At 42.0% G+C, this 140,576-nt stretch overlaps 10 protein-coding genes across 17 annotated transcripts; 5 read left to right on the top strand and 5 right to left on the bottom strand.

The window, feature by feature from the left end:
• Nucleotides 1-5,296: 5,296 nt before the first annotated feature.
• lpla (lipoprotein lipase a) lies at nucleotides 5,297-12,795 on the bottom strand. Its single transcript, XM_086223294.1, has 10 exons — nucleotides 12,516-12,795; nucleotides 11,505-11,710; nucleotides 11,075-11,254; nucleotides 10,553-10,664; nucleotides 9,604-9,846; nucleotides 8,923-9,165; nucleotides 7,799-7,919; nucleotides 7,221-7,403; nucleotides 6,992-7,099; nucleotides 5,297-6,429 (listed from the first exon to the last, which is right to left on the bottom strand). The coding sequence occupies exons 1-10, from the start codon at nucleotides 12,616-12,618 to the stop codon at nucleotides 6,378-6,380; spliced, it is 1,551 nt and encodes a 516-aa protein (XP_086079420.1). The 5' UTR covers nucleotides 12,619-12,795; the 3' UTR covers nucleotides 5,297-6,377.
• A 10,904-nt stretch (nucleotides 12,796-23,699) lies between these two features.
• On the bottom strand, nucleotides 23,700-32,941 carry safb (scaffold attachment factor B). The gene is made up of 21 exons (XM_086224544.1): nucleotides 32,655-32,941; nucleotides 32,278-32,374; nucleotides 31,094-31,158; nucleotides 30,793-30,990; nucleotides 30,330-30,389; nucleotides 30,148-30,187; nucleotides 28,961-29,387; nucleotides 28,546-28,589; nucleotides 28,333-28,442; nucleotides 28,060-28,209; nucleotides 27,324-27,412; nucleotides 26,688-26,734; nucleotides 26,503-26,582; nucleotides 26,254-26,396; nucleotides 26,056-26,161; nucleotides 25,720-25,916; nucleotides 25,396-25,570; nucleotides 25,102-25,175; nucleotides 24,948-25,006; nucleotides 24,723-24,777; nucleotides 23,700-24,633 (listed from the first exon to the last, which is right to left on the bottom strand). The coding sequence occupies exons 1-21, from the start codon at nucleotides 32,805-32,807 to the stop codon at nucleotides 24,516-24,518; spliced, it is 2,487 nt and encodes an 828-aa protein (XP_086080670.1). The 5' UTR covers nucleotides 32,808-32,941; the 3' UTR covers nucleotides 23,700-24,515.
• A 146-nt stretch (nucleotides 32,942-33,087) lies between these two features.
• On the bottom strand, nucleotides 33,088-40,991 carry malt2 (MALT paracaspase 2). Of its 2 annotated transcripts, none has more exons than XM_086224732.1 (18): nucleotides 40,819-40,991; nucleotides 40,409-40,553; nucleotides 39,634-39,800; nucleotides 39,117-39,247; nucleotides 38,596-38,752; nucleotides 38,322-38,509; nucleotides 38,122-38,218; nucleotides 37,952-38,002; nucleotides 37,287-37,379; nucleotides 36,988-37,191; nucleotides 36,485-36,662; nucleotides 35,681-35,755; nucleotides 35,384-35,511; nucleotides 34,863-35,012; nucleotides 34,719-34,773; nucleotides 34,419-34,521; nucleotides 34,150-34,287; nucleotides 33,088-33,948 (listed from the first exon to the last, which is right to left on the bottom strand). In XM_086224732.1, exons 2-18 carry the CDS (start codon nucleotides 40,543-40,545, stop codon nucleotides 33,739-33,741), a joined length of 2,262 nt encoding a protein of 753 aa, XP_086080858.1. In that variant the 5' UTR covers nucleotides 40,546-40,553; nucleotides 40,819-40,991; the 3' UTR covers nucleotides 33,088-33,738. The 2 variants fall into 2 exon arrangements, with proteins under 2 accessions (XP_086080858.1, XP_086080857.1); XM_086224731.1 differs by having other exon boundaries at nucleotides 38,584-38,752.
• Nucleotides 40,664-44,503, top strand: fam32a (family with sequence similarity 32 member A). Its single transcript, XM_086224733.1, has 5 exons — nucleotides 40,664-40,909; nucleotides 42,759-42,879; nucleotides 43,476-43,620; nucleotides 44,104-44,157; nucleotides 44,314-44,503. The coding sequence occupies exons 2-5, from the start codon at nucleotides 42,806-42,808 to the stop codon at nucleotides 44,380-44,382; spliced, it is 342 nt and encodes a 113-aa protein (XP_086080859.1). The 5' UTR covers nucleotides 40,664-40,909; nucleotides 42,759-42,805; the 3' UTR covers nucleotides 44,383-44,503.
• mrpl54 (mitochondrial ribosomal protein L54) lies at nucleotides 41,179-42,634 on the bottom strand. Its single transcript, XM_086224104.1, has 3 exons — nucleotides 42,442-42,634; nucleotides 42,069-42,228; nucleotides 41,179-41,857 (listed from the first exon to the last, which is right to left on the bottom strand). The coding sequence occupies exons 1-3, from the start codon at nucleotides 42,566-42,568 to the stop codon at nucleotides 41,725-41,727; spliced, it is 420 nt and encodes a 139-aa protein (XP_086080230.1). The 5' UTR covers nucleotides 42,569-42,634; the 3' UTR covers nucleotides 41,179-41,724.
• A 1,859-nt stretch (nucleotides 44,504-46,362) lies between the features above and the next one.
• On the bottom strand, nucleotides 46,363-48,302 carry fh (fumarate hydratase). The gene has a single exon (XM_086223730.1). It carries the CDS (start codon nucleotides 48,255-48,257, stop codon nucleotides 46,758-46,760), a length of 1,500 nt encoding a protein of 499 aa, XP_086079856.1. The 5' UTR covers nucleotides 48,258-48,302; the 3' UTR covers nucleotides 46,363-46,757.
• A 1,544-nt stretch (nucleotides 48,303-49,846) lies between these two features.
• hdgfl2 (HDGF like 2) lies at nucleotides 49,847-58,311 on the top strand. Its single transcript, XM_086223644.1, has 16 exons — nucleotides 49,847-50,081; nucleotides 50,573-50,649; nucleotides 51,530-51,671; nucleotides 53,568-53,747; nucleotides 54,191-54,310; nucleotides 54,402-54,470; nucleotides 54,576-54,756; nucleotides 54,843-54,927; nucleotides 55,035-55,329; nucleotides 55,414-55,547; nucleotides 55,664-55,731; nucleotides 55,834-55,904; nucleotides 56,005-56,106; nucleotides 56,267-56,423; nucleotides 56,874-56,994; nucleotides 57,148-58,311. Exons 1-16 carry the CDS (start codon nucleotides 50,010-50,012, stop codon nucleotides 57,239-57,241), a joined length of 1,968 nt encoding a protein of 655 aa, XP_086079770.1. The 5' UTR covers nucleotides 49,847-50,009; the 3' UTR covers nucleotides 57,242-58,311.
• Nucleotides 58,312-58,616: 305 nt separating this feature from the next.
• Nucleotides 58,617-87,289, top strand: ap3d1 (adaptor related protein complex 3 subunit delta 1). 5 transcript variants are annotated; one of them, XM_086223536.1, is made up of 35 exons: nucleotides 58,617-59,002; nucleotides 61,935-62,030; nucleotides 62,706-62,786; nucleotides 63,812-63,892; nucleotides 63,998-64,105; nucleotides 64,252-64,381; nucleotides 65,064-65,203; nucleotides 65,763-65,836; nucleotides 65,925-65,974; nucleotides 66,288-66,337; nucleotides 66,706-66,754; nucleotides 68,527-68,672; nucleotides 68,963-69,111; nucleotides 69,202-69,432; nucleotides 69,578-69,809; nucleotides 69,942-70,087; nucleotides 70,449-70,590; nucleotides 70,986-71,057; nucleotides 71,223-71,298; nucleotides 71,489-71,688; nucleotides 72,243-72,316; nucleotides 72,645-72,668; nucleotides 75,158-75,326; nucleotides 75,561-75,704; nucleotides 76,538-76,591; nucleotides 78,944-79,048; nucleotides 79,269-79,427; nucleotides 79,766-79,813; nucleotides 80,983-81,003; nucleotides 81,402-81,591; nucleotides 81,797-81,885; nucleotides 82,056-82,141; nucleotides 82,342-82,463; nucleotides 84,343-84,422; nucleotides 84,557-87,289. In XM_086223536.1, the coding sequence occupies exons 1-35, from the start codon at nucleotides 58,907-58,909 to the stop codon at nucleotides 84,650-84,652; spliced, it is 3,810 nt and encodes a 1,269-aa protein (XP_086079662.1). In that variant the 5' UTR covers nucleotides 58,617-58,906; the 3' UTR covers nucleotides 84,653-87,289. The 5 variants fall into 5 exon arrangements, with proteins under 5 accessions (XP_086079662.1, XP_086079663.1, XP_086079665.1 ...); XM_086223537.1 differs by lacking the exon at nucleotides 80,983-81,003 and having other exon boundaries at nucleotides 58,618-59,002; XM_086223539.1 differs by lacking the exon at nucleotides 76,538-76,591 and having other exon boundaries at nucleotides 58,618-59,002.
• A 1,249-nt stretch (nucleotides 87,290-88,538) lies between these two features.
• Nucleotides 88,539-101,231, top strand: cdc34a (cell division cycle 34 homolog (S. cerevisiae) a). The gene is made up of 5 exons (XM_086223639.1): nucleotides 88,539-89,019; nucleotides 98,510-98,596; nucleotides 98,747-98,844; nucleotides 100,168-100,302; nucleotides 100,397-101,231. The coding sequence occupies exons 1-5, from the start codon at nucleotides 88,837-88,839 to the stop codon at nucleotides 100,617-100,619; spliced, it is 726 nt and encodes a 241-aa protein (XP_086079765.1). The 5' UTR covers nucleotides 88,539-88,836; the 3' UTR covers nucleotides 100,620-101,231.
• An 8,453-nt stretch (nucleotides 101,232-109,684) lies between these two features.
• On the top strand, nucleotides 109,685-115,628 carry LOC147249891 (C2 calcium-dependent domain-containing protein 4C). 3 transcript variants are annotated; one of them, XR_015119173.1, is made up of 3 exons: nucleotides 109,685-109,898; nucleotides 110,680-112,942; nucleotides 113,997-115,628. XR_015119173.1 is itself a non-coding variant. In XM_086223760.1 (2 exons), the coding sequence occupies exon 2, from the start codon at nucleotides 110,734-110,736 to the stop codon at nucleotides 111,991-111,993; it is 1,260 nt and encodes a 419-aa protein (XP_086079886.1). In that variant the 5' UTR covers nucleotides 109,685-109,898; nucleotides 110,680-110,733; the 3' UTR covers nucleotides 111,994-115,628. The 3 variants fall into 3 exon arrangements, 2 of the variants coding, with proteins under 2 accessions (XP_086079886.1, XP_086079887.1); XM_086223760.1 differs by having other exon boundaries at nucleotides 110,680-115,628; XM_086223761.1 differs by lacking the exon at nucleotides 109,685-109,898 and adding an exon at nucleotides 110,453-110,499 and having other exon boundaries at nucleotides 110,680-115,628.
• The last annotated feature ends 24,948 nt before the right edge of the window (nucleotides 115,629-140,576 follow it).

The raw sequence follows: 140,576 nt of genomic DNA on the forward strand, positions 1-140,576 counted from the left end.
GATTAGACACAACCAGCACCCAGCAGGATTATTCCTCGCTAGTCGAACCTGTTGCAATATCATGTCGTAATCTTTCTTTTATCAAATCAGTAAACATAATATTACATTGTGTTCTGGTGTATGGCTCTTATCAGTTATGGGCCTATGGATTTCTCCCCCCTTTACAACCTCCTGGGAAACTGTTCTGAATTCCCTGTCCCAGTGGATGTAAAGATAGTCATCCAGCTGGGTGTGTGTGTGTGTGTGTGTGTGTGTGTGTGTGTGTTTGTGTGTGTGTGTGTGTGTTTGTGTGTGTGTGTGTGTGTGTGTGTGTGTGTGTGTATATATATATATATATATATATATATATATATATATATACACATCCTCCCACAAGACATCAAGAGGGGACGAGGCTGATTGATACTCTAAATTGACTGTAGGTGTGACTGTGAGTGTGAATGGTTGTCTGTCTTTATGTGTTGGTCCTGAAACCCGTCCAGGATGAAGCCCACCTCTCGCCCAAAAGCTACTGGAATAGGTTCCAGCACCCCCCCCCCCCCCCCCCCCCATGACCCTCAACAGGATAAGAGGTAGAAAATGGCTGGATAGATTGATAAAAAAAGAGACACTCAGATCAAGTTGTAGTTCCAGACTCCTGGCCTGTTGGCATGCTGGAAAGAAGCAGCAACATTTGGGTCGTGCACGTAAGAATTAGCAATTCGTTAAATTCTTTGCTGGCCTTTGATGAAACTGCCAAGAAGTTTCAGACAAAGAATAATGAGGTCCCAGGGCACCAAATCCCAGAGGCCCCCCAAGAACAGATGAGTCCTCACCCCGCTCTCTCAAGAAAAGTGTCCTTTGCTTTTCCTGGGAAACGACGCCTCATGAAGGCAGTTTTGCAGCAGTCGTGTGCACGACAGCTGTGTTTGCTGTGGACTTTGACACTCATGATGCTGCTTATATTAGAACCGTATTATCAGCTTCACTGCTGTGGGCTGATACTTAAACTTTGATTGATTCAACTAAATTATGACAACTAAAACAAGCCACAGCGCTGATGCACATTGGCTCCGCCACGCCGATGCTGTTTTTACCATATATGAATACAATATATCAAAGAGGAAGAAGAGGATAAACTGAAACGATTTTGGTGGTCAAAGGTCAAGGTCAACCTGACAGGCAGCTATCACAGAGGGGTAGACTTAACAACAAAGTCATTCTACATTCATTTGTTCTTATTCAACATATACACACATTCTCATTTCGTTTTTTTTTATTTCATTTATCAAAAGAGAGGAACTGGCGTGATCTTGGAGGCCCCTGGAGGTTGGAGCATTCAGCCTTGAATAAATGATTACAGTTATAGTGGCAAATTTCTTATTATCTCCAGTATTTCCAAACTTTGATCTTTCACCTTTTACCGCATTTCACCCATTGGAAAAAAAAAAAAAATCTTTCCAGGAGCAGATTTTGAGCCAACATTCATGCAAGGAAAGTTGCCTCAACAGACTGATTTGCAGCCAAAAACTCCAGAACCAGATGCCAACGTAAACTGGGCACGAGGCTGATGAAGTAACCGCTGAGGGACAAGCATGTTGCCGGGAGGAGACGCAAACCAGAGACAAGTGAACTAGTGGCTAGTTAAGAGAGTGAGAATTATAGTGTGATAAATGGAACGACGTGTGATCTGTAATCCAAATGAAACGAAAGCTCCCTTGGCCAAAACTCTTAATACAATATTTTAAAGGTCTTTTATTTATATCTTAAGGTCTGCTGTCATCAGTCATGATATGAAAAGTTTACTTGCTTCCGCTGCCTGATGTTGGAGTCAAGTTCCACTTCACAAACTAAAAAAGTTCATTGAAACATCAACGCAACAATAGCACAAGTGCAATTATGAGAATGTTATCATTGGAAAAATATTCTACGCCTTCTTAACTTGAATAAAGCTCACAAATTGAAGATGATATATTATCTAATTGTTGTGCCAGTGAAGTTCACTCTCAGTAAACAAAGCTCTCTTTCTCTCTCTCTCATCCACACACAAACATTCCAGATGTTGCTCCCAGACAGCCCGCTGGTTCGATAGGCCGATTTCTCTTCTATGAACATGATAACATTTTCCTTGAAAAGCAAGAACTGCTTTTGCTTTCCCTCTGAAGCCCTCCATGTTGTCTCATTGTCTTCCTCCTCGCTGGGGAAATACTCAACAGCAGTGACTAAGAGGTGATGATGACAAGCCTGATGACAGGAGAGGGGGAAGTGTGAAGTGAAGAGTACAAGAAACACAAGAAGCGTATGACTCCTCCCTGGAGTTTGGAATCAACAAAATGTCTTGATATTTATGTAGTTCCAAGATTTATTTGTGAGGGTTTTTTCTAGGAATGGCACATGCTTGTGTCATCCGTATTCAGGAATTTATATTCCTCACTGTGCTTTTGTCATCCAAACACATGTGCGCGCACACTGTACCAAACAAAAAAACCTCTACAAAAACAAAAAAGGAAAAATGAAAGAAACATTTTCAGTTCAAGGAATTCCAAAGCTGAGAAGTTTAGGTGTTTGGTTTGAATTCAAGGAAAACCCAACTTTTGAATTCACTTTCTCTCCCAGTTTGTATTGACTTTTCCATTTCAAGCACTTTAGAGAGGAGTGCCTGTAGAGGACGATCATCATGAATGCTAAAAGATTTTAAAAATTTGTTGTTTAAATATGAGATAGATTTAACTGGATGTGTTTGGATAGGCCTGTTGTTAGAAAGGTTTCAACTTCCTCCAGGTGGTTGTGAGTCTCTGGCACATTTAGGCTGCATTCAGACCACATCAGGAACTGTGGCTCAGAAGCACCCGGACCAGTTCATTGAATTGAGAGAGAGAGAGACTGACTCCCATCAGGCTTGAGCAATCACCTTCCTTCAGTCTGGGTTCATTTGTTTTGAGTTTGACGGGATTAAATTGAGGAAAGGCTCCATGTGTGGTTTGACAATCTTCATCTTATTCGTCGTTTGCGGTTGGTGAGCAACATACATCAAACACACGCCTGCACAACTGCCTCCAAACTGCCTGATGTGAATTCAGCCTTAATTTTACTACAGCATAAAGATTCGTTCCCTTTGATTGGTTGATGATCTGAGATCTAGGATGCTTCTGTAAGTTGTTTTCCATCATCATCAACTAAGGCCCGCCAACAACTCAAAGTTATGATGGGGTTTTTGCACTGTGACCCAGAAAGAAAGTTGGTCAAAAAAAAGTTCTATATTGTTGTGTAAACTTTACAAACTTGCTATCTCTCTCTGTGAGGTAAAATGATGCTGATTTTTCTGATACCTGTAGGTTATTTTGGTTGTGTACTTGAGTTATCGGTGTATTCTAAAGAATAAATCTTGCGGTCTTCTTATTCAGGGACGGATTCTGGGACTTTGTCAACTTTTCCTCACCTGGACTTTCAAAATGAGCTGTAAATTAGCATTTCAATGTTGAAAATCTCTTTTTTTTTCTTTTTTTTTTTTGGTATCCCCATTTTGAAATCAAAAACACAGCAGGAACAGGATCGGACCAATGATTTCATGGAAAACAGAGTTGAGAGTCAGATTTTGTTGGATAAATGGAACAGCAGCATGTGCTCTTGTCATACCACTTTGCACTTTAATAACTTTGTGGTCCCACAACTGTTTTTGTTTTTGTTTTCGTTTTGTGGGAGTCAAACTGTGGATTGGTTCAGGGTTGCGTAATATGTTTTGAATTTTTAGCAAAGCTGGCTTAGTGTTAACAACAGGCTCTAATCCTGTTCTATTAAAATATGCTGGATGTGTGATTTAAGTGGATTCAGATGTTGGCTGATGTAAAATTACCTTTGTTTTTGACAAGCCCAACTTGTTATTAGCCACGAGGGAGACCCACTTCAGCTGTGCTGAGTCAATAACCTACTTAAACTCGCACTGCTGCTCCGCTGTTCGCTAGTAAAGTGTTATGTTCTTGTTATGTTTTTGTGTTGTCTCTACATACGTCCATCTGTTCTATTCTCATTAATGCAGGGCTCAAGAAAGAACTGAAAAGACTGTGGTGATCAAAGGTCAAGGTCACTGTCCCCTCATGTGTATCCATCCAATATTTGTTAATAGGTCTTCAAATTTGGCACAAACATCTACCGGGAGTCTGTGGTCAAAGGTCAAGATCATTGTGTAAAAGATACATCGTGAAGGAATACAAGCGCAATGTGGTTGATTAGAATGTTAGTTTGTCAGTTTAGAGGCTCTCGTTTACAGTGTTTATTTTCATCCACTTTGTGTTCACTCTTACATGTCTTTACATTTCACCATTAAAAAGTAAAAAGCTTTGTATGAGGAAATGTGGAGAAAACTGTCTTCACGTCATGGAAAAAGAGCCAGGGAAAGACCTGAATCAGAGGTATTAATCCCCCGCAAAAAGGCCATTTTAGGACAACTTGGATTAATTAATCGGGCTTAGTTGCACAAACTATGTCGGCATGTTTACATAATCTCATAAATTGCAGCTGTGACTCACAGAGAACGTTTGACAGCAAGACTTAAATGGATTCTGATTTACTGTATGATGGTTGGAAAGACTGGAGGGTCTGATTGCCAACAATGTTTGAACAACAAGAAAAAAAAAGCCAAATATCCTGTCAACTAAGTATCGTTACACAATGGACCGATATTGACCTGTATGAACACTGACTTGGTGCCACTGACGTCAAACTCGTGCCAGTAATGCTTCATAACAAGCCTTGAAGGAGGAAATGCAATCAAGTGATGTATTTTGATTGAAATTCTGCAAATCTTAACCCTAAACAAGACTTCACTTGTTCGTAAAGGTATTGAAGTCTCTTTTCAGGAGCTGTGTCAGGGGCTGTCACGCAAAGAACTAAATTCTATTCGGCGTATCAGGAGCCGTGTAAGTCTCACTTCTGATAGAACACCCGACATGTTCCTGCCTTGGCAGATAGCTTGCATGCTGAGTGTTTTGATAAGAAAAACTCATTTTTTATTCATGGATGGATTCATTTTCCATGTTCAGGTTTTGCTCGTTTCATTCTTTCCTTTGGTAGATGATGCACTACCTGCGAGTCCTGCGGTGGATCCCTCAGCTGTCATATTGATATTTCAACATTTTTCCACCATTTTTTTTTTTCAAAATCGTACAGCTTCTGGTTGAATAATATGGTTGCTGATCATGATTTTAAAAGTATTTCTCACTCACAAGAGGTTGATCTACCCAAAGTGAAGGTTTAGATCTTATTTTGATAATATGATTAATATCTGAAAGCATCTTGAGCAGTCAGAGATGTCAGAATATTGAGTTTATATCTTTATTAAACCCCCCTGGGCTCTCTCTTGATACAGTGCACTTCATCTCAGTTCATAATGCACTAAACAGCTAGTGTGAACACCACTCTGATCGATAATTCCAACACCTTTTTCATCATATAGAAATAAAAAAAGCTTCATTTTTATAAAAATACAGATGACATTGGAAGCCTGCCAAAATATATTACAGCTTAATATACAAATATATAAATGTACATTCAATAAATACAATGTGGCGTATTCTTGAGATGTTTTATGGCTGTCATGTAGGTCGATCCATCACAAATGACAAAGGCTTGCATTTTTATTTTCAACAATTTAGCAATGTTTGACCTTTCAAAATAAGGGCATGTGTTATACTGAGCTTGATGCCAACTGCAATCTCAGTAACTGTAACATTAAAATGGCTGCAGGGTTAAAATGAGCCTTTTAAAGTGACCTGTGACAAAATAACCGAAACACAATCAAAAAGAACAAGCAAGGCTTCTAGATCCAATTTGAATACGTAGCTCATGACATATCAGTATCTAAATTCAGTAGATAATACTTCTTTGGTCCCTGTTGATTGTTGGCATTCAGTGGTTAGATAAAGACAAAAGAGACAAAATGATCATTAAAAAAAACAAAAACAAAAGGATGTGCCTGGATTAAGCCTATCTCTCTGAATCATTTATCAATAAACAATAATCCAAAGTTCACATAGGCAAAGAAAACATTTTAGGGGTTCACAATTCTGTAAAAGCATAAACAAATGATTACAAAGATATTGCAAAACTACACAATGAGTAAATATGTCAGATGTGAGCAATCACGGAGAGATGTGAAACATTTGTCAGCAGGATAAGATAGAGAGGAGCGACTTCGTGAGCAGATGGACTTCCAGCACAGCAGATGAGGTCGTGTTGGTTGCACAAGGGAGCCGAAGCCATACAAGAGCGAGAAGCAGAAACAAAACAAAATGCAGTATTCCAGTATGCGTCCAGTTAGTCGAAAAGGCATTCCCAGTGTTGTGCTGTCCATCTTTGGCTATGTGTCTAGAGATGATTGATGTGTTTTCAAGTGCAGGTTTTCAAGCATCAGTCTGCCCAAAAAGACTGCCCTGTGTTTTCAGCTTGTGTAACCTGGAGGGGAGAAAAAAATGAGAGTAAGGAGAAGAGCCTCTGCATCTGATACATAACAAGTCCTTTTTTCTGAGTTTGGTTGCGTTAACGTGACAAACATATCATCATAGAAGGAATTATAGACCCTGATTAAATTTGGAATAGCACAATTTATCAGTGGATTCATTATAATAAACCACTAAACCACTCTTATTTTTCAATGCGATTGAGTTCTAGGGACCAAATACTATTGAGAATGTTATGATGGCTGATATCCGATCATCGTCCACATCAAAGTCCATCCAATAAAAAGCGGGGGGTTTTTTTAACCACAGGATGGCTCACTGGCATTTGCGCTATTAACACTGAAGCTTATCAGTATTCAACCGCTTGCTACATCGATCCAAACATTGCTTTGTTTTTTGGAGGGAAGCGGTCGCTGTTGTGGGGTTCTCATTCAGTACTGGATGATCAAGTATGTCGATCCAAACAAACAGAAAAACCCAAGTTGAAAACGACCAGAATTTGCCTCTAAGGTGCCGTGCTGCAGAAGCCATATAAAAGAAACTGCTCTTCAACTTACAGTTTCTCTTTACGACTCATGTTGTCTTCTTTTGACTTGACAAAGACAGCGTCCTCTCCTCCTCTCACCAGGTAGGCAAACTCTCCCTCCTTCGCGCTGAAGATCACCCTGAAATCACATCAGGAGAAAACTCCGTCAAGTAAACCTGATGTGAAAAATCTGATTTAGAAACACCTGCGTCTGAAGTGTACTCTCTAGTTGATTCTGAATAATCATATCAATGTCTTACTTGGACTGTTTCTCCCCAGATTTGACACGCAGTTTTCTGATGTGGAACTTGCTGCTGCCCCACCAGTCTGACCAGCTGATGAGGGCGTCTTTCTCCCAGCGCAGTTTCACGATCATCAGGTCTCCGATGTCCACATCAGTGGTGACGAGGAAGGATAAGGTGGTGTTACCGTTCATGACAGGCCTACAGGATGACAGGAGAAGGGTCAAAGGTCAGATGCTCAGAATGCACCGTCCTGTACACAGAGACGCCTCCATCACGTGACAGTTTATGTGTGTGTGTGTGTGTGTATGTGTGAGTGTCAGCAGGTGTGTACAAGTGCGCAAGTTGCTTCTGATCTTTATTTAGTGACTGAGAGGCTGCAGACACTCACTCTTGCTGACCATTTACTATTTCTTGTGAGCGGGTATGAATATGAAGTATGGGTGTACTGTGTGTGCATGTGTGTGTGAGACTGCGTGTTTTAAAAGCCTGCCCACACATCGATATGACGTACGCAACACGACTGGATCACATCACCCTATAAAAGTCCCGCTGCCAATAACAAGTGTGTGTGTGTGTGTTTCTAATTTACGTACAGGACAAAGGCGATGTCTTCCTTCTCTCCATGGGTTCCATACAGCGAAATCTTCATTGGCTGCTCTGTGAAGCTCAGTTGGTCCTTACAGAAGAAATGCACCTTCACTTGGTAGTGGAACACTGAGAGAGAGAGAGAGAGAGAGAGAGAGAGAGAGAGAGAGAGAGAGAGAGGGAGAGGGAGAGGGAGAAAGAGAGAGAGAAGAATTTAGCGTGTGTGAGACAGTCTCTCAAACAACTACAATTTCACTCTCATACTTTGCTGTTTCCATCATCTCACACACACCACTACACACACTACTACTTAAAGCCTTTATATAACTATCATCATCGTTCTCCATGTGACTGTCACAGTGTTGCATGTACACACAGATTTGGGCAAAACCCTTTCACACTAAAAGATGTGTTGAGATGGATTAACACATATGGACTTATATTTAAATTGAGGCCACAAAATTTGACTTTTACCAAATTGTTAACTAAATTGAAGCAACTGGTTATATCTTGAGGCCTCAAAATGACTAAACTGAGGGAAAATGTTATACTTTCTTTGTCCATTCACAAAAGAGATCTCTGCAGCCACTCCAGGGTTCACACCTCTGATACTCATCAAGATACGTACTGCACATGCTCATCTTTCAACATCTCACAACCTCATTCCAACCATAACGCTGGACTTGTACCAAAATGCAACTCTAAAATAAACTTCTCCATTGCCAAAGTCTCATATGGCAGGAGTGTTGTGTTACTTATCACACTCAACCCCCCCCCCTCCAAAAACTACCACTGCTTCTAAAATACCCATGACCTCCTCTTTATGTAACCTGCAGAATTCTTGCAACTGGTAGTAGTTGAATGCTGGAGATGTCTGTGGTTGTGTTCCCTGTTCTCATAACAGAGGAGGTGTGAGTTTACCAACTCAAAATGCGCGAAATTCAGTTTCATCCACGCAAGATGCGTTCACAGATTATAAATTGAGGATTAATCCAATTAGGAATGTGTACTGATTAACCCAGTGCTCAGTTATTCTGCATCAATCCACTCAAGGTTTTTTCCTACAGTCATTTTACAGCAGAATATTTCTCTCTTCACACCCTCTTTAGAACTGCGCAGTCAGTCTCCTTACCTTTGTACGGCATCATTTCACGAGTCTTCAAGTACATCTTGGCACTACGGGCCGTGCGGACTTTGTTGACGTTGTAGCCGAGCTTGTTGCAGCGGTTCTTCCTGCAGCTGAGGCAAAGGCCCTTGTTGAAAGCCTCTTTGCTGCTGCAGCGGTAAGCCATGCTCTGCTGCTTAATGTTCAGCAGAGAGTCAATGAACAGGTGGATGGAGCGCTCGTGGGAGCATTTGACAAGCTGGTCCATGTCTGCAGGACACACACAGAACATTTGAGGGGCTTCTCACACATGACATCATTTTACAGAGTAAATGTCTTCCTTATGTGCAACTTTTACGGCTTTTTGTGCCGCAGTGGGCAGAAATGTGTATTTATGGTGCAGCGTGGGCTGGTACCACTGGGTTTAAGAAGGTTCTCCCAAAGTCGGACATAAAAAAGACACAATATTTCATCCTGAGGTCATAGATTTTGACCTCAGGATGAAAAAATAATAATAATGATGAAAAAAAAAAAATAAATAAGGGATGAAACCCGCCAACATGCAGATATTAATCCAGGCTGCTCTAGCTGAAGTGCTAACACTATACTGACTACATTACCATACAGATATGTGGGCTTAAATGGAAACCAATGCAAAGCAGCTTAAATCTTGAGATGAAGTGTAGTGAAAAAAACAAACAAACGTACTTTGGAGGCCCCTGATGCCTCCCTTGGCGATTCCCAACAAAGTATTCTGGATGTCGCAGCCTGGCTGGAAGGTGCCACCGTTGGGGTAAATATCGATGTGGCCTACAGGTCTCTGGATGCCGATGCTACGGTCTGGGGAGCCTCTGGTGTTGGTGTGCAAAACATCCACAAACTGGGCATCATCTCTTGAGAGGGTGCTCTGGGCGTCAGCGTGCTCAAAGGTGGGACCCGCAGGGTCGAGTCCTGCAAAAGGGACGATGACTATTTCAGTAGTGTTTGGGAAGGCGTGTTTGTGCTACCGATCTTGCTACGTATGAAAACATCTGAAGTTATACATTTGCTCCGGCCTCTTTAAGCCACATGAACGTCTGCAGAACTGCTGAGGCTCAGAACAATGCGAGGCTGTAATTGCTGGTTCTTAATGGGCTGCCACTCTTCCAGATCAGATCAGAGTGAACATGCCATTATTGTAAGCAGGTCAGAGAGATTTCAGAGTCGGCTCAACCTCGGAGTGGCACACAGGGGATTGGACCAAGAGGCTGGCACTTACTGGCTACATGCACACAGGCCAGGAATGTGATGGCTGGCAGATTATATTTCACAAACTGGTCTGCAGACAATAGTGGGTTTACTTATGCACTAGCGTATGCTGGGATGTGGTGTGTCAATGCTGCGGATTCACCGATTTAGAGATTCAATTTAGACATTCGCTAAAACGCACGATCGGTAGAGAAGTCTGAGTGGTTCATGTTTACTTTTAAATCATACTCTCAGTTGACAGTACGGGGAAAAGTGCAGGTTTAGCTAATTATTCTGGTTTCATGCGACAAAACTACTTAAAACTGAGCACATCAGTATCCACACGTCCATGCTAGTCTCCCATTTACGTGAGCGAACGACACTGCATTTGATCTGAAAGACTTATAAGTGAGTTGGTTCATGTTGTCACCTGTAATCCTGTTGATTTTATGGTCAGAAAGGTGTCCAGCGACTCCTGCCACGTGAGCCCCCAAACTGTAGCCCAGCAGATGAATCTTCTCCCAGAGGAACTGTTGCTCTCTCTAAATGGGAGACATGGATGTGTCACATGACCATACCTTACTAGAAGATTTAAACAAGAATATCAGTTGGGTTTGAAATGTGTATGTGATCGTATGCTTTGCCACATAGCCACATAAAATAAAGACGAGCAAAAGAAAGGAATACACATGCTGGCACCCGTTTTCCTTCAAACAACGGCTGGCTCCACTAAATAGCGGGCCTTGTAATGAGAAGCTGCTGCAACCTCAGACACATCCATAAAAATTCTTTATAGGACGTTTAAAATCTCAACAGCATGAAAACGTATCTGCAGCAGCACCACTGGATTCAAAATATGACATCATCTGCTACAATACTTTTAGACAGTTTCACCAGCTGTTCTAGTTTCTTTCTTTATATATTTACTGCTCAGAAGAGGACAAATACTCACTTGTAACCAGGTGACAAACTTAGCGACGTCTCGGCCCACCAGTTTGGTGTAGGCTGCAGAGGTTGGGTAATGCTGACTGGCGCGTGACAGCCAGTCCACCACGATCACGTTGGATTTGGGTTCCCGGTTGTAGAGAGCGGAGACTAACTTTGGCACCCAGCTCTCAAACAGCCCTGTTACCTACAGTAACACACACACACGCACACACACACACACACACACACACAAAACGTCACACACATCTCTCTACGGTCAAGCACATGACTCATCCTGGGTCCTGCAACTGGTTCGTCTGGTCCAAATCTCAAACGACCGACTCCGAACCACACCACAGGAGGACCGGCACGCATCCGTCAGAAATCAGCGACATGAGAAGATGCTGGAGGCTGTTTTTAATGTTCAATAAAAGCGCAGGCCGATGACAATTTACCGTCCAGCCGTGGATCACGATGAAGGTCTGGAAGTCTGGATTAAATTCACACTCCTGGATGGTCTCGGGGTTTCCAGCGACTATATAGCACATGTCATCATCTGGGAATTCTGCTGAGCGCAGGGAGAACTTGGACTCAATGTCGCTGTAGTCGGTGATCCATTCCGTGGCGTTCAGGAGGGGAACATCGGTGACGGTGGCGGTCGCTGTTACAACACAACAGCATGAAGGCGATCAGTGCAAACATAGATGGAAGCCTCTTGTTATTTCAAATTATTTTAGCATTTAAAAAAAAAAAACCTCTATTAAACTCACTCCGGGGCTGTTTTCCAGCAGTGATATAACAGAGAAGAAAATAAAGAAATTTAAGCGTTAGAAGAAAACAACTTATTTTTTATTTTTCCCAAAAAATGACGCAGCTTCTTTCTAGTTTACTGCGACCACACGAATCTGAACAAGTAGCTGCAGATACAGCGTGAAAGTGTCGCCCCCTTTTGACTGCGTCGCATTTCTACGAGTAAAAAGTTTTATTGCAGATAATCTGGATTTATTTAAACGGAGTCAAATCAGTTGTATTGAAACAGGATGAACACAACTAATCAGATCCTGTCAGTGAGCCCAGCCTGTTCTTGACCGAATGAAATGAAAGAGTTTCCATTTTTGAAAGTGATAACATGTTAAATGACGTGATCTCTCTTTTTTCTAAGCTGAATAGCTTTTAGGATTTGTGTTAATGCAGCATCAAATATATATTTTGATTTGAGTGATTAGTAGAGTTAATATCCCCCCCTCCCGTCCCCTTCTCCGCTCAAACAAAGAGTGCAGCAGACACACATGGAGCTTTATGGTATGAAATGGGATGCAGCCCAGCAGAGCTCAACACAAAGCGTTTGCGGGGTTATTCCCGGTCAACACGCAGCAGCATGTATTAATTAACCTGCGTATCTGCGCTTCCGTTCACGGCATGAGTCATTCGGACACTCAGATATCAGATTCATGTCAAAATCTTACCAAACACGCTGCTGGTGGTGGATTCAGTTTCACAAGAAAAAGTTGCAAAAAAGTTTCCCAAAATAATCCAAAAAGTGAAAAAATTAATGTTTTCTTTTCCCATATTAATAAGATTTGTTTTTTGTTTTTTTGTTTTGCCTTGTTTGTAAGTGTAAGGATTTAAAAAAAAAAAAAAGAAAAAAAGCCCAGTTTTTGTTCAAATAGTTTGTATCCAATTTGAAGCCGGACACCGGCGTGAAGGTGGCGTGGAGTGAAGTTTTCTTACGGTCTGTCACAGTTACCGCTCCAAGTCATCTTTATTGCTGGCTCATTTAAATATTCAATCATGATTGGCTGGAGGTTAGAGGGCGGGGCTTTAACTCCGTCCACGCTCCGATTCACTCAGAGGAGATCATTCACAACAACTTCACTCACTGGAGACATGAGCGTCGCAGCGCCAAGGACTCAGCATGAGGCTTTAACTGGAGGGGGGAGAGACCCCTGCCAAGGCCAATAGCCCCCTCATCTATTATATGCAAATACACAACTGGAACCATATGTCTGCATGTCTGGATGTACTTCTACTAGCAGGAGTATGATTTACTTGTCATGCATAGTCCATGTAAAACTTGCTGAGGGAACCTGCTGCCAAAGAATGTTAATGCTCTTTGAGAAATGGTGATAACGAGAAGGTAAAGAAGCAAGAGAAGCAATTTGGAACTGAAGTAATATCTTGTATATTAGCATTTTAGGGACTTTGTACTTTTACTTTTACTTTTACTTTTACAACATTTATTTGAACTCATCAGTTAAGAGTTACTTTAAAGTGAAAGATTGTACGTATGGAAAACTCAGCCATGTATTACGAACATGCCTGCAAATTTTAAGACATAATCAGCAGAACCAGAGCTGGAACAGAAACATGACCTTTGGAGGTCAGTGGATTCATTACTGAACACTCCCAAGCACTGGTATACACCAAGTACAATGTGTACTTTTATTCTGAGTACTTAAATCAACTCAGCATCAAATACACTGAATCAGAACGGAGATTTTCACTTTTACCAGAGTGCAGTTTTTTTCGGAGCATTTCTTGTTTCACCTAAGCAACTGCATAGCATGAAGAGAGAACGATCACAAGCACGTGTCCAGGTGTATACAATAGCTTCTTTAAATATACAGTTTAACTATAAGTTGGGTTCAACCTGAATGTCACAGCATCAATATATAAAAAGGGTTGATGGTTTTTTTGAGTGGGAGGAGGGTCTCCCGAGGGGTGCTCTCAAGAGTGTGGAAGCAGGCCCAGTGAAAGAATATTACATCTGTTATATAAAAAAAAAAAGAACATGGTGTACAAGAACCTAAATGTATGTGATCTGGTTAAAGAGATAGTTCCCACATGCCAGTGTTTAGTTTAGGGAATTGTGCGGTTTTCCCATTTTCTCAGAGTGAGAAACTAATAAGCGCCTGAGGATGGACTTTTTTTGTTTTGTTTTTTGTAGTTTTTTTATATTTGATGCATTGGGAAGTTATATAAAACAGCAATATCAGACTAAAATGGCTGAGTTGCTGAGTGATCATATTACACAATCGTGATCCAAAAGGCATCCAGGAACTTAGCAAGTAAACAAAGGGGGAGGACTTGGGGGGGGGGGGGGTGTGCCTTGCTCGAAGCTTTGTCTGACGGGAGGCCCACAGTCTCAGACTCAGAAAACCAGCATCATAACTGGAGAAAACAGACTGGTCTTGTGAATGAATGAGCTCTCACTCCCATTCTATTGATGTTCAGTACATTTGTGGTCCAGAGAAAAATGTTTGCACAGTCAGGACAGATGATGAGTCGCTGTCCGTGTGTGATAAAAGCTGCTTTCTCATTGGTCCACTGGTCAAAAACAAAAAACGAGTTCATATTTTAAGAAAAAGAGAACATTCTTGTCTCCTATCACGTCATGCGATATGAAAACAAGATGTTCAGACACAGTGCTTCCATTATGGTGGCAGTTAAGCTCTTTTTGTGGCACTTGGGGGCACCAAAGAAGCTCTCAACAAATCAAAGACATGTGGAGCAGAAATATTTGTCTGTCTGCGTTTTATGAGGATTTTCATGCCAAAACACCTGCGCAGGAATCGGTCACACCCCTGTTATCGCTCAGAGGGCAATAAAAACACGCCGACTGTCCCGTGATAATATTATTGTATGTTTTCTGATGTCAGTTCACTCACACCGCATCATGATTGATGTTACAGGGTAAAGTATCATAGTTTCTAAACTGTTTCAGAGAATCAGATCTCTCTGTGTGTTTGTGTGTATATGTGTGTGTGTGTGTGTGTGTGTGTGTGTGTGTGTGTGTGTGTGTGTGAGAGAGAGAGAGAGAGAGAGAGATGTCCTCCTATTGTGTTACTGTGTTGAATTGCTCAGAGACAAACTGGATAGATGAAATATCACATGTCGTGCATGACTCAGAGGGATGTTTCCTGTATTTACGGCTTGATTTATCGATGGACATGAAGATTGCTGTGCTAGTTTTACAAGCTGTCGTTCACAGAAAACCGTTATGTTAACTTTAATGCTGCATCGGCGAGAGGATTTCCAGATATATAAAAAGATTAAAACAACATTGAAAAGTGCATTAAATGTTTAAATGTAAAGATAAAAATAGCACCATAACTAGATTGGAAAATCAGTTGAAACTTGGCTTGTTTGGATACATCTATTCCTTCATGTGTGCAGAGTTTGTACACTTCGAGCCCCTTAGAGGAGATGGGGGGGCCGCAAATCTCTGGCACAACCAAGCAGATTCACATCCCCTCTAAACCAACAGACCTTTTCTGCAACCAGCTGCTCTGTATGTCCCTGTTCTAAATATAATCCTCTTTCATCTTATATGTTCAAGCACATGTATGTTTGTGTGTGTGTGTGTGTGTGTGTGTGTGTGTGTGTGTGTGTGTGTGTGTGTGTGTGTGTGATTGTTTGGGAAGTGATGCTTATGGCCAGACCAGTAGGCCCAACCCAGTGATTAGAGAGAAGAGCAACGCCTTTCCCTCAGCCAGCCATCGTAGTCTTGATCTTGACATGTTTGGCCACGAGGGAGTCTGATAAAAAACAGAACGGCAATGAAAAGATCAAATAGCAACACAAGGAGTCGTCCTAAATAACTTAGCATTGCTAAAAATTCTGATTTCCTCAGGGTTTTTTTTTTTTAAATGGGTTCTCAATTAAATGGCTGAAATAAAGACTGTGGTTTTGTTCTACTGTATAAAATGCGTCTTTCTTTGTATCGCGCCAGTGTTTACAGGCTTCAACAACATATGCAGGTAAAGTTATCATGCACACACTCTAACCAAACACAGTGCTCATACAAATGACGTTACTCTGTCATGCAAACTAAGTCCTCAATGTAAAAGTCCGTACTGAGGAATCGGTGAGGGGGGCCAATTCTAGGGAAAAAATAGTCTCTCGCATGAGGATCTAACATAAATATTCTGAGAAAGTAATGTTGCCGCAGCCCCATGTGTTTTGGAAAACATACACGTTTACATGCAGTTTACGGTGAGAGATCTCAAAAAAGATGTTAAGATGTGGCTGCTAAAACTTGTGTTTTCAGTTGAGAGGATTGAGGTCCCCTTCCACCGAATCCTCTTAATCTTGAACTGCATTTCTGCTTCTTTTCATTCTCCTGTACAACATGTGTGTGTGCGCGTGCGTGTGTGTGTGTGTGTGTCTGTGTGTGTGTGTGTCACAGTCCGGCTGGTGTAAGGCTGTGCTCAGATCACAGGGTGTCCTCTATTATCTGACCGTTTCTCCTCGCTTTCATTGCCATCAGCGTTCAGACACAACAGGTGATTAAAAGAGACCTTTAGGAAATTCTTCTTACAGTTTGAGGCCAGCTGGAAAGAGTAAATCAAAACAATTTTGAAATCTTTATTTCACTTGAGGCTGGAAAGCTAAAGAAACGTTTCTAATGAACCACATAGATTGTTGCTGGAATAGATTAATTCAGAAATCCGTTGAAAGACAGAAAGAGAGGCTCCTCAGTGGAGTTCGGTGTTTAATGAGTCTCCTGTTGCAGGCTATAAAAGAGACGCTAAAAAGTCTTGGGGAGGAGCTGAGAGTGCCTGAAGGGCAATATTTTATCACTCTATTCAACCGCGACACCAAGAGGATGTGTTGTACACGCCTGCCAGCAGGAAACTAATTGATGCGTGTTTGCCCGTGTGTGTGTGAATGTGTTTTACACATCTAATCAGCAAACGTCTTCTTTATATCCTCTGTAAACTGCACCTTTAATGAACCGTTCAGTCCTCCCTGTCCAGTATGTCAGCCAACATGATTACAAGCTCATCAGCTCTGCAGGAGGCAAATAATCTACTATTCCCTCTGTGGGGGAAATAAAATAAATTAAAATGTGATGCTCAAGAATTCTAAAAATCATAAATAATTAAGCCCTGACAACAAAGTCTGGTGTTATTTATCTGATAAGCAATGTAACGGAAACAGAAAGATCCATTCTCACAGCCATTACTTCCCATGTATGAAGACGTGCACTGGTTGGTCACATTTTTTCTTCAGCGAAACAGCAGATAAAACCGATTCTGTGATTCAGCTGTAGCTGTTTTTTCTCTTGAGGACTCTTTCTCCCCGTCAACCTCGCCACAAGGAGGAGGAGGAGGGGACCATAGTGACCCTGCCAACGCTGTTAGAGAGCTGGATGTATGGAAGGTGACCTCATGAGACCAGTGGAAGCCAGAAACATCAACTTTCTCCTGAGTCATGTTTGACATACTGATTTATATAAACTTTAAGCGAAACCTAATCAACAGACAAATGCCAAAACCCACATACTCATATTTTGTTTGCCTGTCAGATTGGCACATAAAAACAACCATTATACAACAGAATGTGCATGTAGCCGCCCTCCCTGCGTGGCTAACGTTACACACAAGTTCTAGTATATCTTAAAGAAAACATTTGTTCTAAACTGATTCAAGAACATTTTAAGGATGTTATCATTTCAAATAATGTTCCTAAGAGGTTAAATGTTTACGAATTCAAAATATTAGAACTGCAACATCTGTTTCCTCAAGAATGTGCCAGACATCCTCACAATGTTTCAGTAAAACCTTTTCCCTCAGTAAAAATATAAACTTATAAAATTATAAGCTTCTTTAAATGTTGTGTTAATGCTGGATTTCTTCAAGACTTCAGTAGAACAAGTACTCTAGGTAAATTTTTACAATGCTACGCTAATGCTACAATGCTACTTCTCAAGTTTACCCAGGGAAAAATGCTGAGTCACAGGGGAGTTACAGGAATGCTGTGGTAAGGATGTTAAATTATTGATAATAAAACATTGCCACAAAAGTTTTGTACAATGTTTTTAAAGAGCACTAACTTATTCTAACTGAGAACAATCATAAACAAAACCTGCTGATGAAAAAAGCAAGGGGTCGACCCAAATGAGTTCCACAAGTGTTTCAGCTTCATACCGCGCATTAGTTACTGCTCTCAGACCCTGGTTCCATCCCTGGCTGGTCAGATCATCCCCAGCACATCATGCAAACCCAATTTCCTGTCCACCATCACTGTAGAACAGAGGTGTCCAAACTTTTTTGCCTGTCAGGTCCAAAACTGAAAATTGATGGTGTGCTGCGGGCCCGAGAGCAAAGACACCATTTTGTTAGAATGCCTTCTGTCTGTGTGCTTCTTCATTTTTTTTCTTGTATTCAAATCAAACAGACATCCTGCAAGAACTCACCCGATAAAGAATTTGAAAGTGTAAAAAATATTTTTGGAAGTTTTTTTTTGATTATCACATCCATTACTATTATTATGTTGTTGTTGTTTTTTTCAAATCTTGCATGCCAAATTTGGCCCAATTTCGGCAGCCTTGCTGTAGAATAAAGGTTTAAAGTGACCGTGACATAACAGGTTTAAGAAAAATGATCAGATAAAATCCTCTAACATTCAAGAAGGCCATCAAACATTTCCTGAGTTGTTTTATTTATTTTATTTGTTTTCAGAAAATGCATTCTTTAAGAAAAAACATTTGTTGGACCAAAAAATAAGAAGAAAAAAGACTGAAAATATGACAACACTATTGAATATTTTGTGAATATATGTGAATGTAGAGAGGTATGGAACATTTTTTCTTCACATAGTTTTGCTGAACTAACTTCTACATTTGCACTCGAATTAAATACACACACATACACACACACACACACACACACATACACACACACACACAGAACGTATGGGGTGGAGGGTTTCACCTGTTGTCACGACCCATCTGTTGCTGTGTAAGTCAGTTCTCACACTTCTAATACAGAGCCTCTACTTTGTCACACACATACCTTCACACAGTCACACACAAAAGTGATTTGCACACACAAACAAGCGCAGTGTATATATCACTGTGTCTCTAACGTGGCAGATGAAAGTGTCATTTTCACGCGCGGTAATTACATAAGCAGTTGTGCCTAGAGGTTTATCTGTATGTTATGAGAGGAATGCAAGACTCCGGAGGCCTGTATGAGTCCTAAGTTTGGTCCGTGAAGGCAGCTGGTCACGCCGGTGCTCAGTCAGCACTCTCGGTGAGCGTGGGTCACTGTGCATGCAGCACCAGTCTTCTCTGGCCAGACTTTCTCAACTCACAGATGTCCCAACTCGGGATATGATGACAGATTTCATAAGCAGTTCATGTCAGCTGTACTAGGAGAGGCCAGCATCTGGGCAGCAGCAGTAGGACAGGGTTGGATGGGCATTTGGGAACGTTATCTGTGGCTTGGTTCATCTAATTTTTTTATTTGCTTCCTGCCTGCAATGTTATAAGATGTTTCTCCTTATTTAGTGCAAAATTTAAAAAGTAGCTCTGAGAGGGTGTTCAAAGATTCATTAGATCAAAACAAAGAACAAATACGCCAGAAGATGCAGCAGAACATGTAGCTGATGAAAGACTGTGCTTTTAGTGTTGAAATTCCTCCTTGCCCCCGTGCTGACAGAAGTCTTATCCGGAGACTAAACTCCAGGATCCATGTGTCCCTCATGCTTTCCTCCTTGATGAGGTCTCATACTTTGAGGACTCAGCGTGATTCCAGTCTGGCCTTTGCTCTTTTTTCATCATTCCGATTGCTGTCTCAAAAAAAACGTCTCTGGCTTGCAGGACACACAGTTTGCATCATTTGTCTCATGGCACTACCCTGCAGCCTGGCATGATGTCTGGCTGTTTCAACACTGGCTTAGCAGCAGACCTCCAGATGGAAGATATAAATGTGGTCTGGATTGTTAAGGATTTTAATTAAGAAACAAGTTGCAGTTGTTTTGATCAAAGCATCTGTAATGTAAAGGGGAAAAGTGGAATATGACATCTAAAAAATTGACTATTTAGCACCATCTTTTCCAGCAGTTCAGGAGCTCTTGTCTCCAGAGATGTGAACTAACCGATCAAGCAAACAAAAGAGCCACGACAACCTTCTGCTTCGTGAAATGCTGTGAATTCTGCCATGTTTTGTCTGTTATTGCCGAGCAGATGTAGGTCTCTGACACTTGCTGCTCCAGTCATCACATCACCTGTAAACGCTCTTCTTCTACTGAATAGAAAAAAAAGGTTGAACAATTGAAGTCCCAGACACAACTACATCTGTTATTTCATGAGGGAGAGCTGCACTAAAACCTGAACGGACTCTTCTGATCATGCAGAGATCAAAACACGCACACACGCGTGCACGCACACACGCGCGCACGCACACACGTGCAAGAAAATTCCGTACAGGGAAGATAACACCATCAGTTACCAAAGGTTACCAAAGGCCAAGAAACTAGGAAAAAGATGTTGCACAGCATGGGGTGACAATGAGGATGAGTGATTCAATGTGTGTGTGTGTGTGTGTGTGTGTGTGTGTGTGTGTGTGTGTGTGTGTGTGTGTGTGTGTGTGTGTGTGTGTGTGTGTGTGTGTACAATCCAATGCAAATATCCCAGTTTAGCTTTTGGTGGAGGGAACTCATGCCAAATAAAACTTACAAAAAAATTTCAACCCTGCAGCGCTCTATTGCACCAGTCAAGACCAGAATGATGTTTATTCTGAACAAAAAGGAAATATCAAAATAAAGCAATAAATGAGCAATAACTATTCTGCAACAGAAAGTGATAGCAAGTGACTGGCAGGTCAACAGACAGACAGACAGACAGCTTGTGGTGTTTTGGCTCAGTACACGTCTGATATGTCGCACTTTAATTTCATTGAGACTCTCAGTTAGTTGGGCTTTAACTCAAGGAACTGTGGAGGAAATTGAAAGATCATTGCAGAGTGAAAATAAATTTCCTGCTGGAAAGGAATTGCTTCTCTTTCCCATTTCTGCTTTGATCCAAATCACAAACCTATAAGCTGCACATTCGTTCCACATTCCTGTGTTGAGTGAGTTTATTGGAAGGATGTGATGTGTTGAACTCCATGTATGACCTCATATTCTGCTCTTTCTGGATGTTTGAATCCACGTGCTGTTGCTTACCTGATTGCAAATATTTAAGCTAGGGATAAATAAACTCTCTCTGTCTTTCTTTGCACAGTGCCGGTGTTTTCAAGATTTAAAAGACCAAAAAAGTTTGCTGCAAACAACGTATGCAAGTACAGTTATCACGCACACACTAACCAAACACAGTGCACATACGAATGACGTTACTCTGCCATGCAAACTGAGTCCTCAGTGTAAAAGTCTATTCCGAGGAATCAGAGGGGGGGCCAATTCTAGGGAAAACCGAAACAAAAATTTGCCCTCACGGGGGGATCTAACATAAATATTCTGAGGAAGTGATGTTGTGGGGCCCCGTGTGTTTCTGAGAATATACACATTTAAAAGATGTTAGGATTGAGTTCCCCTCCCAACAAATCCTCTTGATCTTCAACTGTATTTCTGTGTCTTTCCATTCTGTCACCATCGCCTGTACAACGTGGATGCACTTGTGCGTGTGCGTGTGCATGTGTGTGTGTGTGTGTGTGTGAGGTTTGACCTTCTGCTTGTACCCGGGGTTCTCCTCACTTCAGTGGTTGTGGTCGTGTTGACTTTCGCCTTTAAGTCTACATCTGGCAGACTGTTTGTATTTATGGAGCTGTCAGTCAGGGTGAGTGGAGAGAGGAGGCAACCTTAAGAGCCTCGCACCTCAATCTCATGTGTTCCACATTCCTGTCTTGTGTCTCTCCGACTCTATGAATTATTTCCCCAGCAGCACCACTCACTGCAAATTAATAAGCATAAAGACAGCTTAACTAGAAATTTCTTTGTGTCCATTTGTGTAGGACATCCCCTAGTGGACAAAACATAAACAGCACAGAGAATTCTAGGTTTTTGATTTAAATACTGACTTTTTTGGGAAACAATATAAAGAAAGAAAATGACCAGATTTTGAATTGTTGATCTGCAAATTGGCTCATTCTCTAGCCTCCAATCATAGAAATCAGCCTGGTAGTTTTACTATTTAAGATAAGGTTTAGATAAAATAAGAATAACTTCTTTAACCCTAAGGGATATTCTTGTTCCATCAACATGCTCATAGCACCAGAGACACTTCTCAGTCCATAATTAAGAAAGAGCAATATAAACAGAAGAAAATATAAACAATAAATGTCAAAAAATATTTTGAAAATATATGAGTGACACAGGGCTGTACAGTGGTGCAGTGCTGCGCACTGACGCCTCACAGGAGGAAGGTCCTGGGTTCGAGTCCCGGCTCAAGCACAGGATCTTTCTGTGTGGAGTTTGAGTATGTGTGGGTTCAGGATAAGCAGTAGAAAATGGATGGATGAAAGTGACATTGGTATAAAAAGTCTGGATCGTATTGCAAAGACAGTTAATTAATTACTTCACATGATGTTATGATGTGTTTATCAAAAGAATTATCTGTGAAGGGAGGCCTTGCAGTCCCTTGGCCTCCAACCGAATGTCACCGAAGATAAACCCTAGAGATGCTCTCCAATGACTGCTGATATTTTGTAACAGAGCTTTTGTTAAAAAGGGGAATTAAAGTGTAAACATGACCAGTTTTAAACTTTGCGTTCTTGTACGAGGTTTCGTGACACGTGAAGAGGAAGCGCATTTTTAGAGAAGGAACAAAGAACCAGTCATCCATGAAACCCTATAGAGTAACAACATCCAAGCTGTTATGGACTGCAGGTCATGACTACATAGTACAAATATTGCTGAGTATCGTCATTCTCTATCGCAGGTCAATTTGCCCAAAAAATATGCTTTTATTATTATATAATAACATTAGAGCAGTGACCCCTGCAGACAGGTGAGGTGAGGTCTCCTGAGCCACACTGGGTTTGCAGCTGTAGAACTCGGTGTCAGTTGGTAACGTACTGCAAACCTGACCTCTGTTTGAGCTGCGATTTATGAGGGTTTCGGGGCACCAGAGCAGCAGCCTGAGGATTTACTGAATGTTGTTGGTACTGCTGGAAAAGGTGACAGCATTTTAGTTGTCATTTGTGTTTTTTGTGAGTCTAACTTAAAACTACACTGGTATACCGGTTACTTACAAGCTGTTGTGATTGCTTTCGCTCTCATCCATACCGACTGTGGATTCTTGACAAAAGCTGCAGTCACGCAGAGTGTAATTTTCAAAATAAACTTGGCAAAATAACTTGAGGGGAATAGTTTGCTTTTTTCTGTTAGAGGGTATTAATACTGGGCTGCACGGTGGTGCAGTGGTCAGCACTGTGGCCTCACAGCAAGAAGGTTCCGGGTTCGAGTCCCGGCTCGGGCACAGGCTCTTTCTGTGTGGAGTTTGCATGCTCTCCCCGTGTCTGTGTGGGTTCTCTCTGGTACTCCAGCTTCCTCCCACAGTCCAAAGACATCAAGAGGGGACGAGGCTGATTGATACTCTAAATTGACTGTAGGTGTGACTGTGAGTGTGAATGGTTGTTCGTCTCTCTATGTTGGCCCTGTGATGGACTGGTGACCTGTCCAGGGTGAACCCCGCCTCTCGCCCGTTGACGCTGGGATAGGATCCAGCCCCCCTGTGACCCTTAATGTGTAGGAATAAGCGGAAGATGACGATGGATGGATGGGTATTAATACTGTAGGCTCTTAAGAGATGTGCAACCAGCAGGTGGCCATCTAGGTTTTCATCTTGTCCTTCATTCAGATATACACTGAAACTGAATGCCAGTAGTGAGGACTGAAAAAAACATGCGAACACGTGACGTCTATGTACCTAAAATAACTTTTAATATCGTGTGAATTCTAGTACAATATTTCCAATTGAAATGAACCTCTGAAAAACAGGACAAAGGGAGGAACTCATTCAGTGGCATCACTGCAAAAAAGACTGAAGCCGCTGGACTGAGTGAAGCATTCAAATGAACTGAGTCAATAACAAAATGTCATTTTATGCACAAACCTAAAAAAGGAGTTTCTGTTACAGGATCTTTGTCAACAGATTGAACACACTCACATCTTTTATTAACATAATCCAGCATTCACACAAACCCATACTATATACATTTAAGTTTAGACTGAAATATAAAAAAAAAAAAGTCTCACAAGCACTGATTATTAGACATTTAATTTAAAATCTTTCCTTCAAGAACTTTCACCAACCGTTCATGCTTAAAAAAAGGGGGGGGGGGGAGAGAGAGAAACAGCAGCAGATATAAATCTAACCTACTAAGCATCAAACTGGCCAGCTGGTGGTACATCATGTGACTTGACAACAAAATGTTTGAGACAGATACAGCAGGAGGCTGGTGAGGTTAGGTCCATCCATCAAAGAATGTACAACATGACTTTCCATCACGGGCCAAAGTGGGTAACACACTGTTGTGTTGAGACAGATGACACACAAGGCAGGGAACGACTACGTCACAGGAATGGAAAAAAGGGACTGAACAGATAAGTCTCCATTGAAAACAGGTGAGAGTTGTGTGGGGGGAAAAAAGTTCCCGAATAAAAACAAAAACACTACAAGTCAAATCTTTCCTTGTGTGACCTCCAGAATCAGACCAAGCGTCAGCCAGAGAGCGACATCAGTAGCGTCGTCCGAATGCTCCACCCTGCAGCCCGCTGCCCTGCATCATCTGGTTCTGTCTGTTCAGAGCTCCAGAGAGAGACTGAGATGTCCCTGTGTTGATGTAGCCACCGCGGCTGCAGGCAAAACACGCAAAATGAGTGGCACGGTTACAAAATAGTCAGTCGCTGACAAAGTAAAGAAAAAACAAAAAAAAGCAGCTCACCCTGGCATCCCTCCACGTGCCATGTGGCTCTGGCCTGGGATAGCACCGTCTCTACCTGGAATCAAAGGTCCACACATCAGGCATGTTGACAGAGAGAAGGTCATAGTGCTGCAGATACATTCCACATCAGAATCAGAACACATCAGCGTTATACAGTGGGTTTCAAGCAGTGACCACACGAGCATGGCGGTGCGATCACACAGTGTGAATGAGGAGTATATGTACTTTGCCACGGTCTGTCTCCATCCATCTTACGGCCAGAGTCCCAGTCTCGACCTCCGTCTCTGTGGGGGGGACACAACTGACCGTCAGAAAACAAGCAATACTGGACTCTCAAGGCTCGGCTTTGACGTGAAGTGAAACTCAAGATGAGACTGACCTGGGGTTCATGCGCTTGTCATAACCTCCACCCCAGGATTCCCGGCCATCCCGACCATGTCTGTCTGAGAAATGCTGCAAACAAGAGACACAAGAAGCTCAACACACAGTTCTGAGTTGTTGAGGCTGCACATGCACTCAGTGAACCCACCCAGGGACAGACCCGATACTGAAGTGACCGCACTAACACAGCTTAGATCAGTTTTGGGGCCCCAAAATCTGTCATTCATTCTAGGCGAGGCGTAACTGAAAATAAGTGAGTTGCACTTAGATGAAGAGGGTGCACCGCTGGTACCTGGTCTCTCTCTGCACCCATGCCTCGAGCATTGTCCCGCCTGTCCATCATCATATCGTCCTGGTATCGCCCCCGATCCCTGTGGTCAAAGTCCTGATAGCGTTCCTGTCGACCAAAGTCTGAGCGGCCATATCGGTCATCCATGGTCATGCGCTTGTCAGGCCAGTCATCTTTCCTAAAAAGAAACAACAAAGCAAACAGAGCTGCTCCTTCATGACGCCATGTAAATAAACACTGAAAAGCTCGTATGCGTTACTGTGATGATGAATAAACATATCGCAGGAAATTCATCTTTACTTGTCACTAGGCTCTGTTATTCGTTACCTGCCATCCATATCGTAAGGCCTCTTCATGGGGCGTCGCTCCTGTTCATAGCGCAACTGCTCCTGCTGCTTCCGTAGCTCTTCACGTTCTCGGAGGATCCGTTCCTGCTCTCGTCGCCTCTCGTACTCTATACGAAGCCTTTCCCGCTCCAGGAACTGCCGCTCCATCCGGTCTGCGTCGAGGCGCTGCTTCTCAGCCTACCAATGGGAACGTTCAAGGGGCTTGTCATAACTACAGGCATAGCTCTGCTGACAATTACAGAATTCACGTGTTTGTTGGCAGAAGGATAGGCTCATAGCGAGGGACAGAGAATCCACTTGTCACTTGTTACTGTACCTCCAGCCAGTGTCTCTTCTTGAGTAAGTGCTTCCGCTCTTCTCTCTCCCGGAACATGCGGATTCGCTCACGTTCACGGTCCGGCCGCAGGTCACGGTCGCGGTCACTGGGGGGTGGGGAATAAATAAATTTAACTTTCCAATTTGTGACTCGATAATAAATTTGCCTGCTATTTATATCAGACGGTGTAAATCTTACGTGAATCTGCGTCGCTCCACCTCCCTGATCTCCCTCTCTCGTTGCCTCTGCCTCTCCCTCTCTCTCTGCTCCTTGATCTGGTCAAATGACAGGATGTCTTTCTTCTCCTTACTTGGTGACTTGCGGTCCCGACTTTTTGTGCTCTGCAGAAGGGGGAGCGGGAGCGGACAGGCAGAGAATTGGAGGGTCCCAACTATTAAAAAGGACACCTAAACAGCTTTGCCATTACAGGATTGAACATTTACTTACTCGTTCCTTGCTTTTGGTTTTGACACTGATGACAGGTTCCCCCTTAGACTTGTCCATAACGACAGTCCTCTCATTGCGCCCTATTAAAAAGAAATATCATCATGAATAAAAGACAATGTTTTAAAAGATAACCATTTTCCAACATTACCTAAAAAACAAACTGGGAATGCTCCCACTTTTCTCACCTTTGCCATCTTTACCTTCCCCTTCCTTCTCCTCCTTCCCATCAGCCCTGCGGAAAATATCAAGGTGACATCAGAGATCTTTCATTCAATGTCCAAAGCAAATTTGTCAAACGCTTTTATATTTACTGGAAACGCATGTTATCAATTCTTTTACCTTAATGAAACTTTAAGAACGCATCAAACACTAATGTCTTGTCTCAACCTGCAGGGGACGCGGGTCAACGTCTTGATTGATTGACAGCAGCTGGCAGACGTCACGGAGGACAGGATGGGGAGGCAGTAAACTAACTGCTGTCGTTTCAAGCCCTAACAGACCGCGAGCTGCTGCCAGAGACACTTAACGCCGACTGGTGTGAAGTGACACTTTCAGAAACATTCACATCCCCCCAGTGTTTTTTTTTTTTTTTTAAAGAGTGTTCATTATCAGAGTTGATGATTTTAGAGCTCCCCCGAGTACGAAGGTCCTTTCCGCAGCTGTGGTTCACTGCATTAATACTTTATGAGGTGATACTAAATAATTTACATGTAAATGAATCCTCAAGAAGGACAACAGACTGAAAAAAAATGGGCTTTAGACACCCACTTGACTTGAAACACTCTGCTGGTGGTAGAGCCGGAGCTTGTAGCTGGGCTTACTTGGAGTCAGTAGAGTGTCTTCTGTCTGCGGCTGTCTTCTTGGCGTCGGTCTTGTCTGCTGGCTTCTTCCCCGCAGGCTCGTGTTTAGCCTGCAATGTTCAAACGCGATGAGATTTTTGATTCAAAGCAGCCGAGGGAATTGAATTCTTCAAAACGACTGATCACACGTTAAAAATAAAGTACATTTGACGGAACGTGACCAACAACATGGAGGGGTGATTTTTATCAGTTCAGTTCAACTGAACCACATATATTCCTATTTGCACGTATCTGAAGAGCAAATTTCCATTTATTTTTCACTTCTTTTTTTTTTTTAATCTTAAATTGTTTTTTGACTGTCCTGGAAATTGCCATTTTCAAATTCCAGGAATCTTCCAAGTTTTCCATGACTGCATGACCGCTGTTCTGTTTGCAAGATTTGTGTTTTCCACATTGTAACTCTTCCCCACTAGAGTATATACTGCTATACATGCAGGTAGTAAACTTCTGATAAAGCCCTAATTGTTATAACCCTTACATCCCTGCCGTAGGTTTGCTGCTTGACAGGAAATGACTTTTCTTGCTTATATGGAAGCATAATTATGAATCTCTTACCAGTGTCATGTGGATCATATCTGACAAGCAGGCACAGGAAACTTCCACATAACAGAATTGGAACCGCACACAGAGAGCAGATGCAGTGTTTGAATTAAAGGAAATTGAATTCTGCGTGCAAACATTTACAGACGACAGTCACCTGTTCTACGGAGATCATCTTGCCGTGTAGTTCAGTCCTGTGAAGGTGGCTGATGCACTTGGTGGCCTCGTCTGTGGAGGACATGGAGACGAAGCCATAGCAGCGGGCCCCGGGACTCTTGGCATTGGTCACCACCTTAGCACCGACGACCTGCAGGAGATGGGAGGCAAATGGGAGAAAGACACAACACGCACACGGAGGTTGAATGAATCAACGTTTGTGTGAAAATCATTTCAGTAGCATCGCGGTTTGAGGCCCATTTAAGCGACTAACCTTGCCGTATTTACTAAAAAGGGTCTTCAGATCCGTCGCTCTGGTCGTGGAGGCAAGGCCACTGACCCACAGATTCTTGCTACTGCCTGCTGCAGCACCACTTGCTGTGGCTATAGCGGGTGTGCACAAAAAAAAGAAAAGAAAAAAATAATTTACCAGCATACACCTATTAAGCCTGAAAGACCCCAACAGGAATGTAAATACAACGCTCACCCTTTTCATCTTTCGACTCCGTCTTGTCATCTTTCTCCTCAGCACTACAGAAAAAAACAATAGAGTAAAACACCTGTAAACTCTCTCCATACAACGTACGTACCTGTGTTTCATGGAATTGTTTTGTTACGAATTGATGGTGTCAACCCATCATGTGCTGTAGTGCAGGTTGTTGTTGTTGTTGTTTGTTTGTTTGTTTTTACTGTGAATACATGAGACTCGGTCAATCCCAGAACATTACCGGATAATGGATGACAACGTGGATACGGGCGAGTGCAAGGAATGAGCAAACGAAACGGACAAATGCACTGAATGTTTTTACCTCCAAAAGAGAGCATCCAATATTTGATAGTACAAAGGAGCCAATGCAACAGAGATAGCCATTTTGGTTTCTAGTAGACAGAAAGCAACAAACCTCTTTTTCTGATCATCGCCCTCTACAGAAGAGGACTCTTTCACTGTGGAGGCTGAATCCGCAGCAGCTTTCTCTTCTGTCTTCTCATCCTCCTCACCCTTCTTAGACCCCATTTCTGAATCAACAGTTTCACCCCCGGTGCCCTGTTCGCTTACACTAACAGCCTGCGAGCTTTGATTTTCACACTCAATTGTCTCTTCTGGGACATTTTCTGCGTCCCCGACCTCTTTGGAGTCAGTCTCGACAACATCCCGGTCACTCTCTGCATCTCCAGAGGCAGCCATGTCGGTTTTGGCACCACTGTCGGACACATTGTGTTCCTCACTGGCGGTGGCGGCTTGCTCTTCTTCGGGACTCGTCTCGTGGCTCTGGTGGTGATCTTCGTTAAGCGGCTCAGATAAACAAGACCCGGCTACTTTGTCATTTTCTACGGATTTAACAGGAATAGAATGGCACAGAGTTTAATCACTTCTGAAACACAGCAATGGTTAACGAGGAACTGGCAAGGCCTGGATTAGAAACGTCATGACCACTGGCCTGTGCTCCTAGAACTAGTTAGTACAACGCTGAAGTAGACCCTAGCGAGAGACTGGAAGAGAACCCAAAGGCAGAGCGGGATAACCAAGCAACTAGGGGGGCTAAGACTTTGGCTCATCGCTCAAGTTGAACAGCTTCACTCTGGTCACCTGATCCAGAGCAGACAAAGAGTTCAGAGCTTAAAAGAGGCACAAGATGAGCAAGGGCAGCAACATGGGTTCGCTGCAGTCCACTTCCTCTTGCTTCCAGTGTCCGTTCATATCAACTAGCACTTCCAGTCCAACAGTTTCATGTCCAGATGATATCTTGAGTCAGTGTCTTTAAAAAGGTCCAACAGTCTTGATGGATCTTCTTTGTCTTCAAGGTGGCAACCTGGAAACACGACCACCTGCAACACCTCCCTGACCTTGATATTCAATTGCTATCGATGTGCATCCATTGTTAACCATTGCCACCAAAGCACAGCGACAACCCTGTTGGTAACTTGACCAATCTTAAAAATTAGTTAATTATGGTTAACTGAATTTCAACACAAAGCCAGCAATTTCCTTTGGGCTTCCAGTCTCTCTTCCTGCTCGAACCTACACTCAAGTGGTTGCATTCCAAGCTCAACACTACAAAAGACGCCTCCAACACCTTCTCTACAGTACCTGTCTCTTCTTTCAGCTCATCCGCACCTGGATCCTGAGCCTGAAAACAAAAACACCATGTTTTATAATGTAGATGGCGCTGCTTATCACAGTTTCACAAAATGTACACACACACACACACACACACACACACACACACACACACACACACACACAGGAGGACGATTTGTTAGGGAACGTACCACATTGAACGACGAGCACGTCACATCTTCATCTTTGTCCACCGTCGCAGGCTCGTCGATCTGAGGAAAATATAATTAAAATAAAAATAGAAAGGCTACTGTTTTCTTTCAAAAAAAATATTTCTTAAAAACACGTTTTTAATCAAAGACTTACTCATGGTTTTACTTGATTTTACTGACGGACATTTACTGGCTTTGTTTGCTTGATTTCACTGACAGTGAGTTACCACTGTTCTTATTTTTATTTGACTGGTTTTGTTTTAGTCGACTGACTTTGCCTCTGAAAGTTTAATTGCTTGGACATTAGATGTCGGATCAAATTCATTTTATGAGGCATTTGTTGTGAAACTGCTGCCTTACACAAGGCTCTTTTTCAGAATGATTCGAAAAGTCTCCAATAAATTAAGGCCAACATGAATTCATAAAGGGATCAAAAGCAGACATTTCTAGTCAAGTTGCTCACCTCTGGAACTCTTGTTTCATCTTCCGACTCATAAGGCCTTTTGTCGTGTTCTTCATCCATTCCTGGGTCTTCCTCATCAAGTAAATGCTCCATTTCTTCCTCCTCGTCTTCTTCGGTCGGTATTCCGTTGTCATTCTCTGTCTCATCCAGCACGTTCATGTCAAGGATATCCATGTCCTGCATGTTCTCTTGCTCATCCTGAACACAACAGTAACATTTAGCGCTCAACAACTATATAGTACTTCAATGTCCTAAATACAGCATACAATAGAAGAAGTAGTTTTAAAAATGTTAAACTCACTTGGCCATCACGGGAATCCTCTTCCATCATGCTGTCCTCTGGTTCTTCATTCTCTTGCCGAGTATCTGAAGAAAATACACTTTAATTTAGTCCAAACAGAAATCAAATGTGTGCAACCTTAATGACATATTTGCCAAGATGCCCAATTATTAATTACTTTATGATTATGAGGTAATTTTTTTTTAAATGAGGTGCTTCTTGTCTATTCGACCTATAGATTGTATTTGTTCAGGGTCACATGAGCTGTTGAAAAAGGCAAATGCAATTTTCAATGAAAATATTAAAAACTAGAGTGGCCAGTACAATTTTGTAGGTTATGATTCTCAGTAGGAAACCAGTGGATTGCTCACTCCAAGTAGTGAATGAGTTCTTAGTGAGTTCATGCATCTCTGGATTTTGCTCTCGGTCAAGAGGAAGATGGATCTTGAGATCGGCTCAAGAATCCTGGTCGCAGGGATGTTGTTCCGCTCGCTTTGCCAGATACAAGCAGTTGAAATTGGTCTTCACAGGAGGGAGGCTGCTGTCGCGGTTGTATCCAGTCAGGACACCACTGCCACGTAATTGTCTCCCTAGGGAAATTTCCCAAGCATCTCCAGCTACAAAGAAGCCACAGGGCAGACCAAGGAGCAGGGTGAGGGATTTTATCGAAATCTGGGATACCCTGATGAGAGTTCTGCCTCCACCATCTGACTCTGGACAAGCTGATGAAGATGGATAGATCTGTTTTCTTCTAGTGTCGTTTCATAACACTGAACTAGCAACTTAGCACCACCTGGGCCTCCGGAAGACTCATGTCTAATGTTTACATAAACAGAAGAGGGCGGAAACTAGCATCCATTCCGTTAAATGTGCACACACAAACTATTATGATGGATGTGCACTTCAACAATCGATTTGTGTGACACGTGGGTATTGTGATCTTCTTATAGGCCTGACTTTTTTTCCCCCTCCTGCAACATTGTGTAACACTGCTTACATTGCAACCGTGTCAGGTGTCGGAGCAGAGGCTGTAGCATGTGCGTGCATGTGTGCAGGCGTGCAGCAACACCAGCTCCAGAAATCATGTGCCATTTTCAACTACATGGCATTAGCCAAACTGGAGAGTAACGTGTCAATATAGCAGATCGGTTAAACACTTATATAAAAGGTATGCATTCCATATCGTTTCAGTAATGTCACGTTACCTTTGGTAAGGTTAGCTCTTTTCGGTGTAGCTTTCCTGGGAGCCGACTCCGCAACTACAACAATCTCATCGGGATTTCCACCCTCCTCCTCGATAGCCTAAAAATGAAGAGTGCTTTAGAGAATTGCAAGATATTCAAGTATACCGCACAGCCTGAAATAAAAGCCACTAATAGCATAAATCCATGAATTACAACAGTTAGCGAAGTTAGCTCGGTGGCGCAAATGTAAGCTAGCAGCTAGCTAGTTAAATGATTCTGTAAAGCTCAATTAGTTTAATCTGACTGATTAAACACACATTCCCAATATACGGGAGTTCAGTGTTAATACTTCAGTTAATAAAAATGAGTTACTTCTTCAAAAGGCAACAGCTTAAGACCTTTTTCAGGCGCTCCGACAGCACGCTCTTGACACCAGTAGTGTCCAGGTTCCGTCTCTTCAATTCGGCCTTCAAATCGATAACTCTCAGCTCCGAGAGTTTACGAATCTCTGCGCCCTCAGGAATCTCCGCCTCAGTTGATGGATCAGCCATCGCTGTTTCCGTAAAATATCTATCGCAGAAAGCTTGAACTTGATCCCTTTTTTTGCCGTAAAATGATATACCGCGAATGAGAGAGGCAAGCTTGCAAAGCCAGAGCAAAATGGAGCCCGTCTTCCCTTGTCTGTGACGTCACCGCGCACGCGTATTTAGTAAGTATTGCAGAAAAAAACGATTTTACAACAGAAAACAGACAACCAAGTTGTTGTCTTTTTTTTTTAATTTATGAATTTATTTTATTCACTTGCATGGATAGTAACTCGTCATCCTGGAGGAAGAGACGATTCCCACCTTCGGAAACTAATAGAAGTTAGTGCTAAGTTCTACTAGCTTTTAGGGCCCCTGGTATCATGACCCCAGTGAACAGATCAGACATTGTCACCATGCAGAGACACCCAGACAACAAAGCAGAGACAAAGGGAGAATAAAGGGTGAGGGATGTCTTGAATCCCAATTTTACAAAATGTACCTTCATCTTGAAGGATTTATTTCATATGTGCATTGATACTGTTTTTATTATTGATGTTATAGCACATGAAAAGATGTTCATTGTACCATTACCTCACCACTGTAAAAGCACCTGCACTCATGAGGTTTCTCAAATCTTAAGTTTTTTTGTTACAAAAAATTGAAGGCCAGCAACAGTTTAGAGCTTATGCAATCTATTATTATTATAAATACATCAAACATTATATGTAGGTTATTTTAATTTGCAGTGGATTCAATTCTAATAAGACACAGTTCTGTACTGAAATGGAACATTCTTGAGCATACTCACTTATATTTTGATTTGGTTGACATGGTGAAGACATATTGATTTTCACTGTGTAAGAATGAAAATTGAGCTTCTCACTCAATTTGTCATTGGCGGCAGGTTCAGGTGGAGGCAGCTGGAGCGTAACATGGTCATGTTTTTGAGGCTAAACTAAGCCTCAGGGAAGGGGGAGCACTCAGGAACATCGAAGGTGTCGAGGTCGAGGGATGAGGAGGCGAGGCAGGTGTGAGGTGATCTTGGTTCGTAGAGGTTTAGTTTGGACACAAGCGGTTTTCCGACTGAAACTGCTTTACTTTCCTGTACTTCCTCATCCATGTTGGAGTAAGTGTAAAGCAGACAGATGGTGAATGTGAGATCCCTCTGGAAAGACAGTGAGGACGGGAGGAAAAAGGTGTGAGACATTCACGTCTCCTGTAAAAGATGATGAAACTTGGACAACAAATCAATGTAACATCTTAATATTATATGAAGCCTACAGGTTACTAATTACAGTCTATCTTTAATAATTTGGTCTCAAGATGGCACATAAACATTCATCAGGACTGAAATACTTATGAAGACCTTGAGTCTCTGCAGGCTTCCAATGCGTGTGAAGAGGCTGGGGACTTCGGGGGAAGGAATGTTTTCCTTGATCAACAATAACCCGCCTGCGTCAAGGAGAGTCTCCTGATTACTTTTCTTCAGGTCAACGTCCACATTCTGCATTTTAACATAAAATAACATACAGCTTTACAGTTATATTTCCGTATTCTGTGCGCGTCATTATGTGATTTTTATTTTTTGAGTCTTGAAAATCTCAAATATACAAAGCACACCATCCAGTATCCTACCTCAGGGAAGTCTGTAAGATGAGCAGAGCAGGAAACAATTTCTTGTGGCTTCTCAAGTATTCGAGTGTAGATGACCATGATGTTGGAGAACTCGGCAGCAAAACTACAGGGCCAAATGTTTCATCGTTAGAGATATCCATATCCAATGTCCAAATACCCCAAAATCTGTTTTTTAACTGATTTGTTGGGATTTCTTTATAATCAACCTTTTTATATATACTTCTTGAAATTAAAAAATGTTAGTTTCTAATGCAATTTTCAAATTGCCAAATATCTGACAGTATTTGGCTCCATACACACCCAAGCTGCACCGTCACTCCGCAGTCAAACTGGATGAAATGGCTCTTAGGTAGGACTGTAAGGGGAACAATTACATATCATTCAAGGAATCCAAATTCATTCAGAGACAAAGTTTGATCTCGCTATTCAACAAAACAATCGTACCATGAGCAACAGCCCACTGCAGGTTGCAAGCGGAATGTGATGCAGAACACTCAGAGGTCTGTATCTGGTCAGTGAGCGATCGTCGATCAGACAGGTTGCTGCGTAGCTCCAGAGCCTGCCTTCCTCGAGTGATCTCACAGCGACCCATGTCTGGTGACCGTGAAAAATATTTAGAATTTACATACATCAATGCAGTTAAATAAATAGCTGCATGAGCCAAAGAGTTCTCAGGTGTAAATCGTCCCACAGCGTCTCTGACTGAGGAATGGTTTTTCCTACATTTACAGAAGGAAGACCACAGGCGTTACTGGGAGCATGAACAACGCCTCTGTTCCGTCTAGGTGAGCCAGTAAACAGTGCTCATGAGCCTGCATGAAAAATAACTGTGAAACAAACAACAAAACAAATAACGCCACAACAGGCTCCTCCTACTTCTACTTGTTCTTGTTCAGTTGTTCCACGCAAGCTATTTTTCCCCCGTGAGGTTGATGTTTCATGATTGACAGCTGTACTTCCTGTACCTTCTGCCACTCTGTCTAACATGACCGTGACCTTCTCATCTTCACAAATCCGCCGTTTGAGGAAGTTTATGAAAATGCCGTTGGATACGTCTTCCCTCTTCACTTCATAAGCTTCTGCATCAGCACATCTAAACACAGCAAACAACTCGTGAGTGAAAGAAGATGGTACATGCATAGGTGAAGTTATTTTATTTCAAGTGCAGAACAAATAGAATAGCGTGTTATTAAATTCAGCTGATCCCAACGCAGTTAAAAAAAAAAAGAAGAAATGAATGCGGCCAAGGATCTGCAACTTACGTGGCATATCCAAACACTATGTTTGCTGTCACCTTCAGCAGTCCCGGTTGGACAATCAAGTCATCGTTTGGGTTCCTATAAAAGAATATAATGAAATGATCTTATCAGTTTCTTGGGAAATACATTTATTTGCCATCAAGACAAGAAGACACCCTTCTCTCTTTGCTGCTTTAGACCAGCTGTTCAGGAGTTAGCTTAGTGCAAGGAATGATTGGGCAGTGGGAAGTGTTAGCATTGCTCCATCATAAATCACCACATAAACTTTTCTCCAGTCTTTGCCTGCTTTAATATTTAAGGTTGTGTATGACATTCACTAGGAAATTACAGGTTAAAATAATAAGATCCTGTAATTTTAAGAATCCTGAATTATAGTACTTTCCTGGGCGCAGTGATTCAGTGTGGCACCTCAAATCTTCAGCCAACAAAACCATACATCTGTAAAAAGAGCAACTAATCATGGCCAACTCTCTAAGAGAGGATGTGGAGGATTTCTTCTGAACAAACCCAAGACCCTGAAACCAGAGAGAATACAAAAGGAGGGCAAGACAGATGGATGCTACACAACCCAGCCACTGACATCCATTGTGCTAAGCTAACTAGCAGGCAGCTGGTCTCCATAGGTCTCAGCTCCCTGATGCAGCACAGAGGACAGAACGATATCTATCTTCTTTTCTGGCTCTGGGGAATATGACAAATATTCATATTTCCCCCACAAATCAGCATGTTCCTTTGAAGAACACATCTGAAAAAGAGTTCTAATCTAATCTCATCATTAAATAATTCATTGTAGGACCATAGTTCAACCTCTTGCGGCACATGTCCAGCAGAAATACGTTGAGTCCCGTCTCTTTCTCCTGCATCCTGGTAAGTATATTCTGCACACATAAACAGTGTTCTGATGTGTAGGAAGATGGCGCGTCGATTGGAACCATGAAACTGTTGCCATAGTTCTCATAACCATGACCTGCAAAATAAAACAATCCTGTGCAAGCAGGAGACAGAGCATCCAGTTTGTAAAAGTACTGCAAGAAAGCTGGGTCAGAGTCTTAGAATTATTTGTTTAATTTACTTTGAAATACTCTAGTATAGGTTGCATGTATATTGTTATGTTTTAAAAAGTGGGTTTATATGCAGTCAAGTAAGTAATGTATTAAAACATATCGCTGTGATGGGCCCTTCATTACAATCTCCAACCTTTCCTGTAATATCAATTAAGTTTCAAACTACAGCATAAATAAGACATTCACTTTAATTTAAAACCATAAAAACAGATTAGAAGAGTTTGGCCAAATGTTCAGGAGACAAACCATAGACTCCTTTATCCAGCAGCAGCAGGAACTCCGTAACAGCGCTGTTCATCTCCTGCCAGTTGAGGTCGAGCAGAGAAACCACCTTGAAGTCCATTTGTCTGAGCAGGTTGGTCAACTCGTAGACGTCAGATATGGGAGCACAAAGCTGAGTGTGGTGGAAGTAGTTCAAGTTACCGATCAGGAGGGCAACTTTACCTGTTGCTGTGGAAGGGGAAGATGATTGAGAAGAAAAATCATACAATATCCCCATTTACAGTGTTTATCACGATCAACGGGTTTCAGCGCACAATAATCACCGTAAAAATTTTTGGCTAAGGGTGTTGGATTGACCATCTGTTGAAGTGGATGTGTTCCCACTTGAATGGTTGACCAGCGAACTTCCTTTGAGTCTGGAAACATTGATATAAACCACAGAAAACAAAACATCAGACTCATCCAAGACGGTCGGTTAAAATTGTTAGCTTGTCTGTAAACTGGATAACACAAAAACTACCGGGCTTACTTTATTAAACATGGTGGACAGTGAGCGCAGGCCATGGAAGAAACCATAAAATTTTGTCAAAATTTTTCAGATGTGGGAATTTTTTTCTCCTCCTTTATCATTGCAAGTTAGAGCATTTTCTGATTTTTAAAATTTGTTTCTAAGGCCGTTTAGGCACGTATAGACTAAAAGAATAAAACACAACCGGGGCATGCTTTTAATTCAGTCACTCTTTTGGAAATATTTCCAGTCATGTTTTCATTTTAACCATCAACCAGCTAACTTGTGCCCATGTAACAACTACACACAGCTTGACACAAGCAAAATAAGTCTACATGATGTTCTGTATTTGATCAGTGACATACACTCAGAAACAAGAATTCATTCAAGATGCAGAAACAACAGAGGAACTAAGGTACTTCTCTCTTTCCTCTTTTCCTGATTAGATCAGTAGTAGTACATCAAAAAAATTAACAATACCTCGACCACGATCAACTTTTACCCAGGAGGCTTCGGTGATCGAACTTGGACCTACACGTAAGGGCAGAGGAGGAACTTGAATGTATAGGATAGTACTTTAAATTGACTCATGTTCCATACGGTTGCTGAATTAGACACCTCTTTGTTTTCTGTCATTAGAAAAGTCTCACCAATGCTGACTGTCGCTGGGTCAGTCCACAACTCGTGATACAAGTTGAAGACCTTACACTTGTACTGTCCCCTTTGTTCTGTGGTGACACACAGGATCTGAAGGAAAACATCACATAAAAGTATATTGATATACAAATAGGAGAATTGCCTGCACTGGTGTAATTAAAGAGTTCACCAGGGATTCTGTGAATGAGTTTACTTTGAGTGATCTTGTCTTGTGCTGTGGCAGGGGAACATTGTTGTGGTACCACTGGTACTGGGCAGGAGGGTTGGCCTCTGCATCACACTGCAGGAACAGAGTTTCACCCTCAGACACTGCTTGAGACTGAGGCTGGAAGGTGATACGCAGACCACTCGCGGACGCCGGGAAAAGGATGCTGCTGCAGTCTGAGACGACAGGGTTCACTTGGACATTAGAAGAGAGGCGAGAGAGGAGGGGAGAGGAGAGGAGGGGAGGATACCTTGATCAGTACCTTGACTGAAGCCTGCTGAGTGAACCAAGCGAACTTGAGCCCACTGGGAGAAGATGCAGTTTTCTCCATGGTTTACCCTGCAGATGTAGTGACCCTGATGTGCCGGGACCAAAGGACATAGAACCAGCTCTGGTGTACCTCCAGTCTCATCCAAAATCTAAAAGAATCCCAAATAGACATAACATATAGTCTGCAGGACCACTTACAATTGATGGTTTACAACTGATGATGTCATACATCTCAATAAACTACATAAAGCCAGTGACGAGTGACATTGTGTTTCATCAAAACACTCCCCACCTTCAAAAACAATCTCACAACCCCCCATTCAGAATCATACAATGAAAGCAACAACTACAATTCAACAGTTAATAGTAATGCGTTATCCTGTCAAGCTCTCCTGTTGTATCTTTCTTCCCCCCCAAAAATTATGCCTGAGTTGTAAATACGCTACTTTTACATGCTCGCAAACAGGATACAGTACTCATCGTTATCATGTGATGGCGATTCGTTGGACTGACCTCCTCTTTGCCTCTGAACCACTGGTAACTGAGTCCAGGAGGACCCGAGGCCCTGCAGGTCAACACCACTCTGACGCCCAGTGTGGCCTCTTGGGACTGTGGCTGCGCCGTGATGCGAAGCGGCTCCAACACTAAAACACGCAACATAAACACGTATGTACAAACACACAGAGCGCTTGCTGTGTTGCATTCAGCTGCGCGACACCCAGGGTTAAGAATTAACTGTAGTTTAGAAGTGTGGGGATTATGATGACCTAATTAAGCCACCCCCCCTGTAAGAAATGAACAAATCCCCCATCAATTACTAGGACACCTTAATATAGCCAAGGATCATTACAGTACTGATATACACCCAGGGTCACAGCCCCTTAGTCAACACAAAACCTCTGATCAGGATGTTTCACTACACTCACACATAAATACACACCTGTGTTTGTTGTTGAATAATAAAGAGAAGTTCAGGTTTGACATTTTATTGGAATCTATCAGGCCATCTATATACCGGCCATGATCCAACCTGTTGCTGCCAGGTGCTGCATGGCCTCCTGGTGGTCGATCTTCTTCAAGCATTGGAGCAGAAAGACCAGAGAGCAGGAACGGTCAGCCAGTAAAGCCAGGAGGGTGCGTCCAGGGCTGCCGGCAGCACTGAGCACCTGGAGCGAGCAGCTGGTCAGCTCACTCTCACTGCACACAGGAAGTCAAGTGGGCTTCATTACGTCATGCTACAGAAGTTACAAGCGCCAGAAGCTGCGAAAGGTTTTCTGAGATGTATGATCTGGAAAATACTAAAGACTCGCGTCATATTTGAAATGACTTTAGTTCGAGATCATGAGTAAATTATTGCGTTATCTCAATAGTTCTTCATTATCAGAAGAAAACAAATTGTTTCATTTATGGTGACGACTAATTTGTGATCAGACTTGCCATGCAGCGATGCTTAAATACAATTGTCATTCGGTTACGAACCTCAACATCCTGACAGTTATCATGAAGGGTGAGATCCCGACGATCAATGCAACACACCGGTTTTTTTGACATCTTGAGAAAAGTGTTTACTTGAGATAACGGGATATAAGCCATTATCATGAAAACGGAGCTCAAATGTGAGGGTAAACGCACTGAAAATGAATTACAAGCATGACTGTTCTTGGCTTTTGCAACAAAACAAAAAAGTAGAAGTACGTGATTCGTAATATACAAAGAATAAAATCCTGTACTGGATGGAATTTATAAACTCAAAGGAGCGACTGTGTTTTACTGATATCCTCTCTTGTGATGTGTTCACGTCTCACCTGCAACGGAATTTGGAATGCTCCGCCACCGCACTGGCCAGCTGCCTCCATCCACATTTGGAGTTGTCCAACATCTGAGCCAGCCTGTGCAGGACTGGTTCGCTCAGACGACCAACAGTCATGTTACTCTCCTCCATCTTCGTGCCTGCAATCCGGAGATCAACCGGGACTTTAAACTGAAACCATTACCAGTGCACTCCCAAATGCACGTGAGATGGATCTGACGCAAGAATCTAGGCAATGATACACCCATTTCGTTTTTTTTTCCGTAATGGAAATGAAAACACGCCTGTAAGGTCACCGCTGATTAAAATGACAGCCATTAAACTTTGTTTTCAGAAGGTCAGACGAAACGGCATGACCGCGCGACCACTTGACGCTTCCGCCATTGTTTTTATCAGAAAACTTACCCACTACAAGAGAAGTGATAAGATCCGAATTGAAGAGCAGGACAAGAACTTGTGTTTTACCCGAGAGACGTTTGACTCATTGTTTGCCCCGGTAGGTATGATTCTTAGAATCTTTCGGTTCCTCAATTTCGACCTTCCCCGGGTTGGCTCGCTCATTTGCATGAATCGGTGCCACGGCCTCATTTTTTTTTCTTCCAGAAATTAACCCGTACCAACCTATTATTTAACCTGACACGTGTACCGTATAACCTGTCGAACATGAGAAAAATATTCAAACAATGCTTCTATCACAGTTGGAGAGTGCATTGTGAAAAGAGCATTTGGTGTTAATTCGAGATCTAAAACATGAATACAAAGGCAACGTATTTATTAATTTTATTTCACAAAAGTAACCGAAACAGTGAGTTTGATTCATGGACATTTACTTCCGAAATAGACCAAAAAAAACCTGTAAAGCATGAGCATGTGTACAAATTAATTCAATCCATTGTAACAGAGTGAGCAGCAACACTTGCTTTATTCATTTCTTGAAACAATCTGCCTTCATGTAATAGTGACTATTTCTGGTCCATTCATGTGAACTGGGATATCTTTAATTTCCATAACAAGCAGGACAAACCAATAAACTGAGGAGTACAGTAGAATAGACCAGCAGCCATTTCCAAGGGCAAGAATAAAGTTTCAAACCAACTTCTCTAACAGGGGTGATGATTTTCTGTTATTCATGATCTCAAAAACTAAATCAAGACAAGTTTTGCCAACTGTCACCATACAGCCAGCACATGGTTTTAATTAGCCTGCTGGATTGATCTGATTGAAGGGTTTATCGAAGTTGACAGAGACCACACAGTGGGACACGCACTACCGTGCAGGACGAGAACTGCCCACCGTCAGTCCAGTAAAGCTCTAAAACTTCTTTGTTTTACTAAGTTTGTTAGAACGCCAAATATTTTCCTTCCTGAGACGCCTCCAGTAATCCCAGGTATCCTGATCCAGCTCTTGCAGTTTCTTGGCTGGCCCCAGATTCAACTGGAACAACCTGAGAGGACAGTTAAAGAAAATTCAGTTTGAATTAAATTCTCATTTGCATTAAGTATAATCTACAGAAGACTGTATTCTAGAGTTGAACGATACAAAATTTTATACCATATACTGTATGGACACACTCATTTTAGACCTTGTTTGTGCATTATCACAAAGACCAACATGAAAAGAAGAACTAATAGGTGATCTAGAAAATGCGTCCTCACCACTCTGGGTATTCCTCGACAGACTTTAGTTTGGGATCTTCTCCTTCTTTAAAGATGTTGACCCCCACTGCATAAGATGTCAGTTTAACAGGGTCTTTGCACACCTCAGGACCTTTCGGCTCCTGGGTCGCCACACCCTTAAACCCTTTGGATTTAGACCCTAAAAAAAAAAAAATGTTGTTGTTGTTGATGAATTAATACAGACACCGTGGGTTTGGTGGAAGAGGCGGGATGGCATATTACGAGTGAGTTATTTTAATTTCAAATCGAAATCCCGGGATTCACAGACAACGTAAGACAAAGTTCTAAAGAAAATAAACAGATGGGACGTGCGTGAAACGAGATGGTTGGTCGACCACTGAAAATCACTCACCAACTTTTTTCTGATATCCGCATGTCTGTATTCTGCACAACGTGTTGGTCTTGAGAAATAATGCCGCTGCGTTGGTATTGATACATTTACTTAACAACTCTACCCGAAATAAACTGTGCATGGCCATGTTCACCGAAGCTCACCATGCTACAGTTTGACATTCAAGCATTCATCCTGTATCTTCCGCTCCCTGACTTTACAGTTACTGCCCCCGCTGGCCAGGAAGACACACTACAAGCATTTCAATAAGGCCCCTTTATCACTCTGATTTATTCCGACAGGTGGCAGCAATGATCTGGTCTTTCTGCTCCTGACAGGTCTGCAATAACAAAGGAGAAGAAGAAGGAACAGCAGTTTCTCGAAAATGTCGGAGTACGCTACCGTTCAGAAAAGCGCTCTGAAAATTAAAGGGCTTGGAAGCATCTCAGCGGGCAAAAAGTAAGATTTACTGTTTGTTTAATTGTAGAGAGGTAGTGCGTTTACACTCATACATTTGGTTCAGTAACGTTTGTAAATTAATGTATACCGAATGTCTAGAAGACCTAAGTTAGCCGATTTGCTAATCCGATCACGGAACTGTTATCGTTTACTTGGTAATAATTTACCTGTTATTTTTGGAAGTATCGATAACGTTTGGGTCAAGGAACCAGAGAATATCCCCTCAGAAGAAATCCAATATTAGTTAGAACCTCAGTAACCCTTGAATTATCATATTTGTGTGATTTAAATCGTGGGTAGAAAACACAAGCTAATTCTCCAAAGCTAACTTTACTTAAGACAGTGACGTAGATCAGCGATCACGGGCCTCTAAGTTAAATGGTCAGTGTTAACATGGTTTTAGAAATAGCCCAAATAATCAATGGTAAAGCGTAAACGACTCAATGTTACGTTTTATTAAATATTATGAGAGTACGTGACACGTGTTTGTTTGCTTCGCTGTACAACCTCCAGTCTAATCTTTATCTTTAAACGTTTATTTATGTCCTGGAAAGCTTTGATCAGCTAAACCAAATCATCTCATATCACTGTTGCAGGAAGAAGAAGAAGGACAAGGAGAGTAAACATCGACTGGAGCAGGTCGCAACCAATCAAAATGACGAGGAGGTAGAAGGAAAGAAAACGTATATCGACAAAAGGACACCTGCACAAATAGCTTTTGACAAGATGCAAGAAAAGAGGGTGAGTTATTGCTCAGTAGACAACTACTTTTGGCCATGATTGCAATCATCATTATTCAGAAAACTGGGTTGTGGCTGTTGACTTTGACTTTTTGCCACAATTCTATATCAATCCACACATCTGCACAACCTTGTGACAAAGCTCACAGGACTTCGAGAAGGATAAATACATTGATGCATTGCAGTGCGTGGTGAATGGAATATTGTTGACTTGGGTTTTAAATTTATAACTGTGTAATGATCATTCGCACCGAAACAACAAAGTTATACATCTGTCTTTTGTTACATTTGTTCTGAGCTACTCTGCACATAATAACATGGATATGATTCGGTGTGTTGTTGATTGATAAGACGCAGCAATTGCACTTAACATGGCCTGATGTTCAGCATGTTTGGTTTGAACGTAGCTGAGGTAGCAGTGTGTCTGTGATGGTTTTGTCTACGTGTTTGCCCCAGACTGATGAGGATTGTTCGTTCTTTACAGCAAATGGAGAGGATTTTGAACAAAGCATCTAAGACACACAAACACAGAGTTGAGGCAAGTCATGTCAGCATCATTTACTGATTCTTACCTCTGAAACAGGACATTTATTCAAGTTAACTGTATTTGGATTTTGGTCTTTATGTGACAACTTAAATCATTTCCTTTTTTTTTTTTTTTTAAACTTTGTATGTTTTTTTTTTTTAATCGCAGGATTTCAACCGCCATCTGGACACCCTGACAGAGCATTACGATATTCCCAAGGTCAGCTGGACCAAATAAAGGAGAACGAAGAATTGTCCTCTTTTTTTTTTCTTGTTTATTCAAAAATCTCTTTTTTTTTAACTGCATGATGTCAGTGCCAGTTTTATATATTTACCATTAAAGTTTGTTTTCTCTTGAAGTCATTGTTTTCTTGTAGTTGCTTCTGTATGTAATAAAGAATTTGAGTAAAATCTTACTAAAGTGCTGAAATGTTTCCTCAAGCCATTCGATTACAAAAATTTCTCAAGGCAAAATGTTTGCCTGGAGGCCTCGTTTAAATCTGAACTGTACTTCGTTTTGCTTGCAGGGGTGGACACTGAAATTCAGTATGAAACAGCTTCATTGTTTAAGATCAGAGTATCGATAAGTTTTGATATAATTTATTATCACATGGCTGCAGTGTCTCTCCTCTCTGAGTCAGTGCAGTTCGTCCATGCACGCACATGCAGTACACACACACACACACACACACACACACACACACACAGGTCAGTGCATTTCTCTCACCCTGTCTGTGTCTGATCTGTTGACTTTCTTCATCAGCAGGTTGTTTTAAAAAGTCAGCCCAAAATCCAGCGCATTTATTTTTGTTTTCCATAAATAAATCCTCCCACGATTCAGTTTTCACAGCAGAAAGCTGCATGTGGAGGAGCTTTGTTGTGAATGATGGAATTTATTAAAACAGTGGAAACTACCGTGATGGTGAATGTCATCGACACCAAGCAGGTGTACTTATAAGATTAAACAGCTCAATAAGGAGGCCTTTACATTAAACAGGAGAGTCTGTGTCTCTCTGTCAGAAACTGTCAGGAGAGGAGGGCAGACTGATCGCTAATCAGTCGCAGATGCCGTCGTCCTCTCGGACTTGAGACAGAGAGGGTCGTGTCCAGAAGGGAACCGCAAAACTGCGGAAGATCGCGTGTTTGATTATTTTAGTAGAAACGACGGACGCAAATCTCGCGAGAGTTGTGCAAAAATAGTTTCCTTCTCGAACGATTGGGAAAGGTCTCAAAAAGTAGAAAATCGTGTCGTGGTGAGGGTGTTTTAATGTGGCAGGCTGCCATGAACAAGACACTGTTTACTGAGCCACAGAGTCACTGATCGCTGACCTGCTGTGATGGAAAATGTACTCAGATCCTTTACTTAAGTAAAAGCAACACAATGTAAAAATATCTAATTACAGTTGAAAAATCTTGCATGTTCTTGTTCCCTTTTTTAAATCAACATTTTTATTGCTTTTTGTTGTACTTAAATGACTTTCTTATTGCCGTTTTTTGATTACTATAAAAAAAACCACTCAAACCCACAAGAGGAGTAAAAGTTGGTGGTGAACCTTGTACTTCAGGAAAAAGTAAAGTAAAAACAGTAAAAGTACAGTCAAAGTAAAGTGACTTCACTTTGTACTTTTACATTAGCATTTCATTCTTGTCCATTTAGGGGACTTATTTTCTCTTTTGTACAGTACCATTGCTCTTAAATAAAGAAAAAGTAACGTAATAAAAAAAATTGCAGAATGCACAACGCTTCCTAAACCATTACTCGATTTATCACCAGGATTATCAATAATTACTCGATGACTAAAAGCATCGACAGCTGCAGCCCCATCACACACGTCTTTTTAGCTTTACAGCACACACCCCTGTGGCGTTCAATCAGATTCATTACAATAAGGCTTTGTTCAGGATCGCTTTGCACTAAATCAAAACGTTTTTTTGTCCACGCTGTCGTCTAAGTGATGAGATCAGATCTGGTGTTTAGACAGGCACACAGTTAATATCCCATGAGAGGAAATGAGAAACTGTTTGCAAGTGACACAAGACACTTCTGTCAAGACAGAAACGCATGATCATGAAATCCGATTTCAAACCACCTTCAATCGAGGTTCAGATCATTTTTGTGTAGAACCTTTTTTTCTTCAATTTCCAGGATATAAAATCAATCTGAGTGGTAAATCTTTAAGGCTTTAGAAGTATGTAAACAATGAATGAGGAAGAAATGTATCAAACCAGGACAGAACTGCTTTTTAATCCTTAATTAATATTGAAACACTCCACGAAATGGCTTGTATTCTGTAAACTGGAAGAGGTGTTGAAGTCCATCTTGAAACATCTGATTGGCACAAAGTGAACAAATATGATCTGCCTTGACGGCGTGAAACAGGAAACATCTGAAGACGGTAAGCAGAAAACACTGGCGCACAAAATCTTTTACAGTATTCTACTTGGTGGTGAAACTCAAAGAGTTCCTCATCCAACATAAGAGGTATTTAAGAGATGTTAAGGATTCAGCTTTTTTATTTGTCAATTCAATGGATTTGATTTAAATGAAAATCCTCCTGAATGTAGCAGTGAAGACTGTTTTCATGGTTTTGCAGTGTCCCTCGTGTTGATTGTTCACTTTGGCCCCAGCATCTCACTCGGCTTCACCCACTGATCAAACTGCTCCTCTGTCAGGTAGCCCAGCTCCACGGCGACGGCCTTCAGGGTCGAGCCCTTCTTGTGAGCCGTCTTGGCGATGGTTGCTGCTTTGTCGTAACCGATGTGTGGATTGAGAGCGGTGACCAACATCAGAGACTCATTCATAAGCTTGTTGATTCTCTCTGTGTTGGCCTGGATTCCCACCACACAGTTGTTGGTGAAGGACACGGACGCGTCACCGAGCAACCGCGCGGAGTTGAGCACATTCTTCACCATCATGGGCTTGAAGACGTTGAGTTCAAAGTGTCCATTGCTTCCCCCGATAGTGACTGCCACATGGTTACCCATCACCTGTGCTGCAACCATGGTCATGGCCTCACACTGGGTGGGGTTCACCTTCCCAGGCATGATGCTACTGCCTGGTTCGTTCTCTGGTAAGATGAGCTCCCCCAGACCAGAGCGTGGTCCTGACCCCAAGAAGCGGATGTCGTTGGCAATCTTCATCATGCTGACAGCTACCGTGTTTAAAGCTCCACTCAGCTCAACCAAGGCATCGTGGGCTGCCAGAGCCTCGAACTTGTTGGGTGCTGTGACGAATGGCAGACCCGTGAGAGAAGCAACCGTGGAGGCTACTTTCTCGGCAAAGCCAATGCGGGTGTTGAGTCCTGTTCCCACTGCTGTGCCTCCTGCTGCCAGCTCATACACCCTGGGCATGGCCGCCTTCACTCTCTCCATGCTGTACTTCACCTGCTGGACATAACCGCTGAACTCCTGTCCAAGAGAAAGGGGGACAGCATCCTGGGTGTGAGTGCGCCCGATCTTGATGATATCTTTAAACTCTTCAGCTTTGGCAGCCAGTGCATCATGTAGGGTCTGCAGGCCGGGCAGCAGCACCTGATGGACCTCTGTGGCAGCAGCAATGTGCATGGCAGTGGGGAAGGTGTCATTGGAGCTCTGGCTTTTATTGACGTGGTCATTTGGGTGGACGGGATCTTTGGAACCAAGTTTACCTCCGAGAATCTCAATAGCTCTGTTGCTGATTACCTCGTTCACATTCATGTTAGTTTGAGTTCCAGACCCAGTCTGCCACACCACCAGAGGGAAATGGTCGTCCAGTTTGCCAGCTGAAACCTCATCTGCAGCCTGGCAGATGGCATCTGCTATCTTTGGGTCCAGACCGTAGTCCTTGTTCACCTCAGCGGCCGCTTTCTTCAGGATACCGAAGGCCTTGATCACTTGGAGCGGCATTCTCTCTGTCGGTCCCCCTATTTTGAAGTTCATGGTGGATCTGACAGTCTGAGCACCGTAGTACTTGTCCGCTGGGACCTTGAGCTCACCAAACGTGTCTCGTTCGAGCCTGTATTCCGAGCTGGCCATTCTGGACGGGCAAACGAGCAGTTTCGAGGTGACGCCGAGTTTCTGTAAAGTCAGGAGGTTGCAGTTAAACTGCTGGACGCTTCTCAGTGACCGAAACATGGCTTCTCATTAGAGGTGAATCCAGTGGGAGGTCAACGCTGTTTTCCACATTGTAATCTGTCATTGGACAACTGTGCAACTGATCGTACAGCAGCCAATCGTGACACAGTGGAGGCGGGATATCCGCCCTGGTTGACGAATCAGGAGAAAGTTTTCAGACTTCTCCATCTGGATTTATCAAGCGTCTAACAACACGGCACGATAGTATTTCTGGTTCGACAGTGAAGAATGATTTATTTGACACAATAAAAATCAGTAACTTTATGTAACTGTGTGATCCCTAAATTTCTAAATTAATTGATCCAGAAATGGAATTAATGAATGTTGTGGGATTTAAAAAAAAAAATTCTGTCACAGAAAATAAAGTATGAATGTGCCGAGGGCCACAGTGCCTGGTGGCACCTGTGAATGCCTCCTGATGACATGATAGAATCCTGCACTCTGCACGTTTATAGCTTATATAAATCAGTCTGTCCCACAGTACAGTGCATTTGCTTTTTAACTGTAGGCATGAAGTTAGTTCTGCTGGGAAAAGTCAGATCGGATGTCAATTCGGATCTCAGTGTTCTTGAGGAAATAAGAAGCAGCATGAACATCTCACCCCCCCCCCCCCCAGTGAGTCTCTTACTTAGTGTCTGACCTGAAATGTTCTCACCCAACCTAAAAAATGTTTCATATCCATTTCTGCATCATATTTTTGGATAGTTGATAGTTTTTGCATGAGTAATTTATGGAAGAATTACATGAGTTTAGTTTTGATCAAAAATCCTGTTATTTTGGCTGAAAATTTAAAATAATAAGATCTGTTTAAAAAAACAACAACTATTACGTACATTTTTAGGAAGTGATCGACGTTCCTCCATTTCATGACAAATATTTATTGTTTAAAATGATCATGGTGGCATGGTGGTGCAATGGTTCGCACTGTTGCCTCACACCAAGAAGGTTCTGGGTTTGAGTCCCAGCTCGGGCACGGGATCTGTCTATGTGGAGTCTCCATGTTCTCCCTGTTCCTGTGTGGGTTCTCTCTGGTACTCCAGCTTCCTCCCACAGTCCAAAGACATCAAGAGGGGACGAGGCTGATTGATACTCTCAATTGACCGTAGGTGTGACTGTGAGTGTGAATGGTTGTCTGTCTCTATGTGTTGGCCCTGCGATAGACTGGTGACCTGTCCAGGATGAATCCTGCCTCACGCCCAAAAGCCGCAGGGATAGGCTCCAGCCCCCCCCCCCCCCCCCGCAACCCTAAATCAGAATAAGCAAAAGAAAAAGGATGGATAATGATCAGCTATTATTTGTCAATTGTTTATGTAAAGTGATGTATTGTATGAACTTTGTAGTGCATGATTTGAAGAATACATACATACATACATCTATATATATGGAGAGAGAGGGGGGAGAGATGTCAAATCTTTCGCATTTTCATTTGACCTTTTAATATATATATTTATATATATGTATATATGTATATATGTATATATATATATATATTTTTTTATTTTTTTTGCATTAAGCACGAAAACCTTTTATTTTGAAGAGTGACAACAACACTATACCGGAAGTCTGTCGCATGTTGCCGTTTTTTCATACAACTGCCTCCTCTCGCGGTAACGTTAGTATACTGTTAGCTTGCTAGCTAACACCATCGTTTCCAGGTTTCGTCTCGACCTGAAAACAGCAAACGAGGAGAGACACGAAAAGGCTACGCAGCTGTATACGCTTTTATTCCAGGCTGCAAAGAGTAGCGGGATAATGCCACACAACTTCCAGCCCGGAGACCTGGTCTTCGCTAAAATGAAGGGGTACCCACACTGGCCAGCCAGGGTAAGCTAGCAGCGTCTGGGAGGCGGAGGGGGGTGGGCAGCACTCTGCATGGGACTCCGGAGAAGATTCTCTGCGTACCATTGCTACTATATAGCATGGATGTACACAAGACAGACACGTATATATATTTAAATGGTGTGCTCGCCTGCGGTAGAGGTGAGCGGTACGTGTAGGAGAAGCGTAATTCAACGTAACATGAGTTGATGTTGGCCTGTTCTGCATGGCAGCGAAGCTAACGTTGTTATTCATATGACGTGTTGGGTCGCTGCTGATAACGAGCTCATATCCACGCATACAGTCTCACACTGTGCGCAAAATGTTCATACTATAAGCGGATTTTTTTTTCTTTCATTATCTAGGTTTCTCTTAGCCTAAATATAACACACATAGTAGTTTACTTAACTTAGACGTGAAGTCTTGATGTTATGGAAAAGTTCCGGGATAATTTATACGCCCTGGATTTTTAATGTTAATGTATTATTTGTTCTCAGATTGAGGATGTGGCTGATGGGGCTGTGAAACCTCCTCCTAATAAAATCCCGATTTTCTTCTTTGGGACACATGAAACGTAAGTACAGTCATGTTAGTTTCCTGTCATGGTTTATGTAAGTGTGTGTCAGGAAAACTGCACGTCTCAATACACTAAATGTCCCAAAAATTTCTTTAAGAAATAATTTTAAATAATCACTATATTTTTGAGAAATATGTCTATTTTTTAAACTGAAACCCTCATAAGTAGAAAAACAAACTAGCAACTCAACTGTCCTCCAAAATTTGTTAACCTTATGAGGCATAAATCAAGATTTGTATGATAATAACAGAATCAGCCATGGTTGACCAGCAGCCTGTCCAGAACTTTAACAGGAGGAAGCTAGGAGTATTGTCGAATCTTTCCCAGTAGACAGATTCCTGTAATCACACAATACTATTGTAATGTCGTCCAACACTTATTAATGGATTATATATTCAATTTATGTGTTTGAGTGCACACATTTACGTATGATTCACAATATTTTGACCCTAGTACTGCTATAGGACATTAATAGTCCACGGTGCCATTTTCAAATTCAAGTTTTGACTCACGTGTTGGTCATTATGTTTTCCTCTGAGTACTGTGAGACAGAAAAGTCATTAAATGATTTGACACAAATTATTGTAGTTTCTTCTCTGAAGTTACATGTCTTTGGGTCTGCCATTAACTGTCCTGTGGTTGTGAGATTATGCAGTATGTTTTAGTGAAATGTTTTGATAGTGCTCGAGCTGGAGTCAGACACCATCTGTTTGACAAGATGGCACCTGCATTATATGATCTCTTCACTAGGTGGCACAGTCTGCTCCTGCAAATGCCATGCAATTCTTCCTTCCAAAGTCACTGAAACAAACTCTTTATTTTATGATAATGCTGATGTTTGTTCAATTTTTCCATATTTCCTTTCTTTTTTTCCCAGTGCATTCCTTGCACCAAAGGACCTTTTTGCCTATGAAAAGTATAGAGAACGTTATGGAAAGCCCAACAAAAGAAAGGGATTCAATGAAGGTTTATGGGAGATTCAGAACAATCCACATGCCTCCTACAGCGCACCACCTGTGGTAAGTTACTTTTAGCAGATTTATTTATGAAGCATTTGTAAGAGCACCACTAAGTACGATAGATCCAACACCAGCAAGAATACTGCATCGATATGGCAGGGAATTAAAACACGAATACATAAACAGCATGATAGATCAGGAGGGGTAAAATGCAAGCGAATGCAGTGTTTCCCCACACCATTGATTTACACAATCCTCCACCCTCCCCCCAGGTTAGTTTACTTATTTCATTTCATCTTTATGTAGGAGAAAGTGGAAAAATGGGTATTTGTGATGGTTTATTGAACGCTTCCTAGCACTGGAATATACAAACATCATGTAGCAAGGGTAGATTTACTTCATAAATCTCAATATCAAGTCCTTTTCTACTTTTACTGAAGTAGAATTTTGAATGGATTGATATATTTATCGGGGTATTTCTTCTTTTAATGAAGTTAAGACACTGTGTTTTTCTTCCTGACTGTGCGCAACTCATGCGTCCTTGAGCTGAAACGGAATTTCACCATCCACAGATGAACCTTTGACCACTCAGATGTGTCTGGGATGCTAGATACAGACAGCATGTGTCATTAAGAATGGCGATATTAAATAGACAGTTTAAAAAATAAAAAAGCCTATTTTTCTATAGGCCGCTGCTGGAGTCTTGATGTGAAAGCAGTTCTGGTTTGATCTTAGAATCATTTTTCCGCCAACAAAACAAAGTCGGTGTAAATGGAGAATCATTGTAGTGCTTAAAGAATATGAAATTGTTTGATGTAGGAACACGTGTCTGAGTTACATGCGACCACAAGTTGCGTATTTAATCATCAACCTCGTACCACGTTTTTCCTTTAATCTTTATTGAAGATGTCGAGGTCAGTCATCCGTGAGGGACTCATGAGTAGAGCCACTACTTCTTTGTTTAGAAAGTAGCCAGCTGAGCTTGCTCAGGTATCTAGTTAGGATGCCACCTGGGTACCACCCTAGGGAGATGTTTCAGGCATGTCCAGCTGGGAGGACGCTCCCAGCCAGACAGAGGAGCAGTTGGAGGGTTCATATGTGCGTGTCGGTCTGGGAACACCGCAGGATCTCCCAGCCGTAGCTTGTTGATGGTGTTAGGGAAAGAACATTTTGGGATTCTTGCTGGAACTGCTACCTCTGACACCAGATTTTGGGGAAGTCCCCCTCAAATTTCTCCTGCAGGACAGTCAGCTGCTTAGCAAACTGGTGAAGTTGGTGTGAGTCCCAGTTTGTTCACACTGCCTCACCCCACCTCCACCCTCATGCTGATTTCTTCCAGAAAATGTTTTTCACTCATAAACTTTCATATTGAAAGTGCAACATGAGGTTAGGTAGTGGTTACCATACTGGTTGGTGAAAATGTGTTTTCAGTGGGGACTTGGGGACTTGTAGTGCTAAGATTTGGTGGATCTGAGTAAAATGGAAAGCCTTGTTTTAAAGTCTGTGGCTGCTGCTGTGTAACTGTAGTCAACTCTGACTAGTGAGAACAGGAGACCCATATCCGACAAGGGGTCCGACCAACACGTCCAACTAACCAGTATTTATGTTGTCTGTTAAACTCGGACGCAAAGCTACATTATTATATTCTCATCATGCATCATTCTTTCATCATTCATTAACTCTCTTAACTTTTTACTCACCACCTTATTTTATATTATTTGTTCTGTTTACTATTTTAGTGCCTCTTGACATTAAAATGGGAGGCAGCTTGAATTGACTGGGGGTTGGCTCGTTGTGCCCATTTCTTTTCTGATGTTGCATTTTTCTCTAGAGCATCCTGGAGTCAAGGAATAAACCCCTGAAACGCTTTTGATTCAAACCCTCCTCTGACAGGCTTTGTACAACTGCATGCCAAGAGAAATGTTTATCATTCCTCTAAACACGGTTTGTCTGCAGCCAGCCAGCTCATCCGACAGTGAGGGTAATAATGCCGGTGGAGGAAGCGACGAGGATGAGGATGATGAAGAAGCCACGGTGCCCAGGAAAGCAGATTCGGGAAGCGAGGTTGACTCTGATTCTGGAAGTGAAGATCGAGGAAGGGGAGGAGGAGTGAAACGCAAGCCACCAACTTCGAAGGTAAATTTGTGGAAAAAAAGGTTTATATCGTCAAGTGGAACATACAGTATTGTTGACACTGAAAAGCCGTGTTAGTGATTTTCGTTCACGAAAGACACATTCTACAGTTATGAGCTAAAGAGGAAGCACAAAAACATAATCATGCCCCATCAGCGGCCTTGCATTTTTTATCCATCTTGATCATAGCTGGATATTTGGTAAGAATTTTTCATGTCAGAGATGGAAGGGGGAGGTACCAAAAAGACCACAAATAAGTGTTAGTTTCCTGTTTTATTTCGAGAGGGAGGAAATGGTCTTGTTGTCCTGCTGTTTTGTTTTTATGCCCAAAAGAAAAGAAGAAACGAATGAAATGCGTTGAAGTACAGTATGATATTGATTTGTAATCATTCCATTTTTAATTCAGTTGAATCCATTTTTATGTGTTTGCAATTACTTCTTTATAGCGTCCACCTCCTCCAAAAAAGTCTCGGCGCTCATCCAGTGAAAGAGACGAGGAGAGTGGATCCCCCTCAGAATCGGAACCCACTCCTTCAGAGTCTGACTCTGGCAAGAACAGTGACCAGGTTATCACATTCTCAACAACATGGTGGCAGTGTTGGCTGTTGTGATGCTTAGCAGCCTCTAAATACCTGATACATTTGTTTGGCACGACAGGATTTTACTCCAGAGAAGAAAGTAACTGGACGAGGTGCGAAGAAGGCAGGAGGCAGAGGGAAGAAAAAGGTTAACTGTTTCTACTTTTGCCTTGTTAATTTGTACCTTTTGCCCTTGTGTTGTTATTTCTTCCGTCTTCTCCTAATTTGGATCTCTTTCTCTGTGATGTTGCAGAAAGCGTCGTCCGACTCCGACTCAGAATCAAGATCGGGGTCAGAGAAGAAAGTAGTGGACAGCGACTCAGATGACGAGAAGCCCCGACCAGCTCTGTCAGGCTCAGAATCCCAGTCTGGCTCCAAATCTGAATCAGACTCAGATCCGCCTCCTCGGAAGGGTCCGCAGGCACGCAAGAAAGGTTCAGGCTTTGGTCGATGCTTGATCTTATTTGCTCACGTAAATGAAGTCGCACCAACCTTTTCATCGCTTATTTCCCATCCACAGAGAAGCCCCAACCAAAGCCTCGCGCACGAAAACCCAAACCTGCCCCAGCAAAACGAGCGCCTTCATCATCCTCTGACAGCGACAGGTCAGTGGACTCTAAAGCTTTTTGCTACACATGTGATAGTACGATGGCTGACGTACTTATCAGATTGTGATAAATGGCAGCTTGATGTCTTGTCTGTTTTGTGACAGTGACAGTGAACCCGACCGCATCAGTGAATGGAAGAAACGAGATGAGGAGCGGAGAAAAGAGCTGGAGGAACGGCGGAAAAAGGAAGAGGCAGAGGAGCTCCGCCGGCTACGGGAGCGAGAGAAGGAGGAAGAGGAGAAAAAGAAAAGAGAAAAAGAGGGTAAGAAGAGGAGTGACAGCAGTGACAGCAGCAGCTCAGATGAAGGAGTAGATGATCACCCATTGAAGAAATCTAAGAAGCCTCCACCGCCCCCGATCCCAGCGCCCTCCGACTCCGATTCTTCACCACCAGCTGAGGTACGGAGAGGAGCGAGTTTTAATGTGTCATCAGGATTCTGAATAGGTATTTGTGTAAGTTTTCTTTTTTCCCCCCTTCAAAAGGTGAAGAAACCACACAAGAAGTCAGATAATCAAAATAAAGCAAGGATAAAGAAAGAGAAGGAGAGAAAAGAAAGAAAAGAGAAAGAGCTAAAAGAGAAGAGAGCCCGGCGGTCAGAAGAGAAAACCAGAGCAAGGTGAGTTGGCAGGGGGAATAGAAGACTACACAGCATGCGAACCTCATTAGAAGAACTTAATTAAACTTTAATGTACACTGATGACAGGGTTACCTCTCTCTGTCTCTCTCTCATAGGTCTAAGCCTGAAAAACCCAAACACAAACCAGAGAGGCCTCCACAGAAGAAAGTTGAAAAGAAAAAGGGTCAGTCTCTCTCTCTCTCTCTCTCTGTAGTGTTTCAATATGGTGGTAAAAGTTAAGTACAAGAAATGACTTTTAATTAACTGTATGTGTGTCTATAAGCAGAGCCATCGCCAGAGGAAAGGCTACAAAAACTCCACACAGATATTAAGTTTGCACTCAAAGTGGACAACCCAGTAAGTTACAGCTCTCCTTTGGTTAAAATTATTTTTTCCTCTTTTCTTGTATCGTCATCCACAGTGAAGACTTGACTTTCCCCCACTGTGCTCTCTGCAGGACATCGAGAGGTGTCTACAAGCCCTGGAGGAGCTGGAGGCTGTTCCCGTCACCAGCCAGATCCTACATAAGCACGCTGAAGTCATTGCCACGCTAAAGAAGGTGCTTGTCCACCTTGTCCTCTCTGCTTTTTATTAGTTGTATTTCTTTACTTCACGATGGAAATTTCCTGCATTAAGGGATATTTAATACCACTATTCCTCTTTTTTACATTTAAATAATCTCCTTGTCTTTCATGCGGGTTTATTTTTGGACCATTTAGATTCGGCGGTATAAAGCCAGCACCGCAGTCATGGAAAAAGCTAGTGAGGTTTACAACAAGTTAAAACTCCGCTTTGTGGGCAAGACGGAGATGGCAGCTAAACCTAAAACGGAGAACAAGGAAGCAGAAGATGATGAGAAGGAGACAGAAAACAAAGGTAAACACCACCCGAGTGAGTTTATCAGCTTTTGGGTCTTACATGAAGTACAATTGGTTTTTTGTCGTTGTTTTTTTAGAGGTCTGGCAACCTCATAAATGACTAAATTTGATCAAAATATGTGAGCCTTGTATGACATCATGATTATGAAATCCTTGTCCTCTCTCCTTTTTGAAAGTCTAATCTTTTGCTGTGAATCCTCCCAGCTCTGTATTTTTAGTTCTCTACTATTTTACTTTTTTGTGATGTTATTTGTGCCTCTACGGTATGTTTTTTGATATGTTTTCATTCTTCTGATGTTAGTTTCTCCATGTATGTATTTTTTTTTAAATATTGTCTTTTTCTTTTTGCTGCCATGTTGACCAAGACCTCCTTACAAAAGAGATATTGTGTCTCAATGGGATATCATGGATGAATAAAGGATAAATGACAATATATTTTTAATTACAGATTCAACTCCTGTGAATGGGGAATCCGAACTTAAGAAAGAGGATGTAGACGAAGAAGAAGAGAAGCCCAAATCACCTGCCCAGGAGGAGAGTAATGACCACGCTGACTCAAGCCCAGTCAGGTGAATGTCCCATTGGAGGCTACCTTTCCTGGTTTACCGTCTCAGTATTTAGTTGAAATGATAAAAGAGCAAACACGTTGTGAATATAATAAACCGTTGCCTTGAGTTAAAGGGAAGCTGCCACTATTTTGATTCAATGTACTTTCTCTGTAGACGGAGCCCAAGCAGCCCACAACACACAAATGAGTTTGAAGAGGCAGACAACTCCATCTCTGCAGAGACGGAACCATCTCTAGCTGATAGTTGAAAGACCTTAATAACCACTGCAGTGGACCAAGTGCTAAAGATGGTGGCCTCTTTGTTTGACGTCATACAGATCCCCCCCCCCCCCCCGACCCAACAACATCACAACACAGAATTTCCTACATTACCTGTTACGCCAGTGTTGATGTTTTAGACAGACATTTTGATCCATATTGATATCAAACCAGAAACCCCAGTTGCTCACAACGTTTTTTTGTTCATTATTTATCACTGCAAAATGGAAAATGTATTAACAGTACGTAGTTTATCGGGCTGCACAAATCTCCTCTGTCTCTTAAATGTACCGTTCTTTCATACACCACTCCACCCGTCCTAGATCCTCACTCTGTATACCACCTTCTGGCTACCTTGTTCTCTCCACCTGATGAACAATGACTGTGGTCAGTCATACCGTGCAAATTATGAAACGTAAATATTTTTAGCACTTCTAATTTGAATTTAGGCTTTGGGAGTATGAAATGAAACTTTGATGCGTTGTTTGGGAAAATTAGATGAAGCCATGCCATTAATTTCTCACAGCGAAGATTTTGTGCAGCTCTCACACCTGTTAGCTTCTCTCTCTCTCATTTTTTTTATAAACCCTACAAAACATCACAAAGACCACCTGTCTGTGTGTATGGCATTGTGAGAGTGACAAAAGTACTATTTGTGGGTCTTTTATGTTGAGTATTTTTTAATTATCTGGTCTCGATCCAGTCTGAACTGTAAAGCCATGAAATGAGTCATTTAAAGCTGTTTTCCAACTGAGGTCCACCTCCTTTTTATAGCCTTGTTTTCAGATATTTGCATCTACAGATTTGTCTAAAATAATAATTACTGTGGTGGAGTTACACACCTTGCACCCTTGTCTCCTGGTAGTGTCTGCTTTCAGTAACTTGCATAATAAATGGAATAACTGTACAGATGGAAAGCTATTGAAATCTCATGTAGCTGCAGCCTATTTTTGGCTTTTTTTCTCCCATCATATGCATACAACAGGTGTTTTTAGTGCTATGTATGTTGGTAAAGCATTTCTATCACTTAGTTGAGACTTGAATAAAAATCTCAGCATGGTATTGTTGCTATCTTAAATGTGTCTTTCAATGGGTTTTTAATTGTGATAAGTTGATATAAATGAGCTGGGTTTCCAATCACAGCATCACCCTGTATTTGATTATTTTTAGGGATTCTGGTTAACCTTAAACGCCATATAGCCCTATGCTCTTTAATAATTGGCCATTGCAGGTGTGCCATACCTTGCTGACATTTATGGAACTCCTTCACCTATACATAAATGCACACACACACGCACACACACACAGATGCTTACTCCGCATTAGATAAGATGCTCGGCTTCTATCCAAAGGGAGACTAGACCTTTAATTCCGCTGATTCCCACATGAGTATCTCGCGTAATTCTCAAGTCAGCTGACTTTCGACGCCATTTTGTCAGCCATTTCCTTCACAGAGCCATTGCAAGCGTCTGCACGGCACTGGACGCTCTGTCTGGCCTCAGCTTCATCTGACCGGGCTTGGTAAACAGCTGCGGCTCCTGAACACACGGAACCCGGGTGGATGAGAGACAGTCTAGCGGGTCGGTTGGCACCCACTAGACCTCCGAAAAGCCCTTGGCCCCACGGGACAAAAGCAGTACAAGTCATAGATAGTCATGGCTTTGAAGATTGTCAAAGGGAGCATCGATCGGATGTTCGACAAAAATCTCCAGGATTTAGTACGTGGCATCAGGAACCACAAGGAAGATGAGGTAAAATGATAAACGAGAAAATTATGTCACTTGGGACATCTTCAAATGAATATTCACTAATGTTATAAGTCATCACACGTTGGCATTACCGTTATCGTTTACTTGCTAGCTAACGCTAGGTAAACTAGGTTGGCTGACCAGCTAACGCTAGCGCCACCCGCTAGCTAACAAGTCAAAACAGTCCTTTTCAAAAGCTATTGCAGCCGGATTAATGATGATTTTTATGTTCGTATACAAATGTGAGACAAGTATAACTGTTAACCATGCAATGTAACATTACCTGTCAGGATTTGAACTCAGAGACAGGTAAAGTTAGCGGTAATGTTGCTGTCAGCTAACTTTGCTAACTGACAGCCAGAAAGAGGAAGCCGCTCTCTAGATAATTATATATTTTCTGTTATGCTTACTTTTCAGGAAACTATATCATATTTTCCTGTTAAGATAAATAATTTTTCTCTTCTTGCTGTCTTCCCTCTGACCTTTTTAGGCAAAGTTACCGTTATATTCAGCCGACAGTCGGAATGTAGATGAATAATGCTTTATCTATATCTTACCAGCTTACCTTATTATGATGTCAAATGTTATGTTTTTAAAATATTCAATCAGCGCCAGTCGTTTATGTTCTTATTCATTTGAGCTGTCTCAGGAGTTCCTTCACTGAATGGACATTGTTGTGCTTTGCTGTTAAAATAGAATGAAAACATACATATATTTTTACTAACATGTAAAAGTCCTGCGATGAGTCAACCAGCAGTTCAGTTTGAACACCCCATTATATGTGAGGTCATCACTGTCACAGCTCATGAGAGTGGGAGGGATGGCACATGAATGGGGTAGCCATCTCCCCATCTCTCACATCAGCTTGCTATTTGTCTGAGCTACGTGTTGGCTGTGTTGAACCTTGTTCTTGCTGTAGTGTAAAGGTTCTGTATAAAGTAGACATGAATCTGGATCCCAGGGGTGTTGTACAGAGCCGTTGGGCTTGTTGCACACTTGTCTCAAGCTGTAGGTTAGATGTGATATTTAGAGGTTAAGTGTCTTATGCGTGGAGATTTTGGAGAGTTCTCTTTCAGCGTGGCAGATTTGTTCTGGCTTTCTCTCATCAGGAACCCATTTATAAGCCTTGTCTAAATGTTGTAATCAATTGTACACTTGTTTTTTTTAGCTATTGTGTTTTTGTTCATTCAAATGAGCATTTGAATTAGTTATGCCATGCTTGATCTTCTGATTCAGCCCCTTGTTTGTCAGTGGTAACCCAACCTTGCAAGCCTAGATAAGGTGGTGGTTACCGAGCCAACAGTGGACAGTTTGCTGAAATATTAATATGCTGTGTGTGTTGACTTTTTCCTGTACAGCCCACGGTTTCTCTCATTGATTTTACTTGTGTGTGCTGAATCTTTGCACCGTTCAAATCTTTGCACCATTCATTTATTCAGTTGGACTGACTCCCACACCGTTGGAAGAGCAGACATATTGAGAAAAGGTGTGGGGAGAGGAGTAAAATAGACATCTACAAAAATATGGTGTAAGAATAGGTTGCTTCTGCTAATTTGCTCTTTATTTCCTCAAAAAGTTTCAAGTTTAACTCAGTCTGCATTTGTGTTATAAAGACTGCCTGTGTTACTCCTATTCTATGATAACTATTTCAGTTATTTTTATTGGTTCTGAAGCATTCATTGAGTGTGATAGCTTGGCGCTGTGTGTGTGTGTCTGGTGATAGTGTGTTGAATCCTGGCTTTTCAGGCCTGCCAGCCACAGTCTCTCCAGGAGCAGCAGCCAAGCTCATTCCCCCTCACCCCCACCCACCCTCCTCCTGTCACTGTGCTGTCTCATGACTTCACACACATGACCAGCACACTCTCACACTCCACAGAGCTATACGTGTTTGTTCTGCAAGGTTACTCCTCTCAACAAGTGTCCACTAACTTTCTGACCTACAGGTTTAACTGAGCTTGCCCTCCATTATTGACCTTAATTGGAAATGGACGTTGATTCAGGCTAATTCATTTAATTGTGAGGCTCCTTCAAACGTGTATTAAGTGGAGAGGTGATGCACATTCTGCATGGATCATTCTGTTGTGTTGCGCAAGCGCACTGCTGTTTTAGAGATCTTTGGTTTTGATTTTCTTTACACATTTTAGGAACAATAAATTGACAAAGGAGCCCTGCATGTAGTTTAGTGTTATATGTAGTCATTTAATGTGATCTGTAATTTATATAAATTCTTGTTTTGACTTTTTTAGTGTTTTATTCTTGCATATTAGGTGTTTTCACGTTGCTATACAATGAAGTATGCTATTTGTTTACATTGATGACGGCTGGTAACATGGGTGGTCTATAACTGATTTTATCACGTGTTGTCATAAAAGAGTTTAATGTATTTTTGACATTGTAATCACGTGGTTTGAATGTTTTTTTTTCTTTTAAATATACTGATAATCACCCTACACAGAATGTCTGTTCAAAGAGGAAATAACCCTTATGGTGGCTTTTGTTACTCTTAATTAAGGTAAGGAGTTGTCATCCACCTAACATTACCTTCTCTCCTACTCAGCCATTAATGAAAGAAAAACACAGAAGAAGGACTCGTACTGAGTTGAAATCAAATAAATGCACTTAAATGCAGTAGTACAAATCTTTAAGTCCCCCCTCGTGCAGCACGAGTTTATGCAAGTGAGGAAAAGTCTAGCTTGGATCCAGTCAGACTGTATGATGGCACAATGAAGACGTGACAGTTTGCATCACAGGCTGATGGAAAAGCAAAACAATCACTTATTTCAACCTCTGCCGACTGGTGTATTGGAGAAAGCCACAACAAAGATACCAGGATTTTCCAGCTTGTTCCCGATGCTCAGTAGCAGTCTCCCACAATAGATATCACTCAACTTAATCTGATCTTGTGTCTGTTGTTCTGTCCTCCGTCTGCCCTCAGGCCAAGTACATTTCCACATGCATCGATGAGATCAAACAGGAGCTCAAGCAGGACAACATCGCTGTCAAAGCCAATGCTGTGTGCAAGCTCACCTACGTAAGATCTCATCCTCTCATTCACTGTCTTGCTTTCTGGCTTTCACTTCTGCTCAGTATGCGGATACAGAGAGGCTATATGTGGCTGTCTGGCTGTGTCCTTCTGCACTGATACACTCAACCATCTGGCTGTATTGGAGCATACCTCACTAAAACATGATGCCAGAGACTATCTCTCTTGTGTCAGCAGGGTAATCATTTCAGTATTCAAGACACAGGATTTAAAAAAGAAACAAACTAACCGAATAAACCAGATTTGGGTCATATGAAGTCTATAATTATGTAGCTCAGAAAGCAGTTGTGCAGCGAAATGTTGAAAAGGATATTCTGTCTGACGTGCAGTCACAACCAATTTTTCAGTTCATCTGGCTATCCAGAAACTACAGTACATTTTTGATGTATAGCTGCAGATTCATCACTACAGAGCCAAATAGTGAGTTGCCAACACTTATCGTAATTGTGCTGTAAATACAACACATTTCTATTTATAACCTGGGCCCTACATTTGGGTTCAGATGGCTGGTTCTAATTTGTATCAGTGCTCTCTTTGAAAGCTTTCAGCTCAAATCGGCTAGCCTCACTGTGCACCCAAGGGATTTAGAGTCCCCTGTCCTTCTTTTTATTCATCCGCATCTCTCTGGTCTCTCTCCTTTGTTTTGTTTTTTTCTCCTAACAGCTTCAGATGCTGGGCTATGATGTCAGCTGGGCCGCTTTCAACATCGTTGAAGTCATGAGCTCCTCAAAGTTCACATACAAGGTACAACTGGAATATACAGAGTTATTCTCAGAAAAGCGGATCTGATAATTGTGAAACGGATAGTTTTCTGTATCGCTGGATGTGACGTGATTGCAGCCATGATTGAAAAGTAAAGACACGTATTTGAGATGCTGGATACCTTGATTCTTAGTTGGAGGTGTGTTTTTTGTTGTTGTTGTTGTTGTTGTTGTTGTTGTTGCTCCCTGTTCCAACTATAGCTGTTTTTCAATCACATGGTATCAGCTCAACTTGTCCCCTCTTGGTTCACTTTTAATCCCAGGAAGCCTGTTTCTTCTTAGTCAATCAGTTACATATTAACTGATTACTCTTAATTTTTTGTCAGAGAAAAGTAAATATATGGATGAACTGATGCTGGGTTATTCATTACTTGAATATCACATGGATGGACAGGAGGACATGTACCTCCTGTATTCCTAACTCCCTCTGCCTGCTCAGACCTAGCGTTAGAGCTCCCATTCACCCATTGGGCCCGGTAGTGGGGCTTGCACCCCCTGCAGCATTACTGTGCTGGCCCCAAGAAAGCTGGTGGTGAGCTCCTGGTTGTATCCTGCATCTCCGCACAGACTCTGCTACCCTGCTACAGTTTTTTTCTGTCCACTGGCAAGAGAAGTTCACTGGGGACCTGTGGAGATGGCAGTAATGTTAACCTCTGCCCCTGGCCAGTGGAATAAACCACTGGTCCAGGCAGTCGTGATGATTCTCTCTGACCAATCAGTGGTAGGCAGTGTCCTCACCTCACCTTTTATTATTGGCTTAGTTCATTTTGAAGCTCTTCAGAAATGATACTTATTCCTTTACGTTATGGAAAATGAAAAAGCTGTGCTAGGCAGCTGATGCCATGAGGTGGAAAAAGGGCTTAAGAAGATTTCATAGAACTGTCACAGCGTATTCAATATACTTATAAGGAAACTTCTGCATGAACTGCTTTAGGTTAATGAATATATGTAATGAAAACACAAAACCCACCTTAATATGTGCTCTCCCTGGGCGTTGTTCTTTTATAGAGGATTGGCTACCTGGCAGCCTCACAGTGCTTCCATGAGAGCACCGACGTCATCATGCTGACAACAAATCAGATCCGAAAGGTCAGTGGTGCTCTCGTTCATTACTCCCCGCATGCACCCCCTAACTATTCCCCTCCCTCTCATCCGACAACTCATAAACTCTCAACCTTTCACTGTTTCACCTAGGATCTCAGTAGTCCCAACCAGTATGACACTGGTGTTGCCCTTACTGGCCTCTCTTGTTTTGTGACCCCTGACCTGGCTCGAGACCTGGCCAATGACATCATGACACTGGTGAGTCACATCCAGAGGTTTTATAAAGAGGATTTATCCTCTTTTGTTTTTTAACCACAGTAGTATGCTACCAAGTGGAAGATTCAGCGTTTTTGAGCAGTTTCAACCTGACTCTCCTTACTGTCTTTGCTGCTTTACCACCATAGATGTCCCACACTAAACCCTACATCAGAAAGAAGGCTGTGCTGATCATGTACAAGGTGTTTCTGAAGTATCCAGAGTCCCTACGCCCTGCTTTCCCTCGGCTCAAGGAGAAACTTGAGGACCCAGACCCAGGTATTAATAAAACACCACATTCAGTCTGCTTATACAAGATGCATTGCCCCAGATTTTGCTGATCTAAAGAAGAGAATGTTGTTTGCTGGTCTCTCAAGGAACATCAGTTCGGGCTCGTTGTGCCATTTCTCTTTGGAAATCGCAAAATATTAGACCCTGCTGACACTCCCAGGGACAGACGTCCTCTGTCACCTGAAACTTATGAATGATTCAGCATCCAAGAATAGAGAGATAGAGGAAGAGTCATTTGTGATTCTGTTGGTGCTGTCTGATATATTGAAAAGCTCACAGTGACACTGATAAAAACATCTCGCATATTGATTGATATCGATTCAGCTTAATGGCTTGTAACAGGGACTGGGCCTTTGTAGTTGTGCTTATTTACTCTGTGTAAGGGCTTCAATATTTACTGGTGTGACATTTATACAGCTGTGTAACTCTGTTGGCTGAAAGGATAGTCCAGCTTGTCCTTAAACTGTTCGTTTAAGAAAAAAAAAATCACTGAATTCGTTGTCTTGTCACACTGCCTAAATTCAATATGCTGTCTTCCTACTTTATTGCTTTTCAGTTTTGTTATTACAGTGTCAAGACTGCAATTATGAGTCTTCTCTCACCAGGTTGAGAGTGATACTGAGAGCATCATGCATGCATGTTCACGTCTAACACGCTTTCTCCTCTTTAGGTGTCCAGTCAGCTGCAGTAAATGTTATATGTGAGCTGGCTCGGAGGAATCCCAAGAACTACCTGTCTCTGGCGCCACTCTTCTTCAAACTCATGACGTCCTCCACTAATAACTGGGTTCTCATTAAGATCATCAAGCTGGTAAGTCAGCAACAGTCAGCGGATCCCCCCTGTGTAAGAAACCAACTTGCTGAGTGAGATGTCCGGCGGGGTCAGCCCACTATTACCTTGACGAATTCATGGCAGATGACTTGAAGAAAGTATTTATAAGGTTTACGTATTGATTTTTTTTTTTTTGTATTTGCAATATGATTTTAGTCCTAGTATATTACAGTTTGTTTGATACCATCTGTCAAACCAGCCTTCCTGTGTGTTTATAATAGTTGTACTGGCTTTTCAGACATAATTCTGAATTCACTGTTTTTATCGATAGGGCTACTCAGCACTATATGATTTATGCTGCCCTGCCAGGGTTTAGTGTGATGCTTTTTGCTGTATCGTAGCAAATATGCAGGAATACATCCATCATATAAGAGGAAGCGATACCAGTTCCTTCATCACGTCAGTACAGCCAACATGTTTGATTGCAGCTTTTGGTTTCTTACAGCTGTCAAAAGTAAAACTTCAGAAGATTACTCTGTGAATAGATCAAGTGTCTTATTTAGTGCTGAGTAAAGCATCTCGGCCGGTTGCTTTACAGTTCGGTGCGCTCACGCCTCTGGAACCACGGTTGGGGAAGAAGTTGATCGAACCTCTGACAAACTTAATTCACAGGTAAGATGAAGTCACTTTCTGAACTCACATTTTGTTAAATGGTGTCTAGTAATTTCTCTGTTTCTAACCTCATCTTTCTCTCCCACAGTACCTCTGCCATGTCGTTACTCTACGAATGTGTCAACACTGTCATTGCAGGTCGGTACTGGTGCTCTTTGGGCGTTATTGTCTCATTATGCTGTGTGTGTTTGTGTCTGAAATTGGATGTCAAACTGTAGCAAATTTGTCTTGACTCTATTTAACAGTACACAAAAGCCTCTTCATATGTTGTTGTTGAGTCAAAAACAGCTTGCATGATGACAACTTGAAAATGTACCTTCAAACCAAATTGTGATATGCTGAAATCTATTATCCCTTAAATATATTTTGATTATTACCTTTTTTCTTTTTTTGTCCTACCCGATGTTCAGTCTGTATTCAGATCTAACTGCTTCTTTGTCCGGCATTGCAGTGTTGATTTCCTTGTCTTCTGGAATGCCGAACCACAGTGCTAGTATCCAGGTAAGGCTGGGATTTCCACTCCTTTGTCCTCTTGTAGTCACATGTTGAATCTAAACTTTTCCACTCCAGTTGAATCACAATGCATGCTTTCACCTGTTTCTTTGTGTTCTTGAGTCTTTCGCTCTTTACATTCCCTTTTCACAACAACCATCAAGACAGGCTAGTAAATGCATGATGCTCTTTTCTTGCCTTTCAGTTTACTTATTCAAAAGCCATTTTGTACCATCAAATATTCCCCACCTTTGTCCCTCACATTTTTTTTTCATTTTCTTTTTTGTGTGCTTGCATTACAAACTGGTGTGGAAATGTTTCCCGTGTCCCTAATACCTCTTCCCTTCTCTCTCTCTCTCTCTCTCTCTCTTCCACAGCTCTGTGTCCAGAAACTGCGAATCCTGATAGAAGACTCGGACCAGAACTGTGAGCCCTCTGTCAATGCCTGCAGTGTGTCATTTTCTCATTGTCTGCGTGTTTCTGACTATGGAACAGTCCGCCCTTTTAGATGACCATAATGTAGACCTCCTGACTCTGGATAACTTGAACTTAATTACTTTCCCATTCCCATCCAAGAGACTCCATCGAATGCCATGAAATTAAATCGTATCTACTCTAAATCATCAACTTAGCAGTTGCTGCTTCAGTCTGAAAAGGGGTAAAAGTTCCCATTTACTCTAATCAATTTTAGCTCTTCTATGAATATGTTCTTTAGTACATTGAGGGGTAAGCTAATGCTGTTGCCAGCCATTCGAGTTATCTGGATCATAAATAAATAGATAGCTGAGTGTAGATTGTAGACCTGGTGTGACTAGAGTAGAATGTGACCCTGTGGTTTAAGGTTTCGTTTTTCCTTTCCCTGCTGTTCTTATTGGCTCTAGTTGGTACATATTCCAGTGGTTTGATGAGTAAAGTAGGTGAAAGTCAACCTTTCCTAAAGGTTAAAAAGCACAGTTTTTTCACAAGCGTTTTTTTTTTAATGAAGACAGGAATATTGGGAAGGCATTGATAAAAGGCGGAAGTGTAGTAAGCATCCTTCAAAATGTTAACTTTGAAATTAAGACCAAAAGTTGTACAAAGCTTAATTGTGTTCCGTGTTTCACTGAGCTTCAACTGTTGTCACTTGTGCTATGAGGACAAGTGGATCTCAAAGTAGTTCAAAGTTAACGTCCTTTGCAGCTGGAGTGAATCATCTTGGGAGTCATCGCTGCATCGATTGGCCTCACCTCAACCCGAAGGCACAGTTACTTATTGTTGGGTGCTAATACAGTTCATATCAGTGTTTGAAAACGGCCGTACAAAGCTTCAGTCATCAGCGTAATCTTTTCCAACCGGCTTGATCTTTAGAGATGTAGTGGTACACACAGCTATGACTCAAATCAGGTGTCAATCAAAAGGTCAGAGTACAGCCGGAATTTTTGTTACATTTGCCAGCTAATTTGAAATGCAACATTAGTCAGTATATCCTGTGGATTTTTTGATTGTTGCTAACATTTATGAACTGAATCTCAAAAAACGTTGCTTTCCAGCAACATGTTGTAACAGTGTAATAGTGGGTACCTAATGTTCTGACATTGGGTGTTTTACCGTTTAGTAAAACGCCATGCAATGAGGAAGGTCTAAAGGTGTCATGAATTGGATACAGCCCATCCCTACAGCCATACATGCCCCCTGTTGATCCAGGAATATGTGAGACGTTCTTCCCTGCCAGATTAGATCATCATCAGATTGCTGTGATTCAGCAGATTTCAGCAGGTTAAGATGGAGGATAAAACGGAACGAAACTGCTGTTCTTGTGTGTCCTGTCCTGTCCTGTCCTGTCCTGTCCTGTCCTGTCCTGTCCTGTGTGTGTCCTCTCCATTGTTCAGATTTTGTTTAAGTAACTTTCCTTTGTGATCGCGGTTTGTCATTTATATGATTTGTGAAAATCATTGCATGGATGCATGTATTTCCATCTGGATATCTTCCATAGAGTGTAGTGTTCTGTGTTCTCTACAAACTGATATTGTAATTATTTTGTAAGAGCAGTTAAATGCAGAAATTGTAATTATAATATTTCCTTGAATAACCATAACCATTCAATTACTTTGAACTTAGTTGTTAAAATCAGGCGATAGAAGATAGATTTATTTTTTACTTGCTGGGTGTGTATGTATTTACAACTATTCTTAGCACTGTGTGTGGGTGTGTTCATATAGTGAAGTACCTGGGCCTGTTGGCTATGTCAAAAATCCTCAAGACCCACCCCAAGTCAGTGCAGAGTCATAAGGACCTCATCCTCCAGTGTCTGGATGACAAGGACGAGTCCATCCGGTTGAGAGCTCTGGATCTACTTTACGGCATGGTGAGGAGCAAAGACTGGTTTTTACTGAATTGCTGGGAAAAATACTGATGATTTTATGATGTCATAACTTTTTGGTTTTTGTAGAAATGCTCTTTTTTTTTTCTCTCTCTCTCTTAATAGTTACCGGCAAATGTCGAAGTTCACTTGCAGCTTGGAGTTTTTTTTACTGCACAAAACTAGATTTTTCTCTCCAAATATTAAAACTTCTGAGGAATTATTGCTTTTCTGTTTGTGGGGGAAAAAAGGGTTTCTGATCATATTCTCATTGTCTCCATGCCGGCTCCCTATAGGTATCCAAAAAGAACTTGATGGAGATTGTGAAGAAGCTGATGCTGCATGTGGACAAAGCAGAAGGAACCACGTACAGGGATGAGCTGCTCACCAAGATCATCGACATCTGTAGCCAGAGCAACTACCAGTACATCACCAACTTCGAATGGTCCGTTTAACTCCACACCATCTCAAGTGTCACTCTTGAATTTTGCCCATTTAACAGGATATATGATATTCATCCTTACGTACTTGATAGGTACATCAGTATCCTGGTGGAGCTGACCCGATTAGAAGGCACGAGGCATGGCCACCTCATCGCCTCCCAGATGTTGGATGTTGCCATTCGGGTCAAAGCCATCCGGGCCTTTGCTGTGGCCCAGATGGCCACTCTGCTGGACAACGCCCACCTGTTGACTGGAAACATGCAACGAAACGGCATCTGTGAAGTTTTGTACGCTGCAGCCTGGATCTGTGGCGAGTTCTCTGAGTATGTTTGTTGATTGACCCAACCTTTTAATATATCGATACATTATGTATTATGACATATTAATCGTAGATACTGTGCATGATTGGAACTTTTGTTCCAAAAGTACCACTTTTGGAATAAAGTCAATCTTTTCTCTTCACTAAAGGCACCTGGAGAACCCGATGCAGACCCTGGAGGCCATGCTGCGGCCGAAGGTGGCCACTCTACCAGGTCATATCCAGGCAGTCTATGTGCAGAATGCAGCTAAGCTGTTTGCCACTGTGCTCAAGAGCCAAGAGGGGAACACAGACAGCACAACCGCACAAGAAACCAGCCAGCTGATGATAGACCGCCTTCCGTTGTTTGTCCAGAGTGCCAACCTGGAGGTGCAGGAGAGGGTAAGACAGAGCAAGACCACATTTTGGACATTTGTCTCTCTATTTTCCATTCAACACATCGCAATGAACACACGTCTGATAAATACGATGCCAATAGTCGTATATCGGTCTCACCTTTTGTCATGTTTGCAGGCATCTTGCATCCTGCAACTGGTCAAGTACATCCAGAAACTACAGCAGAAGGATGTAGAAGTAGCAGAGGAAGTTAGTGCACTGTTTGCTGGAGAACTCAACCCTGTGGCTCCAAAGGCACAGAAGAAAGTGCCTGTTCCTGAAGGGTGAGTACATTAGGAACTCCCATAATCATTAAGACCAGCATTTTTTGATAAAGTTCTTTCATCCAACAGTCTTGAATAATCCCTCCCTCTACCCCACCTGGGTTAAATTTTTATTCAAATTGATTCAAAGTTGTGAATTCAGTGTTAGAAGTCATTTAGTGGGCTTTAATTTGCAGCAGTGACACATTAGTTATACGTCAGTCAGTGATATATTGAGTTCTGCTTGGATTTTGTAATTTATAATCTGTAGAGATGGTTCATTTAAAAGAGATCTACCAAATATTAGAAACACCATTCAGGATACTAGAATTCCTTTCAAGTCAGTCTCTGAGTCTTGCTCAATGATTGTGTATTTGTTTAGTCTGGACTTGGATGCCTGGATCAACGAGCCTCCATCTGAGAGCGAGTCTGAGGATGAGCAGCCCAAGGCTATTTTTACCAAGGAGGAGCCCAAACACTCCCGCCCCCGTCACACAGAAGTGGATGAGAAGGAGCTTGCGCGGGTATGCTGGTCGATGATTTTTGCATTAATGAATTGATTCAGCAGTGTTGTTTCATGCATATTTTCCGACATGCAGCACTGAATGTTAAATAATACTGCAATATTTTGATTTTTGTTTGAATGAATTGAAATGTTTTTTTAGTCCATGTGCTGTAGTTTCAGTTGTTATTTACTTCTATTTTACATCATTTCAGTTAACCCTAATGATGTTTGTTGCTGAAAATCACCCTGACATTCATCTAAGATGGAAAAAAAAGTTATAAAATGTATGAACTGCATACTTAATAAATCCTAGTTCTCCTGTGAGTAAGTCTGGCTTCCAGGTTGTATAGCTATACCTTAGGCAGGCTGTGCCCTCACTGATTAATTCATGTTGCTGTTTTTCTCAACTCGCAGAGGAGAGAAGCCAGGAAGCAGGAGCAAGCCAACAACCCGTTCTACATAAAGGCTTCCCCGTCCTCTCAGAAGGTCTTCTTATCAGCTCTTTAAGCTCTAATTTGTCACTGTGCTGCATCAGATCTCTATTTAAAAAGTAGTAGCCTAGAAATATAAATACTGCCAAGTGTAGTTTTGACTTTTTGTGATATCAGCGTTGTGTGTTTGAAGTTTTAAATGAATGCCTCCTCTGTGTAGGTGTACCAGGATGCCCCAGGAGTGGAGCACATCCCAGTCGTGCAGATTGACCTTAGTGTGCCTCTCAAAGTCCCAGGTGGGACACACTGTCCAAATATTTCTTTTAAATTTATGACTCCAGAATAAAATATTCATTTACATCTTAGCAGAACACATTACATAATGCAATACAGATAAGGAGGCTTATTAACTACTTTATGGGTAAGTTGATGCTTAATTTGTTTCAGTAGCTGTCTTGTAAAGCACACCTTGATTTGTTCGCACAGGTCTGCCCATGTCCGACCAGTACGTGAAGCTTGAGGAGGAACGTCGTCAGAAGGAGAGGGCGGAGAAAAAGAAGAAGGAGAAGAAAAAGAGGAAAGAAAAGCGCAGCGGACGAGGGAAGAAACATGATTCAGGGCCGGAGAGCGAGGAGGACATCACACCTGCGCACATGGTTGACATTGTTACTGAGGAGATGCCAGAGGTAAGTGCACAGCAAGAGGACATACGTGCGAGGAATTAGAATTGTTTGGAATTTAGTGACTCCATATACATATGTTTCAGCCAGTACTATTTGCTGCAGTACCCAGTCTCATTGTATATATGTCTGGAATTAACTTTGAATTAACAATTTGTAGGCAGTGTTTGTAGTGGATTTGGAGGTTCATTTTGGGGGGGGGGGGGGGGGGGGGGCATTATTGTTCGTCGTCTGTAGAAATGCATCCAGTAAAAAAACAGAGTCCAAATGTTAAAGGACAGTCTTATTCAGTGGATTGTTTAAATCCTCTGATGAATTGTTTACACATCACTCTGACCTTATTGATCCAAGAGCAAAATTGATCCAAGCATAATAATTTCAGTTGAGTAAACATGGATCTTGGTCAGAGTTAATTGCCACAATTATTGCTCCCACTGTTGTTTCTCCACTCCTTCTGGAAGTCAATATCTTGGCAGATGTCTTCACATGTTGGAGGTGTCGCGGTTATAGATTTACCTATGAAGTTCCTAATCTTATGTGCTTGATTATCTTTCCGTTAGAATGCCTTACCCAGTGATGATGATGATAAAGACCCCAACGACCCTCACAAAGCTCTGGACATCGACCTGGACAAGTGAGTCTTGTCTTGATCTTAATCTCACATGTGCTCGACCATACAAATGAGTTTTGAATCAAGTACCACATTACAGATTATATAGAAACCACTCATTTTATGATTGAGCTCAGAAGTCAGTCTTTTAAAGTTAATGGTTGTATAACAATTTCTTTTATTCTGGATATTTCCCACATCCCGAATAATTGCTGTTTGGCTTATCTTGGGCTTTCTGGCCACAGATGATGACTTTGGCTTTTCCCCACTCACATATTCTCATGGCGTTCTGCTTTCTGCTTCCTCTTTCCTCTGCATACACACACCCATTACTGCCTCTTTGACTGGGCAGCTTGGTGGAAATGGCTGGGCGCAGGTGAGTAGCACCCCAGCCATCGGACCTGGGCTCTGACTCCGTGGATTGCCTCTCTATCTTCCTCTTTTTCTCCTTCCTGTCTCGCTCCTCTCACTAACATCGCTGCTCCTTACTTTCTTCATTTTGAATCTGCAGTAGCTGCAACAACCTTCTGGCTCTTCATTCCTTGTGTCTCCTTATATATGTTCCTCAAATGTAAACAGGGCTCTAGACTAACTTCCCCACAGGAACACTGGTGCTGCTCACTGAGAAACTTGGTAGCCCCAGTGCAACCAGAAGTAGCACATAATTTAGTAGCACCCTTTTTTGGGTTACAGCAGCATGGTTTTTAACAATGACCTTGTATGCTAATAAATAGCCGTCTTTGGTTCCATACTTAGTGAAGCATTGACAGTGCCTTGAAACTTGATATTTGCACATTATTTTACTGGATGATGATGTGCACCCTGCACTGTGTACAACATAGTGATAGATATATCTGAGCTGTCTAACCACGATTTTACACAGGGCGGGGCTGCATTGTGTAATGTTCAGGTCACGGCAGACAGAGCGTTAACATGATGCAGCCGTGGCCGGATACACAAAACAGAGGAGAGTGCAGGATGGGAGAGGGAGAGGCTGTACCAGTGAAGGAAAAGAGGGCTGATTTCATCTCACATTTGACCAAAATGGTAGTAATAACAATGCACTTGCACAAATTGAGACTTTAACTTGCATGCTCCCAAAAATGTTTTACTTGACCATTTTGTTTCAGTCTAGAGCTCTGTGTAAATAAGTAGTATATTATCTATTCTGCCCCCCTTACTTACCATTCTTCTTTAACTTCTTAGCTTGACAATATCAGCAGCCTACTGCAGTTACTGTTGAATGACTCTGCCATTTTATAACTGATGATGTATGGAAAGTCCTCTTAAGGCAACATTACTTTTATGATACACTGACTTGTTAATAAGGACGGTGGTGCAGCTTGCAGCGCTACATCTTTTTCTTCACTATGCTGTTTGAGCTCAGCAGCCAAGAAACTCTGAGCTTGCAGTGTTGCTTTCAGGTACTAGACGCTAGTCCAGGGTTCTCAGTATTAAAGCAAATATTAGGTTAAAATGTGCCCATTCCTCTCTGTCATCTATGTTGTCAAAATCGGTTATCTTCAAATCGTAGAAAAGTGCCGCACTGCAACCAAATTTCAAATGAAAAGTTATGGTTGATCTGTGATAATGTGTTTTGTATCAGTAGAGGGTGCTGCTGCCCAGCTGATATCTCTTTGATATACAAAAGCCTTATGTAGAAAAATCTCATTTAACTCACTGCTGCTGATGTTCTCAAGACTTAAACTTTCACAGCCTGTCTCTTGAAATAGGTTCCGAAAACCATTTTCTCACCTCAGCTGAAGGGGTGCGTTTATCTTTCGCTCCCATTTTTCGAGGAATCTTCTCAGCTGAGCTCTGTTGACTTGCTTTGCCTCTTAATTCTCCCTCACCGAGTTGGAGAGTAGATGTAGTTGCCCCTGGCCTGCACTTGAGGGGAATAACAAGTACATGTGCCCACACACCACTGTAATCTAATTCAGCTCAAATTATTCTATTTTGTCAAACCCAGGTTTTAGACAAACCATTTGTAAAAGTGGAGATGTGTTCTGGTTGCTAAAATGTTCCAACTCAAAACATTTGATAATAGTTTAAATTTCATTTCAAATGTTCTAAAATTAAGCAAAATAAAGTAGGAGCTGATTTTTGAACTTCTGGATTGACTAGAACAACAGTTTTCCTTATGAAGGAAGTTGTCTTTGTTTCCTATTGCTATTATATTTCTGCACTGATTTTTTTTTTTTTAATTTAACTGTAATCGGCCAAGGCCCTCAATAGTTACTTAAAAAGTATTGAAGCAAAAACGGAGGACAGTTAATTATTGTTTCACTCTCTGAATGGAAACATCATGGTATGTAATGTGGTTGTATATTGTGTTAAATGCTCAATTTTATGTTTTCCGGGTCCAAATATGGTGTAAGTGTTGTAAACCGTTGTTTGACTATTATAGTATAAAGTTAGAGAAGCACACACAGAAATAATTGCCATGTTTTCTTCCTCATAGTTCATGACCACCTTTGAGCTACATTTGAATGCAAGCCTGACAGTAGAATAAAGATGAACTGTAAGAGATAACTATTCACACTGAAAACTCAATGCATCTTAAAAGCTGACTATTATGACTGGCCCACGGGGGGCAGCAGTGTGTATATTTGCTACCAAAGGGCCTGGCCTGAGGAATGGCTTAACTCAGTGCATTGGATGAGTTGTGGCTGCTGCTGCTGCTGCTGCTGCTCAATGCAAAATATGCGCTTGAATTCTTGGATTGCTGCACCTCACAACCCTTGCTCACCTTCTCTAACATAGAGGAAGCTATAAGATAATGCTCACATTGTTGCATTGACAACAGGTGAGTCTTGAAGTCTCATTTAAAGATTGTTTATCTTTGCATTGCTGTTTGCCCAGGCCTCTTGCAGACAGCGAGAAGCTGCCAGTTAGGTCGCACCGTGCATCAGAGGCTCCAAAGAGCCCTGCAGAAGATGGTGATGTAGAGAGTGGCACTTCGCAGGAGCCCAAGAAGAAAAACGGCAAAGAAAAGAGGGAGAAGAAGAAGGATAAAGACAGGGATAGGAAGGTGAGGCTCAAATTCCTTTTTTAATATCACTAGCATTCTTACTCTGTCTTCTTGGAAACCATGCTCCCTCCCTTCTGTCCTCCTGATGAGATTGTCTCTTTAAACCAGTATAATCAAATTAATGGAGCAGTTCGAATAAATGGAGGACAACAAGTAGCTGACATGACAAATCAGTGGTCGTGATTCCTGACCTTAACCGATGCAGAGCTGAATTTATTCTTCTTCCTTTTGCAGAAGGGCAAAGAAGAGAAGAAAAAGAAAAAACACAAACATGAAGAAAAGGGGGTGGATCTTCTTGGGGGTCAGGCAGATGAGCCTGTGATCCAATCAGAAGAAACCAGTGATGTGGCACCACCTCCCACTTCCACCACTGCTGAGGTATGCTGTTTAGAGAAAGGTGGCACAAAGCAGTTTTCTACCTAGCAACAGTGTGTATCTTAGGTACAAAATAAAATGAAATTAAACAAGTAGATCTAAAATTCCCCATCATTGTGTCGCAATAATACCATGAGATGTAGTTATCTCAGTTAGATATAGTTCATTAATACAGATCATTAACTTGAAAAGAGATATGATTATATCCAAAGGATTTAGTAAATACTGCTTATATTGATTATTGTTGCGTTACATAATTTGTTTTTTCTGTGAAATCCACGGTGATTTCTGCATCTCTTCTCCAGTATTTCTAGAACCCTGTCTCCCCTCCCTAGGCATTGCATAAGAGAGGAAAAAAAGGCTTCTACTTCAGTTAAACCTGCATGCAAGTTAAAAGTTGTTCTAAAAGAACCACAAGTGAACATAAACAGTTTCAATTCAGACCTGTGTATGTTGCACAGACATCAAGGGTCAATTGAAAGTGTTAAATCCAGCATTTATTAAGTGCTTTTTGGATGAAATTTCAAAATATCCTCATGTATATGGTGATGTATAGCCTAAAATTGTTGCTGTATTATTTTCAGACCATATTGCTCGGCCTTACATTGACCCAACACATCCATTTATTCTTCCCAGCTACTCTTTCAATCAGCTATAGTGGTGAAGTATCAGTTTGCTTTGAGCTGTGTCTTGTTTTACCAAATCCTTGATTTATTCATGAAATTGAACAGCGTAATCTCTGTATTCATTTTCATGAATCGTAAAAAGCTACAGAATCCTATTTATCCCTCACCCTCTCACCTCCTGGCACTCGTCTCCCTCCCTTCCTCTTCTAGGTATCGGATCTGGATTTCTGGCTCTCAAATGCTCCAGTGCCCTCTAACACCCAGGTTGAGTCCCACCCCTCTCTCTCCTTCTCCCCCTCGTCTCATCATTGAAATCATACCCCTTTCATAACTCCACATTTGATTGATGTACTTGTCATAATAGTTTTTTTTTTGTTGTTGCTTCTTCTTCTCATCTTCCACACCTCATCTATTTGACACAACTTACCTCCTTTTCACAGGTCTCACAACACTTTCCTCTCTCATTCACCAGCCTTCACGTTTTCTAGCATGTGTGTGTTTGTACGTGTGTTTGTCTCACAGTGCCAGGCTTTCTCTTCCTCAGGTTTCTTGTGCTCTCTGGATGTTTGGTCATTCTTGAGGTGACAGTCGATGATGTTACTCTTGTGTTTATGATCGTGATGTTAATAAGTGTGTTTTATGTGGCCTGAGCTTTCCATGAAATGTTGGCTGAGACCGTTTCATTGGTTCCTGTTGAATCACCATACGTGTTTGTTGACTTGTTTCCAGTCACATGTGGCGTTCTTATCTTTGTTGTCATTGTCGACCTTTCGCAGTGTCACAACTGTAGACTTGGAAATGGAAAACATTTAGCTGATTTACAGTTGTTGGCAATAACGTGCAATGCAATCTCGCAGTCTGACAGCAATGGCAAATACAGACATAAATGATTTACGATTTACAATAAAGATTTCCTAATATGTGATGACGCAGGAAGGAATTAACTCAAATGTATTAGTTCTCAATGTAAAATTGAATGAATGTATAATTTTAAGTAGCGCTTACAAAGTGATTCACAACATTTAAACTAATTTCCCTTGTAAATATTGACACAACTCCTTTTGTACAAGTTTAAGGAACACACCAGCATTTTGCAAATCAGATAATTTTCCATCATCCCCAGGGCCTGGCAAGAAGATAGATACCCTTCTGTCCCTTGTACACACACGTGTGGAGACGAAGGATGTAGCAGTTTTTCTTGGAAGTACAAATGGTAACTGTTAATTGTAAAAGTAATAATACCACACAGCAAACATAAAGGTCTTGCCTGCTTTAAGTTATTTTCATTTTTCTAATTTAATTTAACTGCAATAAAACAGTTTTTTTCATTTATAATATAGTAGCTTAGCATGTAGGGAATTGGTGCAGCACATTAAAATGCTGGCCAAAACACACAAGACAAAAAGGTCGCAAATGATTCAAAAAAACAACTGCTAATCATAGCCGTTTTTGTCTGAGAGGAGGAGGAGGAGGAGGAGGAGGAGGATTACCAAGACCCTGATCTATCTAAGTGGGCTGTGTGGCTCAGAGGTAGAGTGACCGTCCAGCAACCGAAGGGTCGCTGGTTCGATCCTCACCCCTGGTGATTATGTCAAAGTATCCCTGAGCAAGATACTGAACCTATCATTGCTCCTGATGAGTTGGTTGGTGCCTTGCATGGCAGCCTTCACCGTGAGTGTGTGTGTGTGTGTGTGTGTGTGTGTGTGTGAATGGATGAATGAGATGACACTGTAAAGCGCTTTGAGTGCCGTGAAGGTAGAAATGAACTATATAAATTGAGTCCCATCTATTTGAACTTGAGGAGAACCTTCCTTTTTTGTAAGCAGATCAGGCAAGACAGGGGAATACTAACCTGCTAGCAGTTAGCTAATCACTGTGGATCTCACCTCTCTACTGAACACACACAGACAGAAAGTCTATTTTGCTGACTGGCTCTGTGGAGAGCAGCAAAAAACCTGAAAGGTTGGTGTGTTCCTTTTTAGAGGGAGAAATCACATGTGAATTGGTGACTTCACTGTTTTCCCATGTTTCCAATGTTTTGTTGCAAATTAACTGGTTGCTGGTTTGAGCTTCAAACAGAACAGACAGACTTCTCAATCAGAAATTGTAACTTCTAGCTTCAAGGTATTCAGTTGTTTATCATGTGAGCTATCAGCCACAAAGTCAAAGCCCTTTGACCTAGAATCATTAAAAAAAAAAAAAACATGTCTTAACATGTCCTTGTGAGAGTTTGAAAACATGTCTCATCATGTCTTAGGGAAGATTAGTTTTCTCATTATAATAACGGTGCTTATAAATTAGATAGGCTGTCACGAGTCAGATCCAGCAAAATGCTACAAGTTTACAGATAAGTTCAGATGTAACAGTTGTTTTTTTTTTATTGTTATTTAGCTTATTTGTTCTAGTCAGGTGTGTGATGCTCTTGGTTTAGTACCTGAGGTTTATATATTTGGTGTCACAGGTGTCACAGAGATTATGAATGACGAGGGAGTACACTAACTTTACTTCTATTGACACAGATGTGGCAAACACTACTATATGTGTTCCAGGCTATGTTTGGCTCGAGGCTAATGTGTGTTGGTGTGTGTCTGTGTGTGTGTGTGTGTGTGAGAACAGGAAGCAGTGAGTGTAACAGAAGCAGCCCCAGTGCCTGAGGCAGCCTCTGTCACAGCGCCTGACTCAGAGCCTGACGAGCCCAAAGACGTTGAGATGGAGGAGACAGTGAGTCACTACTCATGATGTGATAATTGCACATAAGAAATTTTGTCTGCAGTGTTAGAGATTCCACCTGCGCTGAGAGCATTAGAGGAATATTACAAGTACTCATGATTCATGACTGCCGTTGGTGACAGCCGCTGTCTGATTATCTCATGAGTTCATATTTGTCTTGCGTTAAGAGTTTGTGATGACTTCTTCTTTCTTGTGACTTTTCAATAACAAGAAGTCCTCCAAACACAAGAAGAAGAAGCAAAAAAAGGAGAAAGAAGAGAAGGAGAAGAAAAAGAAGAAGAAGCATCATCACCATCACCACCACAGTGACGGTGGTGGAGAGGGTTCAGTGCAGAATGGCACTGTGGAGGAGGAAGAAGAGCCTCTGCCGGTCAGTCATGGTCCTCAGCCATAAGCAAGATGAGTCGATGTGGTGCTGTTTTCTGAAAGTTTAATATATAACATTTTAGAAGAATTCCTGCAACGAGTGCACCGTTGAAATCAAATAAGTCACAGACCTCAAGGCTTTAAATAACTTGATGCTTAATGTTGGTAGTCTAATATGTCATCATTCTTATCTGTGACTTCCTAGTGCCACTCTAAACCCATTGACCGGGAAAGAGACGCACACACACACCTACACCTGCTTGTTATGCATCAGCTATGTATGACCAGCTCCAGTTGCCTAGTTAGCAGCCTAATCTAACCCAAGCTCTTCTCCCCTTTCAGCCCATGTCCAATTACTGCCTACTGGCTGAGAACTCCTATATCAAGATGGTGAGTCATGGCAGCTGACATGCTGCTCAAGGAGGGACATATACCTGGCGACGGGGCATAGATAATAGTTCTTCTTAACCATTGTTGCTTCTAATTAGATTTAAAAACTACATAACATGAGTGCGTCTTACAGTATCAAACCATTCTGTATCCACCTGATTTAGCTTGTTAACTTCCCTTCATTCGCACTGTGATAGAGAAAAATGATGTCTTGTCTTTTTTGCTTATGCTTGTGAAGCACTTCGGTCAGCTGATGTTTTAAATCTGCTATAGAAATAAGTCTGACTTGACTTTTAAAAATGGGTTTGCTTGCAACAGTAGATCACAATATAATCGTTTGACAAACGTTGGAAACCAATTATCTGATTGGCCACGTGAGGTTTGCCCTTAATCAAGGCAGTTTTGTTGCTGCGTCACTACATCCTCTTGCCTCTGCAATAAAAGTTATTCTAAGAACTTAGACTTGATACTTAGATCCATTTAATAAACAAACCATATTGAAGAGCTACAAAGACCCTGTGGGGATGAAAAGTCCTTGTCACCCTTTTAAATTTGACAGTCAGCCAAACATTTTGTCACTACTTTGATTACCCGATGTCTCTGCTGCTGAGATGTACTGTGACTACTGTGACACTGGGAAACGCTACAAGGAGAAGAAGGATTCGTTAAAAGTCAAACTAGCCAAGGCAGACAAGCTAGTTCTGACCACAGAGTCTTAGTAAGGAGAGCTACATCATAACTTCCTCTAATTTTGCTGATGCTGACGAGAGATGCAGTCTAGTGTCTCCTCACTCAGAACCTCGAACAATCTGGCTGGAAGTCTGGCCACTCAACAGCTGGCCTGCATCCACGGTCATGGCAAAAGTGTGTCAGGCTGTTGAAAACAGAATTAACATTCACTGACATCTTTGCTTAAGTTACAACAAATCTAGATGTTAACGGCCAAAAGGTTGTACTCCGTGTTTCAGAATGGAAGCCCTCAAACCGGTGATGACATCACAATGGCTATATTCAATTCTTTTGTATACACCTTAATTTTCCTTGAGCGAGAATCATGCTAATTTTAATGTTTGTGTCATTTAACTTGACATTTTCTGAGACAACTGCAGCTTTAAAAAAAACAAAACCGAGCGTACAGATTTATCCTTTTCTTCTCCTTCTCTTTAAAGATGATGGAGGATGCTGATCAGGTATTTGTAAAAGTTTTGTCAAAGACAGAATTTTATGTAAATGCTCACCTAGACGTGTCTCTTTCTACCTTCTTGTTTCTCTTCTCTCGTCTCTGAGATCCTCAGAGTCCAGCCCTGTAAGAAATGTTATTTTTCTGTGGCACAGCAGCGCTGCGTCATTTTCTAAGAATCTCTCTGTGCTTGTGATTTTCCTCCCTGTGCTCAAATTGGTTTCTTGGAAGCAGTGATGTGTGGTGCTGGGTGCAGCTTGATGTGTTCACTGTATGCAATGAATAAATAATTGTCGTTGGATTTTTACAACACAAGGGGGTGTTTTAGACAACTTTAACCTTGCACAGTATGTCTTTGTGCACATAAATTAAGAGTAAAAAGCATTATTTCTTTTTTTAATCACAAAGGTTTATGACATCCAGGGGAACCTGCAAGATGGGAGTCAGGTAGTGGTGTCTGTTATATTTGAAAACAAGTGTGACAGCTTCCTCAAATCAATGGAGTTCAATGTCCTGGACTCGCTCAACTCCAAGCTGCAGAGGCCAGAAGGGGCCGGTCCACACGATGGCCTCACCGTCCCCTTCCAGCTTCCACCCGGTCAGTGATTTCCTGCTAATTTCTGCTCTGGATTTAACTTCCAAAATGTAATGTAATCCTTAAATTTGTATTAAATTAGTGAATATCAAGTTATCTCTTATTTTGTAATTGGAAAACTTACATTTGCTGTAAGTTTTGTGCTGGAGCTGCTTGGAAAGTTAAATTTGAACCTGATAACTTGATGAATGTGTCTCTTGTGTTTCAGGGGTGTCCAATGAAGCAAGGTTTGTCTTCACCGTACAGAGCATCGTAATGCCGCAGAAACTGAAGGGAACACTCACCTTCATTGTCAAGGTTGGTAGGACAACAGACTGACAGCAGTACCTATAGTAGAGTGTAGATTTTTACACACTTCTTTTATTTTTTTTACAAGCTTTCATGGTTTATGTGCTTTTTTTGTTGGGTTTTTTTTTTGGACTGGACTGGAGCTAAAAAGATCAATTATTTGTGATGTGTTCTGACAGAACGAGGACTCCTCGACTCATGAGAAACTGGACTTCAAACTGCACTTTACCTGCACCTCCTACCTAATTACTACTCCGTGCTACAGGTGATTGTGGTACATGTCGCGTGTGTCTTCAGAGAGTATTTGACTTATTGGTGCACCGTCAGTATTAAAGCTTAAGACACCACGAATATCTGCTATAAATATAGTTAAAACCAGCTTGTAGTTGATATTCTGTTATTTCTATTCACTGTGGTATATTGGTTTAGGAACAATTAAATGATTTTGTTTGTTTTTTTTGACAGTGATGCGTTTGCAAAGCTGCTGGAGTCTGGCGACCTGAAGGGCAGCTCTGTCAGACTGGAAGGAGTCAACATGCCCTTCCATCACCTCCTGGCCAGGATCTGCTTCCATCACCACTTCTCTGGTACGCGCGTGCACACACACACACACACACACACACACACACACACACACACACACACACACACACACACACACACACACAATCTCTTTAATAATCTCTATCTGGCTCAAGTGCTGTCAAATAGTTGGGCTTCATCACACACAGGATGCAACATCGTACTGTTTGCCAATACTTGATAACTGTTGGAGGAATGTACTTTGAACACTTCAGAAGGGATGGCTCATGTAGCATTGCTTAACTCTGGTATTAGTGGAATTAGCAAAAACAGTTATTTAGACTAAGGCCACATGAACCTCTTGCAACGCTAATCTCACCAACTACATTTCTAATATATAATAAAACTTAGACATTGGTTTGTTTTTCGACATTTCCAATCCAGACAATAAGAGATCTCACATACGAGTACGCAGTACTGGAGCAAACACATATAAATGCAGGAATAAACAGTTTCCAATAGCTTTACTCATACCAGTTCATCTCAGGTCGCCCCTTCGCCTCCTCGGGTGTGCTATGAGATTACATTGTTCCAATATTAGCTTACCTCAAGCATATCAGATTCATTTTACCACCCAAGTTTGTTGTTCTCAGTCGGGGTCTGATATTTCCTTCTACCTCCGCTCATCCTCGTGTACTCCTGGATTTTTAAAAACATTTGAAAAAGTTGATTGGTGACTTGTTCCTTATACTGTGTAGTTTGTCATTAGCTTGTTTTTTTTCTGTTGCATGTCACGTTCAATGTTGGTCAACAAACAGTATAATAAAAAGTGGCCTGGAAGGTAGTGACGGTGTTTTGTGGCCACCATTTTAGATCTTTTGCTAGGCTGTAATTTTTATTTTCTCGTCAGCTATTTACACACCAATGCCAGGACAGGCAACGTAGCAAAAACTCTGTTTTTTTCTTCTTTTTTTTCCCCCTGTACATTTTTTTTTATTTTCAGCGAAACAAACAACCCTGTCAGGGGTGCTACTGTTGAATTTAATTAATATACTGTAGATAGTATATTTGAAAATAAACTTGTGACTTCTATTATTATTATTATTATTATCTTTTAGTTTTTTGTATCAAAAAAACTGAAACTAAAAATGACAAAAAAAGAATCCATAGAAGTTGAACAACAGCACAAGCAGAATGGAAAGATTCTTAAGGTGTGTTCACACCAAACCAAAATTTTCGTGTGTTAAGATTTCCTGTAAAGTCTTATGTAGAGAGGCGAATAGATGCAAATTTGTGTGTATACTCGCCGGGCGGCACGATGTGCAAGATGAAAATACTCAGCTTGAGCGACAAATTTGCGTGACGTTGTGTCGAGAGAGCCTGTCAGCATTGAGATTCTGACGTCAACAGTCCTGGCACCTACTTGGTGATCATCTGTGATATCATCGCCAACGGGTCAGTGACTTGGGCCCTCGTCAGCCTGAAGTACCGCTGGAAACGGCCGTCGTCCAGGCGCAGCTCTTGGAGAAGGCAGTGAAATTCACCCAGCAGTGTGGACCTCTGGATTATGCCATAGATCCAGAATTGATGGCATTTTGTTATCCGCTGTATCTGGGACTTCCACAACAGGTATAATCCAGTAACAGTTGTAATGTCAGCCATGGTTGATGATGGAAAGAAATGGCGGAATAAATTCTCCTCGCGACGGAAAAAAGATTGCACGAATGACGCAAATAGATCCAAACAAATGATCCCGCGGTCAAATTCGTGCAAATTTGGCCGCAGGATCTATTTGGCGTGAACACACCTTCAGAGAGTGCCGATCCGGTAAACCCACTGGAACCATGTGGTTTTCAAGAAAATCAAATGATAAAAAGGATAAAAATGTATGGGCATGCAGTTGTTTTGAGTGATGCTTAAACTTCTGTCGTCTTGTGGGATTAGTTGTGGAGAGGATCGACTCCTGTGCCTCCATGTACAGCAGGTCTATCCAGGGTCACCACGTCTGTCTGCTGGTCAAAACTGTGAGTGAACCAACACCTCATAAGTAATGTAGAACCAGCTATAAATCCCAACACTGATGGACTTTCAGGTTGTAACCTTGACTCTCTCTCTCTCTCTCTCTCTCTCTCTCTCTCTCTCTCTCTCCCCCCCTCAGTCTGGTCAGACCGTGTCCATTGACGCTAAATGTGACGAGCCAACACTTCTTGGGAATGTGCTGGATGAGATCAAGCAGACCTTCTCTCAGTGCTGATTGTGTACAGGGTCGCCCCAGGGTGCACCCTACCCTTCCACGCCACCCTTTCCCTCACTGAAACACAACATAATCATGTTACAAAACACTGCGGCTGGCACGTCCAGTATCGCCCTATTTATTAGTCCTGAGATTTGCAAGATTTCTCTCTCCTCCCCCTCCTCACCTTCTTCTCTGTTGTCCCTCTGCACTCTGAGCTCTGTGGTCACTCCCTGATACTTGATGTTGTTTTACAGACTCACTGTGTTCTTGCTTCATCTTTGCTACAATGCACTTTCATTTTTTAGTCCTGAACCCCTGGCAACCACCCCCACCTCTGACTCTTGATTCTGGATGTACTTCCTCCTCCTCCCCCCTCGCCTCCTCTCCTCCCCTCTGTCGGCAATTCAGTCTGTGACAGTCATGTAATGTAATGTTGAGAACTGGACTTTTGCTGTTGATGGATAAATTGTGTTTTTACTGTTTTCATTTGTTTCCTTTGGTTTGTTTTTGTTGTCTCTCTTTTGTTGTCTTTTTTCTTTCTTTTTTCCTTCTTAAATTTTGTTCAAAGCCTGTCTGCGCCTTTGTCTCGTCCCATTCTTTCTCCTCACTGAACACCACAGTGCTGCTCTCCTGTGTCGGCCCGGAAACCATGTGACCGTCTTATTTCTCACACTGGTCATAGCTGGAAAAATGGCGAGTTGACTTGTCTCACTCCACTGACCTTGTGCCTGGTGAAGATCACACACCGGGCGACTGCTGTGAGAATAGTGCCGATTTTAAGCCAAAACTACATGTGAGACATTGGTCCATCACAACGGCTGCCCTGCTGTCCTTTGTCAAGTCTCGGAGCAGGTCTACTAATGTGAGCGGCACCACGGGGATTTTTACAGTAGATGATTGGCTTGGCCTAAACATCACAGTTCCTCCAGCTCTTTGCGAGTATTGCAGAACCCCACCTCCTTCCCCTGTATTTCTCCTCACAAATCCAACTGTGTTTAACCGCAATTTAGCCAGCTACTTGAAAGATTTCAACTCCTCCAAGAATCAAAGAATAATTGTAAAATATGAGAGCCGAACATGATTGAAGAAACTACTAGTGTACAATTTAATGTGAGCATTCTGCTTTACCAGAGGAGAGTTTTCAGTCAGGACTCCGCCTCTTCCTCAACTCCTGGAAAGGACAGTCGTACATCGAAGTACACCGAAGGATGCCGTCTTTCATGTGAAGTTGCTATGATGCTGAAGGCCCTTATTCTCGCCTGAACAAGAAGTAGTATTCAGCCTCTTGTAAGGTTTTCCTACTGGGTTATGGATGTCAGGTGATCCATTTAAACAAAAAAAACCAAAAACAGCTTGCTGAAGTTGTTCTCACTAAACAGACCCTTAGGTGGTCCATCAGGCGGTATGGCTACCACTTAAGAATCCCCCCCCCCCAATTCTGATTTCTCCAACTTTGTGCCCGCTGCTGCCAACAGGGAGGTGTAAACAGGCCTTCTGTCCTTCTGTCCCCAGATTCTAGCCTGCTATATAATCAAGAATACACAGGGGACATAGGAAAGACATTCCTGACGAGGCCTGTTTGCTTCACAGTAGCTGCACCTGGGTGACAGCCGGCATGCACCCACTAAACTCCAGTGACCGCCCCCCCCCCAGTGAACTGCCTTGCCACTATTTCGTGCATTGACATGTTGCACTAAACATAAATGGTCATTATAAAGGAAATGGCCTCCTCTTATCACGCACAGGTATTTTATGTCGGTGTCATTCATGTCTCAAGTCACGAGTTAACCTTGAGGTAGCAAGCTTAAAAACTGACTCGGTAGCGTCTCTGTTCATAAGCACCCTCTGACATCACATCAGTCTACCGTTGTTGACAATGACATCAGTGGCCTGAAGGTCAGCTCAACCATTCCGTAAATCTCCTCTCCACTAGTAGTCATAGCGAGTCGCCTGTACTTCAGGAATGTCATTAGAAAATAAGTATGCATGAATTCCCTTCAATGACAGAGTGACAGTGCTCCCTTCATACATTGTCCTTATTCTGATCTGATTTTTCCTGTGCATACTGTTTGATTAAAAATTTGTATATCGCATGATTTAGAATGTATAATTTTTTTATTTACCCTTTTCTCTGTTCTATGGACATGCTCACAAAAACTTGTCATTCCATTTTTGCCCCCCCCCCTTTTTTTTGTAAAGACGTGTACTTGACCATTCTCGTTTTTTTGTTTTGGTTTTTTTTTTGGATTGTATTGTGTTTTTATCTATTCCGAGTTTGGATGATTAAAAAGTGATATTGTTGAATGTTTTAAATTATTAAACGCAGGGGAAGGAAAGGGGTTCTAGTCAAAAGTCTTGACTCTTGAGGGCATGGAGGGGGGGGGGGGGGTTCAGTGTGTTAAGAACAGGTCATGTGAAGCAGCGTACTGAGAGGCAACCCACTGTCTTAATTCTCTACTGGTTCAGTTGTAGTGAGTTATTTTACCAAGTTTGGCTTGTGACACTGAAATATACTCTCATATGATGGATTTTTGAAGGTCCTGTCTCCTTATTATCCATTCTCAATTCTTCAGCTGTACAATATAATATGTTCTAAGGGGGACATAAATTCTTAATTCCCTTTAAAGAAAATCCACCCAAATAAAATAAATAAAGGCTGTAAGATGCTGTAGTCTCTTATTTGTGTTGCAGTGAACGCTATATACAGTGTGTGTGTGTGTGTGTGTGTGTATATATAGATATAGAGATAGAGATATAGATATTAATTAATATTTCTCTGTGTAGAGTTGGTATGCAGTATGTTTTGCCTTTTTCTCTTTGTATGGGGAAAAGATAACTACGGCCCACTGGAGGCAGCTAAGGTGTTCTTACTTCAGTTCCCATGAAGCCTTGCTTCTGCTATTCAGCCTCTTCAGCTGCTGAGTAAAGTTCAACTGACAACTCAGCCAATTTTACTTTTGTTATATTTTTATTTTTAATAAATTTGTTCGACAGCAAAGGTCACTCAACCATGTCATTTTATTGACGGCGAAGAACCCCGTGAGTCAAGGCCTTGAGAGGAAAGAGTTTCCGTTGAAATCTTTCAAAATAAAACAGCTGCTTGGTGAGTCAACAAAATTGTTATTTTGCACAAAGGCTGTGTCACTGACATAACCAAGAATTAAAAATGAGTTTTACCTTTGCCATATCAGCAACATATTTAACAAGAGGGCTCTGGCACTGGTGAGTGCTCGAGCCTTAATTACTGGTGTATAAGGAAGCATCTTACACCAAATGAGTACCTTTAAAAGAAAGGTAGTCAAATGCAGCAATGTTAACAGATGGTCATTGTCACTGTCACATGTAAGGGCCACTTCGTTAATGAGTTCTCAGTGGGACATCAAGCAATATGTGCATTTTGTTCAGATTCTGATGTCAGTGAGGGTGCCAGCCACATAGATGAGGCCAGGATGATGTACCATTAATGCAACAAATCTCTGTAAGCCTGGTATTGTGTTTGAGGTCTGGGGTCCAAGGTGGTTTGCAGACTCCAGTCACTCCCTGACTACATAGACTTCATGCTCCGTAACATCATCTTTGTGTCACAGATGGAAGTCAGAAGAGCTGTAAAATCAAACTAAGAACAGTGTTTCTATGTTACACAACTCACAGCTTGTCAAATACCAAAAAACCTGAACATTTAGGGCATTTCAACTTTGTTAGTGTAATTTAGACAACCACAAAGACAACCTTGAACCTTTTTTTTTTAGTCAACAGCTAGATGCTAAAACATTAATGAATCAAATTTAGATTATTCTTTTTGCCAATAAAAAAAACAACAACCTATGAACTGTGAAATTAAATTTACCTTCCGCCAGTGCAGAAATAAATGTGTAGGGCTTTTATTTTGGAAGCTGGTAGGAAGTTGAGAGACTGTGTACGGCTTTCCAACTGTAGTTCTGGATGGTGGTTAACTGGAGCTGTCCGGGATTGTTCACAACAACAGAGGAAGGCGCAGCAGCGGCAGCTCCCACCTAATAAAGCCAAGTCGCGATTTTTTTTTTTATCCAGTTGGAGAAACATACGAAGAGAAACCAACGTAAAAGCGTTTTTTTTCCCCCGGCGACGGTCTTCTTTTTCCTACAGTCATTATTTGTGCCGTACTAGGTTTGTGGCAGTCACAGTGGTGGTGAGTTCCTCATATTTATACAATTCGTCGGAATATGGCTCAGCATGGACATCATGTAGCCAGTTCCCAAAAAGCACTTATGCTGGAGATGAAAAGTCTCCAAGATGAACCAGTCGAGGGCTTCAAGATAACTTTGGTGAAGGAGTCGGACATGTACAACTGGGAAGTAGCGATATTCGGACCCCCTAACACACACTACGAGGGAGGCTATTTTAAGGTGAGTAGCTAACGTTAGCTAGCAGTAGACCTATTGTTCTTTTAGTAGCTAGTAAATTGGGTTTGATATAGCCCACATTACAGAAATAAAGTACGTAAAACAGCGGTTCAGGGTGAGTTAACATTTTATTGAACATGAAATGATGTTTTTTTTCCCCAACAGCAGGTAACAGTTAATAACGTTAACTTAGCTAACTATCAGTTCCTCGTTTACTGTTTTAAACGTCAGTTGTTTAACTTGAGAACTTAATTCCTTCAGTTTGAATAACGTTTCGTGTCTATTTATTCATGACCTTTTTTTTGGCTCAACTTAAATTTTCCTGTGAATATAAAGGCATGTTGGGGCTCTGATTATTTAATTTACTTTGTGTTAACGTGAAACAAATACTCAAGTTAGCATTAATGGCATGCTAATCTCATCATCTAGCTTTGACTGATTCGATCAGTTCTTTTGTCTTTCACAATACTATCCAACCCCAGATTCAATAGTTTGTTGTTTTCTTGTGTGCTATAGTAAAATTAAAGGGACATTTTAAGTAAGTCACAGTAACCTTGCATTGAGACGTAAACAACATCCAGTCATTACATTTCTGATTTATAAGAGACCATAGTCTAATCAATTTGTTTTTCTAGCACATTTGTTTCCTTCCCACTGAAGATACATTGGTTTCACAGCTCTGTTGTTCCTTTGTGATTCTGATTTTTTTTTAAAAAAAAAGGGGGGGGGGTGGTAGTTTACACAGCCTCCATTAAGTTTAGAGAGGAACCAATCCACGTTTTTTTCAGTTTTGATACACGTGCTGATACTGATTCCAATACAAGTGCTTGTTCTGCTTTAATATCGTTATTATTTGCATCGGTTTCATCACAAAGCAGTAAATCACACAGCAACTCTTCTAATTGAATAGAGTAACAAATGCTTTAATATTAAATGTATTCCAGAGAAGCTTATTTGAACTCTATGTATGATCGGTGATTTGTCTCATGTTGTTATGGCAGTTGTATTGTTCAGTGCTCGCTATGGAATGGAAGCTAGATGGGAATGTGGATCACCTTCATTATTCCAATATCTGATCTGTGTATGCGATCAACCAATATGTGAATAACGGTATTGTCAGTTGATTTCAATATTTCCCTTTCAGATATCTCACATTCAATTATATTTTCCGCTTGTCATTAAATCATGCATGTGAGTAGATATTTTTAAACTGGTTTAGCTGTTGGCCAATTACTGATCCTGATATTAGCTGTATAAAAATCAATATCGATATCAACTATTTATTTGCCTCATGCCTCTGACCCTTGATCTGTAAACTACTGGCTGTTTTTTCTTTTTTTAAGCTAATAGACACTACTACCTGTTTGTGGAGTCATTTTTAGTTACACTGCATGTTACACACCCTAAATTGTAAATATAGAATAGCCCTGCATTTGTTGCCATAGCAGGTAGCCTACAGTTGATCCGCCTGATGTAAACAACACGGTGAAAACCCGTTTGAGATGTTGCAAAATACTAGGGATTGTTGGTCACTCGTGTTTCAAGTTCAGTGTGTTCGGTCTTCCTAGAAAGCATGTTGATTACTTCATCTAGCAAAGTCAGATGTATTTCCTGTACTTCTGTTTCCACCTTCTCCGACATAGATTATATTCTTGTGTATTAACAAAAAGATAATGAGCATATATTAACATGCCACAATTATCCTGGCCTGCTGAGACAAGAATATAGGCCAGGGCCTAAGACAAGTTTTAATATTTGTCAAAGAGGAGCAAATAAATAATGTAATACATACTTAGTGCTCTTTACAAAGGCTTTTTGTTGTGGGCTCATTATGCTAAGCCCACATAGTTGTTTCCATATAACGGCTATATTGTGATGCATGAGTGATGGATCCCTCCATGATCAGATTAGCCAGCATATTGTAACTGCTCTGAGAGTCTAAACCACTACTTAAGAGAGCGCTTTGTGATTCCAGTACTGTGGAACTCTGTTCAGTTAGCCTCCGGTCTTTTTCAAGCCTGTAAACACAGGCAGAGGACCGCAGCCAGGCTCCCATGGACGGTGTACTTTATCTGTGCGGCGGCTGCTGCTGCTGTGTACAGGATTCCTTTGTCGAACCAGGAATGCACAGCCTGTATGTGAAATCCACCGCATGGTTGTGACTCATTGTTCTTTGCAAGGTTTCCATCCAACCAGTTTGCCATATTCTGAAGAAGAAAAAACAAACGCCCTGTCCTGACTCAACAAACAGAAGTGGGGCAGTTTATGATATCACATGAAACTTGGCTGAATCAGTTATTAGTTTCAGATGAGTGACAAATACATCGTGAGATCTCAACATCATCACGGTGCAATGTGACATATTGAAAGCTTCTGTAAGGTACGTAGTGACCATTGATTAGTACTGACACCTCCTAGCTGAAGGTTCTTTGTGTGTGTATGTCTTCTGCTTTGTCATGTGAACTATTGCTGCAGGCTCTTAGTGTTTGATGAATGCTAGTGGAGGCTCAGGCAGGCCCAGGGTCCGCCCTGGTCCTGGGACAGGTACTGCAAGAGGCACAGCAGTTGAGTTGAAAGCCCCCTGACTGTGTGACTCTGTTTTGTTGGTTGCAGTATTTTCATCTCAAATATCTCATCCAAAGAATGCCCTATGGTATTTAAACTAGGGCCCGACCGATACAGAATTTTTAAGCCCGATGCCTATTTTAAGAGTGGAAAAAAATTAGCGATTATTGATATGTGCAACTGATACATAGTGATTAATGTGCTGGATTGAAAATAGACCCTTCTTTCATTTTGCACCTATTTTGTATTGATATGACCATGTAAAGGTTCACAGATGGCTAAATGCTGTAAAAAAAAATAAATAATAATAATTCCAATATTGGCACATATTAGATGATGGCCAATATATACTATTTAAATAGTCAACTGCATTCTTTTACCTGAGTCTGAAAAATGAACACCTCCTAAATGTTGACACCTTTTAAGGGATTAATTGTTGTATTGAATTCTAGCTAGGGTCTGTTTTTTTTTAAGGATACGCTACACTTTTTCACACTTTTTGACCCCAGAACCTTTTAGCAAAATCATGATGTTGCCTTTTTTTTCGTGGCCTTCTTATGAAACATTACTCAAAAACCATAAATTGTCATAACAACATCATCTCTGCACTTCTTTTAAAATCACAAATCTGTTTCCTCAAAGATATTGCGAAACTTTCAGAGCTTGAAGTTTTGTCCAACATCTAAAAGCTGTTGAATCTTGGATATGCTGCATACAGTAATGGATTATATGAACACGCTTCAGTTTAATTCAACAAGCAGATAGTTGCTAAACTTGTGTCAGTGCTCTAACGCTCAGGTAGGACTGCCTCGAACAGGATCCTGCAAAACCTTTACATGTCTTACAAGTATCACAGATCAGAGGCTGTGATTTAATTCTGGTGCTTCTTGTGTCAAAAATTCACATGATGATTAAATGTAATTATCATTTTTGTGATAGAATAACGAAGCAAAATCCACCATTTACTGTGTTTCATTAACGTCCTTGTTGTATTTATGTATGTAGGTAGGTGTGTGTGTTTGGTCTCTTAAACTCAGTGGAACCGTAAAGAATTGTGCAAACCCATGAACTTGACTTTCATATGATGACATTGACGATGACAACTTTTTCTGTGATTCCAGAGACTGTTTGCTGCGTTACATCAATGAAAGTCCTCACAAAGATATAAGCGTATGTGTGCGTGCGTGTGTGTTTGGGGTGACACAGGGCTGAACTGAACTGCTGTGGAAGGTCCTGGGATCTGTGAAATTGAATGGCTGATCAGTTGTGTTGGTGGTGCTGCAGTGTCAGCAGCTGGCAGCTTTCATTGGCATTGTTGTTGCGTGTGATTATGATGTTTCGGGGTGTCTACAATTGTGTACTGTGAAACAACGTCTGTTGTATCTGAGTAAAGTGGTTTCCATTAACTTGAGCTGGGTTACAATGGATTTTATGGACTTTCTCACTAAACACTAACAGATTGACTTCCTCACCAATGATATTAAAAAGGAATGTGTCACTTTACCCCCCCCCCCCCTTGCCAGTCTGTCTTTATATTTGTTTGTTTTTAACTGCTTGACAACCATTTGACAGTTGTCCTGAGCAGCTGACTGAATTAGTGCCTGCTTTCCCTTTTCCCTGCCGCATGATTTGCACAGCGTCCATGTTAGCTTTGCAGTCGCAGCAGTGAAGGGGAGGGTACAGGCTAAAAGACCCAACCCGGTTGCAGAGGGTTTTTCTGGGCTGGGCCTGACTGGGCTGACAGAGTCATGTTTCTCCCCTCTGGCTGTGTCACACAGAAAGGAGATCAGGGCTGAGGAAAAGTGGGGGAATACAGAAACAGCTCACTTAAAAGAAGGCAGAGCCCTTCCTAGCAGCAGTACCTCTTAAAAAGGAGAGCCTGCTGTGAGTAGAGGTGTGTGTGAGGCCCAAGTAGATGCTTTAAACGGTTTTGTGGCCCCATACCAGATCTAAGTTGTTTAATATCTGCAGATATTTGATCTTAGATTTACAAAGCAGAGGATTTAATAGGCATCATTCCCTTTTGAAATAACAGCACAGCCATCTGATGTCAGGAAAGGAGTTTCACAAATTCATTGACCTTTTTTTTAATAATAAAAAAAAAAGGCCCATGCAGCCATCAGTATTTTAACCAGCTAAAGCAATAGTCAGTGCAGTACATTGTGACACTGATAATTAGGGTTTAAATTTGAATACACCCTCCAAAATCCTTTTTTGAATAGGAGGCTGCTGTAAAGGAGAGTATCTCCTGGTTAGGAACATCTGTAACTGCCCCCTCAACCCTCCATGTGGTAATTACCCCTTTGAAACAATGCTGCACGGGTTCTTTCAAATCCATGTGTCACAATCACCTTCAAATCAAATTGTAACACACACTTGAGATCTTTTATCGTCTTTCCTCCACCTTGGGGGTTGGAGAGCTGCGGTAATGAGGCAGGGGGCCTGCTGGGTATGAACATGATAATCTTTGGGACCTGTGTGTGTGTGAGTGTGTTTTGCACTCAGGAATTTGCTCCACACAAGGACTTTCTCGTTCGTCATACGGTGCGAGTGTGGATTGGGTGCAGTGTGTGTGTGTGTGTGTGTGTGTGTGTGTGTAAAGAAGGTAAAGAGGTGCACTGGGAGAACAGAATGATTTGTTCTCTTCAGGGTCTTTGCATTGACCTGGTTTACTTTGCCTGTCATTTTTTTCAGCGGGTGGGCGTGTCCTCTCATTCCTCTTCCCGCTGTCCTTCTGTTCAAGGCAGGTTTTTTTAGGTCACAATCCAGGAAAGATTTTCACAGAAAAAAAATGATCTGCAGTTCCTTCCAGAGTGAGTCAGTTGGCTACGCTTAATGTCGATTGTGCAAATGAACTGCTCTGAGTAAATCACCTTTAGACTGTGGATGCCGTTAATTCTGTGCTCTATCCAGTTGTGAGGAATGATGTCATACAGGGCGGGAGCAGCAGCATGTTGTAGCAAAGGTACTGAGACTATAGTAATTTGTGATGTGGCAGATCCTCTTTGAGCTACTTCACCTGAAGGAGGAACACCTCATTCCCTGTACCTGCCAGTGGTTGAACCCCAAAAAAAACCCACTCTTGAGAGGCTGCAGAAATTGAGTATTGTACTAATGACAGGAAGATGGATGCAGAGAGAGTCAAATCTGTGCAGCACATGAGAATGAGTCTGTGAAGCAGGGGCGGACTGAAACACTCAACTGTTCTTTCTACTTCCTGTTTGAGTTGATCAAATTAAAACCAATAGCCAGGGGGTGTACATGCTTTTTTCAGCGAAAGGCTCCTCCTGTGTTTTGATGAATCACTTTTTTGTCAATTGATGATGTAAGCATATGCGACACACTGTGGCGACACCAGTGTCACTCCTGGCTTTGCCTCCAGTCTGTTAGCCAAACATCTCACACTGAGTCGCGCCCAGGGCTGAGTGAGCAATCTCATATTATTCAAATAAGAAGGATAACTGAATTGTTTGGATTTGTATATGATCAGTGTGTTTATTCATTAAAAAAAATCTTTTGTAAGTTTTTCTTTTAAAAGTTTTTATAAAATGAGCTAGAAATGTCCATTTAAGTTGCATTTCAGATACCAGAATCTCTCATTTTCCATCCTTGAGATTTGCACATTTGCAGCTCATCTCAGACAACAACCTTCTGATGGAGAGAGATCCTTAAAAATATCTCTAGGCAAATAGATTTCTGATAGAGATGCACATATCAGAACCGATTGGTGCCTGATTGGCTACCGGTACTGATTTTCACTCCTGCTGTTTTAGTTGACATTACATTCTATCATGAGCAAACCACACTGCACTCCCTCTTAAAGAGAGCAAAAATATACTCTAGAGAAATTTAGTCAAAATGGGAATGAATTAGTGACGAGTCTTGCTACATCGTGGCAGTTTCACAGTCCAGGCCAAGTTAATGTACAGAATCTGGATCAATACATGGATCAGCACCTTCATTCCAATTCTTGATCCATGCATGAAGTTAGCCTGATATGGGAATAACGTCAGTATTGGCACGATATCCCCCTCTCTAAGTTATGACAGACAAGTGAGGAAAATCAAAACGTTACCATGGAACTTGTTGGAGTTACAAGTTTTTTACTGGAGTTATGAATCTCCAGTTCTGCTGAAGCACCTGCTACATTAGTATTTACTACAAGCAACCAATATTTTTCATTTAGTCAAACTGTTTAAATTTGAACAGCTATTTTTTCATCAATTTCCAAACCAAGCCTACAGCTTGTTGTCCTACTCTTCTGAGCTATTCCTATTTAAATGATGTGTGTTTAAGTTTGACTGACCTGGCAGTATTTAGCGGCATATTTTTATTATCTCCCTCACTGTTTCCCCTTTCCTTCAGACATCCATTTAGTTGGGTAACATGTCGAAACTGCTATCTGTTGGGAATCAGTTGGTGCTTGATATGCATGCACAGCCATCAACCAAATCACGTAACCTGCACAATGGGAGCTGTGGCCTGAGTGCCTGAGCGTCGTGCCTGCCGTGAAGACTCTGAGAGGTCTGTCAAGTTGGTAATATCACTGGTCAGCTTGACTGTTCCCAGCAGGTCAGAATGACCCACTCACCAGTGGAGAATGTTCCGCTTCTCCTGAGCACACAAAGGAGGAAGAAAAAAAAACATTATTATCTTGATAAGACCTTGCTGCATCCTCCTGCCATTGTTTTTTTTTCAGCTTGGTTGATTAAACACACAATAATTACTGTTCTAGAGTGAACGCTGCAGTCTGTGTGTGTGAAATATGACCAGTACTGTCATATTTTTCCAGCCTCCCAGTTGTTCCTGCTGCTCATCCTTTATCTGGAGATACTTGGGTTGCAGGCCAAGATTTTCAGCTCCTCGTCCCACCCTGAGCTACCAACATTTATGGTGCTGTATAGTCACCACTGAGGCACTGAGTGCTCCAGTATTTATACTATAGTATATGCTGCATAACCACAATCGACACATCTATTTACCCAATTCACCAGCCATTATGAGCTCAGTAGGTTTTGAATCCAAACACAGTGTTATGACAAACTTATCCAATGTATGCATCGCTGGTGTTTGCATGTTTCTCAGGAAAGGGTTGTAAAGCCTGAGGGTAAGCTGCATTGTGAAATAACCTTCTTACATGGATGGCTTATCGTAATGCATATCCCCACCTTCCTGCTGTATTCGTCGCTTTCACTCAGACTTCCGTGATTGTGGTAAATGACGCCATTCGATCTTTGGACATCAACAGGCTAGAATGAGATTTAAATCCCTTTTCTGTATCACACAAGAGCTGGTTTGCTTTCCGATGTTGGTTGTCTCTTACTGGTGTGTCATTTTATCTCCAAAGTGGCTGGGGATGGTGTTAAAGTGAATGTTGATGAGTCTGGAGGTGGCTATGAAGTGGAGGAAGAGAATCGGGAATGCTTAGTTCTCAGCCAGATCCCAGATATGATCTGGATGCTGATATTGTTATAGAAGGCAAACTAAGTTCTAACTGTGGCTGACTGGCCCTCCTTTCTCTCCTTCTCCTCCTGACCGCTATTTGTTGCACTGTTGTCAACTTAAAATGTGTACAGTGTTGGCTTGAACTCTGCACTCTTGACAGGCTGCTAGCTTTCTGGCGCAGTCATTCAGACCCAGGGATTGTGTTTTGGTTTTATTTTCCCTACAAGTGGACTGTCAGTATTTCCAATCTGGTCTGGTTTTATATGGTGTGCGCAGAGTTATTCTGCTGGTCGCAAATCACACGAGTCACTAAATGCAACAAATAGTAGCTTTAGTACAAACTTTGTACACACAGTGGGCCCTTAAATGGAGCTATGGCTGGACTATTAACATATCTGGTTGTGGTGCATTTGGTCACGGTTAAAGGCTTCAATGAGGGATAAGTGCTTTATGTTGAGCACAAGTGTCAATAGAAAACCCTTTTATTCTTACTAAAATCCCTGTCATCCTCCCTCTACCACTCTACCACAACAGCCTTCCCCTCCCTTCCTCCCCCCCTTCCCGTAGGTTCACTGTGGCGAGGACCAGCTGACCATGCCGAATCAGCAAATGTGGGCAAGTGTGTGTTGGTGTGCTGAGAGATCAGCAGAAGGTTTCATGCTGGGAATGACGTGCATGTGTATAATCAGTATAGTTGGTGTCCCCCTGTCCCTCCCGTAGTACGCCTTTAATGCAGGCTTGATACAGTGTGTATGTGTGTGGGGAGGGGGATTCAGTGTGGGGGAGATATAATGGTGAAACACGGGTTTGATTGTGTTGGGTTGCAGTGACAGCTGGAGAGGCTAACCCCCTCACCGCCAATGTCTTTATAGCACCAACCAACCCCCCTCACCCACCGGTGTTACTCTAAGCTCTGCTCTCTGCAGCTGAATATTCCGCCTGGCCTCCCTCCCTCCCTCCTCGCCATATTACGTTACTGTCAATAGCTCCTCCACGCTCAAGCCCCTCAGTAGAGCTTGCCATGACTCCACAGCTACTATTTTTAGCTTTTTTTCGATCACTATCAAAGCTAATCAGCGTGATTGTGGAGACTTTAATTCAGCAGGAGCTCGACTGCAGTGCTGCAGAAATGGGTCTTTCGAAGAGCGTGTGTGTGTGTGTGTGTGTGTGTGTGTGTGTGTGTGTGTGTGTGTGACTTGTATCCTGGGTCTAATTAGCCCTGAGTATGTCAGTATTTGTAAGTGTGGCGTCGATGATCACTGGAGATTTTCTGGAAGAACACTTCACCACTCTTGTGCTAAAATTATACAAAAGATTCCTGGGGTGAGTGTGAGCCAGGGAGGTTTTGCTGGCTGAACCGATGGAAATAGTTTTCCCATCAACACGAGGAGTTAAAAGATGGGGATGACCTGTCTGTTAGCAAGGAAGAAGCATAGGCTTCTAGCCTCTCATGTTACTAATATGCATCCTCTTTCACCCACAGGCTCGGATCAATTTCCCTGTCGACTACCCATACTCTCCGCCCGCTTTCCGCTTCCTCACCAAAATGTGGCACCCAAACATTTATGAGGTAAATCTGACTGTTGTAAATAAAAATATTGTTCTTGAAAATATGTCTAAACTTTTTTATGGATGTGTGTTTTGAAGTATCCGCTACATCTAAGCAGTCGTGGCTAAGAGATCGTCTCAACATGCTGCCCTGTGCTTGTGTGTCCGATAGAACGGGGATGTGTGCATCTCCATACTGCACCCGCCAGTGGACGACCCACAGAGCGGCGAGCTGCCCTCAGAGAGGTGGAACCCCACACAGAACGTCAGGTACATAATTTAACGTTCTCCATCTTTCCAGGGACACTGTCATTCACATTTCTAATAAATTACCTAATAAAAAAATCAGATTGGAAGTGAAAAAAAGCTCTAGTGTGGGTGATTTGTGGTTTGGAGTACGGTGTCTTTATGGGTGCTGAATGTTAGCAAGTATTATTTGATTCCTTCAATGTTCTCCACGGATTTCATACTTGTTAGCAGGATTTAGAGCCATGCTTTTGTTTCTGCTTCCAAGCAACTGTAGTCTCCAAGGAATCAGCTTGTGGTATGACAGTCAGCCTGTGAAGACTTGAATGTTTTTCTTTTTCTTCCTCAGTAGTGAGGTCAACATTGTGCTATTGGGACTGATATTAGCTGCTCCACTTTAGTCTGCGCTGAAATTTCAGCACAATGTAAGAAACAGTGCACAACTCTTTTACCATTAAATCAACCCTGGCATCAACAATTCTGCTGGGCTGACCCCTGTATTACTCACTACAATGTAGTGACAGCTGATTGCACCATGTGTGTCAGGAGCTGTGGATTTCCAGGTGTTGCAAGTAAGGGCAGCTCTCCTTGCTGACTTTTCGGGTTCAACAAGAGAGTGCTGCATCTCCTCATACAGGTTTTGAACAGCCACTCCAGTCACGTGTGGGAGTGGTGCTGCTGCCTCAAGTGCATCGGCACTACAAGAATTCAGGCCTTTGAAAAGGTTGGATGAAATTTGCCTTGAACTGGTTTGTTAAAATACTGCATTAACACACCGATGCTCAGTGTTTCACAAAGGTTGAATGACCTCTATCTGCTTCATCTTTTCCAGACTTGCTTCAGATTACAAAAAATTGCCCAAACATCTGCTTTGAGACGTGTAGGCGCTGATTTAATCCACTGCTGCTGTTGTTATTGAGCAGATGTTTGGTCTAGTGGAGGTTCTAAGTGTTGCTTGGCCACTCCTCCAGGAGCAGAGGAACTTGGTTAAAATGAGAAATTAAATCTGCTTCATTTCAGTGTGTGTTCCTCAGTTGGGTCAGAATGAAAAGGGATTGGCACCCTTGTTCGTAGCCCTTAAGAGGCGGTGTGGAACTGGTCAGTTGATTGTTGTGGAAATGTTTACTGAGAATCCAGAATAAAGAAGACAAATGGATGCTCTGGTGTTCAGCTGATTGGATGTCTGACCTTCACCTTCATCTCTCTCTCTCTTCTCTGTCCACCCATCTTTTGTTCCTTCTGTCCATTTCTGTACATCTCTTTGTCTTAGATTATCTGTCCTTTATAAATCCACCTTCCCTTTATCCACTCGATTTTAATCTCTCAACTTTCGTGCCCTCCCCTCAGAACCATCCTGCTCAGTGTGATTTCTCTCCTGAACGAGCCCAACACCTTCTCCCCGGCCAATGTGGACGCGTCCGTCATGTACCGCAAGTGGAGGGAAAGTAAGGGCAAGGACCGAGAGTACATTGATATCATCAGGTATGACCAGGGGACACCCCGTAAGCATGAGGATGAAGAGTTCAAAGCACCAAGCACCTCTGTGTGAGCCCTCTTCTTTCTTCTCCTCTCACAGGAAGCAGGTGCTGGCCACCAAAGCTGATGCAGAGCGGGACGGTGTCAAGGTGCCCGTCACATTGGACGAGTACTGCATCCGTACCCAAGTCCCACCCACAGACGACGGCTCCAACCTGTTATACGATGATTACTATGATGACGAGGACTTGGAAGATGAGGACAATGAGGAGGAGGACGACTGTTGCTATGATGAGGATGACTCGGGCACAGAGGACTCCTGACCTCCCTGTGATGTCACTCCTGACCACACCCCATGCTCCTTGCTCCATCACGGACTGAATTTTAATTCCCCACCCATCCCCACCCTATCTTTTTCACTTAGCACAGTCCTCCTGTCACATGTGCAGTCACAGTTTGCACACTAAAGCCTGATGCATTGAAAAGAAAGCTAGTAGTTTGTTTCCTTCATGTATTTTTATTTCATTTGTTGTGTGAGTGGAGGTTACACACATGATGTGCACACACAGGGTAACTGGGAGTCTTTTATACTTCTGTCCGTCAACACTGATAACAATATGTGGTATGAGTGTATTTTCTTTGGCTTTGAGTGGCGCAGTTTCTGGCTGACGGTCTTCTTTCAGGAGAAACGTCACAGGTCAGATCAGAGCGAGGCAGAGGAATTTCAGAAAAGCGTACAGTGCAATTTTGTGTGTTTGAAAAGCTGAGTCCCTTGTCTGAGCCGTGTGTGTGTGTTTGTGTGTGTGTGTGTGTGTGTGTGTGTGTGACCTCTGGTTAGTCGGCTGTTCGAAGCCCTGCCACGCTTCACCTTTTACCTTCTGAGCCCTTGGACTTTTGCTTCTCCATACAGGGAAGTTTTCCACCCCCCCCCCCCCCCCCAAAAAAAAGCTGTTTACTCCCTTGTGCCTTCCTTCACTCCCTTGTCACAGACAACTCGTACGCACAGTGGGTGTGAAAGCTGCAAACTCCTACCAGCCAGAAAAAAAGGTGTCAGAAGGGAAGGCTCACAAGGTTTCAGGTGTAATGGAGGGGGGGAGGGGTTGATTCAGTGGGAACAGCGCCCTCCTGGTGGTTGCAGCCTGTTTATAGCAGCACCTGTCAGACTAGTGAGAAAAGTGAGATCGAACAGCTGAGCGAAAGAATGTCCATGAGAATCCCATGAGCACCCTCTGCTCTACAGTAGTGCCACGCAGCCTTCAAGCACACAAGCACTAGACTCCTGGACGTATTAAAACAGCTCACCATGGCTGCTGCTCATGAAATCAAACGTACTGTATTTAAATAAAACAACAACAACAACAAAAACCCTATGCAGCCAGTGCTTGATTCTGAATATGCAGTGCTTTAAATGTGGCAGTAGAGCTGCACCCTTCACTAACTTGACCCGCCAGCTCCGACTTTTACCAGCCAGCTACGTGTCGGTGAGGGCTGACTGACTCGACTGTGCCCGCGGTTTAGAAATAAATGTATCTATCTTGATGTTTGTACTTGTCAGTGGTTTGTTGTTCTAAGCCAGATTAAGACTCCACAGCAGAGGACAGAGCACACCCCCTCCTGGTGGCTGTGTGTACTACACAGCAAGTTGGTTTTATTTTTAAAAATAGAATTTTCTTTTTTGTAAAAACTTCTCTCGACTCACCTGAATGAACCCGGTGATGTCAGAGGGGAGATCAGGTAGCATTGAGAGTGATTCTGAAGAATGGAAATGACCTGATGATAATGATGATGATGATGACGAAGGGGGATCAGTTTCAGTCTTCTTTACTGCCGGGAGCTCTCTGTTGCACACTCAAGACATATCGCCACCATCCAACAGTATTTCTGCTGTAACCATATTTCTGGTGTGTGTGTGTGTGTGTGTGTGTGTGTGTCTGAATATTTGCTGATCGTTTTATGTGCTCATGTAAGCAGGTGAGGGTTGTGAGGAAGCACGGCGAGCATGAGCAGGAGAATGTTTCTTCACGAGCATGCTGTTATGACGTGTTTGTGCTTTAAGGGTTGGGGGACGAAGGCTCTCTACTCGGTTTATGATGTAAAACGGTTGTGAATGGACTGAGGGTTGGTCCATTTTTTGTTTTTTGGGGGAGGCTTCTTTTACTGTTGAAATGTAATCTTTAATTTCCAAATTGTGGTGTGAGCTGCATTGTTTTCTATCTTATATGTAGTTAAATGCTAAGAATATTGACCTGATTGTTTTTAAGAAAAAAAAACAACAAAAGATTGTTTAAGGAGAAAGGAACACAACCAATTACACAAATATGAAGAGACAGAAATGCTGTTCAAACCAAAATAACCCTGAATATTCAGCGATTTGACTGTTGTCCGCTCCACAACCGATGAACGATCACCTCTCCCCTCCGTTCTCATGTTTTGGGTGAATGAGATTTCCTTATTTTTCATCAGACAACTGTTAGTTCTAGGATCACCATCTACCCCCCTGTCCCCCAATTCTCTGAGCTCTGATTGGTTGCTGCATCACTGAGGGGGGGGGGGGGGGGGGGACCTGCAATTAAATTTCAATAAATCACAACAAACACCTCAGGAAACACAACAACAACCCAACCAACAAATCTCCTTCTCACCTGAGTGACCCTGACCCCGGGGGAGTCTGACGTTTTGGCTTCAAAGGACTGTTTACAATCTCTACCTTGATATGCACATGTGGATATTTTGACGATCACTTGATGTTTTTTTTTTTTCTTTTTTTTTCTTATGGTTTGTAAATCTATTTAAAATCTGAAATAAAGATCTTTATTAGATATTGATTGTTTTTATTGGATTGAGGTGAGGGGTGGCGATGAGTGATTCGTACGTCACTTCATTCCCGTTTCTTCTTGTGTGATCTCTCGCAGACGCTGAAACGGCTGGAGCGAACTCAGCTGCCTCCGACGGGTAAGACTCGTGTCCTGCCTTTCCCTTTATTTTAAAAAAAAATGTTTTAGTGCAGATTCAGTGAGAAAAGTTCATGATCAGATTACTTCAATATCCCCTCATGAGTCTCACGCTTAGGCGGAAATGTCTGTAAAGTCTTATTAATGTGAACCAATAGTCCACAGACTGGGACTGGACAGAAGAATCACTGAATTAATGTTGCTAAAATGGACGTGGTGTTCGAACATGAATGGCAGTCCAACAGTCGTTCTGTTGGCAGTTCCTCCCAGTGGTGCTTTTAATTGCTCACAGTGTTGAGCAGGTTATTGAGGCAACATTTTAGTGAGGCGTAGAAAAGTTAAATAGGCAGAACATGACTCGTTAATTCGAGATTTAAAAGGTGAGGGAAAACAACCCTGGCCTCATGTATGCTTGTTTTACCATTATGATATTTTTATTATTATATCATTACTAGAAGTTAGTGTCTCCGACCTGTCCCTGACCCAAAATAATCAATTGAGTACACACACACACACACACACACACACACACACACCAAAAGCAATGACTTTGTAACTAATGTAAGAAATAAACGCTATCATCAGGCGCTGTGTAGAGACGAAAGACGAAGGGGGGGGGGGGGGGTCAATCAATAAATATTCGCCACAGCAGTGAGCAGCATAAAAAGGATGAGTCAATGTGTAAATACTGCTAAAATGATAATGATCAAGATGATAGACGGTGAATGATAATCAGAAACTGAAGCACCAACTAGGAAAACATGCTGAAATGTATAAATAGCCTCTAAATAAATCATAAACTTGCTGTTCCATCAAGCCTGACCAAAGCAGCGGAAGGATAAAAGGACCTCCCTCGTATTTTCTTCATCCTTGAGATGTTAAGAATGAAGGAAAACATGTCGGGCTTCAATCACCAAGTGTTCTTACATGCGAATGCGATGCTGGCCATCACCTGCGAAGAAGAATCGTTACGTCACGAGAGTTTTACTCCCTGTGTGTAAGAACAAATTTGTGCCTGAGAGTATTTACTGTATATTCCACATTCAACCATCTTGTCATCTGATTCGTCTCTGGAGAAACAAATTGAAAGAGCCCGGCATAAATCAAACTGAAGTTTGACTTTAAAATCTTTACAATTGAAGTTTCCAGACATCCATCTGAATCATAATCCAAGAAAATAATCTGTTGTGCGCAGCTTTATTCTAGCTACAGAAAATATTTTTCACGTTTTGTTTTTGTTTTGTTTTTTTTAATTCAAAGCGAGTAACAAAGGTTTCTGACACTTAATGTTTCCTTACAGATGCTGCAGAAGTGAAGGCGATCCTGCAAGAATGGATGCTGGTAAGGTTCTGTTTGTGTTGCCTGAATAACTGCACGCAGAGAGGAGGAATGATTGTGGAGGTAAAACTCTAAACTCCCTCCTCCTGATCTTTATTTTTATGACTTTCTTCGTCAGCCTTGATGGAATCATACCTTTATCTGTTAAAAAAACCCATCATTTTTCCCTGCTGCATCATTTGTTAACAAACTCATCTGAAGCTGTAAGAACTTTTTTGGCGCGTTTGTTCCCTTGGTGGTCCTGGTTGGTGTGTTCAGAGTTTGAGGAGTGTGTGTGATGAGATCTGTACCCTGCAGTCATCCTGGTCATCAGGATGGTGGAGACTGAAAGGATTTCCTGATGCTCTCCTCACCTCAACACTCCAAAAAAACAAAACAAAAAAAAAAGGTGTCATGACAGCATTGTACCTCTAGAGGGCGGTATCAGCTCGCTTTATGTTATGTGTGAACAGAGTTTGTCGTCTTGGTGACCTCACAGATGGACGATAAAAGGGTGACGTAGAGTCGCCAGTGGAGTGCACAGATATTAAAACCTATTTTTTTCTCCTGTTTGTTTTCCTCAGGTCGCAGTTCTGGAATCAACAGAACAGGCTGGAGAACTTCTCTGGTGTGTATGTGTGTGTGTGTGTGTTCACCCCTGAGACACACTCAGAGTATTTATGAAGGCAGTTAAAAAAAATTTTTAACTTCCTTATATCAAAGCGATGAAGGATCCTGCAGGATCCATCATCCTCGTCCCCCTCTGGGACTGAAAAAAGACACCACCAGTGATACTCGCCTGCTGCCCCTGGGTGTCATGGTGTGTGATGTCACTCAAACATGGACTACATGTTCTGTGATTACTCATTCACTCCACCAAGCAGGTAATGTGATTGGTTTGTCTTCTGTTCGCCGGATCACACCGTCGGAGATGGATTTCACTGGGGATGTACTGTTGCTCAGAGAAGAGACTGGCCTTTTTTTTGTTCTTTTTTTTTTCTTTTTAAACTTCTGTTTAAGTGTCTACAGATAAAACATAAATATTTAAAAGGAGAAGAAGAAAAAAAATACCAAGCATATTTCTAACCCTAGCGGCCATATTTCCAGAAAATGAGCACGGATGTGATCAAGTTTTGAATAATTCTGTTAACTATTGTCAGACATGATGGCGACTGATTTACTGTTTGACCTCGGCGGCGGTCTGCACCCGCACTTAAAGCGGAGCTACATTTTTCACGTGCTTGTGAATAATTCCTCTACATTCATATTCACACAAGGATTCCAGCTGTTTAAATACTTTTCTGTTCTGTCAAATGTTGACAACTTAACAGCATTTGTTGATAGTTGCTACTATTTAGATATAAAATCGAGAAATTAAACTCAAAGTGTTGATTACTGCTCTTAATTAACACGCGGGAAGAGAAGTTGTTGCGTTCCTCGCTGCTTGTGCTCGACAGTTTCGCTGACAGAAATGTAAATAAAAGCTGAGCGACCGCTTATTTCTTTACGTTGTTGTTGTTGTTGTTCACTCCTAATGAGACAGCGCCCACTGTCTTGCAGCAGAGTCCATCAAATTTGTTTCCTGTGGTGACAGATCTGACCTTTCATCCTGCATGTGTCCAATCCAAATGCCAGTTCAGTGGACTAAAAACAAACAAACACAAAAAAATGTAAGACTCTCAAATGGTCCTGGCATTTGCAGGATTGCCTCCCTGGCTGTGGTTTCTTTCATTCGGGCTACAGGGTTTTTGAGTTTCTCTGAAAGGAAAACACTTGGTTTAAGCTGCAGGATATAAAGCGGACTCCTGGAAGAGAGCCAGAGCACCATAGTCTGCTGGCCGGTCTCAGCACTCCCCCACTGTGACTCTGAGTCACACCCATTACTCCCTCGTCTTCTCCAGCTGGCCGTTTGACAGCGACCTCCAGACCCCCACGACTAGAGGGCCCTCGGAGCCCTGAATGACCCTCAGACACGTGGACAGGTCGAGGAATGACACACCAGAGGAGTGTTAGAAGAGAAGAGGAGAGCAGAGAAGAAGGGATTGATCCGTGTGTCAGGGTATGAGATGTCTCCAAGGCAACAGAAGTTGTGTGGATAGGAGCTGGCTGGAAAGGAAGGAGAAAGACGGATGGCAACAATATGAGGGAGTGGGGTAAAAATGGATCCACTGACGTGTCAGACCTCTTTTTTTTTCTTGCTTAACCATTATGAGTGGCCATATGTGCCATACGCACACACACACACACACACACACACACACACACACACACACACACACACACACACACACACACACACTCAAAGTGAGCAAACATGCCACCTCCAGCTGAGCTTATGTAGAGCGCCTGTTCAGCCTCACAGCCTGGTCGCACCTGTCCTTCGGGAAGCCGCTGAGACGTCGAGGGTTGAGTTACTGTACAGCTGTGAAACGGCATCAACTCCCTTTGATACACACACACACACACCTCCGTCATCCCAAGATGTAGTGAAGATGTGCACTTGCTCTCACATCCTTTTCTACTTTGTCTAAGTGTTCTCCAGACTGACAGAGATGAAATGTGCAGCCTCTTAATGGCAGCAGAACAGACACATTAACCTTTTCTCCGGCGCTCGCTCGTTCTCACTAGAGACTCGCCTGTATCAGGCTCATTATTGCTGTTAACAATCCAGTTATTGAGATAGATCTTATCAGAGTTTTCCATATCTGGCGTATTTGGTTGTTTTTTAAAATTTTTGTCTTAATGGCGCGTACAGGCCCACAGTAGGGCGTTGAATCAGTCGATATCGACAGTTTCCCAGGATTCGCCAAGTTTATTCAATGTTCAGCTTGTTTTCATTTTATTTCCTGAAACTTAATTAGGTGGCAAATTATGATCGTAGTTTGATATTAAAGGCATAAATGACAGCACGGGGACTTTATTAGTATTAAGCACATAGATTCTCCTTAAAATATCTAATACACAACCAATTTAATGTAGTATGTTTTTCTATATCGTTAATTAGAGAGGGGATTTGAAAAAAGGTTTCTGTATTTATAGTCTTTGTGTTTCACCTTTACTTCTCTCTAAACTTTTACTGCCATCATTTTATTTTATTCTTTCTTATATATTCTATTGATAATTCACTTCCTTTCCCAACGAGCTGCTTTAACGCATCAGTAAAGTCTCGTCTTAACTCTGATCTTATCTTAATCAAGTTTAAAGTAACCCTGAAGTTTAACACCCTGAATCCATCGATTGGTGATGTTCTCTCCAAGTTGTGCGTCTAAGGGCGGCGGCGGCGGCGTTCACGCTGTGTTCAGCGGGTCTGGCTGGTGTGTGTCTGAGTGATCACCAAGCGTCTGCAGGCTCTCAGGCCTCACTGATGACAGGCAGCGGCGTCAGCGAGTGAGTGTTCAAATGTGCTTTGCAATCTATATGGTAAGTGGCTCCTTTCACAGGTTGAATACATCAGACGGTGACCTCAGCGAGGACCTGTGAGGATGAGATGTGTAATTATCTCCTCTCAGACATCCAATAGCCCATGTGCTTTAGATGTCAGGTTGAACGTTACTGTAGCTTGAACCCCAGCTCCTCTTCTGCTGGTGATGAATGTAGTTAGTATGTAAACAGTCACGGATGTTTGCTCGAGGATTATAAACCCTATTTTTAGACATGTTTTGTGTGTTTGAAGTCATACATGCAACAGGTGGGCACCGGTATCCCTGAGTGACCGTATAGCGCAAGAAAAATGATTTATAATCTCTTTGATTGTGTGTCCTTTCATCAGGGGTGTGGCTAAAGATTTTTAGGCTTCACGATGTTCAAATCCCCTCAGTCTCCATCCAACCCTCGTCCCCTTCCACATACATGCTATTGATCACCCGAGGTCTGCTGCTTCTCAACCTTGAAAATTCATCTTCCTTCCCCGTTGACTGATGATGGTGAGGTTGTGGAGTTTGTTTTTTCAAGCAAGCCGAACATTGTTCAGCAAGCATTGTTCATTTATCTGGAATGGTTATCACACACTGCTCATATGTGTGTGTACTTGTGTGAAGTCATAATACTGATGACTCATGAAACGCTATTGGTCAAAAACTTCACATGGTGCCTTTAAATTCAGAATCAATAGACTTCATGTCTTATTCCTATGTAGTTTCTGTGGTCATGTAATTGTTTGTGAGGCTTTAATAAAGGCTGAACTGGAAGCTCTTTTTTGGCTTGTTTTGTCCCTAATTAGCTGCCACAAGAAGGGCAAGTTGATCCACAACAATCAAGCTCCTCTCATGTTCCATCTGGACGAGGCGGTGGCGGCAGCGGAGGCAGGCAGAGCTGACTCCTAATCAGCCACTATTCACAGTAAATGTTTACTAATCATCTGTTTGTAAAGCAGACGTGGGAGCGCTGAGACAACCGGCCTCACTGTCAACACAACCGACTGTCACAGTTGTTAAAACCATGTTGGTGACTGATTCCCATCCTGCTGGCTGACTGCTTGTTGACAAGTTTCTATTAATGTCTGGAGGCAGCAGATGAAGCAGCGCCTCTCCACTATAGACAAACAAAGTGCTTTTTGTTCTGCAGACCAATGAAGTCAGTAGGGCATTTCTTATTTTAGACGGACAGATTTATTTGTTGCCATAGCAGAGTTTCCTGGGAAACTGATCGGATGATTCAAACCCAGACCAAAAAAAAAAAAAAAAAAAAAAGGCAGCTGAAAATTGATTTGGAGCACAGAGCCCACAGGTGCGTGTCCTGGCCAAACAGACACTGTTGTAATGATTTACTAGAACAAAATAGCGCGGTTTTATGTGACAGACACATTTGGCTGAGCTCGGCGCTGATTCTGGATTCAATGATGCGCTCGTTTAAATTTTGGTTTGAAGTTTGATAGGACTTTACAGAAAGATGCAACATAATAAAATGGTCAAAACACAAAAGAAAACTACAAACTGAACGACTTCCCAAAGGTTACAAAAACACTTCGATTCCAGTTGTTGTCAGATTTGTTCCATAAACTGCACAAACATAGAAAAACTCCTCTGTGATTCTCATCGGTTGCGGATATATAACCGATTTGTTCTGGCTGATCCTGTGGGGAAACACGGTAACGCACAGCTGCATCTTATTGGTCAACTGGAGCTTTGTGTCGTCTATAAAACGCACCGGAGGCGCTCCGGAGCGGAGACAGTCGGAGGGCGCAGAGCAGCGCCGCGGAGCGCGCACACACACTCACACACACACACGCACGCACGCACACACACACACACACACTCACACACACTCGGGAGGAGAGCTTGATACTGAGGGAGCAAGTGAGGAAAAGAAGAGTTTGGGTTTTTTTTGTACAAAGCTGTAAGTATATCATTCCTGAATTTTCACGCCAGAGGCGTCCCAGAGTTAACGGCGACATTAGATTAAGGTTTTGACTCGTGCAACAGGAGGAAGCTTTTCCCCCCGCACCTGTTGAAGTAAAATGACCTTTTTAACTTTCGCTTTTAAATATCCCTGCGAGCTATTTAAGTATATTGAAGTCCCTATGACTTCAGTTAACGCAAAGACGTTCGATGATTTATCTTTGGCATCTTAAACACAAATATTTCCTGTCCTCTTTTCTGACATCATGGTTTTAATTACACTGATATCAATTATGAGATATATTCTCTTAGATTAAATCATTACATGCTTCAAAAATCGTCAGTATGAAATATTTTCAGCCAATTAAAAAAAAGAATTGAAATGTTTTAGGTATCACAGTAAAGTAGCTTCATTGTTCTATTCCTCTCTAGACCAAACAAAGTCTGATGTATTTTTTGCTTCATATAACTAAATTCTGGTTTGTTTGGTATAATTTATATAATTCTGCATTGCTGCCTGTTAAATGTAGTCGTCCTGTTCTACAGGTAGCCTGCAGTTCTGCAAAGAAATCCCTGTTGAAGCTGCAGTAAATATCTTTGTGAGTTTTTGCAGCATCATTTTTTCAGAGGCTCCTCAAGTTCTAACATTTTACCGCTACAAATGGAGTCTTTTAGTCATCTGAATTCTCTGCACAGATGTGTTATTTATGTCTTTGTGCTCCCTGTGGTCCAACCTTCCGCCGATCGTTTACATCTCCCGTGTGTGTTATTTACTGCAGATACACCTGACTGCACCCGCGACACACCCATATATCCCACTGCCCTGTGGGACCATGTGGGTTTTGGATAAAATCCGTGGGTCAGTGGAGACCGGTGTGCTGCGACAGGGGGAGAACGGCGATAAGAAAGGTGTCAACCCAACCTACAGTAACGTCCTCACTCCTGACAAGATCCCAGACTTTTTCATTCCTCCGAAGCTCGTCAGCTGCCCTCCAGAGCCCGAGGTTCCCAATGTGAGGTCCAAAGAGGGGCTGCAACCTTCCACGTCTGAGCAAACCATCTGCAGCGGGAAGAAGATCTGCAGCCCCAGAAGCCCACGATTAGTCGCAAAGATTGCAGGAGACACCAAGAACCTGCTGAGAGCAGCGAACCGCCACATCATCCAGATCGAAAGTGCTGATGACGTTGTGGCAGGAGACACCAATGCAGACCCCCAGTCCCAGACTGCCATGTCCCTCCCTTATGTCCCCAAGACCCAAACCTCTTATGGCTTTGCAACCTTAAAGGAGAGCCCCCACACTCGGCGTAAAGAGTCGCTCTTCCACTGCGACCTCTCCAGTCCCATGACTTCCCCGAACACCCAGAGGAAGACTCCAGGGAAAGGCAGTGAAGGCGGGAACCATCTGAATCCAGCAGACTGCAACCCTTCTCACATAAATCCATATCGATACTTCAGTGGAGGGGAGAGTGACACCTGCTCCTCCGCAGAGTCGTCCCCCTTCAGCTCTCCTCTGCTATCCCGTTCTGCCTCCCTGCTCAAGATCTTCACCCATGAGACACAGGCCAAGGTCGTGAAAGCAAAGAGGACGTTCGCTCGGCACAGCTCCCTCTCCACTGACGAGTGCAGCTCGGCTGAACCCAGCCCCAACATCCAGCGGCGTCTGCACATCCCATCTTTCCATGGTGGGGCTGCAGCATCAGAACACGGCCTGCATCGTGAGCATGCCATCAACCTTCACAAAGGTGGAACAGTGAGGATCAGCGCCAATTACGACGCCGGCACCTCCCGACTGCTCATCCGAGTCTTAGCGGCGGACAGCCTTTACGACAAGCACTTTGACATCAAGAGCATCAACTGTTGCGTATCGGTGTACCTGAACCCAGGCAAGCTGCAGAAGCAAAGGAGCAACATCATCAAGAACAGCCGTAACCCCGTCTTCAACGAGGACTTCTTCTTTGACTCCATCAGCTCCATTCAGGTGAAGAATCTATCGGTGAAGTTCAAGGTGGTAAACAAAGGCACGAGCCTGAAGAGGGACACGCTGCTGGGGGAGCGGGAGGTCGCCCTAACAAAGGTGCTCTCAGGGATCTAAACCCACCAGACCTGGAGGTCAAAGGAGGGAAAAACAAGGAAATGTTTGCTTTGGTTCCTAAATGAACGGCTCTTTTTATTGTGATCACTGAACGTGAAGTTGTGGGGTGGGAAAAAGCATTTACATGAAATTACCTGGAGCCCGCGGATGGTTTAGTGTGAGATCTTAAAAAAAAGGTGAATGAGGAATTTATGGGTGTCAAGATGTGCCTGATTCTTTCCCCAATAATCAGAGCTCATTAAAAACAAGCTGTGCAACAGATGAAAGGGTTTTTTTCCTCTGCTCTCCCAGTCAAACCTCCCCCGTCAGGTGTGGCTCAAAGGTTGGAGGAGATCCACGCATCAGCTCGTGTCCTCGCTTGCACCGTTCACGTTCATGTAGTTTCAATATTGTCATGTGATATAAATCCATAGCCGCAGCAGCACGAGAAATGATTCAATATCACTGTTTGTTCAGCACAAAGATGCTTTTGTGAGTAGGTGCATGCTTTGAAGTGGTTCTACATCCTGATGTGCAAATGACGCTTTGATCCCAGTTGCCATGTCCCGCCTCGTATAGAAAGAGGAAGGGAGGGCAAACAGAGCACAAGACTCATTTACATGCAAAAACAGACTCACAATACGACTGGATGCAAGAAAGACGGAGCTTGTCATGTTTTTTTTTTTTTAATCAGGAAGCAAAGTGACAAACAGTATTAAAACAAAAAAACGCCCAAGTTTTATAATGTAGAACTTCAAAAGCAGCTTTATTGAATCACAGCAGTTTCCATCACTGTTCTTTGCTTCCTTTATTGGTGCGTCTGATATTATTACCACCAACTATCAATCAGCAGATGACGAATGCAACAGGATGCACATGCAGGACATGAGAATAAATGAAGATCTGCCGATTAAAAACATCGCTCCAGAGGGAAAATAACGCCCCAAACAAATGGAAGCCCAGTGTTGAGGTTCGTATTGACGTTAAAATGATCCAAGTCCTGTATGTTTTGTTGTCATATGCAATATAACCTCCAGTGCTGTGCTCCAAAACTCCACAGGATACATGTTGAGATCTTTTTTAAAAAACATTTGTAAATCTTCCTGCTGAATTTCAAGAAAGTTTCCGTCGTATCGATGCTTTTACAGGCACGTCAAATCAGTGCGACTACTACTGATCGTGATGTACCTTCATTTTAAAGAGCTTTTAGTAACCTTTGAAATGAGCTGCAAGGACTTGGGGGCACTATGAGTAAATCTTGTGCAACTAGATGACAAACCCTCACAAGGGTTGTTTTTTTTTCAGTGAGCATTCAGCTGCTTTACAACTTTCAGTCACACGAAAAGCTCTTTCCACTCACGTCCCTCGAGGTCACTAGAACGCTACATCTCTCAAGAGACATCCTTGAGTCACACAGAGGGAGGCTTCAGTCGGACAGCTCTTCTTGTCAACTAAAGTAGCATTTCAATTGTACTTGAAGCAACTTGCAGCGAAAATGCTGCGAAGAGGAATTCTGGGTATTTGATGCTTTTAAAAAGACAGAAATTAACAGCAAATTTATGCAACAGCAGAGGACAACTAATTGTGAGCATGCACTTGTTGTTCAGTGTCTCACGTGAGAAGATGTTGCATGTCAGGGACTACTACTGCCGATGGCATGACAATGCTCAAAGTTGTATGAAACCCTAAAGCCTTACTGTGTGTGTGTATGTGTGTGTGTGTGTGTGTGTGTGTGTGTGTGTGTGTGTGTGTGTGGTGGGGTGGAAGGTGTGCAGTTTTAATCAGCACTTCGTCTAAAGTTGTTAATTTTCTATGTACTACTGTAATCTTTTGTTAAGAAAAAAACAACAACAACCCCCCCCCCCCCCAAAAAAAACAACCTTTGGATGTTTTGAAAGCCTTCCCATGTGTTGGAACTGTACTGTACTGTATATATATATATATATATATTTCTGTACTAGTTTCTACAATTGTTCGTGAAATGCCAATTAATGCATTAGCGTGTGACGTTGTCTTTTTCACAGAACTGTCAAGAAGCAAACAAGGCAGCGGAGACAGCAGTGAGTGTTTTGACGTGAGCGGTGGGCCGCTCCTCTCGCTGTGTACTCTGCTGTCCTTCTGAGGAATTAGAAGAAATTGCATGTGATTGCAGCCTCGAGTGTTTAGCGGAAGAGAGTGACTGAAAAAAACAAACAAAAACAAAAAAAATGAGTCAGAGACATCCAAGCGATGCAAATGACTCCTGCACATTTTCCCTGAAGCTTCAGTTCGAACTGAGAGAGGGTTGATCTCACCTGGTGTTCATAGCTCACTTGTAGCACCGCTATTGATATGCTCGATATACTTCGTATACGGTGACGCTGCTGGTTGACTTCTGTTGTAATAAATACTCAGCTTTATGTGCTAGAACTACAGTGCCTGCTCGTACATTTATTGTATTTTCTCCTCAGAAACGTTCCTAATTTGTAAACTAAAATGTTGTCACCAAACCTTTCTTCTAGCATGACTAAAATAATTCAGTATGTGCACGTGAAGTCGAACGTCTAGTGCTCTGACTGTAGATGAGGATTTGCAGCTGTTGTTTATAATAATGCACCTGACACACAGGTGACGCCCTCCGCAGTTTGTGAGTCCTATTTTTGTAACTAATTGCTTTGGCTGGTTTAAAGGGGCGTGTCATCTAAAACAACGGCTACTTGGATAAGCAGTCGTTTACAAAGCCCGCAAAAGCAGGACACACCCATTGATGTGCTGAGATCCAAGTTGCCATTTTAAGTGTTTCCTTTGACTTCCTGTGTTTATATGGACTAAACTTTGCCTTCAGCTGCCCAGAACATGTTTGGCATCCGGCTCGCACTCTTCCTTCTGTCAATGGAATTTCCCTTGAAAACAAGTTCCCCTTTACATTCATGAATCTTGGAAGCTTGGGTCTTTTCTTACAGCTCTGCTCTAAAAAAGAGGAGTTATTGAATTGCTTGGAGCAGATTTTATCGCTCACGTGGAAGATTTTGATCAGCAAAAGTTTAGATTTGGGATAACAGTTCGGTGCGGTTCAAGTTCCAGTACAATCGGGCAAACTTCTCCCACGTGCTATAATGCCGGATCCAACTCGTCCTGAAATCCTGTTGCCCCCGTGATGTGGCAGGCAGTATCTGGTAATTTGATAAAAAAGTAACTCTAAATATGTCAAATTCATCTGTAAAGAAGGCCGCGGGCTGTCACTGTCGTTATTCAGACCTTTGGCTGCCGACCCTGAAACCAGAATGATCCGAATGAACGTTTCCGCTACACAGCTGGTTGTTCTTGTTACTGGCTGCTTCAACTGAATTGAAGAATTGAATTTAAACTGAGCATTTAGATGCGTCAGCGTGAGTGAGGGGTGAGCATGGCAGTGGGTCAGATTTATTTGTTCTCATATATACGCTGAAGTGTCTTCCTGTCTTGACAGGTTCTCTCTCTCTCTCTCTCCATGTGCCAGTCCGTTACTTGACAATTGCCAGTATAAACGATGGAAGCTAGTTTCCATGTGCTGTAGCTGTTTGTGTTGTGTAGCTACTTTTAAACAGTGACGCTCCAACCACGGAGCTGAGGATTTGACCTACCTTCTCTGTATCTTTACTGTGTTTATGGGTGTGAAATACTTTCATTAAAGCAAAAGTGCCACAGAATGACTGCTTGTGCCATTATTCGTTATTTGAGGTCATGGGAAATTATTTGTGCAAAGTTTATTGATAATGTCAACTGCTGGAGGTCAGAGGAATATATCTATGAGCAATAAATATCTCACCAATAGCATTTTATTTTACACACGAACAGCACAAGTCTTAAATAAAAAAAGTGCGTGAAGTATTAAATCAAAATTAGGATGAAATGATGAACAATAAATCATTTAATTCAGAATGTTTTCATAAGTTTTGGACATATTTTGACTTTAAAGACGTTAAAAAAAGGGCAAGTCGTATTTAACCATAATTAATAAACGTGTAGGTCAAAATTTAATTTATGACCTTTCATCGGTAAATGTTGGAACTCGCCACATCGTAGTAAACTCACAGGACATGTAAACCTACACGTACAAGTCTTACTCTTATCCATCTTGATTTTTCAGGACTGAGACACACCTCTGGATCAGCTGGAGAGTCCAGCGGTCGTGGATCAGTGACAACAACAGGCGACATCGGGTTCAAGTGCAGCGTGAAGTCTAAGCATCAGGGTGAGGGATTTATTTTTTTGTTGCGGGAAATGTGGATTATTGACGCATTCGCTTCAAACGATGAACATCAAATACAATTGATAGGAGACGGTTCTGTTGCAGACAGGAAGGAGTTAAAAGGTAGTGGGGCCGAGGATGTATGCTACCATGACAATTTTATTTGCTCCTTTATGACAGACATGATTGGATGCATTCAGGAAGCCCCTGTAGAAGCCTGTCACATTCAAATATTTGGGCCTAATCGGGGGCAAATTTGGCAATTATGGCTCGGCTGCAGCAGTGAACTGGGCCACATTTGGCTTTTTGAATTGAACCTACCCTGTTGGTGGTTTGCCTGCCAGGGTCAGGATCCACTGTTACAAACTTAACTTCTGCCTTTCTAATGACTTGATTCACCTCAATAATGTGACACTTTCTCGCTCAGAATAACCCACAGTCCTGTGAATGATGTCCTCCAACATACAATCCCATTCCCAAAAGACTTTTCAGACCACCTGTGCTTCTGAGTTCTTGTCCCTCTTTATCTTAAACGGCCTGCACAAACGGCATCAGCGAGCGTCTCTGTCTTTGCCACATTATAAATACTGCACGGCCATTCTGCACCTCAGGGAGGAGTTGGTCTGGTTTAAAGAGGAAGTGAGTGGGAGGAAGGAGGAGCTGCTGTCCATCAGTGAAACAGCCATAATAGCTGCTGCCCATATATTATTCCACTTCTTCTGCAGCCTTATTTCACTTTTTAAAAGTGAAATTAGGACTACGGAGAAAGTGAAGGCTGCTACTCATCACGACAAACAGAAAAACAAAAACTGTTGCGTTATACTGGATGCTAACGAGTTTTTTTAAATTATTTTTATTTCAGCACCAACAGGAAGTGTACTTATTTTGTTGGATGAGTAGCAGTAGTAGTAGTAGATGCGATAAGCATCCAAAATTGTCCTCACAAGTATCTGAACCGGTCTTATTTGGAAAATCGGACTTCATCTCGGGAATATAGTATGTTGTTCATTAGGAGAGGGGAGAACTTTGACTTGATTGCTGTCTGGACTCCAACAAAACCAACAAAATGCAACAGAAATAGGTTTTTAAAATATATGACTAAAACCGTGAACGGTTGTATTTCAATCCAAATCACAAAGTAGTCCAAAAAGCTTCACACTTCAATATTTTTTTACTTCATAACAGACTGGCAAAACTTTCTCATTTGAGACAAAAACGAGATGTAAGCCATCAAAGCCATTGTCGATTCGTCCTCTCACCCAACAGGTCCCATGGCATTGAACCAATAGATAGGTTGTCACATCTAGATGTATTTTATTCCTGGAGCGATGCCCAAAGCATGGCTAACAAAAATTATAATGGTTTAAATTTAAACTTTTAAACTGCTTTATCATTACAGTTTATCTGCGGAGGATCCCACGCGCATACAAATTTCTTCTCTCCTTCCCCCACCATGCCCAATTCTTCACACATGCACACACGCACGCACGCACGCACGCACACACACACACACACACGCACACACACACACACACACACACACACACCATTTGTTATCTTGTGCCAGCTGCACATGAGATGCCACCACACAGCAGTTCACCGCGGCGGCAAGAAAACGCCTTCCAATCTCCTTCATCTGCCATTGTTCATTTCCATCTGCTGCCAGATGTCTCTCACAGCTTGTAAATTGATTTATAATGCTGTCTTCTCCCGAGTAGGGTGGATGATGCACTAGTGGAGGAATGGGGGAGCTGGGGGGCCGTCTATGTGAGCAGGTTGTGTGTAACGTGGCTACAGCAAACCTTTACTCTGGAGGGCAAATTTGATTGGGGCAATTTTCATCCCCAGCTTCTTTGACTTGAGGGAGGAAAGGTTTAGGGCTGTTATTGGCTTTGGGATTACTATGGCAACCACCGAGCTGAGTGTTTTCTGAGTGAAGGAATGAAATAAGTGTGTGTGTCTGGGTGGGGGATGAGCATCGCTGTTTAAATTGCCACCAAGTATAATCATAGTAGCGTTGTTGTGTTTTTTTTTCTCCTTCCGGTGTGTAAACCCTGAAACAAAACACATTTTGGTGAATGCTTCAATTATGAGTCGTCACACACAGATGCTGTCACAGACACCGTCAGAAGGATTTACTAGAAACTGTTGAGATTCCCCCGACGCAATAACAGAAGCGCTTCTGTGGATCTCATCTATAAGCAACAGCAAGATCCATTCAAACGTGCAAGCAGGTGTAAAAATTAACGTTCAATGAAATGAGAAAACCACCATTAATTTCATCAGCAGCTACAAACACTAAAGAAGAAGAAGTGTCCAGGGTGAGAAAGATGCTGCCTCTACGGTCTGGGTGCTTATTGAAATGCATTGCTGGAAACTACAAGTCTGTGCAGACATTCAAAACTTCATATTCTGCCAGTTCATCCTGGCAGGATGTCTTGGATCTGTTTTGTTTTTGTTTTTTGTTTTTTTTAAGAGACATACAAATATCAAAGGGACTTACTAGATGAATTTTGCAACCTCCTCTCTCGCCGCCTGAAGGTCAAAGTTTCTTCATTCAAGGCAGCATCTTAAAAGATGGGCTGATGTTGCAAATACAAATGTTTGTTGTTGAATTGAACCCAGCTGGACCTCCACGGACACATTTTCTGACCTGATGTGCCGCTCAGTGGTTAATGGCAGCAGTCCGCCTTGCAAAACTTTTGAATCACACTGGAAAAATAAACTGAATTTCAAGATGAAGCGTGAGGTTTGGGGAACTGTCGTAGATTAGGTTGAAGTCATACCTTGGATTGGAATTTTCCCTCTTTGATTTTTCTTTAATTATCTACTGATACAAATGCAATGTAGAAGAGAGAGAGAGAGAGAGAGAGAGAGAGAGAGCGGCATGGAAACAAGTTTACCCTGAAGAGTTGACAAAAAAGAAGAGATGAAGTATATTTGGGGCCATGATTTAGAGTTTATGTAGCTTGCTCCCTGGATGTAGTTATTTTGGGGGCATAAACTTTAACTTTTTTCCAAAATGTAGAAATCTTGTAGCCCTAACATGTAACTTGTTGCAGTGAGATATAACCTCTTCCCTCACTTTGATTATTTTATATTTTCCATTTATATATGTATATATTTTTACATTTTCAAATTCATCAAATTATCCATCTTGTATGTTTTCCAAATCACTCAACTGGAGGCAGACGTTATATCATGTGACCACTCCATGTCTTTATATAAGGTACATCTCATGGCTGGAAATGAACCAAATCATAGGATCAAGCTGTTCATTCATTCATGGCCATCAATGAATGAATGATTCAAACTGTGGGAGAGCCTCATCATAACGTTTCTCTGCTTCTGCCTGAGATCCGGGTCCAGCGTCCTCGCGGTGATGCTGCAGCTGTGGTTCTGAGCTTAATAGGCAGATCATTAAGAGACCCACAGCTTGACGAAGGGTCTGTTGATTCATTCCCTGTTAATTCATCTGCGCATCATCCCTCTGGAGTTCAATACGATGAGTGGCAGCTCTGTTTACAGCTGTATGCAGCGCTGACAATAGCAGGGCATCATGCTGTATTTATCACCTGGCAGCCGGCACAATTAACGATCAGCGGCTGCTGCTTTGTTGGCCTCGGCCCGCCGAGACTCCGTCAGTGTGGGCTCTCGGTGGCCCTAAACAGAAAGATGGTAGACCCTCCGCCGCCAGCGATGTGTCTCGACCACTGTGATCGCAGGAGATGCTTTGGCTCTAAACTCTGTTGAAGCTGAAAACTGGAGGCAACCATGCTGTCAGTGTTCCCATAGCAACCCAGGGGATATTTCCCACAGGTGAGAGGGGAATCTGAAAGCAGGGGGTGGGGGTATTATGAATTCAATGTTGCAGGGATGACATCATTTGAGAGAAGAAACCTTAATAAGAAAACACTACATGAAAAAATATATACATGTGGTAACACTTTGATTTTTTTGCAGCCATTTTGAGTAATACCTCAAAGATTTATTCTGTTTGCTCAAACTCTTACAGCCTTACTCTCATAGAATTTACCACCAAGGCCAGAAAAATCAACCAAAGACAGGAAGTGAAGCGCAAGTCTAACACATAAGGAAAATTTATCAAAATAAAATAGGAAGTATGTGTCCAAAGACGTAAGCACACAGTAGTGGACGCTGAAAACATCCCTGTTGTCCACTACCACACAGCTGCAGGATGCTGTGGACCATGGTCTGTGGCCTCCTGCCTCCTGGGAAAACAATGAAATGCAAATAGTACACTGGAACAAAAAAAACAAAAACCCGAGCAGTTTATCGTGAAATTTAACTTTTATACCCAATGCACTATGGGAAATTGCTCCATCGGACAGTGCTATGGGAAATCTTTCCTGACCAGAAAAGAAGAAAGAACAAAAGTGAACTTTGTCGAGTTCCACGTTGAAAACATCTGCTAAGGTAAATAATTCACGCTCGTTTCTCTCCAACGTTTTTAGTGTCAGTTGATAGTTTTTGCTTTCAGGCCGCTACGGAACCGCTAGCAGGAGAGCCAAGACGAGTTTTCAGACCGGTCAATTTTGTTTAAAATAAAAGTTAGTTGTATACGTGGGGAGGGAAAGCCAGAATGCATAGAAAACAGCTCAAATCACCGTGTAATGTCAGAGCTTTTAACATTATATTCTGACGTTTTACCTTATTGGTTGTTAATTAATGGACCGACATAAAGTCAATCTGCCAATAAATCTCCTCAAAGGTGGGTATTGACTTGACGCATACGTCCCTATATGAACCTTATACCCCCCCCCCCCCCCATTGTCCAAGGTAGTGTTTGATTTCAGTTTTATTTCCAATTGGGTAATTTACTTTATAATCCATTTAGCAGCATATTTCAACAAATGTATATTTTCACCTAATATCCTGGATTAGGATTGAATTAGGTGCTACTTTGGGTTAGGGTTAATTTCATGAGTGAATACAGTTGTACATGGGTTAGACGAAACTGATAGTTCCGCCTCGGAGCCGGAGGTGTGATCAAAGGGACGTTCGAAACACTGATGAGTTTATATTCTGCGCCTCTGTTGTGAATCACTGAAATGCAAATCACGCACGGTGCTGGGATTGCACCGGTGAACGAGTAAAACCTTCCAATCAACGGGCTCGTTACGGCGCTGCTGCTGAATCCCTGTGTGAAAGTGACTGCTGCTGATACTCTCGTCGAACCGTCGGGTTTCTGGGTTTCATATTGTTTTAATGCTCTCGTCTGATTTGTTTAACGACTTTAAATACATAAATCTGATCTAATCTGAATTTTTAATTTTTTTTTTTTAGCACCAGTCAGCTGTGTTGTAAAGATGTTCAATTCGTTTAAAAAAAAAAAAATCATCATTCAAAAAGGCTGCACTCGAGAAGATGATTATTATATTTCATGTTGGCATCTTGATTAAATAACTGTATCGTTTCTGATGATGCAATCATCGATAGGTGAGTGACAGAGACAAGTCAGCGTAGCATCCCCAAAGGGAACAATCAATATTTATTGTCGTTTTTTTCCCCACTTCTTATTAAGTAAAACATGGCTGCAGGCATGGAGTCGGTGCAGAGATGAAAATCATTTAAAAATAAAGACAGCAGAAGGCACCCCTGTTACACATGTATTGATTTCTTTATGGAAATGACGGCTGTTTCGATTAATGAAAAAAACAAACCAAACAATCAGGCGGTCGAAAGGAAACGAAAGCCGTTTCATTTACCAGTCATCAACACCATGTAGAGGAGCCAGAGACCCCCCCCCCCCCCCAGTCTCTCATCACACTGGGATGATACGGAGGGAAGCTCCGTTCTGCATTGTTCTCTCACAAATTATTCCTCTCCTCCATCACAATGACAACAACCTGACATGGCGTTGTCGAGAACAAAAGCAGAACTCGTCTGCAACGATCTGGTTTCTTGGCACTGTCATGCTACTCTGCCTCTTGTCACAGGTAAATATTTCTGACTGACGCTTCTTTGAGTCAAAGAAGAAAAATAATGTTTGCAGGATTTACCTGTCAACAGGTGCAGTTCCAATGATTCTGGAGAAACTCTAAATAAATGAACACCTGTAGGAATCATTTTTATACTTTTTCAAATGATGTCATCAACATGCAGCCGTCTTAATAAAAGCACGCTTGGAGATTCCTTTGAGAAGTTTGGAAGCTTCTGTTTGTGCCGCAATACACACGTTTTTTTTTTTAGTTTTTAGTAAAAAATGAAAGGTTTATTCACTTTGAATGACTGAGTTGTTTTATTTCAGACCAGACGCGAATCTGCAATCAACACCAATTAAAAGTAGATCATGTATTTTGTGGAGTCACAAAACCAAGTTCAAAATAAGTGGTGGTAGGTGTTAGTTTTTCAGTGTAATTTGTTTTTCAAATACTCACAAGAGGTGACAGGTCTAATTGTATTTTTTTTTTTGGGCAATAAAATGGTGACGGGGAGGGCCACGCTTGTGACTCCTTACCACGAGACAACTACGCTTGCTTCCACATGATAAAGGGGCGTTTTGTATCATTGTGTTTGCTATCGCCAGATAACAAGCTAATTTAAAACGCAAGAAAACAAGCCTCGTTAAAAAAGTAGTTAATCTCAGCCGTTGTAATCTTCTGCACAAACTCCCACACTATTTTCCTTCTGAAATTTTGGATTCTCACTTATTCAGGATTTACTATGTTTAAAACTTTGGCTTTTACTTAAGAAGCATTTCCCCAGGTTAGCGGGGAAACTTGCCTACTATGCTGACATTTCGAGAACATTTTAAGAATATCGAAAACTGTAAATGTTTTTAATGTGCAAGATTGTTCTTGACCCATTGTTGAATGATTAATTAATCGCTTGCTTGCTCCATCAACATTTATAGAATTTCTTTAGAGATGAATAATGATGATTTTAATATTCTCAGAACATTTTCAGAGCCGCAGTATTCTAGCAGAGGTAGATCAGGGTCATACATGTGCTGTAATAAGCATCCCGGAAGTGCCGCTGTCTGGATCATCAGGACCAAATTCAGACAGAGCTGAAAGCTGGACGCTGGCGTGTTCATGATCTGTAGGTGTGTGCCGATCCCACGATGGTGTGTTTACTGATCAGACAGGAGCAACCTAGCTGCTGATCATGAGACCTTCAGGTTCCTCTGTTGGAAGTCCGGCAGCTCCGGGGGCTTTAGAGCTCTTTCATGTTCGAGGATTTACGCTTTGTTAACTATCAAGAATGCACTTAAACATTTTAGCAGGCACCCTCAATTTCCTGTTCAGGAGGAATCAGTGGCAGGGTGCCTGCACCACAGCCGGCATTGATTGTTGTCCAGATTAATCAGTCTTGATAAGAGGGACTCTGTGTGTGTGTGTGTGTATGTGTGTGTTTGTGTGTGCGTGCGCACTCGCGTGCCAGATTAAACAGCATACCTTGAGGTTGCCATGGTGACTGGCAGGCTGCAGACACCTGTGAATTAACATCGGTTCTGCAGCACCGAGATCTTAATTAGAGACGCAGGGAAAGAGCAGTACGACCTCGCAATTCAATACGTTATCCTGGGCCTTTATCAAAACGCTGCTTCATAAAATCAAAGCGAATTAGCCTTCAAATGAACAGGTGTCAGAGAAAGACACCGCCAGACGAATAAACAGGGGGATGGAGAAAATAAGATTAATAAGAGGGTGAATATTTAAGCAGTGTGGTTATTTTAAATGTAAGATGTGCAACAGGATATTTTATTTAGCACGGGGAGACTTTCAATTTGATGTCCATTGATACTGACACAACTTTTGATCGTTTTCTTGTGTCGATCTAATAAATAAGTAAAAAGTCCCGTCACGCACGGAGCTCAAACACTGATATGATTCATGTAAATGCTTAAACACCTAAAAAGATGAATAAATATCCAGAATGGAAAAAAAAATGAATGGCCTTGTCTTTGCCACGCACGGCTATCATTTGTTTTTCTGTTTGTCTTGCTTTAAAAAAAAAAAAATTACCGTTGCATTCCGTTTATTTTAGGTCGTTTATTGGCAAAACTATAAATCCAGTGATCACGGTGAAGCCCCCGAGGAACAGAATTTACTGAAAAACCAGCTGGCCAATTTTCAGCAGGGGTGGAGCACGAGCCCTTTAATGTTTGGTTGAATCATAAACCAATAAGCAAAATTGTTTTTCACAAATTGCTTTTTGTTAACACCGAGACAGAGCATTTAATTGACGAAATGTCAGAGTTAGAACGGGTGTGATCACACACAGAGACGGACAAAGAGTTGTTTTATTCACAGCCACAAGTTTCACACTTTTTTTTTCCTGGATAATTTTCACACATTCTAGCTTTCCCAGCAAAAGACAACTAAAAGAAGGAGGGAAACTAAAAAGAACAGCTATTTAAATAGTCAACTTATGCCACTGTTGTCATTAAGAGCAATCAGGGCAGCGATCTTATTCTGGTTTACATCAAAGCTGCAAACTTTTGCAATCCATCGAACGTGTGAAAAAGGATTTGACGGTGTGGAGACGACGTGTCATAGATTTCTGAAAGTTTTTCTGACCAACTTCAAGATATGGTTTCCTGAAACCACCAGGGAGCTTATCTCCACCTAAACTGAACACCACCACACCGTGTTTGGTGACAATCAGCCTCATAGTTTGAGCGTAACCCTACAGACAAACAAACAAACGGCACCTCTAAAGGTACTAAACACTGTGTTCAGCAGCATGTCGTCCCTCTTATTATTGTATAGGCGTGGAGGCGAGAGCAGTTTGGTCCTCCAGCCGAGTTGGAGAGGCGTGGCCCAACTGATTCTCATCAGCTAATTAGAGTGCTCCTCTGATGTCTGCAGTGTTTACCACACACCAGGCCCTTCTCACAGCATGTCATAACAGGTAAACACAGGTGCCATGGATTGTCACACACACACACACACACACACACACACACACACACACACATACAGTCACACACCATGTCGGAGCCTGGCACACCTAAATGGAACTTGGCCATTTTGAATTAATTAATTCCACTCGTGTTGGTCAAAATGACTGCTGTGACTGAGTTTTCTGTCACTCTGCCTAACCATTTAACATAGAGATGTCAAGCAAACTGTGTTAATTTTCATAAAAATATTATACATGTACTAACTCTGGTCCCTGGACATTTTAATTAACATCTCAAGAAATATTACATGGACTTTGCCGGAGGTCTCTGCACTTCCACTGTCGCTATCAACTTTTAATGATCATGATTGGACCCCCAGGTAGACCAAACATGACCTGACATCATCATCAACGCCGACAAGTGGGTGAGCGCAGTCAGTTTAGACTCTAACATACTTAATCCCTTACCTGCCTCAGACAAACAAGATGAACGTGTTAAATGAGCTGCTGGATTTAAATAGGAGCAAATCACTTGTCTTTTTATTCTTCCTCTATTATTTCCGTATTAATTATGTATTTTATGATGCAGGAAATGTCAGATTGGTGCCCCTGATTCTGCCTTTCACCTTTTTTAATGAGCAAATAAAGGAGGTTTTATTTGATTTTTAAATGGCACAAAAGCTCCTATGGAGAGGGAGTAGAAACTCCGGAGCGTACTTATACAGCAGTTTATTCCAGTTCCAGACAAAGTGCATAGCGCTGCGCTGTGCGTGTGTGAGAGAGCAAGCGAGAAAGAGAGAGATGATGATGCTTCATCTGTCTATTTTAGCTGATGGAAAATGGACAGGAAGTGGCCTTTTTAAAAGTGTGTAAATTGTAGATTTTTAAGCTCGAGTGCTTTCATAGAAGTCTTGCAGTGCTTGTAATTTTAGCAAGACATTTTACAGAAATGAAGGGTTTCTTTGTACAAGAGGTTATCATAAATAATGGTGTGATCAGAGCCATGTGATTGTCAAAATGCATTAAGAAATCAAAAATTCATTGAAGGTACAAAAATATAATCATACTTTCCCTGGCGTTGAGCAAAGAAGCTTTGTAAGCACCATTTTGTACAAACATAATGTGCAGGCATTCATTTGTGCAAGACTCATCTGCAGTCCAGATGCTGGAAACACTTTATACTGAAGAAAATGACATCAATCTCCAAACTGAATGCAAGGAACACATAATTTAGCTGTTAGCTGCATGGGGTGAGCAGCTTCATGGTTGTGCAAAGATTTTCTATCTGTTTTTTTACAGCACAGTTGTACACGTCTTTTTTAGGAATGTGTCATCATTTATTGACTCTTGTGTCACTCTTGCTGCTCTGCTTGGTCGGCTGTGTTTAATTGTACACAACAGAAAAATCCATCCATTTTCTTCTGTTTATCCTGTTAAGGGTCGGGGGGGGGGGTGGAGCCTATCCCAGCAGCCTTTAGGCAAGAGGACAGGTCAGCAGTCCATCAAAGGGCCAACATACAGAGACGAACAACCATTCACACTCACAGTCACACCTACGGTCAATTTAGAGTATCAATCAGCCTCGTCCCCTCTTGATGTCTTTGGACTGTGGGAGGAAGCTGGAGTACCAGAGAGAACCCACACAGGAACAGAGAGAACATGGAGCCTCCATACAGAAAGATCCCGTGCCCGAGCCGGGACTCAGACCCGGAACCTTCTTGCTGTGAGGCGACAGTGCTGACCACTGCACCACCGTGCGGCCCTAACAGACAAATCGTTGACTCATATTTTGGTCTTGTCATGTAGTTTTGGAATGTTTCAAGCTTCATAAAAACATAACTGATGTATTTTAATGCCCTTCTTGTCCCATCATGTGATGTATTTAATGTATGACAGGATTAAAGCTGAGTTTTACTGGATTATGTTGACTCCCTAAAACATGTCAAAACAGCTTCATGAATCCAATAAAAACAATGACAGAAAACTTTAGGAGCTGAATAAAAAAATCTGTAAATGTAGTCCTTTTTTTTTTTCTTTTTTTTTTACCTGTCCAGTTCAGTAGCTGAGGCAGGCAGCATTGGTGTTCCTGGTGCCTTGTTGTACTGAAGCAGTTTTATTCTGCATAGGAGGAATCTGATAAACTCCTCCTATTGCCATTTATGTTTACCTTTATTAGGAATGGTGTTGGTTCATTGATGAAGCTACTGGACTGAGGTTCAGGAGTGGACAGGAAGAGAGAACAGGGACAGGACAGTGGAGACAAGGGGGAGGGGGGAGACAAAAAAACAACAACAGCAATAGCAGAAAACAACAACAACAAAAACACAAAAACAAACAAAGACAAAAAACAAATAAACAAACACAGAAAAAGTAACAACAACAAAAGAAAAAGAAAGAAAAACAAAACAAAACAATGGTTGCAGAATTTCCGGTTCAGGCTTACCATTTGGTTTAATATAATTTTAAGATAAATGTCTGAGTGTGTGTTTATGAGTCAGTTGTGCGCTCCATGCGTGTATGTGTGTATACGCGTGTGTACGTGTATGTGTATGTGCTACGGTTTATCTTGGATGCTGTGCGTAGCTGGCTGTAGCTGATGTGGGGGGCCAGGACATCGCACCCCCAGTCCAGGAAATGTAGTCCTTATGATGGTGCTAAGCAGCAAATATATTTTTTTAAAAAACCAAAAACATAATGGCTGTAATCATGTGGCAAAGTAGTAAAATTGTATTCATGTGCTAAAGTCAAAATAGGTGCACTTTTATAACGATGTGCTGACCAAATGGACGAAAGCGGGAGGCAGGCAAGCTCCTTCTTTGGGTCTTCATTCAGTCCAAGAGTCACGACTTGCCCTGTATGAGAAATGTCCTGAAATAGCCTTTCATGATTAGATGCTTTCCTCAGTTAAAGGAGCAAAATGCTCTGATTTGATGACTTTAAGCACAGGTTGCTAAAGATACATTTAAAACCTTTCATAATACACAATAGGAACCTTTCAATGGGAAGAAAATCATATCCTTCTATATTCATCGTGGTTTCAGGTCGTGGGAGTCAATTGCAATCATTGCGTCAGTGTGTGTTCCAAAAGAGAACACGACACACAAGAAAAGGTTAGGGGAAGTAGAGGAAGGTTTTTTTTTTTCAATGTGCTTTGTAGCTCGAGCCATTTAGATGAGCTGAAGATTAGGGTGAACTGAACTTTATTGATCTGTCGCTTTAAAGTTACAAAGCCCTTTCTCTCACTGATGCAGTGCAGCTAATGAGAGCATGAGTGAGAGCGCGAGGTCGGCGTCATGTTTAGTTTCATTGTTGGATGCTGTAATTTTACTGTTTCGTCAGACAAGAAAAGTAAAAAAAAAAACAGTAAAAGAATGCAAATCATAATCTCACCTTGGTAATGTCCTTTTATCGCATCCCACCAAGATTTCAAACAGAAAGACGTTCAATTGATTGAGAAATGACATCTGTATCTCTGTCCTTCTAATTCCTTCTCTGTATGTCTGTCTTCCTCCATTATCTGTCCTTGTCTCTGCCCTGCTCTCCTGCTCTCTTTCCCCCCAACACAAAGCAGAAGGCCGTCCCCATTGATCCTGGATCTGCTCGACATTCCTGCCTGTCAAAAGGAAGGTTTCATCGCCGCTGTTGCAGGATGTGCTTGCTGATGGAGAATTGTTGGGCGTAGATTCATTGGAGGAGTTTGGTACTGGACCTGCTCTAACTGTAAAGTGTCATGAGATAACTTTGGTTGTGATTTGGTGCTCTACAAATAAAACTGACTTGACTTGCCCAACACAAACTAGACAGGAAAATGACAAACAGGAGGGTGGCCCATAGGCCAAGTGGAGGGGCACAGAGCGTCTGAGGGACGACCCGGAGGCTGAGCAGTAGAGCACCAACAGTCTAGGGGTCACTGCCATTTGCGGGATTTGAGTCCTGGGAGAGGCAGGCAGGACTGCAACAGGGACGGGACCGGCTTCTGGCTGAAGACTGGAATCAGGAGCCGGGCACTTGGCTGGCTGGGCACAGGGATCAGAAGTGGTGCCCGCCAGGCCCAGAGCAGGAGAGGGGTCCGAAGGTGGCTGCAGCTCGGCCGGAGAGGGGACTGGAGGAGGCCGCAGCTGAACAGGGGGGTGACTAACTGGCGTACTGCTAGCAGGCTGGGAGCTTCCGGCTGACCTGGCAGGACCTTGCACTGCCTTGTAAGCCAGCTGAACCGAGTGTCATTCTGTCCGGGTTTTCAGAGAGAACTGGACCGAAATGCAGACCGCAGCCCAAGGGGAGTGCAAACAAAACGTATTTAATCCAAAATGTGAAACACAGGGAGTTCAAAGTTCAACGGAAGAAAAAAAAGTAACTACTAAGAGGGTCAACAGGCCTTAGTCCTGGACATGCTTGGAATCAAAGTACCAACGTAAAGTTCAATACAAGAACGGAAAACCAAAGACTTACGGGAGACATGGATGAGCAGAGAACACGACATGGGGATTGACCATGACAAAAACAATGACATGGCAAACAATGGGAAACACAGAGGTTAAATACATGAAGAAATGAGACACAGGTGGTGCAATCATACACAGTTGAGCTATGAAGTAATCGCAGCAGGGACCAGACAGGAGGACAAGACCTGAACTTCAATATAAAACAGGAACTAAAGAGAGACCAAGACAAAAGGGAGCACACAAGAAGCCAGGATACTAATCACAAAATAAAACAGGAAATCAAGACACTGCCAATGACACTTTAACAGTGGTTGACAATTTATTCCTGATGAATACTGAAAGATGCACTTATCAAAGTTTTAACACCAAAAGAATCGTCTTCCTCTACCGTTAGCAATGTTCCCTACAACCTCACGATAGACTGATGAAATAAACATTCCTTCTTTCTGATGACAATGTACACAACGCAGCTCAACCAATGACATTTCAATAGTTAATGCATGTAGCAGCTAAGGATCCAGATATTTTACTTCTACCTAAACAGAACTAAAACAGGAGTAATGCTACATTTGTTGGATTTTCCACAAACTGTCTGGATGACGTTCTGAGAGCACAAACCCAAGTTTGGCCCCTGAAGCTTTCCTGCTCGGCCCCAGCTTAAGTTGCAAGCAGTTATGAGCGGCCCCTCACACCTTCACGCACCTGGGAGGGCGCGGCTGTTCTGTAGAGAAAACCGTACAATAGTTTGATTTCGCATGAAGGAGCAGACTAATGTGTGCAGGAGCCATGTGGAGGTTCCTGTCCTATGAAATCTCAAACTTGGCTGCCTCGCCGTGGTAACGCTGTTTAATTTAATTCACAGTCCTCACAGTAACCCATCACCAAGTTCCTTAAGGTCTTAAGGTGTTTCTGAACGAGTTTGCGACGGAACTAGTTGTTCAAATTGGTTGGGTCATTTTGCGTAATTCTGCTCACAGACACACAAACGCCATCAAAAACATGACCTGCGGTAAAAACTAAAGTTGTCTCCCTATTTTCTTTGAAAAATAATTAATTTTTCAGATAAATCAAGCCATTTGGATTGAAAACATCTCCACGTTATTTGATGAAAGTTCATGTTGCCCCTCAGTGTCTTTATGTGCTCCTAAATTTTTCATCTCAGGAGCCCCTTGGGGAGAAAGCTGGCGTTGATCCCTGGAGGAGCTTAAACATATTGATTGGGCACAGAGCTGTGAGAGGCACAAATAAGAATCGGACCTCTGGCTGCGTCTCAGTGTAGTGATGATGATGATGATGACAGTGAGAATCTCAGTCTAATTTCTCTCCGCTCATGTATTTTCGCACTAATGGTGCTGTGATGGACTGGACGAGTTTTCTAAGGTGTTTCCAGGCTTCTGTCCAGCTAATTTTCACCTTGATTAAACAAAATGCTTCTATTTCAGGTTTGTTCCAGTCTTCACATCTGAGGTGCACTCCCATGGTCGTCGTGAACCATTAGCATGAAATAAACATGAGACGGAGAGAGCGGGGACAGATGAGGAGTAGTTGAGAACCAATTACTCGCTCAGTGTGGTGAGAAGGACCTGGATCGGTGTTAAACTAGGGGAGACCAGGATGGCACAGCGATTTTCCACACAACCACAATGACAACAATTTTTTAAAAACAACGCAAATATCAATTTAACCCTGCTTCAACGAAGTCCTCAGAATGTACGTCATCAAACCATGGCTAGCATCTGTCTGAATAATGAGCGCCGCCTTAGCTCCGTATCACATGAGAGGTTCTATGTTGCACCTGAGAGATGATAAACCTGTATAATTCTACATGACGCATGCTGCACACATTTGCTAAATGACTTGAAAACGATGTTCATTACAAAAAGGTTCGGAAGCCAATGCTACCCAGACAACAGAGAGAAAGCAGAACCCCCCCCCCCCCCATCTTGTCTACTGTACACAGTTTCTGCAAAGATCCCAGTTTACAGCTGAATTGACGTTGAATGAGATTATCTTGATAAACTGCATTATTCTGAGTAGCGTTATTTGTATACAGTAGAACACTTTTTACTCTCTCAGAAAGTCCTCCAGACCGATCGCAGGTTGTTTAGTGTGACCCGTCAACATTTGCTGTGTCATGAACGACTGGTGTTTTATGGTTTGGAGAGCTTTAGCCACTAAAACACTTGGTTAGGTCACGGTTTGCTTTAAATGAGCACGTGGGGATCTCACCACTGGCAGCAGGAATGAATTACCATCTCCCCCTCCAGCGACCACCAAACTATCATCCGACTGAATTCTCTTTTTTCCTTTTTTCAAACTCATACACTAGAAGTAGTGATGTAAGAAGAGGGATCCGTTTCTATCAGGCTTCTCACATCACTCCTACCATTGGTTACCTATTTCTGTTAGAATCCACTTTAGAATTTCATGGACTTATGACCAACAAATCATTTGGGCCCAATACCAGAGAACATCAGCGAACTTTTAACCCCTTACCGTCCAACAAGGCCTCTCAGACCTGCCAGGCCTATTCGCTGTACCAAGTTAAGGTCAAAGTGTGATCGAGCATTTTCTGCACCGGTGGCTCCGCTTTTGAAACAGTCTTTCAGCAAAACATTCAATTTTCTCTTTTCCAATCCAAATGTCTTATGATTCATTTTTTAAAATTTCACCTTTCTGCTTGATAGCTAGTCTTACTTGTCACATAGTTTATCTCTATTGTGCACCACTCTGATCATAAGCTCAATAATACACCTGCCTCTACTTTTTTGACTGTTTATTTGAGAGTAACTCAAAAGGTATTTCAGCGGTCTGTTTTCAGCTCGAAATGTACTGTATGAAAACAACTATGATAACCTCTCGTTTTTAAGCACCTCAGAGTGGTAAATATGCACACCTAAGACACGTAACTGGCAGTTATTCAGAAAAAAGTACAGGCGCCAAGAAAACTAACAGAAAATCAAATAAGTACTAGTACCATCCCAATAAATCAGATGGTTTGGTATGATAGCTTGTCAGTGAGAGCACAAAAGGAAAAAATCAGGTCGATAATTAATAAACCAACAGTATTTGTCTTCTATTTAATGAGAGATGCAGATGTACCTTTTTAAAAAAGTTATTTAATGCAACTTTTCTCTTTGTAGTCAATCAACTCCTCCTCGTTCCTCCCTGCTCCAGCCTGATCACATGGTCTCTGGCTGCAGATTCAGGAGAACGATGAGAGGATTACTGCTAGATTTGCTTTGCTCTTTCTCTGCAGGGCTGGGGGCCGTGTGCTTCTAAAAAAATAATACAAAACAGTCAGATGAACCAGTATAGATCTCCTTTGTGGACAAGCTTAATAAATCTGTCACTTTTACTCTGCGTTGGTATCTGCACTGTGCTGCACATCCCAGAGAAACAGCTTTTTTGAGGGGGAATGTTTGAAGTTGTAATGAGTTCTGTTTTTTCCTTTCTTTTTCTTTTTTAGTTAGAAGCGTTTCAGTTCTGTGTGTGTGTGTTTGTGTGTGTGTGTGTGTGTGTGTTTGTGTGTGTTTGTGTGTGTGTGTGTGTAGCGACATTATTAAAAGGTCATACTTTACGGCACTTTTGAAAAGCTAATTAAAGTCTTCAAAATGAGATGAAGAGAATGTTGGAGAGTAGTTTTCTTTCAGATGAAACCTCCCGTTGATCAAACAGTTTACACTTTGTAGTACTGTCTCTTGTATTAGTCACACTTGATTTAATTAGTCAAATTATTTTATGGATCAATTACTATTAAATGCCAAGCTAAACAAATATCATATTGCCGAAATATTCAACGCTCAAAGGATAAGTCACACGTGACATCAAAATAAAGCTTTATTATTGATCTCAGTGTGGCAAAGAGAGATATATAACATAAAATATATTATTATGATATTATAAGCTGTCAGATATACTTTACAGCCTCCTGTCCATAGAAATCTGAATTTGAATTTTTTGAAATAAATTTCAGATTTCAGTGTTTCCCTTTTTATGTGAAAAATGCTTCTTAACACAGGAAAACAACCTGCTTTTTTTTAAAGGTTCTCTGTGTAACAATGTAATAACATCAGTGGCAAATTTAGCATCTGTCTTTGGGGTAACGCTACTAAACCCCATTGAACCAACCCTTAAAATTTTAGATAATCTGTGGTTGAATGTGATGTCAGATATTTCACCAATAAAGTAACAGAAGATAGGTTTGACTGCCATAATGGCGCAGATTACACAAACACAGCTAGGTTGGAATGTAATTCCAAACAAAACTGCTAAATATTAAGACAGGAAAAGAATCACGTGACACGTGACTTATGGTTCAATGGTTTGTTAAAGAAGTTAGAAGTTGAACTTCCCCAGAGATCCTCAGCTACAGTTAGCTTCCTGAGCTAGCAACGAAACTATGCTCTTCACGGTTTTAGTTCAAACAATCACAAACAAATTTCTGTTTTAATAACACAATTACAGTATATATATATATATATATATATATATATATATATATATATATATATATATATATATATATATATATATACATACATACATACATACATACACACACACAAGCAGCATAAGCATTCAGGAGCCCTCACACATTTGAAAGATAAATACTATTTTTTTTTAATTTTGAATATTACTTCTGAATGATGAGTATTTCTTTTAAAAAAAACAACAACTTTACAATTGGCACAATGTAGTCAGCCAGGTTACGCTGGCATTCTCCAGACCCAGACTTGTCCATCAGACTGCGAGTGTCCAGAGGCAACATGGTGCTTGGTGATGTAAGGCTTGCATACGGCTGCACAGCCGTGGAAGCCCATGCCAGGAAGCTCCCAGTGCAGAGTTTATGTGCAGATGTTATTGCTAGAGGAGGTATGGAACTCAACAGAGAATTAGTGGCTGTTACACACTATGTACCCCAGAACGTGGTGACCTAACCTCACATGGTCTGATTTGCTGTTGTTCCTGAGCGCTTCCACTCTTACGGTTCATCGATGAACGTCTAGGAGGGAGGAAGTTTCAGTAAGTGAATTATTGCAGTGGAGGCCTCCTATTACTGCGCTCTGATCCAGTGAACGATGTACGTAGAGTGTTCATGCGCAAAAAATCAAACTGTTATTTAAATATGTACGTTTCCATTATTACTGAGGGACAAATGTTTTATTAGTCTGATATTTGTGTTTTCTTTAGGTGAGGAGAGAAAGACGAGCTGTTTTCGCAACCACCCTGCTCTCAGTTATAGTCTATTACCCTGAACAATGGGACACAGAACACACTTCAGCTCTTGTTTATTGTCTGTCAGAGGCAGCGTGGTGTCTGAAGGATAAAGGTCTGACTCAATATATCGCTGACCTCGGTGGCATGTTTGACGTCGTATCAGCCAGAGCACGAAAGCAAAAATAAGAAAGTAAACAAGCAAAATATTAACAGAGCTGACAAAAAGGTTCACTCAAAGTAGTAGGCTTTAATTTCCTTTACTACTTCTAAAGCAGCGCTGCACAGCTTGTACTACGTGTCTTTTAACAAATCCAAAATATATTTTTTGTATCGGCCAATTAGCAAAGACAAATTGATCCCTCTGCATCAAAACAACCCAAAGATAGTAAGATGAGAAGAAAGATAAGTTACACCAACATTCTCACATGAAAGTAGCTGTTTATTTTTATACTCTGAAGTCAGAGTAAACTTTTTGGGTTATTCTGACTTCTTGACCTCTCGTCCTCTTCTGTTGCTTTCAGAAGCGGAGCGTACTCTGCTTTTCACCATCTTGGCTCCTCAGGGTGACCCAGCTTTGGTGGGCGAGTGTGTTGTTTTGTCTTGGGTGACCTCACAGTGGAATCCAGCCTAGCATCCTTGTCAGTGGATTTAATAGAAGTCCACGTAACATTGGCTTGGAGTGAATCTCGTCATGATCTCTGTGCAGGAGGAGGGAGGCGAGGGTCTGAAGGGAACAGATGCAGCCCCTTTCCTCAGGGGGAGTTAAACCCATTAACCCTACTTCAACAAAAACATTTTGGTGACCAGAGAGAGGCAATTTAGTCCTATTATCAAGGTAATGTGAGCCAAGAAAAACACACACACACACACACACACACAAACACAAACACACACAGCTGTAAATAAATGCGTGTATGTATTTGAGACAATCTGTTTTTGAGCGTTCAGCTGTTCACGAGCCATCAGACATTTGAACAAACTTCTTGTTTGGATACTAATTTTCCGACTGCTGCATTGCGTCACAGCTGCGACCGTATGAACACCCGTCCCCACATAATTCCCGCTGGTCGTGTTTTAGACGCACTGAGCCGCTGACGTGTTTTACTTGTCCAGCTCTGTTAATTTGCTCAGATTCTGCTGATTTAATTTTCGTCTCTTGTTTTATGTGCTCTCATCACATTTTTCTTAATTTGTCTATATTCATGTGACACCTTGGGTGGAAACTCCACCATCGTCTTGAATGGCTGCAATAAACACAGCTTAACATGATGCAGGTGTGCCTGGTGGAGACTGGGGGTAACACTGTTGACGCAGAGCCACGAGTTGATTCCCAGAATCCTTTTTTTATGACAAACATTTTAAAGAATCATGGTGCCATGCAGAGTCGTTGCATTCCTTCCTCTTTGACATTTCCTCCTCCCATCGTGAACAATATGAATCCACACATGACAGCTGCTCCGTGATCAAGACACTGCTGTAATTTGGTTAACTTACCTGACAGAGCTTTCAAAAAAACTTTATTGACAGTTGTGTCTTGACAACATGTACAGTGTGATCTCACCAATTATGAACTTTGAGCTTCACATACAGGAGAATCTGAACATGGATGTTGAACTCACTAGCAGACGTGGTGAAGTCTGTTTAATCTCCAACTGCTCTGGACATTTGTGTACAGCACCTGCAGGCCAGTTTTAAAATGAAATGCATGCAGATTTGATGAATACCTGCAGATTTTTCATTAGAATCTAATACTCACCTCTCTCCTGGTCCTGGCTAAGATTGTCTCCTCCTCACCCAGCATCTCTCCCCCGCAGGGAGCATTATCTCTCTGCTTTCTCAACCTTATCCTTCCTCTTTGCTCTTTATCCCTCCATCTCTTCTCCCAATACCATCTTTAATTTCACTTTGAGTCTACTTGCGCGCGCGCGCACGCACGCACGCACACACACAAACACACGCGCCCGATATCCCCACATCCCTTAGCTCAGTCACGGCTGGGAGGCATCTGTATTGTGTTGTAATTACATCATACTCTCGTTTGCTCATTGTTGACTGTTGCCACGGTAACAACATGTTTAAAGCTGGCTGCTAAAACCGTATAATATAAGTTTCATGTTAATTCATGTTGAAATATGAAGCTCAAACAAAAACAACCATGTTGGTGTAGAGAGAGACAGACGTCTGCTCGTACTGCTCACCTGGCATCAGCGATGCCATTCATCTTTATTCCACATAACTCAAACATTTCCATCCTGATGGAATATGATCAGTACGATTTTTTGGCGCGAGTTATGAAAACCGAATCGTTTCAAAGTTGTTTCTTGTGATTAACTTCATACTGTATGCCTCTAACGGTTGTTACAGAGGAGTTAGTCAAAGGTGTGAGTTAGAGCAGTCAGAGTGTTTATTCGGTGCGACTCAGAACAAAAACGTGACTTTTTTTTTTTTTTTGCTGCATTCATCCAGCACTGACCAGGAATTTGTGCTTTATTCAAACTTAACTGTCAAGTTTCCATATCACTTAGCTTAAATTATAACCTTGAGCATTCTAATCCCAAAACACTTAGATTTAAGAAAAAGAACAAACTTTATAGTTAGCTGGCTAGCTATACCTTTTTAACACAAGCTTCAAACCAGTGTTTTACCTTTTTTTTCGGTTTGCGGATAACTGAGTATATGGCTGTATAAAGAAGATGCTGATTATACGGGACGACGCGCTTGAAAGTTTGTAAATAAATGTTTTGGACAGTTTTGAAGTTGGTGGTGATGGGGCAGCATTAGCTTCTAGCCAAATATATGTTGCTGGCTTCTTTTCCGTGGAGTCACAAAGAAGTCAAGCAGGTTTGAGCTCAATACGCCCATTTGTGAGTACTTGAAAGACAAAATACACTTTGGGATGAAATATTACTTGGAAATTATAAAGGTAACGTACATCCTCATGGAGGTTTGATGTCTGGATGGGTGTGTGGCCCAAAGTGCCATACTGAGCCGTGTTCATTTGCACTGGTTTTATGTTTTATCCTTTAAATATCAGTTTGTACCTCAGCTCTGCTCTCACTCATATTCATACAGCAGGTCATTCTCCTGGATCACTCAAATCAGGTGTTTTATGCCATAGTTGTGATAAGTTAAATTGCGAGTGCTACAAAGAGTATAAAAGCTGATACAAAAGGCTTGAAACTATTCTTCTTGCAGCACCCGCGGCTCCTGCTCAGTCCATCATCAGACCTTAAGTCTGAATATTCTTTTATTACAGTCTAAGCCCTTAATTCAGTCTCTCAGTCTCAGTTGTGTGGGCTCCTAAATCTCTGTTCCCTGCATTTCACAGCCTTGCGCTCGCTCCCCTGCTGTTGTCTTCACTGCAGACAGCTTCCCCATGCTTCACTGCTTGTCTGATAAGATGAAGAAAGAGTGAGACTGACAGAGATGGGTGGAGGGGGGGGCTGGATAGACGGAGGTGAAGGGGGAAAGGAGCTAGATGCAGAGAAGTGGACTGGACGGAGAAAGTCAACCGTTTGGAGCTGCTTCGTGAGAGAAAGGAAGAGTGGGTGGTTGGGCTTTCGAGGAGGTGGGCAGCAGAGTGCCTATATTATGAAAGCGGGGCGAGCCATAACTTCCTGCTGTGAATTAGAAACTGGCTTTCATCACGACACATTTAAATGCTCTTGTGTCCACTTCAAAAGTTAAAATGAAAGCAGACTTCCAGGCATCCGAGTCAACAAAGGGTCAGTATTTGCATTGTTATGACTCTTTTGATGGGCCCGGAGCTGCTCCTCTCTCCCTTACCTGTCTAATTACACCTTCGATGATTAAGGAGAGTGGGCGAAACCTTGTTATCTCCGTCACGTTCTGGACACATGCACACTCTTCTCAGTCCCTGCCCACCATCATTTCCTAATGTTGGCTGCTGGGAGACCGGGGACGTAGAGTACAGTGTCACTGTAATACCTTCATGGAAACGATAACGTAAACATTTGTTCCTTATTTTGTGCTTTGACATGCAAACGAACGTGTGCGAAAGAGATAAAAAGGAGTCATTATGAAGATTCCAACATTCATGTCTTTGTCTCTGTAGGAAAAAGACATTCTCCCAGGTACAAAAATATACTTGGAGTTGTTATCACTGAGTAAAGAGCAACTTGTAGTTTCAATCATAGTTACTCGCTTACGTGCAGAGGTAAACACTTTTGAGATAAAATGCAAAAACTTTTTCTGAGGACGTATCTGCTAAATTCATGAATCCACAACTTTTCAAACCCAACCATCTGCGGCGAATGCTGTTTTGATGTCGGCCAGGCTCATCAAGTGAGGGATTCAGCTACTTTCCTGAAATTGCAAACTCCCTGCAAATCATCAGAAACAAGAGTTCGCTGGTATTCCCATCATAACAAAGTAATTATTTTTGAAAATGGACAAAACAAGATTTTGTGCAAGAGGTTTCAAATATACAGCGTCGTTTGTAAATATTAAAAGAAAGGGATGAGGTTTTTTTTCACGGTGTAAGTCATATCAAGTATTACAATAATAATATTCTACACCGAACATTTGATTTACGTGTAACGTGACTTGTGCTTGTCACGTCAAAGCTCAGTGATCCAATCACAGCCATGAAAGCTGCGTTAATTAGCCCATGGAGGTTTGTTGCAGCGCTGATAGGGAATCAGACAGGAAACAGAGCAGCATATCTGATGCTCAGCTGCCAGGCAAACTCAGTAAAACCCTCGCCACCGGCAAAGTTTGAGGGAGATTACGTCTGTGGGAGAAACAGAGGTACCTCTGTGGTCATTCATTGATTTCATTTGGGTGCATTTTCACTCTGAATTATGTCTGCACTTAAGCTTTCAGCCATTCTCCTTTATGGTTTTTATGCCTGAATCTGTATACCAGGGTTCATTTGCACCATGCTCTTGGTGGGGATTTGTCTTTGCTGCAAAGGGATTTAACTCTGCAGGCAAGATGATGGCTGTTACCCCCTGTCTCAAGATATTCAGTGGCAGAAAAAAAACATGACCTGGAGCTCATTAGTTGACATTTGTAAAGTATAGAGGTTCTCAGGTTACTCTTTGTCTTTAATTAAAATGTGCCATCACTAGTTAGAGCCGCAGTATCACAGAGGAGGCTGGAGACAATGGCGAGGAAGAGACAGCTGAGAGTTGTTTTCTGTCAGAATCATTAAAATGAAACGAGCAACGTGTATGTGTGTGTGTGTGTGCGCGTGCGCGCTCGCATGCCCACAAGTACATTTCAGGTAACATCATATGATTGCACTCAAACATTTGGGAGCAATTGCATTTGATGTAAAGAAGCTAACTTTACTTAGCATGAGCTAAGCTAAGCTAAGCATGAGCTAGAAATACGCCCTGAAAACAATTAAGGTTTTGCCCAAATGTGGTCCACAGAGCCTGAGGGGCCAAACACAATTCAGAAGAAGCCTTGATGAGGCCCAAATTTGCACTACCAACTTCTACACCGAGTACTCCCGGTTTACCAGTTGGTGTATGTTCCAACTCTCATGATGGTGAACTGTGTCAAGACTGAAAGAATAACACACATAGCCTGAACCGCTGCTACGCCGTCCCTTGAGTGTTTCCATGAAATAATTTTCTCTACTTCAGTTGCCTGAAATAGGACCACCACAGTTTCGTGCTCTTATATCGAAGAGAAATAACTCAGGGGAGTGAAAAGTCTTCAAAACACCTATTTGTGGGTACTTGAAAGTAGTGTCCTGGAATTGACTGCTTTTTTTACTCAGTTTTGTCTCAGTCTTGGATCAAACAGTCTTGAGATTTTAAGTCAAGAATAGTCAAGAGCACATGAAATTTCTTAAGTCCCTGCCCATCATCTCAATCAAAGTATCTTCA

Source organism: Aulostomus chinensis, chromosome 14, assembly GCF_037954235.1.
Source record: "Aulostomus chinensis isolate RoL2024-O1b breed Wild chromosome 14, RoL_Achi_v1.0, whole genome shotgun sequence".
NCBI lineage: Eukaryota > Metazoa > Chordata > Actinopteri > Syngnathiformes > Aulostomidae > Aulostomus > Aulostomus chinensis.

Coding starts and splice junctions, on each gene's coding strand:
- lpla (XM_086223294.1), bottom strand. CDS start 12,618: ATGGGAAAAGAAAACATTAATTTTTTCACTTTTTGGATTATTTTGGGA. Junction 7,100..7,220: donor TCTGGGGAGAAACAGTCCAA/GTAAGACATTGA, acceptor ATGTGATTTCAG/GGTGATCTTCAGCGCGAAGG. Junction 6,430..6,991: donor ATGAGTCGTAAAGAGAAACT/GTAAGTTGAAGA, acceptor TCTCCCCTCCAG/GTTACACAAGCTGAAAACAC.
- safb (XM_086224544.1), bottom strand. CDS start 32,807: ATGGCTGATCCATCAACTGAGGCGGAGATTCCTGAGGGCGCAGAGATT. Junction 29,388..30,147: donor TGAGCTGAAAGAAGAGACAG/GTACTGTAGAGA, acceptor TTAAATCCGTAG/AAAATGACAAAGTAGCCGGG. Junction 26,735..27,323: donor AGACACTCTACTGACTCCAA/GTAAGCCCAGCT, acceptor TATTTTCCGCAG/GGCTGATGGGAAGGAGGAGA.
- malt2 (XM_086224731.1), bottom strand. CDS start 40,545: ATGGAGGAGAGTAACATGACTGTTGGTCGTCTGAGCGAACCAGTCCTG. Junction 35,756..36,484: donor CTGGACATGTGCCGCAAGAG/GTTGAACTATGG, acceptor ATTCTTTTATAG/GAACCCAAACGATGACTTGA. Junction 34,522..34,718: donor GGAGTGACGGTGCAGCTTGG/GTGTGTATGGAG, acceptor TTGGCCCTGTAG/TTTTGCTGCCGAGTTCTCCA.
- mrpl54 (XM_086224104.1), bottom strand. CDS start 42,568: ATGGCCATGCACAGTTTATTTCGGGTAGAGTTGTTAAGTAAATGTATC. Junction 42,229..42,441: donor CGGATATCAGAAAAAAGTTG/GTGAGTGATTTT, acceptor TTTTTTTTTTAG/GGTCTAAATCCAAAGGGTTT. Junction 41,858..42,068: donor GTCGAGGAATACCCAGAGTG/GTGAGGACGCAT, acceptor CTGTCCTCTCAG/GTTGTTCCAGTTGAATCTGG.
- fam32a (XM_086224733.1), top strand. CDS start 42,806: ATGTCGGAGTACGCTACCGTTCAGAAAAGCGCTCTGAAAATTAAAGGG. Junction 42,880..43,475: donor AGCATCTCAGCGGGCAAAAA/GTAAGATTTACT, acceptor TCACTGTTGCAG/GAAGAAGAAGAAGGACAAGG. Junction 43,621..44,103: donor ACAAGATGCAAGAAAAGAGG/GTGAGTTATTGC, acceptor CGTTCTTTACAG/CAAATGGAGAGGATTTTGAA.
- fh (XM_086223730.1), bottom strand. CDS start 48,257: ATGTTTCGGTCACTGAGAAGCGTCCAGCAGTTTAACTGCAACCTCCTG.
- hdgfl2 (XM_086223644.1), top strand. CDS start 50,010: ATGCCACACAACTTCCAGCCCGGAGACCTGGTCTTCGCTAAAATGAAG. Junction 50,650..51,529: donor TTCTTTGGGACACATGAAAC/GTAAGTACAGTC, acceptor TTTTTTTCCCAG/TGCATTCCTTGCACCAAAGG. Junction 51,672..53,567: donor CCTACAGCGCACCACCTGTG/GTAAGTTACTTT, acceptor GTTTGTCTGCAG/CCAGCCAGCTCATCCGACAG.
- ap3d1 (XM_086223536.1), top strand. CDS start 58,907: ATGGCTTTGAAGATTGTCAAAGGGAGCATCGATCGGATGTTCGACAAA. Junction 65,837..65,924: donor CTGACAAACTTAATTCACAG/GTAAGATGAAGT, acceptor TCTCTCCCACAG/TACCTCTGCCATGTCGTTAC. Junction 79,428..79,765: donor AGGAAGAAGAGCCTCTGCCG/GTCAGTCATGGT, acceptor CTCCCCTTTCAG/CCCATGTCCAATTACTGCCT.
- cdc34a (XM_086223639.1), top strand. CDS start 88,837: ATGGCTCAGCATGGACATCATGTAGCCAGTTCCCAAAAAGCACTTATG. Junction 98,597..98,746: donor GGCACCCAAACATTTATGAG/GTAAATCTGACT, acceptor TGTGTCCGATAG/AACGGGGATGTGTGCATCTC. Junction 100,303..100,396: donor GAGTACATTGATATCATCAG/GTATGACCAGGG, acceptor CTCCTCTCACAG/GAAGCAGGTGCTGGCCACCA.
- LOC147249891 (XM_086223760.1), top strand. CDS start 110,734: ATGTGGGTTTTGGATAAAATCCGTGGGTCAGTGGAGACCGGTGTGCTG.